Source organism: Gopherus evgoodei, chromosome 4, assembly GCF_007399415.2.
Source record: "Gopherus evgoodei ecotype Sinaloan lineage chromosome 4, rGopEvg1_v1.p, whole genome shotgun sequence".
NCBI lineage: Eukaryota > Metazoa > Chordata > Testudines > Testudinidae > Gopherus > Gopherus evgoodei.
Window position 1 is genome coordinate 79,030,049 of NC_044325.1, and position 127,398 is coordinate 79,157,446.

Here is a 127,398-nt window from a genome sequence, read left to right on the forward strand (position 1 = left end):
CGCGAGTACGACCAGTGCCGAGAAGGGGATCGGTACCGGGACTGCGAGTGGTGTCGAGATCGGGACTGGTGGTGAGATCGGGAGCGCTGGCGAAACCTCAATCTCAAGTGGTGCCTGCCTGTGGTGTCGATGGAAGATGGCCTGACTAAGGCAGGCTTCCCTGCTGACGCAATAACCCGCACCGGCGGTGCCAGGGGTTGGGGCAGGGTGGGCTCCGTTAAAGCAATGAGTTCCCTCGCCGTCGAAAAGGTCTCTGGCGTGGTGGGAACAATAAGCTCAACCTTGGCATGTGCCGGGGAGCTGTCATGCACCGGACTCGACGGCTCTTACCTGGCCGGAATCAACGGTGCTGAGATTGCCAGTGCCATGGCAGTTGTTGGTGCCGGGTGACTCGGTTTCGGCTGCTGCTCAGACTGCAGTGTAGATATCAGAGCCGCAGGAGCTTTGGCCTTTTTGGCACGTGGGGAGAGGGAGCGGTGCTGGGCTGGTTTCTGGGCCGATGAAGGCTGGTGCCAGGGCATCTTGGCAGTGCTGGCACTCTCTGGTGCTGATGAGGCACTTCTCCCCGGTGCGAACTGTGCGGCGCTCGGTGCCGAAGACGGAGGAGTGAGGGCCGCTTCCATTAGGAGCTGCTTTAGATGAAAGTCCCGCTCCTTTTTTGTCCTCAGCTTGAAAGACTTGCAAATCCGGCACTTATCTGTCAGATGGGATTCCCCCAGGCACTTTAGACAGGAGTCGTGGGGGTCTCCCGTTGGCATCGGCCACTGGCAGGCCGAGCACGGTTTGAAGCCCGGTGAACCAGGCATGGGCCTGGGCACCGGGAGAGGGGAAGGGGCTAATCCCCAACCCTCTGAACTATATACACTAACTAGGTTTACAAAGGTTATTAAAAGTGTTAACTACAACTATAAACTATAAAACTATATACACAATAGTACTAGAACGAGTGAATAGCTAGGGAAATGGAGGTCAGCTAAGCCACGCTCCACTGTTCCAACGACCGACACGGGCGGTAAGAAGGAACTGAGGAGCAGACGGGTCGGCAGGGGTATATATTCAGTGCCATAGCGGCACCATGCCAGGGGGCGCCCAGCCGACCCACCGGGTGTTGCTAGGGTAGAAAATCTTCCAACGAACGTGCACGCGGCGCGCGCACACCTACTTGGAATGGATATGAGCAAGCACTCGAAGAAGAACATCCCTTCTCTTTTGGCAAGTGTGACCTCGCTCTGTGTGTTAGTGTACTAGACAGCCAAAGGAAAAGCTATTTCTTCTATAAACTTTACTAGTCTAAACAGCTTTGGGTTCTTTTCCTCTTTCTTTTTTAAAAGCAGGCGACTAATCTTTAATAATATGGACCAATCACAACCTCCCCCTTGGAGAAAAGACAAAATACATGAAAGCTGCATCTGTTTATGGCCATATGGCACCCATGTGTTAAGGTGTTGCATTTAATCTGAGACAAATATGAGTTTATTACTTGTAAAAGATCTTCCACTTCCCCGTCTTAACTGCATAAATGTTCAGACTGTTTGTAACAATGACGAGACAAAGACAGACGCTTGCACTGAGTAGTTTATTCCTTTTGCTGCTTTCTTCCTGGACTTCACTTTTCAATCCTTTTACATTTAGATCTTTTTTTCTACCCTGTAGAAAGTGGTCTGGATACACTCAGCAAGGGTAAAATGATAGGGCCAGGTCCTCAGTGGGTGTGAATCAGCACTGACTTCAAGGGAGATACACTGAGGATCTGGCCCAAAATTCCAGTAATATACAGTCACAAAACAACTCTCAATAGTTTAAAAAATTACCTAGGAAATAGAGTAAACCAGGTGTGAAATATAAGTATATTCAAGAGTAAAACAGCTCACAGCTATATGAAAAGTGGGTCAAAAATAAACACACACAGGAGGGAACAAAGGGGCCTTTGATCTGAGCGGCTCAGGTTCATTGCCAAGTTGCCACAGGTGTGCACCACATGAGCAGGTAGGAGTGAGATGCTAAGTGATGACAGTTGTGCGTGTGTCCATCATGCATGAGTCACAAGGGGCACCTGCACCCTGGTTCCATACTTTGACATTTTATTGGTCACACTGAAGCCCATGACCGAGGGTCTGAACCCCAACAAAAATAAAGTGCAAAAGGGGGTGTGGCAGGAAGCAGATTTTTACCACCCAGCTGCATGCTCCTGGAACCCATCGCTTCTCATGAAGGTGCTTATATCCCACGCTTCTTGTGCCCCCATTAGAGCCAACAGAAAATTCCAATTTGCTCCTCAGTCCAATCTCTCATGAAGCATCACTTCAGTCAAAACTCCAACAAGAACTGAACTAGTTATTACGTCAAAAAATATTCTTGCTCACCAACATTAGTCTTCAGTCACCATCTGAAGTGTTTATGGAAGCCTGGCGTTCCCTTCTCCATCCTCCTGTTTGTTCTCTCCCTCATTTGTATCTCATCCGAGTTTCAGGTTCGGATCCTGCCATCAGATCTTCTTGGTGGACCCTGGCAATCACGTTGGAGGCCCGTTGACTTCAAGGGGTTCAGTGGAAGCTCGAAGATCCCCCCAACAATGATATGATTTCAGGACTGGGTTTCTGATTGTACTTTTTGGGGCAGGGTTCTTGTCTAGCTGTTTTGAGAGGCACACCTCTGGATACATTACAGTCAACAACAGAAGTTTGCAAATTTACACTCTCAAAAGCGTCATTCTTCACTGAAAAATAAAACACAACAAAAATGACAAAGAAACCAAACATACAAAAATTAAAGAGATGCTGTAAGGTTCAAATCTAAGTTTTCTGTCTTTAAAAGAAGGAATATTTATTTACAAGTGTTAAATAATTAAAAACAGGAAGAATTCTAAAGATTGACAATTTTGCTTACTTTTTGCACACTTCCCTAGTGCAATTAAAAACATGTAGTCACGTTCACACTTGTGTACAGTTCTAGGCATACTTTAGCAGAATGGTGCAATACTTTGGATGCCACAAACATGCAGGAGAAAATGATTCCTTCAAATTAAACTGTTTCTGTAGTTATATGAACAGCACTACGGAAACATTTCCAGCTACATTTGGTTTTGGAAAAGCTTGTTTTTAAACCAAACCTACATTTGGGACTTGAACTGACCTTTGTCCATACAAAAACTGTACTATATTAGCCCAGAGAAGAAGAGGTGCAAAAGGAGTGGGCAGGACGTGCATCACTGCTCTATCTTCCAACTAATGCACCAACCCAGCAAATGACGAAGTGGATTAGAAGATTCCAATTCAAGAAACAGCATTACTGGTCCTTCTGTACCAGTTCATAACAGAATACCTGCCCATAAGTGGCAGGCTCCATACAAGCTCTGATTCATTCCTTTATGACTGAACTCATTTCAGAGCCATGCGTGCCAGGTAATCATTTCATATATGTACATAGGCACATGTGAGAGAAAGAGAGAATGAATGGGGAACTATGTGGCTCAGAAGACTAGAGATGATGTATGAAGCCTTTCATCTTTATGCCTTGTATCACGCAGCAACTGATGATGCCTGAAAATTACCATCCTATGGCTGTTCATTGTGTTATGTGAAATGACCAGCTCTTTATGGACAAATGGCCTCAAACCCCCCCCCCCCCCCCAACAACTATTTGTATCACCTGTCTCAGCAAAGAGGCTAAGTGAATGGGTCACAGGGACTGAGTTTCCTTGCAGCACTAGGGGATAGTGAAAAAGGAAGCCTGCATCACTGGTGCCTGTTGTGTGGACAAAGAACTTTAATCCCCACTGCTGCCCATGCAGAAAAATTTTCAGCAGCACAACATTTGCTTTTAAATAAAGCAACTGAAGCAGATTTTAGTTTTACATGGCTGCAAACATGCAGTAAGCAACTCTGAGAGAGGGGCCTGGGAATGTTCTGAATACCTGAAGCATTGCCATCCCAGTGTTTACTGTCAACTAACGTAAAAAAAAACAAACTCAAAACCAATAAAACAACCAGGTGGCAGGGAAAGCACATGGCTTTGCGCAGTTACTATAGAAGAGTAGTAATCCCATATTGTCACCATCTCCCAAAGTAGGATCAAATGGATTGCAGAGCTGTCACTCCCATCTGGAAAGAAAGGAGTTAAAGCATTCCCCTTTTCCCCAAGTAAACAGACAATCAAAGCATTCAGGTATAAAGTCAAGAACATTTGGAGAATTGCTGCAACCATCTCCAGAAAATGAAGACATCGAGCACGCAACCTTGCAGCATTCCCAGAATTTCTGCTGGGAATACCCATCAGGGCTGTGCTCTGTTTCCTCAGGTGGGTAATGCCCTGGCCACCACCATCACACCATTTCAGCTAATTGCCTCAATTGTTGCTGTCACCCCTTAATGAAAAACACAACTACGACAGCCTGACAGACACTGGAATGCTGAAGATCAGCAGACGCAAGACTGCTTAACAGCAGTTTACCTCAAACTACAATTACATTGAGCACATTGGGAATGATTCTAAAGGGTTTTAAACCAGGGCAAGCCAAGTTATGTTCACACTGATAAAGACACAGTCCTGGGACTTTCCAGTGCTCCAGGAAAATGGAACTCAAGACAAAAGATTGTCATATTGCTAAGAAAGGAATCAGATGCCTAGGTTCTATTCCCAGCTTTGCCTATGAAGACTCTATGAGACATTGGGTAACTCAGCTTCTCTGGGCCTCAGTTTCGTCAACTGTAACGACAAGAACAATAAATACTGACTGACCTCCTGGAGGGGGTTAAGTGAGCAACTCACAGAGAGGGGAGTGGGAATGCTCTTAATACCTGAAGCATCTTCACTTTATTGCTTGTGAGGCACTTGGACAGACACAGACACACACAAGTGTGAAGTGAGGCTAAAAGCCCCACCAGTATCAAATGTAAATCTATACTGGCCTAGCTAACCTTGCTCTGAGACAGATTACAATGAAGGGAGGAGAGGGGAGGTGGAATGCAGCATGAAGATCCTCCTCCTCCATACTCACATATGTTTGCAAATTGGGTTCTGGAAGCTGGATTTCTTTAGTGGCTTAAATGCTCATATGAAGGGAGCTGCAGCTGTCCAGTTCAAGACCGTGCAGCTTCCATCAGAGAAATGCAGTTATTGCTAGGCTTGGGGGGAGGTTTTTTGTAGGTTTTTTGCCACAACAACTTTCTTGGACTCCCATCATCTGTCAGGACTGTTTGAACTTCTGGATGGTCTTTGCTCTGCTATTCTCAGCTCCTCAGCAAGTAAGACAGTGGAGCCAACGTAGCTTTTCCCAGTCTGTGCCTCACATATCATCTGCTGTAGGCACTAGACAGTGCAGTTTTGTCTTTCTTTCTCCCTCCCACTCCTGCTTTTACTGCAAGGGAGAGTCTACATGACAGCAGGAAAATTAAACATCCGTCCTGTAGAAAGTGGAAGCTACTGTTTGGTTTGGAAAAAAAAAACAAAACCCTGCAGCTGTTCTGGTAAATTGAAAATACGTGAGCCTTTAAAACTAATTCTAAGAAAATTGGAATACTTACATTTGTCCTGCCTCAATTCCAGTTCAGACCATTACAATCTGCCTCCCTGAATCAGCCTGCCAATTTTCACTTCTTGTAGTTTTGCTGTTACAACAGCAGTGATTCTTCACTGCAGACAAGGCTATATTCCATTGGTGGATGAGTAGATTTTCTGTGCGTTATCGATAAACCACTTTGGGATTCTTCTGAGCAAACAGCATTCTTATAGATGGCTATTACAGCGTAACAGACTCTGCTTCCATAGTGCATCTACATACGCATCCACAGAGTGACCTCATTTAATAGAATAATCTATCATCATAAAGCACAGGTCAATATTTTCAAACCCAAATGCCTAAAAGTAGCCTCCTAAATCCATACTTAGGTACCTTAATACAAGTGGCCTGCTTTTCCAAAGTACTCAGCACTCACCCATGTACTGAAAGCAATGGGAGTCGCAGGTCCTGAGAACCTTTGAAACGGACACTTTTATTTTCCTATGGATTTAGGAGCCTAATTTAGGCAGCCAGGGTTCAAAGAGCTGACTATTGAGCTTAATATTAAACGCAGTTAGAAAGATAGTTGCTGCAGTAAAGCAAATTCAAGCAACATTAGTGAAGATGCAACATGGGGCTCAGTGTAAGAACTGGAGATAGCAGGAAAGCAGCAGTTCAGAACACTGGGGACTCAATTGGTATGTCTTGTAATCAGACAGCAGAGCTCTGAGGTGGGCAACAGACTAAGCTGACAAATCGTTTACATGGTCAGTGAGGCTAAAAATTTACCCCTGAGACTTTCACAATTGGCTGAGTAACCGTCTCTCTTTGTCCTCCTGTACAAATAACAAGGTGTCCCACCATCATTTCGATAATTTTGCAGCATGTATTTTAATAAACACATTGCAGGGCCTCTGAACAGAGAGGAAATAAGAAGCTGCCATTGCAAAGAATGTCACTGTCAAGATAGCTTAGCCACCTGCCCTTCTCCCAAGATCCAGGCCCTTCATGTTTGCAGCCTCCTTATTTGTAAGAGTCTCCTTCTTTTATTCATTTCAGAGGTCTCCAAAATTCTCTCCTGAGCACATAACCCTTAATGGTGCGAAGAGTGACCACTCCTAGTAAAGTGGGAAGGATTCTGACACATCTACAGCATTACAATTAAACCATTGAGTAAAAGGGAAGTCACCCCCCCCCCCAAAAAAAACACAACCTCCTCCCCCAACCCTCAATGGTACTGGAAACAAGAAAAATCTACCCTCTCTGGAGGGGTATATGGGAAAAGTTTGTCCGGAGTAAAAGCTCCCACTGAAAGACACCAGCACCATTAACAGCTGTGAAGATGTTAAAAGAGTGATGATTATTTCTAGAGTGTGTTGTGGATATTCATGTTTTAATACAGATTTATTTAGCAGAAAACCAGTCCCTGAAGTTTTCCTTTCAGAATATTTCCACAATTCCTTAGGGAATTGTACACAATCACCTCTTCTGAAGTCAAGCAATACAATCAATACTTTTGAGCTAATTTTTTTTTAATATCCATATTGAACTTTTTTTTTTTTAATAAACCATACAAGCTGAACAGTTAACAATTCTCTTAATTTAATGATGGACAACAGAATCATCTCAATTCTCTCTCACTTTGCTATTTTACAGTTTTTGAATCGTTTTCAGAAACACCACAACAATTATAAAGGGATTGGGGAAGTGGCCCTATAGACTTGACAGCTGCCCAACTTTATATTCAGGTCACTTTCCATACCACAGAACGGAGACATACCATCATTAAATAGAGTTTGGAATATAAAACATACCTGTGAAATGATGCAGGACAAAATATGATGGGTTAATTGACATAACGGCTGTTGGGCTTATCAAGGAAGAGACACTTGCTCAAGCCCACATGATCGTGGACATGAGGGGCTGTTAACCACTTAGTGTGTCAAACCTAGAGATCACTTTAGGTGGGTTTCAGAGAGACAAGCTGGGTGAGGTAAAATCTTTTATTGGACCAACTTCTGTTGGTGAGAGAGAGACAAGCTTTTGAGCTACACAGAGCTCTTCTTTGTCAGGCTGCCACCCACCACTTCTATTTCTAGGCCACCATATTCCCCCTAGTCTGAAATCTGCCTTGTGCTATAAGTGTTTGTGCAAAAGCTACATGTAACCTTTGCCTATCAACTTCAGGAGGAACTACCAGGTTGCAGCAGTTTCAAGACTGTGTGCATGGGAGAAGTTCTCTCTCTGGAACACTCCCAAACCTCTGCCATCCTGAGGTTAGCTCCACCTCTGGGGTCAGTTCAGTCACATATTCTGCTGTCATAATTTCCCTTTTAAAAACAAGCTGCTTTATGGAAAGTGAGCTGCAGTCTGTGATTCTCAAGCACAAGGACATAATTCAGACAAACTAACAGACTCAGGAAGTAAGTGCATGTGTGGAGGCTGCAGGGAAGAACTGCTCAGCAGCAGAGAAACAGTGTTCCTCACCCAGTGGTACCAACATCGGGACAGCTATTCCTGCCATTGCCTACTACCATCCCCCACAGCACAGTTAGAATGTAGCAAAGATGCAAGATCCTAGAAACAAGTCTTAGAATATATTGGTAATTAAACATTCCCAAGAATGAGACAATTTAGTTTACAGACACCTCCCTGGAGAGTTCTAAGTATTCCCTCACATCTACTGTTCTAACAAGCTTCTTATTCCCAACATGTCCACTGTGTTGGGCAATGAGGAAAGTTTTACTGGGATGACACAAACAGAGAGCAGATGTTTCCTGTTTCTTGCTTGACTTCCATTTGATTTTTGCCATTGCTGCTTGTCACTCTTGAGGTGGGAGGATGAACTAAGAGTGCTAACACTTGCCCTGTTGTTTGGGGTTTGGCAGAACTATAAGAATGGTCATACTGTAACAGAGAGATGGTCCATCAAACATGATGCCTCCAACAGTTGCAGTATTGGATGCTAGTGAGGAAAGTGCAAACTGCTCATAATGCACCAAATAGATGGACATTATACCACTTGGGCAAAGAGGAGACTTCCCCTCTGGTTCCAGCTTGGGAACAGTTTATATGCTGGAGCATGAGGACTGATCATCTTTGAAAATTTTATTGTCTCTAGCGTAGACAGTTAATATTCAGATCAGCTTAAACCATGGAGAAACACCTTGCCCCTCCATAACAAATGTCTAACTTTTAAAAAATTATACTAAGCCATGTGTTCAAGTAAGATCCTGTGGCAGTGGGTTCTACAGGTTAATCACTGGCTAACCTTCGGCAATTCTTCAAATGAGGGCAGCTTGTATGGGTTTGTTTGCTAAGTACACCTCTACCCTGATATAACGCTGTCCTCGGGAGCCAAAAAATCTTTCCGCCTTATAGGTGAAACCGCATTATATCAAACTTGCTTTGATCTGCTGGACTGCGCAGCCCCGCCCCCTGCGTTATATCCAAATTCATGTTATAGCGGGTCGTGTTTATCAGCGTAGAGGTGTATGTGTTAATATACTGCACATACACACACCAGCTGTAAAGTGGAATTCCTGCACATTGAGGTGTATGACAATCTATCCTACAGCACATTGTTTTCTGAAGAGGGTTCACATATACAAAATCCATTTTAGCGGTTACCCCTGTACGTGGATATGCTATATGAACAAACAACTGTTCCATCTTGATAAGGAAGAGCTTTGGGGACAGCAAAACATAGTAAGGCCAGAAGATACATTTTATGGAGAGGAAAATGTCTTTTATATTGAATGGACTTCTCTTCTATGAGTATAGCAAAAAACCTGAGATTTATACATACATATGAGAGGTGTAGTGATTGTAGGGATATCTAAGTCTTTAAATTAAGGAGACCATCCCCTTGGCTGTTATCTGCATCAATTCCCATTGAAATATTTTTCATTTAATGCAAAAATGTTTAGCCCCCTAAACTCTACAACAAAAGATTGGATTTTTATTTTTATTTAAAAAAAAAAAACATTTATCTTGCTAAGCAAAAGAGACAGGCAGGGATCTTTGTTGCTCAATTACTTAAAGCCAACAACTAACCTCAATGGAGGAAGGCATGCCAGCCTCATAAGGGGAAAAACAGGCTGGATACATGTTGTAGCCAGTATTGAAGGCAGTTGGCATTTATACTGGTAGTTGCATCAAACCAAAAGAATGTATTTAACAGAATGGGGAAGTCATGCAAGGCACCCCTTAACACAGCAAGATTCTGCTTTATTCTTCTGCATAAGCAGCCTCCACTGGAAAACAAGTGTTTGGCATTTTCAGTAGACCCAAGCATAGAGCCTGTCCTGTATGTGTGTGTAATACAGAAATAGGTGCAGCGCTCTGCATTACTGTTCTGTGTATTGTGAAGGACGGATTAATATATCAGAACCTGGCATTAATCCTCTTCCCCTCAGTTATAACCCACATGATGGCATTTTCCTTCAAGGCCTAAGGCTCATCTTGGCATTGGTCATCTTTTTTCTCTCATTGGTTTTTATACTCAAGTTTGCCTCCGAGCTGCCTTTTACAAACTGCCAATGTTGGGGAAGCTCTTCAGTTTCTCAGGGAAGTCATCTTTGTACAGGACAGGATCAGCACGATGCTCCACCACTTTCAGGGGCATGGTCCCAAAGACAGAGGCAAACTTATTGATGCATTCAGACCTGTATGAAAAAGACAGCAATGTAACTAAGTGATCATGCCAGCTACTAACTCCCACCCCAGAAAGAACTCGATAACCTTACCTCATGTTCTTGGAAACATTTCATCCACACTGGCTACTAGGAAATAGGAGAAGGAGCCTCACTAAACAGAGGGTTTGGAAGAGGGCTAGTGCTCTCTGATTTATCCATTTAATCACAGTGAAGAGCAAGGGGATGCTGCCAGCAACACATGTGCACATGGAGGTCAAAGCTTCCCTTCTCCCTCCCCCTAGAATTCCAGTCATTCTTAAAGCAACACATGCTGTAAAGCAGAACAGATTAGCTGCCAACACATCTCAAAGTGCCACTGGTGGGTCAAATTTAACTCATAATGAAGGTTTTGCAAAAACTATGCATTTATGAAACTGAAGACCTATGGAAATGTTTTTTCTGTTTTTTAGACTCCATCAGAAATGAATTTTCTTTACTAAATAAACAAACATTCCCCTATAAAGTGAGCAGCATTGATTGTGCTTGAGATCCTAAAAGTGAAGCAGAATAAAAAAACTACAAAGTGAAACTGACTAGTTTATCTGTCCATATGAAGCAAAATTGAACAATAAAGCATCAAAATTAGTGAAAAATTAATTAGATTTCTGATCATTCTTTCACTTGTAATAACCTCAGGTGTCAGTAGCAGAGTAACAGGGAGGGTTGTTGTTTTTTTTGTTTTTAAGTGCATGATTTTTAACCTTACATTCCCCCTTTAATCTTTTCATTGCAAGGCTGGGAGTGGGGGAGGCAGAGTAAGGAAAATCTAGCTAATCTTATCTCAGACAGTGCTTAGCTAATTTTAGGTCTGTGTTTAACACAATAGTTTTAAAAAGCTTCTGACCCTGCAAGTCACAGCAAGTAAGCCTCCAAGATGCTCAAGCAATGGACAGCCATCCATAAAATAAGGAGTCACTGCTTCTTTTGCTGGTCACAGATTAAAAGAACAAGACAAAAAAGCAGCAAGTATTTTGGCTAGAGAAACAAGCTAAGACTGTGCTCCAACAGTGGTGTGGTGCAAACAGTCTCAGGGCAAGTCTCTCCCGCTCTCCACCCCCATGCTCACTTTCAAACCCTTCTAAGGGTGAGGGGGTCATTCAGTCTCCAGGCTAGCTTTCCTGAGCAGAATTGGCCAATCACACCAACTAAGTGTGACAGTTTTGCAATGGGGACTGCTTTAGCGCCACCCGAAAAACTCTCAAGACTGGATTTCAAAAGTTAATTCCTTCTTTTAAGCCATCCTCTAGCTCCCTATTTAACTACAATAAGAGTAAACAAATGAATACAGTCAGAGTTTTTGAAAGTGCTACATTTCTGCACAGTCGTTTTCAACCTGTAATAGTCACTCTTGTACTGGCTTAAAAATGTGGAAAGGGTTCGAAGCTAAGCAATGCAGACGATTCATACTCTGCCATCGCCCTCATTCCCTGCCAAAGGTGTTCAAATCCTTACAGTAGGAAACAAATGAGAAGGAGTCTGGAGGGTAAGATGGGAGCAACAGTGTGCATCACAGAACACCTGATAAATTGGCTCAAATATTCTCTGCTCAGAAAAGGCCCAGGCTTGGAATAGTAAGGGAACTGTAGGTCAGGACCGAGGGACAGAGATAGAACCAGCTATCCAAAATGTGGACTAGTCAGGGCTGTTCTAGGACCTAGTTAGGGTGCAGTGGCAGAGAGAGGAACCTGGGGACTAGAGGAGTAGGACTAGAACAACACGGAGTGCAGCAGATTAGGATATAGGGTCAAGATTTTCAAAGTGATGTTTAGTGCCTCAGTTCTTGGGTGTCCACTGAGCCACCATCAAGGGCCCTGATTTTCAGAAAGTGCCGAAAATCCTCTCAAAAACTGAGGCACCCAGAATCACTAGTTACTTTTGAAAATCTTGGTTGGGGTACATAACCCAAGTTGTGTGGTGAAGTCTTGCAGAGGGAATAGCACAGAGTTCCAGGAGCTAGATGGACTAGAAGAACTATGTGTGAGAAGTCTGTACAACTGCTGTCCCTCAATGGTTTATGGAATACAGAGCCTTTCACTTCTAGGTTACTGATTCAACAGATAAGTCAACAGATACATTCTGTGGTTTATTATCCCACTAAAACAAATAGGCAACTGATAATGACTGAAAGTCATTGTAACATAGCAACTGTTTGGTGGCCTGTGTGGAGTCAGTTAGTTGTCTCAGGTGTCCACATCATAAAAGCCACCGTCACAACTGGCACTAAATGGCAGCCCAATGGCAAAAAACAAAACTTAACGGATCCTCTTCTCTCCAGAGGTCATCCATTGAGGTCAAAGATTAGGCAGAATGACAGAAAACAGTGTAGGGAAATCTTATATTGCTGTGGCTCACGCTGTACTTATTCTGGGGATAGACTATTCAATGCCAATATATCACATGTAACCATCATGAAAGCTGCTTCACTTTTAAAAGAAATTATAAAAGGAAAAATCCAAATTAAAATCCTTTATGAACCTTCACCTTCACTCACAAAAGTCACTTCTCAGCAAACATCAGAACAAGGCTGAAGAACAGCATTTTTATTTTTTTTTAAACCAAAAATGTATCAGACACAAGTCACACAATGTGTCTATGGGGAAAAGTGCCTCCCCAGGAGGGGAGCTTTCATCTCCTGCATGGAGCTTAACAGGCCCAGCTTGCATTCTACAGGATCTACCAATTCTGGACAACACAAAACAACACAAACACCTAAAGCATTAGACATTTTTGACTCAGAAGCCAAGAAAACAAAGTAGGTCACCTCATACCGAGGGGCAGGTGTTTTGGCTGGCTGCTTTCATAGCTCTGCACATTTAAATTAACACATGCATCTTTGCTTCCAAGAATTATTTCATCTTTTTCTTACTTTGCCTACAACACAGAATTGTGCTCAACATGAAATTAAGTTAGTGTGAATTGAAAAACAAGATCTCAGCTGGCTTTTTAGCAATTGGATCAGACTTCTGGACAGTCAAGCCCATGAATCAATTCTCTCCCCTGTAACCACACCTAATTTTAGCATAACCTCTGAGACAAGAAAAGAGTTCAGTTTTCATCATCTAGTCACTCTTTTCTCCCTGCTGAGACTGCCAACAATGGGCCCACTCACAGATGGTTTTGCTGGGAGTTCATCTGTCCTCAAGGAATAGGATGAAGAGCACCAATTCTTTTCACGTGTCACTAAACAGCCAGCATCTGGTATCTATGGGTCACTACGCTGGTTTTGAAAAAGAAACCCCAAAGCAAAAACTCTGTACTTCCATTACTAGCCTTGTACACCATCCATTTCACAACAATAGATTGATCCCCGGTCATTTGGGCCTGGCACTAACTCATATACCAAGACCAACGTGTGTCACAACTTCTTCATTCCAGGGAATCAATAGTCTGGTATGCAAATGGACCTATTATGGAACACTGTCATATACCCAAGGGCATCATTCTGGGCACTGAACATTATGTAGTTAACTATAAGAACTGTTCTTCAAAGTTTCTTGTTGTCAAGGGCACCTCTCTCATTTAGAGTCTCTTTTAACATAACAGAAGGCAGTTGACATATCTGACTAGTGTCTGCATGAATTATAGGCATGGATGCTAAGCCCTGAAACCAAATCAGAGTTCTATCCATTGCTAAGTTAATGGGAACTTGCACTGAGAATCCTGTGGTTTATTATCCCATTAAAACAAATGGGCAGCTTATGGGATTCCATAAAAAACAAACAAAAAAAAACCTGCAAGTTTTTCAGCTAGCGCCCACTAATTTCAAACAGACAGTAGTAACATGGGACTACATGGACCCTGGCAGTTGGTTGGTGTGTCAGCTCACACTCTTACAACAAGTAATGGTTTATTTTGCTGAAGCCAGGTCAACCTAAATAGTAAGGGCAATCTTCAAAATATAAAAATCAAGTATGACTATATCCCAGTTGTGTATCACCTTGAAGAACAACTACAATGAAGTTGCTACATTTCTTTCTAAATTCCTCTAGCTGGATAATCAAGTAGTTTTATAAACAAGTTTGATTTGCTATTACTTTCTGACACTTTCTCCAGCTTAGTTATCTCCTCTGCTGGAAACTTAAATGTGAGGAAGAACACAGTGTGAGAGTATACTCACTAAACTGTCAGTAACATTTTACTTTTGGGACACCAATATTGTTACATGATAGATAACATATCCTTTTGATAAAATTATAATGTCCTTTGGGATAGAGACTGCGTTTTTGCTGTGTGTTTTTTAAAGGGACTAGTACAGAACCACAGATATACAAGACTGGAAGAGACCTGAGAGGACATCTAATCCAGCCACTTGAGCTGAGGTAGAACCAAGTATACCTACATCATCCCTAACAGACGTCTGTCCAATCTGCTCTTAAAAACCTCCAATGATGGGGATTCCACAACCTCACTTGGAAGCGTAGTCCAGTTCTTACCTATTTTTATAGTCACAATGTTTTTTCTAATATCCAACCTAAATCTTCCTTGCTGCAGATTAAGCCAGTTAGTTATCTGCTGTCATACATACAGTGGATACAGAGAACAACTGATCACTGTCCTCTTTATAACAGCCCTTAATACATTTGAAAATTTATCAGGTTCCCTCTCAGTATTCTTTTCTCAAGACTAAACATGTCCAGTTTTTTTAACTTTTCCTCATTTGTGTTGCTCTCCTCTGGACTCTCCCCAATTTGTTCACATCTTTCTTAATGTGTAATGCCCCAAACTGGACACAGTACCCAGCTGAGGCCTCACCAGTACCAAGTAGAACGGGATAATTATCTACCACATCTTACATATTACAGTCCTATTAATACACCCCAGAATGGTATTTGCCTTTTTCGCAACTGCATCACATTAGTGGATCACAAACTGAATATGAGCCAACATAACCCCTAGATCCTTTTCTGCAGTAGTACTGCCTACCCAGTTATTCCCTATTTTGCAACGGTGCATATGATTTTTCCTTCCTAAATTTTAATAGGGTCCTGGCCCATAAACTCCTAGGTATTACTGCAATACAAACAACAATGATAATAGAAAAGAACTACTAAATCCATGTAGTCCATTCCTCAGCCAATACAGGATTGTTCCCTACAGTATATTTTCTAGTGCTTCATCCAGTTTACATTTAAATTTCACAAGGCTTCCATACTCCTTCCTTGAGAAATTATTCTATACAATAACAGATCTCAGTGTTAGGAAGTACTTCCTGATTTTCATCTGACTTTTTCCTTTTCTTAATTTAATCCCTCCTAGAGTATTATATTCCTGTAGTGCTGTGAATAACTCATCTCTGTCCTCGGGGTATTTACACTCTTCAGTACCTGAAGACTGTTATATCTCTAGTTAGTCATCATTTAGCAAAGTTGTATATACTTAGCTCTTTTAATCTCGTTTCATAAATCAAGCCTTCCAGCCTTCCAACCACTTTTGCAGCTATTCACTGAACTCACTTCAATATGTCAATATCTTTCTAGTAATGAAGAGCACACAAATGAACAGTGTTCCAGGTGCAGCCTCATCAGAGCAATGTGGAGAGGGTCTGTATTTGTTACGGTGATAAGTGCATTCAAAATATCTACAGCTAGACAATTTCCTTCCTGTTTCATGACTTGATGCCCCTGCAGCTAAGACTTGCATTGGCCTATTTTACTCCCCTATCAGCCACAAACATGTCTAATTTGTTGTTTACTATCATCACTAGTGTAGATATTCCAGGGCATTATTGGTTCCATTGTTTCTTCCTCCCATGAAGGGGAGGCATGCGTGCCTTTCAGATTATTTTTCTCCAGATGTGTTTGTGACCAAATGCGTTATTCCATGCACTTGACAAAGTGAGAATGACTGATAAAAAATAGTATGAACATAAAATATGCAGCAGTATAACTGATCTTGGAAGGAAGGAAGAAAGGATGGATCATATATACTAACCACTCAGAAGACTATAGCCATGAGGCCTGCGGAGGAGACACAACAGACTAAAGAGCTCATGTGGACATGCTCGCGGTATGTAAGTGTGTCAGTTCTGGGATTCTGGCTAAATTCCAAACAAATAACTAAGACATAATATTTTATTCTCAGATAGCCCGTTATATACAAGCATCTCAAAGCACTTTACAAAAGGTAAGTAAATATTTTCCCTGTTGAGAAGCTGAGGCACAGAGAGCTTTAGTGTCTCTCCCAAAGTTACAAAACTAGTCAACTGCAGAGTGCAGAACAGAACTCAGATGTCTTCTGATTCCTAATATTTTCCTCTAAACCCTTTACAAAACTGCCTCTCCAAATACATATCACCTTTTAAAAATAATTCTCCCTGTCATATAATGTTGCAACCAGTGTTAAATAGCTGCCATGTTCAATCACACAGGTGACTGCACGTCAGCAAGAGAAGTGTGCTTTGGGATCTTTGGAGAAAAGAGATTGTATAAACACCAGTTATTACAGCATCAATAACACTTTCCCTTTATCAGTCATTTTTATCCTTGTTAGCCAATTGCTCTCTGACAGTTTATCAACTTCCTGTGTTTTTAAAAATATTTGAATGCTCATTACATTTAAATTTCCATCATAAAATGAAAAATTTGTATAAAAAATATTGTTGGCAACCTAAATTTCATACAATCTGTGTGTTTTATAACCAAGCTGTTGAACTGGGTGCCCTTTCAAAGCTCTTCCTTTAAGCAGATTACTTATCACTACAGACCATGTGCAGTGTGCCCTATTACCCATTGTAGGAATGACCAGATTTAGACAGCAATTTCAGAGTTCAGGAATATCAACCGTGTGCACTTTTAGTCCTAATTTCAGAGAGACCTAGAAACTGGCCCTGGGAATCACAGTGAGGCACCCTCAGCAATGAAAGGAGGCCCACTCACCTTTCCACCATGTGTGTCTGGTCCAGCGACAATCCATCTATGGCTGTGCACTCTGGACATTTAAACTTCTTTCGCGGGGTCACCTGCACAAAGGTACGACAGACGTCATCGACAGAAGGGATATACTTTCCAACCAAGGGAATTAATAGCAATGCCTCTGAACATGCCTGCAGTGTAAGTCGAGCACTCTGGAAAACCAAAAAAAAAAACCCATGCCATTCCCCCATTCAGCTCCATCTGGCCGGCTAACTGCAAAATTCACAGGGGCCCAATAAAAATGGTTTGGAGGGGTTTTGCCTTCTGTAACTAAAAAGAAGTGGCGATGACAAACTCCTTAATTCCTGTTTAATGACTGTTTTCTCACTGCCAAGGTCCCTGTATAAACACCATTTGTTCTTGCAGCCATAACAGTGATGAAATATAGCTTCCCATACTTCACCGTAACCTTAATCCAACAGACGCTCTTTTGCTCACTTGAGTTAATAGCTGACTGGCAAACTCTGCAAGACTCTCCCAATTGCACTGAGGTGCCAAATTACTCTACAGTGCCCTTGTGCAGCTCACAAACTTTTTCAGAAAAAAAACACATACTTTATCTTCTAAAGACTTTTCTAGGAAACACAGCCACCAGTCCCGGTAAATGATGATAGACAGGCGGGAAAGCGGACCTTGCTAATTGAAGTAATGCCTGGCAGCCTCTAAATCTCATTCCAACTTGACACACTTTGAAATGAATGTACAGAGTGAATGTCCAGACCTGAAAACATGTCGAAATATGTCAGGAAATTAATTCAGGGATAAAAAGTTCATTTAAAACTGATCTTGCAATTAACATTCTTGCAATTAACATTCCTATAAATCAGCTGTTGCCAGTCACGATACACAGGGCCAGGATTTTTTCCCCCTGGCAGTCTCAAAAAATATTTTTTTATAATTTAACCTATCCATTCTGTGTAGGTAGCCACAATGATCAATAGTCAATCCTGTGTTCCCAGTTGGCATGCTAGTCTCAATGAACTGGGCTATTCCTACTATGGAAGGGAAACAGAACCATTTCAGAGGTACATGAGAGGAAGAAAGCAGATAAAGGAGGATATTCAAACCCCACTAAACTAAACCCACATATTAATTTGTGACATTTTTGCATTAGAGAGATACATCAGATAAAAGTTGCTGAAAATCAGACCTTAATAACCGCTTTGCCAGTAACATTTGCCACTAGAAAATTCATGGCGATATCTTCACAATTCATGTGGGCGTCCACCCAGTTCTTGATGTCTCCAGGCATTTTGTAGGTGTAAAGGTAGTTAAAATACTGCAGGACAGAAAGGTGAAAGAGCGGGAAGAAAGGAGAATGCAACTTTAAATACAATTACAGTGACTGCCTGCCTGCAAAATATTCCAGTTATTGGGAACAGTAGACAACTAAGGAATGGAATGTGAGCAAATTCTGCTCCTCACAGTCCAGTTGTTGGAGCTGCATTTGTGACATTTAAAAGTAGAAGAGTTGCTGCTTCCTTTTAGCCAGTTACAGCTTTAGCCTGCTATGCACAAATAGAGAGCCACCTTTGTGTGCCTAACAACTATGCTTTGTTTACCACACCATGTGTAGAAAAAGGAAATATTTCTGCATTTGCTTTTCTTCTTTTAAAACTTTAATTGCAATCCTATATTCACTGTGCAACAACACATCCCACATACGTTTACTATTTAATTGTGTTATTCCATAAGTTCACCAAAATAGTTCTAGACAGAATAGTTGTTTCTGTAGCCAGAGCAGGAGAATACAGTTTTCAGAAGGTCTGCAACTGGCTTCTGGATTGCTCTAGAAACTGTAACCCTAGTCTCACAAAATGAACCCCAAACAACAGAGCTACAGATGTGGACAAAAAACACACATCATCCTTTTAAATATTTAATATGGTGATTGTTGAAGTCTCTTCTGCACCTCCATGTACCTTGCTCACTCTTAGGGTGCCTGCACCTTCTCATTTTCTAAGAATGCATCAGGTAATATTTTGTGCCTCTACAAAAAGATGTATAGATGACATCACTGACAAAAGACAACAAAGAGGAAAAGGGGGTAAACATTGGAGCCCAATTTTCAAATAGGCCCAGTTTATTCTGAGTGGAAGCTGCTGAGCCCTTCTGAAAATCTGGCCACTTTATTTAGATGGCCAAGAAGAGGAGCATCTCTTTGAAAATATGGTCCTTTATTTACAAACACAATTGCATTGCCATAATTAGGGTACGACTGCAAGGGTGGGCTGGGGGTTGAGAAAGACATTTGAAAGTTCATGTATAAGACAGGAGTTTCCCAAAAGTTGTATATGAAATTGCAAGCTCTTCAGGGCAGGGAGCACATCTTCCTCTATATTTGTACAGTACCTAGCTCAATGTGGGTGCTATCAAAATATAAAAAATACACTGATTTTTCTTTTTTTCCTATTTAACCCCCCCACCCACACCCACACCATTCACACAGTACCTTCCTGTGCCATCAATATTATACTTCTTTTAAAAGTTTTGCAATCCCATCTACAGTAAATGACCAAAAAGGCAGCACGCTAAAACTTATAGGACACTGCATAGTCCACAAGCTTCCTAATTTTCTTGGAAATCAGTGCTACCTTGTGATAAAAAGCTGCTCCAGTAAGCACCATGGAGACTTCATTGGTCCACTCTGATTCATACTTCCATTTGTTCATCTCATGGTCCCACAGATGCAGGCGACCTGGATACCCAACCAGCCTATCAGGAAACTCCCGCCAAACCTGCAGAGAGTAACAGAGGTGTTAAAGCCAGCAGTGGCACAAACAGTGAGCTAACTCACTTGAGATGCTTCAGGGAAGTTACTTAGAGAAGTTACAATTATAGGTGTTCCCTAGACCACTCCACCAACTCCCATAGGGAAAAATATTCAAGCAAGTGAGGCAGCCTAGCATTTAGATCTTGGAAGAATGCATTGTACATTTATGGACATGTGTTGTGTAATGGCTGTTCAGTCCCCACGCTTTGTACAGTTCGTCTTGCTTAGTAAACAAAAATCTTTTGACGAGTTTTTATAGCTCTGTACAAGAGTGCAGCTATTTAACTTACATTTTTTACACACATTCCCATCACTGAAAATTCTCTGAGTTAGGTGTTAAATTCAGAAGCTAGGAATGGGGAAAACCTATTGCATTCCAATCTATTGGGGTTCTTTCTCTCGGGCCATTGAAGGATTGTTCTTTATTTTCTACTGCTTTCTCTGGTTTAGTTTTAAATGGCCCAAGAGGCTTCTATCATTTCCCTTAGAAAATTATAACACAAACTAACAAATTTCTCCATTAGGAAGCTTCCCCTGACTCAACCTATTTCTGCCCCTTCATTTCCTCCCATTTCTTCCAAGCTCCCATGTGCTTCCTTAAATGATCCTAACAGCTTCATCTTTCAAACTGCTGCTACTCAGTTCATTCTATGACTCTAATGTGAGCATTTGTGACATTAAAATTCACAGTGCTGGAAGAAGCTTCTATTGAGAAACAAGGAATTCTGAAATAATGAATGTCTGGGAAGGAAATACACGTAAGGAACTGTTTTATTTTGAGTTTGTTTTAAAAGAACCCGACATTTCCAAGTGTGGATGTGGCTCTTTAATTAATGCAAGAAGACAGAAAAACAGCACCAACTTTCCTGTTAAAGGGAATACAGCTGTTCTGCGCAAAAAAAGAGTTAACATTGTTTAAGAGCCAAGCATGGTTAAAATGAAACTTCACACATGGTGGTTATGGCTACAACCTAATCTGCTTTCAGGAGTGACTTTGGGTCTAATACCCCCCTTTCCTTTAACATGGACATGTTCAAAAGCTACATGTTATATTTCTTTATATTCTTTAATGGGTGCTTTGGTGAAGCTATTGCTACATGACAGGCATCTTTGCCCTTGACTTGTTCCAGGCAGCTGGATATAATCAAGATACCATCCTTGTCACTTCATACATTATTCTGCAGCTGACTACAGGATCAAACACAAGTGGGCAAGAACAGGGACAGGGCATCATTAATGCAGCCCCCGTTCTACATGATGCTGGCCACATTAAACAACGGACAATTTCCCAGGAGGGGAAAACGGATACAGTGTTCAAATTATTTACTAGGAGCAAATACTAGCAAAATTTATGGGATTTTTGTATTTGCCAGTAACAAAGGTAACATTTATTTTGTGCTACTAATTTTAACCTTACCGCAATTTTTTATCCCAGTGAGTGTCAGACCCACTTGGATATGGTGCCTAACTATTAAATCTTAAAATATAGTGTAGGGCCACAAACGCTTCTGGGTTACACATGCAAACTAAACCATTTGTGTCCAGGTTTCACGCTTACTACATGTCAACAAGGAATTCCCTTTAACTGCTTCATCTTCATTCCATACGCATTCCATCTTCATGCACCCATAAAGCTGAATTCACAGCAAAAGGGTTATCAAGAGTTCTATTTCATTGAAAGCCACATTGTGCAATTTATCTGCAATTCTCTTAGTCAGGGCACCTCGTACATGTCAGTGCCTTTTAACTACATGACTTGGACTGTAAAAACTCTACTAAAGTATTTGGGAAATGTACGTAAGATAAAACAGCCAGTACTAGTTCTTGATCGGTCTCTTATAGGCTTCTACTGTAGGTACATTACTACTATTTTACATTTCTATATCCCTTTCTACTCAAAGATCTCCACACATTTTACAAATGTCAATGATTATAGTTTTGGAATTCCCCCTAGGAGGAAGATTATTATCCCTCTTTTACAGATAAGAAAACTTGCCAAAAATCACACAAAAACCAGGAACAAAAATCAGATCTTCTGACTCTGACCAGTACCTTAACCATAAGACCAACTTTCCTAGTAATTACAGGGCATGATCTCAGTAGTATTTAAGTAATTATGTAAGAGATCTCTCTATTAGAAGGCTACTGCAGGCAAAAAAATGGCTTTGGGAGCTTTATAGCTCTCAAGAGAGAAGAGGCACTCAAGTTTTTGTCATAACTGGGTGTCATCAGCTGATAAGGAACTATGTGACTGTCAAAGAACCCAACAAAGGCTTAAATTACATTGCACTGCTTCTTTATAACATAGCTTCAAAATATTAACACACAGCAGAACAAGCATATAGCTCACACCTTCTCTACAGAGTCATATCGCACCTTTCCTAGGACTTACATTTTTAATTATTACAATTTAAATTTAAAAAACCCTACTATTAAAATACCAGTTCCCCAACTGTTGAACTGCACCACAGTCTAAGCTATTGAGGCTCAGCAAAGGATTTGAGAGAACACAGCAGATTTGTAACACACACAGAGCTAAGAACTCCTGTACAAAGAATGACATGCATATTGAAGGCAGCTGAAGGAAGGATTAAACTCAACTACTGCTTTCCAAGGGACTGCAGTGCTCTTGTAGCACAGGAAAGGCTGCTTCATATTCCTTTTAGCTTTGCTGCTCCTTCAGAGAAAGATTTGCTAAAGTCCCACTTGACAAAGTAAAAACTAGGTTTTTATGGATTGTGGCTTACAGTCTCCTAAAAGCACCAATGCAGGACACACCACTAGCCTTCTGGCCTCTGGAAACTGACAGCTTGCAGCAGCTAAAATATATAACCCAGTTGTTTTAAACAAAGATTGCTTTTAAATCTACTGCTAGTGAACTCAATGGAAATGTTTTTTTCCCTAATGTTCATCAGTAGTTCATTCGATGGCTGTCCTTGGAAGGACTCCAGATAGCTACCTTCAATTCATAGCCCAAATCAATCCAAGTAGTTCCACAGCCAAGTTAATACATCCAGCTTCTGTTTCTATGGGAGATTTCACAACAGCTTATACTTAACCTTATACTTAGTATTAATTTTGTATTACCATCCTTTTTTGATCTGAGAGTTAGCTGCCATGTATCAATCTGCTAGGAATCCTTGACACTTCGGCTTGTGATCTTGACATTTCTCTAAAGATAAGGAAGGTCAGGCTTGGATGGGAGATATTGAAGAAATCCTTAAGTGTTGACAATTCAGTAGGGAGAACTCATCTCACTAGTCAGCACTGTTCCAATGTTTCAGCATGACAGAGTATGAATGCTTTTAGACATGCCATCTTTCATAAAATCATAGAAATATAGGGTTGGAGGGGTCCTTGAGAGATCATCCAGCCCACTGAGCTACAGTAGGACCAAGTACACTTAGATCAAAGGTTTTCAAACTGTGGGTCGGGACCCCAAATTGGGTTGCAACCCCATTTTAATAGGGTCACCAGGGCTGGCATTAGACTTGCTGGGACCCGGGGCCGAAGCCAAGCCCGAGTCCCATCACCTGGAGCTGTAGCCCTTGGGCTTCAGCTTCGTCCCCTGAGCATGGGGCAATGGGGCTCTGGCTTTGTCCCCCCCCAGCCTGGCCCGGTGTGGCAGGGCTCGGGTGGGTTTAGGCTTTGGTCCCCCTCCTGGGATCATGTAGTATTTTTTTTTTTTGGTTGTCAAAAGAAGGTTGTGGCACAATGAAGTTTGAGAACCGCTGGTCTAGACCATTCCTGACAGGAATTTACTCATCCTGTTCTTAAAAACCTTCAATGAGAGGATTCTACAACCTTCTTTGGAAGGCTAGTACACTACTTAACTATCCTTATAATTAGAAAGATTTTCCTAGTAAACCTAAATCTTCCTTGCTGCAGATTAAACTACTTACTTTTTGTCCTACCATCGGTGGACCAGAACAACTGATCACTGCCCTCTTCAGAACAGCCCTTAACATATTTGAAATGTTATTGGGTCCCCGCTCAGTCTCCTTTTCTCAAGACTAAACATGCCCAGATTTTTTTTTTACCATTCCTCATAGGTCAAGTTTTCCAAACCTTTTTATCGTTTTTGTTGCTCTCCTCTGGACTCACTCCAATTTGTCTACTTTTTCCTTAAAAGTGGCATCTGGAACTGGAGAAAGCATGCCAGCTGAGGCCTTGCCAGTGCTGAGTAGAGTGGGGCAATTATATCCCACATCTTACATATGAAATTCCTTTTAAAATACCCTAGAATATTAGCTTTTTTTGCAACTGTGTCACATTGTTGACTCATATTCGTGATCCACTGTTACCCCCGGCTCCTTTTCAGCAGTAATACTGCCTACCAGTTATTTCCCATTTTGCAGTTATGCATTTGATTTTTCTTCCTCCTAAGCACGGGTACTTTTCACTTGTCTTTACCGAGTCTCCCGTTTGTCAAGGTCATTTTGGAATTCAACTCCTGTTCTCCAAAGTGTCTGCAACTATTCCCAGATTGCTGTCATCCACAAATGTTATAAGAATACTCTCTATTCCTTTATCCAAGTCATTAATGAGAACAGTGAATAGCACTGGACCCAGGACTGACCCCAATGGGACACAATAGATACATCCCTCAGTTTAACTTCAAACCATTAACAACTACTCTGAGTATGGTTCTTCATCCAATTGTGCTCCCACCCTAATAAATTAATCTGGACTACATTTCCATGGTTTGCTTATGAGAATGTTAGGTAGGACTGTATTAAAAGCCTTACAAAATCAAGATGCATCACATCTACAGTTTCCCCCTCTGCATTAGGTCAGTAACCTTGTCAGAGGAGGAGGTGTGGCATGATTTGTTCTTGACAAATTCATGTTGGCTATTCCTTAGGGCTTGTCTACATCAGAAAGTTGCAGCGCTGGTGAGGGAGTTACAGCGCTGCAACTTTGAAGGTGTACACATCTGCAGGGCATCACCAGCGCTGCAACTCCCTGTTTGCAGCGCTGGCCGTACTCCCGTTTTGTCTCGGGTGTAGAGGATCCAGCGCTGGTGATCCAGCGCTGGTAATCCAATGTAAACACTTACCAGCGCTTTTCTTGACCTCCGTGGAAGGAGGAAGCCTCTGGTAATCAAGCTGATCTCCTTTCCCGGTTTGCTCTCTTGTTCCCGGAACCCCGAGCAAGCAGGTAAGGAGAACCGCTTGCTCGGCGGTTCGGGGAACGAGAGAGCAAACCGGGAAAGGAGACCAGCTTTGCCGCGGTTTGCTCTCGCGTTCCCGGAACCCCGAGCAAGCAGGTCTCCTTCCCTGCGGTTTGCAGGGTGGCTCCGGGAACGCGAGAGCAAACCGCGGCGAAGCTGGTCTCCTTTCCCGGTTTGCTCTCTCGTTCCCCGAACCGCCGAGCAAGCGGTTCTCCTTCCCTGCGGTTTGCAGGGTGGCTCCGGGAACGAGAGAGCAAACCGCGGCAAAGCTGGTCTCCTTTCCCGGTTTGCTCTCTCGTTCCCCGAACCGCCGAGCAAGCGGTTCTCCTTACCTGCTTGCTCGGGGTTCCGGGAACGAGAGAGCAAACCGGGGAAGGAGACCAGCTTCGCCGCGGTTTGCTCTCGCGTTCCCGGAGCCACCCAGCAAACCGCAGGGAAGGAGACCTGCTTGCTCGGGGTTCCGGGAACGAGAGAGCAAGCCGGGGAAGGAGACCAGCTTCGCCGCGGTTTGCTCTCTCGTTCCCGGAACCCCGAGCAAGCAGGTCTCCTTCCCTGCGGTTTGCAGGGTGGCTCCGGGAACGCGAGAGCAAACCGCGGCGAAGCTGGTCTCCTTTCCCGGTTTGCTCTCTCGTTCCCGGAACCCCGAGCAAGCAGGTCTCCTTCCCTGCGGTTTGCAGGGTGGCTCCGGGAACGCGAGAGCAAACCGCGGCGAAGCTGGTCTCCTTCCCCGGTTTGCTCTCGCGTTCCCGGAACCCCCCTTGAAGCCGCCCAACAGCGCTGCAGTGTGGCCACATCTAACACCACTTGCAGCGCTGGTTGCTGTAAGTGTGGCCACTCTGCAGCGCTGGCCCTATACTGTACTAATACAGCTGTAACAACCAGCGCTGCAAAATTTTAGATGTAGACATGGCCTTATACTCTATTATTCTTTAGGTGCTTACAAACTGATTGTTTAATAATTTGCTCCAGTATTTTTCCCACGTATTGAAGTTTGTCTGACTGGTCTATAATTCCCTGTGTCCTCTTGGTTCCCCCTTTTTGAAGACAGCTACCAAATCTGCCCTTCTTCAATCTTCTGGGACCTGAGTTCTCAAAGATCATTGCTAATAGTTCAGAGATTGCTTCAGCTAGTTCCTTAAGTACCGTAGGATGAACTTCGTCAGGCCCGGGTGACTCAAATACATTAACTTATCTAAATAGCCTTTAATCTGTTTCTTCCCCCTTGTTAATATTAACTGTGTTAAGTCTCTGGTCACCGTTAACCTTTTTAGGGATGACTGAAGCAAAAGAGGCAGTAAACACCTCAGCTTTCTTGACATTATGCACTATTAGCCGTTCTTCCCTTCAAAGTAGAAGACTTGTACTATCCTTCATCTTTCTCTTGCTCCTAATGAATTTACAAAACCTCTTCTTATTGCCTTTTATGTCCCTTGCTAGTTGTAACTCATATTGTGCTTTAGTCTTTCTGATTTTGTCCCCGAGATGCTTGTGCTATTCTTTTGTACTCCTCCTTAGCAATCTGTCCATGTTTCCATTTTTTGTAGGAGTCCTGTTTGATTTTCAGGTGAATAAAGAGCCCCGATGGAGCCATATTGGCCTCTTACTATTCTTCCTATCTTTCTTTGGCATCAGGATAGTTTGCAGATGAAATTTCAAAAAGAAATTCTGGCAATCTGGGCTTATTAAAGATCTTACGGTGTTTTACGCAAGAACAGGATATAAATCCAAGTGTCCAAGCCTAACTCTAAAATGAGTGCTTATGTTAAGTCTAGCTAAAGGGCCCTCTGTAGTTTCACTTAGATACAGCATGCTTTATTTCTTGGCCCAAACTATTGTGTAGTGTTGTGGGCAGTAAGAAAACAGCTGCCACAGTCCATTCCAGAGGTGACTTGAGTGATTTCTTCTTGTAGGGCACAATGGATGAAAGCTGCTATTGTAAGAAAGATATCAGCAATGGATGCACCAAATTAAGAGTTTTCTGATCTATTTTAGAACCAGTAGCAGAAAGAATAAAGTAGTTCCAGAAGAAGGCAAGATAAAGTGCAGTCGTATAAAAGTGAAATGCTGTTGCTATCCTATGTGGATTAAGGACAATGCAACAAATCAGGGCTCTGTATCTTTCTCGCTCTCACACCACAGGCACGCTTTTCTCGCTAGCGTTGCTGTTAAACAACATAAATAAGAATCCCAGACAAAGACAATGGATGCTTTCCATGATTCCAATTTTCAAAAAAAAATTTAATTGCAACAAAATCTTTGTGAATGGTATGGATCCAGCAGAGTTAGTTTAGAGAAGTCCCACGAGGTGGCATGCAGGTTCCAAACTAACATAACATACAGATCTCTTTTAGAAAGCAAATGGTTACATGATTCCTGCTTTGAAGGGGAGAAAGATTGTACTAAGAACCACCCTTCTAATGGGGCTATCCAAAACTTTAATTAAGATCACTTTTTGATTAATATAGATGTAATGGGTATAAATAAATTCATCAATGATCAGGCCATGATTTTTACTTTTGAAGTATGGCAGAAAAATTGAAACCTTCCAAGTGAACCTTGGGGCAAGGCAAGAAGACTATCTAACAGAAGCAGGCAATATGTTTACAATTCCAACCAACTGTGGCCAACTCTTTTTTCGAGGTGCATACAGAGAAAATGAAATCTGAAAAACTTCAGAGTAAAAATAGCTTGGAGGGAATAAAGTAATTCCATTTTATGTTATTTTTTTCTTATTTTAGTATTCAGTGGTTATACAGTACTTTGAAGTTGTAAAGCGCTACATATTTATTAATAAGTCCTCCCAAAATCCATGTTTGGAAACTATTATCCCTTTTTTTACAGATGGACAAACTGAGGCACAAAAAGGTGAAACAATTTGCCTTGAGGCCACACAACAACCCCATTGTATCCTAAAGAGCAGTCTCCATATCCCCTGCTCAAAAGTAAAAAACAATGAATTTCTCTCAATTTTTTTTTAAAAATATTGATAATCTGAATATATTTAGTTTCTTGACTTTTTTTTTTTTAATAATCTGTCTTGAAATGAAAATAGCAGAGGCTAATGAATGTTTAGAAAAGTTGTCTCGTTCTGTTTAGCACTTGAGTTTGTCAGTGCCTCTACTTTGGTGAAATCTTGTCACACACATTTCTACAGAGATCCTATTTCAATTTACAATATTTTAGGTATTCCTACACCTCCTTATAACAGCAGCAGACAGGAGCAGCTTGCTCCTATAGTTTTTACATTATGAAATAAATCACTGGACTGTAAAAGTTCACTTTTAACAAGTAAAAAATGTCTGACACTGAGTGTTACTATAATTTTTTATGGTTGAAATTGTAAGGAGATCAAAGTTGTGGGGGTTTTGTTTTGAGGGTTTTTTTCTTTTAAAAGATCCTACTCTATACATCCACATAAGTCTGTGTGACAGAGGGGGTTTTCCACATGTTTAAAAACAGAGTCTCAAGGATGAGGGGAGAAGCGAAGAAAGTAACTAAATGTCATGTTTCCAAATGCTTCTTGTGCCTGAAGCAGAAGCAGACATACTTTTAAAAGAAAACTTTCTTGTAACATTATATGCTGCTACTATTCCTTCTGGATTCCCCTGCAAATGAGTCAAGAACTCAAGAGATACTTTCCTGGTAAAATACATAAACAGATAAATAAATTATCACAGGCTGAGGACAATTTCAACATCTGGTAGCCAGTTCAGGCCTGTCAAGCAAGTCAAAGACACTCAGGGCCAGGGAAGATCAATCTGCAGTCCCTGATTTCTGGGCTGGAGAGCAGGAACTGTATTACCCATGGCTTTAAGAGGGAAAATTGTAACAGTAAAATAAGTTGCCATACTTTTGTATGATTCAGTATTTAAAAAACAAAAAAACCAAAAAAAACTAGTAATCTAAAACTATATTGATTCAAACTAGCCTTGGGTTTGCTTCAGTTACTGTTTGATAAGGTATTTTACTATTCTATCTACAGGGCAGTATATTAAACTAGAATGGTTTTACAGATGAAATGGGGGACTGCAAAATATGTCTCCTAGACAAAGTAATGCTGTATCCACACAGCTAAATACACCCATGCAAGCTGTTACTCAGGCAGTCCTGCAATCCAAGCATCTGGCCCACAGCAGACAAATACGGGTTTCTCTACATACAGAATTACTGTGCAGCAAGCCAGGGTGTAAATCTACAGTACACTAGCCTGCCGAACACTAAGTCACCTACTGTGTGCTAGAAGTTTCCTAGTATGCTTTGCCATACTGCTGTTTCAAACGTGGCAACTCAGCACACAACAGCCTTGTGTGCTATACAGTTACACACTGGCTTGCCATTCACTAAGTCTCCATGCAGACAAGCCCTGGCCTGGATAACATGGTCTAATGGTTAGAGCTGATGGGGGCGTCATGAGCACCTGATTTAAATTCCTGATACTTAGTAACTGTAAACTTAAGGAAGTCATTTACATTACTTTTTGCCACAATTTTCCCCATGAGGATAATAATCTCCTAACATGGGGGCATAAGAGACTTAACACCTGTGAAGTGCTGTGTTATATAAGTGTAAAGTATTACTTCTGTGGATATGCACTCCCCTAATTTTTGATTCTCATGATTTCTTGCTGAAATATAACTTAAGATGACCTGCGGTAGTGACCTTCAGCTAGAGTCTTTAAACAGAAGCCCTCAGAGCTTTGCAACACCAGTAGTGAAGGTTCATTTTGGAACTACTTAGGAAACTTTTTAGATTTTCTTGAATTTATTTTTATTTCAGTTTGAGCCAGACTTATGGTGACATGAGAATTAAACTGGTAACAGAGGCAGTGTTTACACTGCACACCAGTCAGAAGCTCTGTTAACATGACATTTTTCTCCTCTAAAACTTTCCACCATTACTATCACTAGTTCAGCCCCACAGCTGGTAGCAAGAGTAGAAGCACTAATATAGACAGGGCTCTGATGGCTGCCAATGATATCACCACTTTGCTATCTAACCCTTTTCAGAACGGTTCTACGCAGCACAGTGTTTAAAATGCTCAGGGCAGTAGACTTCCCTATGACGGAGATGAACTGTCATTAGCAAGGGGGGGAACATCAAGGGGAAAATGTAGTACAGAAAAGACCAACATGGCCATGAAGAACTCTTCCCACAATAGTCGTCTTTTAGTTCTCCTTTCATGTCTCACATACTTATGTGTAACTGTTACACTCTCAAGGGATATATTTCCCTGTAAAGATATACGGCACTCTGTCTCCACTACTTTAAAAAAAAATTGTTATTGTTTAAGTCAACATATCTAAGTTTCTACAAATAACTTTTTGAATCCAAAAACTGGTAATGGCTAAAAGTTTCTCTCACTTAGGGAAGATTCACATTACAGGGATACTGAAGTTATACATCTTGACAAAACCCTATGGTAGCAGGTTAGATTAGTAACAGCGAACAGATTGCAAGATTTATTTTGCTTTCCAGTATTTTATGCTGTTTGATTTTGTTATTTCACTCTGGGCAATGAAATTAACTCATCCATGTCACGGTCTAGCTCTCATGCATTAAGCCCAGTGTAATTTTGTCTGGACTCCCCATTCTCCAGCAAGTGTAAGTGTAAATAATACATACACACATACATACATTTAAAACAAACAAACAACCAACAACAAAAACCCACCTTCCTTTAAAACCTAAATTTCAGAAGCAAGTGAAATGACTACTTCTCTTTAAAAGTGTGGTCATTTTGACAGATGAGTCAGGTACAGATTTAAAAATTTCACCTTCCTTTTAATGCCATGGCTAATTGATTTGGACACTTTTTCTATTTGTTGATACCATCACTGTAACAGCAAGCCACTGCATTCTCAGTGCCTCCACCATGTATCTTGTGCATCTCCCATTTGACAGCTCATATCAATCTCCCTTTTTGTTGTGCCACACCTCGTGCTAAAGCACTTTCCCCTCAGGAGGCCTTTCCTATTCTTAATATTTAACCTCTGGACCTTGCTTGTCCACTACTTCATACAGAAAGGAGGTGTAGATAAGGTAGTATCCAGTGGAGCAACCGCTGGCTACTGATCTAAGAGCCCAGTAAGCAGAAAACTTTCAGTCACCTTTGATTCCTATTCGTTAAAATAGCTCAGGTGTTATGCTTACTGAGAATCGTTCATTTATTTGAAGGTGCTTAGCTGCTAAAAATATTCTAGAGCAATGCAACAATATTTATTTCTATTGGTCAAGGAACAAATTGTCACAGCTGGACCCACCAATCCAAGATGAGCAATAATACAGAATGGACACGTGAACATTATTTACTGTGAAGCTCTCCCATAGAAACAGACCTGAGGTATTAACTTTAGCAAAACCTCTGTGACTTGTCATGCCAATAGAAGTTACTGAAATTGAAGAGCCATAGACTCCATTCCCACTTAGCAGAGATTTCTTTTGTCTAAAGTATACAGAATTTTCTGGAGACTCATGGCACTGACAGGCCATTTACAAGGTATTTACTGTTGGCTAAGAATTTTCCCATAGCTAAAGGGCTTTTCAAAAAGTCATGAGCCCTCAATCTTTTTTAGGCAAGATCCTCAGTTGGTGTAAATTGGCACCGATATGCTGAAGTCAATGGAGCTATGATGACTTATACCAGCTGATCATCTGGCCCTCTTCCCTATGCAATACTTATATATACACACAGTATACCAAATAGCGTAACACAATGAAGAAAAAACTCATCCTCTTACCTCATAACCAAACTGCAGTTCATCAGAGGTCAACATGATGATATCATCATCAATGGCCAAGACTGCCTCCGTTTCAATCTCATCATAGGGGAAGAAGCGGTTACTAAGCTTGTTTTCTGTGGTCTTCACAACCTTCAGTGGAACCCGAATCTTTGGCCATAGAGAGTCTGAGGAGAAACATTAAAAGAGGAAGTCACCATTAGATTTGGATTCTTATTAAGACTGCATCCCATCATCCCCTTGATTTTTCCCTCAGTATTCTAACCCCTCACAAAAGGTTGTGGGTGTTTGATTTATACAGTAACTCCTCACTTGAAGCCATCCTGGTTAACGTTGTTTTGTTGCTGATCAATAAGGGAACATGCTCGTTAAGTGCAATGCTCCCTTGTCGTTTGGCAGCTGCCTGCTTTGTCCATTGCTTGCAGAAAGAGCAGCCTGTTGGAGCAAGCTGGTGGAGGCTTGGAACCAGGGTGGACTGGCAGCCCCACCCATCAGCTCCCCGCTCCACAAAGTTCTCTGCGGCAGCTGCTCAGCAGACTATCAATTGCCGAGCAGTTCCGCTGTCCCTCCGCGCACCGCCATGTGCTGCTCCTGACCTCTGCTTTGGAGCTGCTCCCGGAAGCCTCCTGCTTGCTCTATGTGTGGGGGGAGGGAGGGAGGGAGACTAATATCAGGGTGTCCCCCTTACCCCCTGCTCCTGCACCCTATTTACCCCATCTCCATGGTGGGGGGAATAACAGGACAGGGCTCAGGATGGAGGGAGCTTCCTGGGAGCAGATGCTGTCTCAACTTGATGACCTACTTAAGAAGGCAGTTTACTAAGAGTGGGGTCAGCATACTTAAACAGGCAATGCGCATCTCTCTCTCACACACACGGTGTGTGTCTCTGTTTGCCATGCTGTCTCCCCTCCCTCCATTTGTGCTGCCTTGTAGAGTGTGAGGCTACATTAACAACCACCGGTTAACCCTTGAAGGTTCAGCCAAAAGCTAGTTCATCATTTAGCAGAAAGACATTTCCTGGGAAATATCCCACCCTCCGACTTCACCACCTCAACCAAGCTTCACAATCATCACTGCTGTATACAGTATTAAATTGTTTGTTTAAAACTTATAGTGTGTGTGTGTGTGTGTGTGTGTGTGTGTGTGTGTGTGTGTGTGTGTGTGTGTGTGTGTGTGTGTGTGTGTGTGTGTGTGTGTAAAAATATTTCCCTGGAACCTAATGCCCCCATTTACACTAATTTTTATGGGGAAATTGGATTCACTTAACATTGTTTCACTTAAAGTCGCATTTTTCAGGAACAAAACTACAACGTTAAGCGAGGAGTTACTGTATCTTATTTTCAACTAGGCAAAAATAGCAACCGGAGAGATAACCTGTTATATTTCTACAGTGCAATTAAGATCTTTACAAACATATATACACAGGGGTCACTGAAATGTGGCCACCACTAGCATGGTATGTGGGAACTGTTTAACAGGACATAGCAATACTATGTGACAGTTTAAAACAGGAAGCAAATAAGAATATTTTATCCAATTGAAACTGTAGGGAGAATTGAGGGAGACAGAAAGTAATCACCTGTTCAAAATCTGTTCAGGTCATAAAGAATTGGAAGGGGAGTTTACTCTTTACAGCTCCAAACAGAGCTAAATACTAAATGCATCAGAGAAAAACAGAGATAACTAAAAAGTTCATTGCCATTAATGGTTACAGACTGAATGATCACAGACGAGAAAATTAATTTTGGGGGGGAGGGGTTATTTTGAAAAATCTAAGGTATCAGGATTAAACCAAGCTAAAAAAAGAATTCTACAAATAGATTTTGAGATTTCCACCACTGAAAGTGAGGTGAAAAGTAAGGCACCCTATTCCACTAACTATGACAAATTATACACAACAGTTTAACTCGTAATAAAGTATACATGTGCAAATGGAGCATGTCAATTTTGCCATGAGATTATTACAGATTGGGTTCCTGTACTTAAATTTGGTAATTGAAACAACTGTATTAACACTTATTTGCCGTTAAAATATATTACAACATACTACATATGCATCTATTGTTGCAAAACATTGTATTCTAGTCTATCAGAGACAGCTTGAGTACTTAAAAATACTGTAACAAGCACAAAGTAATAGAGCTAAGATTTCAATATTAAGCATCAACTCTTCATTTTCTAAATTTGAATGTTTAAAAACAATCTCTAATGCAAAAGGTTAACAATGGTCGCTATTGTACAATTGATGGTTCATGACAGTATCAAATTATCTAAAAGCTTTTTAAAATAAAATAAATATATAGCTAACGTTGCCTACTCCACAACCCAGCCAATACTGGTTGGCTGATCTCTTGTAGTTACAGGGTTTTTTTTTAGGACAATTGGAATGAGGAGAGGGTAGTGACATCATGCATAGGAGAAAGCATAGACGATGATACAGATATTTGTAGGATAACAGACAATTGGACATTGAAGATTGGTATTAATGGTGGAGTGGAGTAGGCAAGGAAGTAACAAGATACAAGAGCATTAAAAGTAAGGAGGCACATGTTAAATGGATTAAGAACTGGCTAACTGACAGACCTCATAAGGTCCATGGGGAATCGTAATTGAATGTGGATGCATCTAACAGGGTACTGCAGGGACTGGTAGTAGTCTTGATGTTATTCAACATTTTCAGTGACCTCGAAGCAAATATAAAATCGCTGCTGATAAAATCTGCAGATGGCACAAAAATTGGCAGAACAGTAAATAATGAGGAGGACAGGGCAGCCATACAGAGTGACATACATTTCTTGGTAAGATAGGCCTATTCAAAATAATGTGTTTTAATAGAGCCAAACACAAAGTTATACATCCAAGAGCAAGGAATGTAGTCCACAGCTACATAACAGGGGACTCTGGGAAAAGCAGTGACTCGGAAAAGGATTTAGGGCCCACAGTCAACAAGCAACTCCCAGTGTAATGCAGTGGCAAAAAGAAAAAAAAACATATTTGGATATCTAAAGAGTAGACTAGTGAGTAAAAGCAGGGAGGTGACTTTACCTCTATATAGGGCATTCATAGATTCCAAGGACAGAAGGGATCAGTGTGATCATATAGTCTGACCTTCTGTATGGCACAGGCCACAGAACGTCTCCAAAATAATTCCTAGAGCAGAGCTTTTAGGGGAAAAAAAAAATCCAACCTTGATTTCAAAGTTGTCAGTGATGGAGAATCCACTACAACCTTTGGTAAATTGTTTCAATGGTTAATTACTCTCAGTGTTAAAAACTGATGCCTCACTTCCCACCTGAATTTATCTAGCTTCAATTTCCAGCCTTCCGACACTGGAAGTTCCAGCGTTCACATTTTTAAAAGGCTGTGGAAAAACTGGAGCAGCTGTAGAAAACAGCCACAAAAGTGATTCGAGGCTGGAGAAAATGCCTTAACAGTGGCATACTTAAAGAACGCAATGTGTTTAGTTTATCAAAAAGAGAGATGACTTGATTACACTGTACAGGTCCCTTCGTGGGCAGAAAAGACTGGGCACTAAAGAGCTCTTCACCTAACGAAAAATACATAAAAAGAACCAATTTCTGGAAACTGATGCCAGACAAATTAAAAAAAAAAGTACTTTATTTCTAACAGTGAGGGTTATTAACCACTGGAACAAACTACCAAGACAAATGGTGGATTCTCCACCTTTTGAAGTCTTCAAATCAATACTGGATGCCGTCAGCAGTGACAATGAATGCAGTGGGAAGGGATGTTCAATTTATAAATGCACACATTCCCAACTCTGTAGAAGTCCAGAATCAGCGCCCAGAGTTGAGTTCCAGCTCTGCTTCTTTTTACGACTTGCAATTAAACAGATATTCACCCTTTTCCCACTGTCAGTCCATTAACACTAAAATGAGTTCAGAACCTAATTAAAGAGGAAAGAGACTGTAATAGTGTTAGTACCACAGGGGAACACATATCCACTTCATTCCAACACTCACACAAGTGGAGCTCGCCGCTGTCGGTGAATGTGAATGTTCTCACTGTCAGCTAGGGCTCTCAAACTTTATGGCTGATACAATACTCAAAAAACTCCCAGAGCTTTGCACAGTTCATAAGCACTGGCATCCAAACACAAGACTACTTTACTGGGAAAACAAAACTCCCTTTCCAAACCACACTGAAGAATCTTCAGGAGCAGGTTTTTCTTGGAAAGATATTTTGGAAGGAGGGGTTGGCATGTGTGAGTGGCCAAACGAAAGGAGAAGCAATAGCATGATATTTACTGGAAATATGCTTATTTCAGATTCCTACCCTGAGGCGGTTCTTGAGAGACTGTAAAAAATAAAAAAAAAAACATACACAAACACTTGAGAAAATTTTCATCTGGGTGGTTTTGTGGGACCCATGCTCTGCCTTTGCCACACACATGGTTTATATCTGATTCCAGTCTCTCTCCCTCCTTGTATTGGGAGGCAGGGAAATTAACACTAGTGGGTGCTCGAATGACTTGCAACACTCAGTTTGTCAGCACCACAGCTCAATCTGCAGACTCCAAAGTAAGTCACAACCAGTTATCAGCTGAAAGGAGGCAGCAAGTGACTTGGGGTCTCAAAGCTATGGAGGACAAAGTAATATGGGGGAAATGAAAGCATCTATGGGGCTCTGAGAGTAGGTGAAGAATTCATCTATATGAATTTTTTATATCCCTGAATAGCAATCAAACTGTGTGTTCACACTCATCCAGCACTACATGCTACAGTGCTAAACAAAAGCTACTGGCTCTCAGCCATTCAGGTCATCAGCTGCTAAACATGTGAAAGCTGCATTGTTCTAACCAGAAACAGTTTTAGGAAATCCTTTGTCATAGTTAGAGTCCAGTCAAAGCCCTGGCAGCAAGCAAATTCTAGATTTCACTTTCCATTTGTAAAAACAGAAACAGAGTTGCTATTACTTAATGAATAGAAGTCTAATATTTTTTCATGGCAATTATTAGTATTTTAATACAAATTCTTAGAGCAATAGATTTCTGCACAGGTTAGAGCAAGGTTGTGTCTAAGCAAATATGGAATAAAGTTGAATTGATTACTTTCTATATTTAGGTTAGTAAGGAAGATAGATGTTTTAAAACACCGCTTGTGTACCTTGCTTTCCATGCTAGTAGATGATCCAACTGATCTGAGCAGATCACTGGGTCTCTAATCCTAACCATTATCACCATGACTTAAAACACAGTGCAAGAGAACTCCCTTCATTCACCCATTGCTAATCTCAGGTTCTTTTATAAGGAAAAAGTTATTGAAATTCAATGTCTGATTCAGCACTGAGAACATTTATTTTCCCTAGTAACATTCAATAAAAACTCCAATACATTTTTCATTTTACTAGTCATCCTAACATCAGAAGATAGCAAGCTTTAATAGTTAGAACCATTTATCAGGAGCTAGGACTCTAATGTTCTATTCTCAGCTCTGCTACCGATTTATTCTATAATGTGTAAGTCACTTACACCTCTGTTTCCTTTTATCTATAATCATATGCATCTACCTCACAAAGGTGGTGTAAGGTTTAATGTTTGTAAGACACTTTGAGATCTTTTAGAAGAAGCACACTTGTGTATATGAATGGGGTAATACCGATTTAAATAGTTTGTGAGCCCACTAAAGGTCCCTGACTGTCTTCTATGTTTCGGAGGCCACCAGAACCTTGCTAGAGCAGCAGCGTGTATTTGTAACTAGGCCTTGAATGTTCCACACACTTAGGAAACGTGGTTATTTGCATCTCCCTGTGTGGTTCCTTCATATTACATATGTTGTGTAAAAACTAAAAGACAACGCTACAGAAGGGTAAAGTATTAACTTTGCCCTATCTACCCCATCCACCCTTTTGGTCCAAGGTATCCAGCAAATAAACAATAGTGGAGGTGACACTAATGTCTAAATAAGCCAATCTCAGCACAATTAAAAAATATAGTGTAGAGCAGCATTTTGGGTTGATGGCACTATGTAATACCATGAATAAACGGAACTGCAGCACAAAGTAATAGCCATAGCGAAGACCATCCAAAGTAAACACCCTCCAAAGTCATAGGCTTGGGAACAAACATGGGGGATGCTTGAGGGGAGAGGTTCCTCTTCTACCTAAAACCAACATGATGAAAACTTGTTGGAAACTTCCATCACATGCTGTATGTATTTTCTTAAACTTCAAAAACAGTAATTTAGACTTAAATGCGAGCAAAAAGGGAGGAGGAAAGTATTTGATAGGATGGAGAGAATTTAAAAAAAAAAAAACATTTCTGCCTACACAAATATTCCATCAGCAGACACTTAGACCACAATATTTATTTTAGTAAATGTAGAGCGAGTGAAAAACACTTTCTCCTATAATATTTCAAAGCTTTAAATCATTTTTTATTAATATTGCACACGTACAGTCACGTTTGTCTGCTGGCACTACAGCTGGGCTGACAACCCATTTACATACGGTTCAGATCCCATGCGGTCAAGACTGTAAGACCAGGATCAGAGAGATGTGTTTAAAGGGGCACTGAAAAGGGGTTACGTGCAAAATTAGATAACCATTTAAAAACCTATCAGCCAGGGGATTTCTTCTCAATTTTGTTTCAAAACAAAAACCCACCACTTTTACCAAGAAATTAAATAGAAATGCCACTAAAATTTCATGAGGTCTTCAAAAGATTTTTTTTGCTGTTAGTGCATTCTTCTGCAGCTGCAATTGAATTCTATTCCTAGAACATTGCTCATGACATGGGTTCAAGGGCAAGGAACTGGGATCTTGTTTTTCTGTGTCACCAAAAAGCATATCATCTAACACAACACTGGGGTATAGGCTTAGCAATGACTGAATCATCATTGCCACTACTTGTAAGCACCTTGGTTTGTGGGGATGGCGGGAAGAGTGCACGTCTTCCATTCAAGTACTGGAAGAGTCCAAGCTAAGCTTACTTTACAGAATCTAATAAGATCACAGCTCAAGATGGAAGATTGCAGATCTTAAAATCCAAATTAATAATAAAAAGTTAGGGGGGAAAGCATTGATCAATAGGGCTCTCAAGCGATTAAAAAAAATAATGATTAATTGTACTGTTAAACAATAACAGAATACCATTTAAATATTTTTGATGTTTTCTACATTTTCAAATATATTGATTTTAATTACAACACAGAATACAAAGTGTACAGTGCTCACTTCAATAAAAAATATTTTCACTGTAAAAACACAAAATAGTATTTTTCAATTCACCTAATACAAGTACTGTAGTAACTGCATTCAAAAGTAGAACAATGCAAAACTTTAGGGCCTATAAGTCTACTCAGTTTCATTTCTTGTTCAGACAAACAAGTTTCTTTCACATTTGCAGGAGATAATGCTGTCGTCTTCTTGTTCACAATGTCACCTGAAAGTGAGAACAGGCGTTTGCATGGAAATGTTGCAGCCGACGTCGCAAGATATTTACATGCCAGGTATGCTAAAGATTCATATGTCCCTTCATGCTTCATCTACGATTCTAAAGGACATACGTCCATGCTGATGACGGGTTCTGCTCGACAACAATCTAAAGCAGTGAGGACTGACGCATGTTCATTTTCATAATCTGAGTCAGATGCCACCAGCAGAAGGTTGATTTTCTTTTTTGGTGGCTCGGGTTTTGTAGTTTCTGCATCGGAGTGTTGCTCTTTTAAGACTTCTGGAAGCATGCTTTACACCTCATCCTTCTCAGATTTTGGAAGGCGCTTTAGGTTCTTAAACCTTGGGTCAAGTACTGTAGCTATCTTTGGAAATCTCACATTGGTACCTTCTTTACATTTTTGTCAAATCTGCAGCTAAAGTGTTCTTAAAATGAACAATGTGCTGAGTCATCATCTGAGACTGCTATAACATGAAATATATGGCAAAATAAAACAGAATCGGAGACCTACAATTCTCCCCCAAGGAGTTCTGTCACAAATTTAATTAACTTTTTTTTTTAAAATCGAGCATCACCAGCATGGAAGAATGTCCTCTGGAATGGTGGCTGAAGCATGAAGGGGCATACGAATGTTTAGTGTATCTGGCACGTAAATACCTTGCAATGCTGGCTACAAAGCTCCCATGTGAACGCCTGTTCTTGCTTTCTGGTGACATTATAAATAAGAAGTGGGAAGCATTATCTGCTATAAATGTAAACAAGCTTGTTAGCAAACAAGAAGTAAGACTGAGTGGACTTGTAGCCTCTAAAGTTTTACATTGTTTTATTTTTTAGTGCAGTTATGTAACAAAAAACCCTACACTTCTAAGTTGCATTTTCAGGATAAAGAGATTGTACCACAGTACTTGTATGAGGTGAAGTAAAAAATACTATTATCATTTTTACAGTGCAAATATTTGTAATCATAAATAATATAAAGTGAGCAGTGTACACTTTGTATTCTGTGTTGTAACTGAAATCAGTATATTTGAAAATGTAGAAAAACATCCAAAAATATTTAATAAATTTCAATTGGTATTCTATTGTTTACCAGTGTGATTAAAACTGCAATTAACCATGATTAATTTGAGTTAATCGTGTTGAGTTAACTGTGATGAATCGACAGCCCTATTAATAATTATTATTATTCCAAACAAAAAATGCCAGAAGGGAGATGTTCTATTACAGGTAGAACATGGATCTAGAAGTAAGGGCTCCTGGTTCCTATCCCTCGCTCTGATTCACTGGCATGGTTTTCATCATGTTAGTAATAGGTGGAAGAAGAATGATTCACTGTATGACTTTGCACGCCACACTTAACCTCTCTCTTACCTCACTATCTAAAATGGTAAAATGGGAATATAGCTCACAGGATGTGTTTTGCCAAGTGTTTTGAGATGCTCAGATGAAAAATGCTAAACAAACATAAAGTATTCAAAGTACTATAATTAAAGCAGTATGCTCTTTTTGTACATTATAATTTAAGAGTTGTTTACATATTTTTAATTTCTTATTTTAAGGAAGACATGCCATCTTTCCAGTATTCACAGAGGTGCTGGAACAATTTTTATAATGGGGATACTGAGAGCCATTGAATCAAACTGTAAACCCTGTACATAATGAAAACCACTTCAACCAAGAGGGTGCAGCAGCATTCCCAGCACCTCTAGTTCCAGCACCTATGATATTCGGACTAGAAATCATCTATCTCAACATTTTCAAGTGCTACATCCAGTTTTTCCTATTTCATTGGAATGAGTCTGAGGGTAGCTACAACTCCCTTACAGAAATCACAGATGATTTATATGGCAGTTACTAAGGTATGCTTAGTCATGCAACAATCCTGAGTAGACGTTAGGTGATCTCTTCATAGGAAGAGGGAAAAAATTATGTGGATAGACATCACTAGCATGTATTATTTAAATGATGTATTTGGTTACATATAATCCATTTTACGTTTTCAACTGACTGACCAATTGCAAAATTTGGCATCCAATTAATCAATTATCAAACAATCAAGCCTCATTTCCTATTCTGAATGAACTGGATTAATCCCATGGCCTATTTTCAGCTTCTTGCACAGTTATAGAAACCATCAAAAAATAGGACACTGATTTTCTTTAGCCTCTGAAAATTGGCCTCCATAATTGCATGTGTTAAAAAGTAAGGAGCACAAATTTATTTTAAAAAAACATTGAAAATTGATGCAAGTTCCCTGTCCATCCCAGAGCTCCTTGCAGCCTTCCTGACTCTGGTGAATCTTGAGCAGAGGCAGGTGAGAACATAAAAGAAGAACAGCTATACTGGGTCATACCGATGGTCCATCTGGCCAAGAACCCTGTCTTCTGACAGTAGACAGTGCCAGGTGCTTCAGAAGGAATTAACATCCCCTTTTCTTCTCTCCCAGCTTCTGGCAATCAGAGTCTATGGACACCCAGAGCATGGGGTTGCATCCCTGACCATCTTTGCTAATAGCCATTGATGGACTTATCCTCTATGCACTTATCTAATTATATTTGGAGCCAAGTTATACTTAGGACTTCACAGCATCCCCTGGCAATGAGTTCCATAGGTTGACTATGCATTGTGTGAAGAACTACTTCCTTTTGCTTGCTTTAAACCTCCTGACTATTAATTTCATTGGGTAGCCACACCTGGTTGGTGTGTTATGTGAAATAGTAAACACTTCTTTATTCGCTTTTTCCACACCATTCATGATTTTAAAGACCACTATAATACCCTCCCTTAGTCATCTCTTTTCCATGCTGAAAAGTCCCAGAGTTTTTAATCTCTCCTCATATAGAAGCTGTTCTAACAGGGGGAAATACAAAGGGGGAATACACAAAAATGAGGAAGTTAGTTAAACAGAAATTAAAAGGTACAGTAACAAAAGTGAAATCCCTGAAAGCTGCATGGAAACTTCTTAAAGACACCATAATAGAGGCTCAACTTAAATGTATGCCCCAAATTAAAAAAACATAGTAAGAGAATATGGGGGGAGGGATAGCTCAGTGGTTTGAGCATTGGCCTAGTAAACCCAGGGTTGTGAGTTCAATCCTAGAGGGGGCCATTTGGGGATTGGTCCTGCTTTGAGCAGGGGGTTGGACTAGATGACCTCCTGAGGTCCCTTCCAACCCTAATATTCTGTGCTGTTGTAGTCATCTAGCCTGATTATTCTACATCAACCAGAAAAGTGCTACCATGGCTAACCAACGAAGTAAGAGAAGCAGTGAGAGACAAAATGGCATCCTTTAACTAGGAAGTTAAATCCTAGTGAGGAAAATAGAAAGGAGCATAAACTCTGGCAAATGAAGTGTAAAAACATAATTAGGAAGGCCAAAAAAGAATTGGAAGAACAGCTAGCCAAAAACGCAAAAAGCATTAGCAAAAAAAATTGTAATAATAATAAAAAAATGCAAGTACATCAGAAGCAGGAAGCCTACTAAATAACCAGTGGGGCCACTGGATGATTGAGATGTTAAACGAGCATTCAAGGACAATGAGGCTATTGCGGAGAAACTAAATGAATTCTTTGCATCAGTCTTCACAGCTGAGGGAAATTCCCAAACCTAAACCATTCTTTTTAGGTGACAAACTTGAGGAACTGTCCCAGACTGAGCTGTCAGTAGAGGAGATTTTGGAACTAACTGATAAATTAAACAGTAATAAGTCACCAGGACCAGATGGTGTTCACCCAAGAGTTCTGAAGGAACTCAAATGTGAAATTGCAGAACTGCTAACTGTAGTTTGTAACCTATCATTTAAATCAGCTTCTGTATGACTGGAAGATAGCTAATATGACACCAATTTTTAAAAGGGGTTCCATAGGTGATCCTGGCAATAACAGGCTGGTAAGCCTGACTTCAGTACCGGGCAAACTGGTTGAAACTATAGCAAAGAACAAAATTGTCAGACATATAGATGAACATAATTTGTTGAGGAAGAGTCAACATAGTTTTTGTAACAGGAAATCACGCCTCACCAAATCTAGTAGAATTCTTTGAGGCGGTCAACAAGCATGTGGACAAGGGTAGTCCAGTGGATATAGTGCATTTAAATTTTCAGAAAGCCTTTGACATGGTCTATCAAAGGCTCTTAAGCAAAGTAAACTGTCATGGGATAAGAGGGAAGGTCCTCTTGTGAATTGGTAACTGGTTAAAAGATAGGAAACAAAGGGTAGCAATAAGTGGTCAGTTTTCAGAATGGAGAGAGGTAATCAGTGGTGTCCTCTCGGGGTCTGTTCTGGGACCAGCCCTATTTAACATATTCATAAATGATCTGGAAAAAGGGGTAAAACAGTGAGGTGGCAAAATTTGCAGATGATTCAAAACTACTCAAGATGCTTAAGTGCAAAGTAGACTACGAAGAGTTACAAAAGGATCTCTCAAAACCGGGTGACTGGGCAACAAAACGGCAGATGAAATTCAATGTTGATAAATGCAAAGTAATGCACATTGGAAAACAAAATCCCAACTACAGATATAAAATGATGGGGTCTAAATTAGCTGATACCATTCAAGAAAGATCTTGGAATGATTGTGGATAGTTCTCTGAAAACATCCATTCAATGTGCAGCGGTAGTCAAAAAAGCTGGGAATCGTTAAGAAAGGGATAGATGATAAAGACAGAAAATATCATATTGCCTCTATATAAATCCATGGTACACCCACATCTTGAATACTGTGTGGAGTTCTGGTCGCCCCATCTCAAAAACGATATATTGGAATTGGAAAAGGTTCAGAAAAGGGAAACAAAAATGATTAGGGGTATGGAAAGGCTTCCATATGAGGAGAGATTAATAAGACTGGGACTTCTCAGCTTGGAAAAGAGACGACTAAGGTGCGGGGGGATATGATAGAGGTCTATAAAATTATGACTGGTGTGGACAAAGTGAATAAGGAAGTGTTATTTACTCCTTCTCATAACACAAGAACTAGGGGTCACCAAATGAAAGTAATAGGCAGCAAGTTAAAACAAAACAAGGAAGTATTTTTTCATACAATGCAATCAACCTGTGGAACTCCTTGCCACAGGATGTTGTAAAGGCCATGACTATAACAGTTCAAAAACGAACTACATAAGTTCATGGAGGATAGGTCCATTAATGGCTATTAGCCAGGATGGGCAGGGATGGTGTCCCTAGCCTTTGTTTGCCAGAAGCTGGGAATGGGCAACAGGGAATGAATCACTTGATTATTTGTTCTGTGCATTCCCTCTGGGGCATCTGGCACTGGCCACTATCAGAAGACAGGATACTAGGTTAAATGGATCTTTGGTCTGATCCAGTATGGCCATTCTTATGTTATATATCTTTATTCATTTCTGTTGCTCTTCTGTACCTTTTTCCATTCTAATACATCTTTGAGATGGTGTGACCAGAACTGCATGCAGTATTCAAGAGTCAGGTATAGCATGTATTTATCTAGTGACACTATGATATTTTCTGTCTTATTATCTATCCCTTCCCTAATGGTTCCTAACATCGTTAGCTTTTTTGACTGCTTCTGCACATTGAGCAGATGTTTTCACAGAACTATCCACAATGACTCCAAGATCTCTTTCTTGAGTGGTAACAGCTAATTCAGACTCCCTCATTTTGTATGTATAATTGGGATTGTGTTTTTCAATGCGCATTACTTTGCATTTATCAACACTGAATTTCATCTGCCATTTGATCCCCAGTAACTCAGTTTTGTGAGATCCCTTTGCAACTCTTCAGTCTGCTTTGCACTTAAGTATCTTGAGTAATTTTGTATCATCTGCAAATTCTGCCATGTCACTGTTTACTCCATTTTTCAGATCATTTATGAATATGTTGAATAGCACTTGTCCAAGTAAAGATCTTTGAGGGACACCACTACTCACCTCTCTCCATTCTGAAAACTGATATTCCTAGTCTTTGTTTCCTGTACTTTAACCAGGAGAGGACCTTCCCTCTTACCCCATGACTGCCTACTTTGCTTAAGAGCCTTTGTTTGGTGAGGGACCTTGTCAAAGGCCTTCTGAAAGTCCATACACACAATATACACTGGACCACCATTGTCCACATATCTGTTGACCCCCTCAAAAGAATTCTAATAGATTGGTGAGACATAAATTTCCTTTACAAAAGTCGTGTTTACTTTTCCCAAACAAACTGTGTTCATGTACGTGTCTAATAATTCTGTTCTTCACTATAGTTTCAAACAATTTGCCTGGTACAGTACTCAGATTAGGTTTACCAGCCTGTAATTCTCAGGATTGCCTCAGGAGCCTGTTTTAAAAATTGGTGTCACATTAGCTATCCTCCAATCATCTGGCAGAGATGCTAATTTGAATGATAGTCTACATACCTTACTTGTTAGTGCTGCAATTTCAAGTCTGAGTTCCTTCAGAACTCTTGGGTGAATGTGATCTGGTCTTGGAGACTTATTACTGTTTAATTTATCAGTTAGTTCCAAAATCTCCTCTAGTGACATCTCAATCTGGGACAGTTCCTCAGAAGCATCAGTTGCAGTTTCACTATATCATTCTAACTAAACCAATCAAAGAGCTTGGGTCCCAAATATCTGAGATGCCATCTGTCCCTGTATCATATGACACCAATTAAGATCAGCTTCAAATTCTTATATCAGGGGTCAAAAAGCAGAACATTCTTGGTAGAGGCCCTATGACTGGAATTCACTTTCAACCCTGAGAGAGTCTGTAGTTGTTCACTTTTAGGATCCACTGCAAAGTTTATCTTTCTACTTAGGCTATCAATAATTTGGGGCCTGACTGGGGAGCATTCTAGTCTTTTGAAGATGGGGAGTTTTTAGTGAACATTATGGTATCTTCAGTTTTGAAAATGTATTTTTATTCTGTATTGTTCATAAGCCTAGAGAACTCTGGTTTGGCTTCTATAAAGTCACATTTCACCTATTAACAGCATCTACAGGGATTTTAAAATTTGCATTTAATTTGACCCCTTTTCTTTCCTAGATAGAGAAGAGAGAGTTCATTTTACTTCTTTTTGACTGTTTAGTTATATGATGTTCTGTGCAAAGATAAAACCCTTGGTTATACAACCCAGTCTCAAAAGTGAGTGATAATTTTAAGCAGGAAAGGCATTTGGTATAGTTTTAATTTACAAAATTACTCTGGAGTAGACATGGGAAAGTAAAGAACAGTTAAGTGGCATGCTTGTATAGCACCACACTAGCTTTGCCTCTGGAGACCTGGGTTCAAATCTGAATTTATTGCAAGTCATCACAAGGGAATATTACTTTGACGTCTTCATCCCAGCCACCATTTATGCATATTGAAAAACCCACTGGCTCTGACAGCAGAAGCCCTGATTTGCCTTTGCACAGCAGACCCAGAAATGTGTCCCCCATACGGCAATAATCAGGAAATCCTGCATTTGATGCACTAGAACGTTAACTGTCCCAGCTTTACAATAACCAATTAAAAAAGAATAGCCATAAAAGTGCTGATACTAACGTAGGGTAATAAACTAGACCTTATCAGTGACAGTGGTACACATTACAAACTTCAAACTCATTCCTTGCCCTAATCCATCAGAAACTTCCTGGATTTAATAGGCTATAAATGGCAGAAGCTTTGAAGTCCAAGGATTAGAATCGCTAATAGAGAAACTGAAAGAATGACTAAGTGCAGCCAAGGCCTGCTATCCCACTGAAGAGCCAGGTGGAACGCACTGCATGGATCTGTATTAAAACAAATTAAATTAACTTACTCAAACTGCCCTCTTCTCAGCTGCAGTCCAGGAGATTACATGGGTTATCAAAGTGTTAAAAATAAATGGGCCGGGGGGGAGAAGGGGAGGGAGAGAAGAGCCACATGAGGAAATATAATTTATTAAAACACATATTTACTACCAGGCAAGACCAGTTTGAACATAACAGTCCAATAACCAAAGCTCTCAAATGGGACCTCTGATCATTACGTTCACAGGCAAATGCATTCTTTTTGGAGATAATGATTTATGATTTAATAATATCTGAGCAAACATAAGGAAGACAGAAAATTAATATGCCTATAAAAAGAATTTACACCACTAAGATTATTAAAAATGATTATCAATATGAGATTTTTCAAATCAGTAGTTTGTTTCAATTCTCCCTTACCTTCCTTACAGGAAAGAATATATGGAAACAACCCATTTGGGGCAGAAATCAATATTTTTTGTTATATTCACGCTGTATGCAGTGTTCACTCTACTGGAGTAATAGCTCAACTACGTTATGAATTTGTTTTCAATAAAAACTTCAGAGTAGACAAAAACACCACCTTCCATTTAGAGGCAACATTTTTAATCTCAAAGTGATTCTTACATCTAATTGTGGTTGGTAATCATTTATTTGTCAGTGATGGGCAACCGCATTAGTGTGTTTTACACAGCAGTTCTAAACAACTGTTTGAGACAAGACATGAATACTGTGTCCAATTTAAACTGGAACAAGAATATAAAGAGGCAGAATACAATGCACCAAAACTGGAAATGGGCCAGGACAATGGGGTTAATAGCCTGACTCCTGCAAAAGTGCCATGGAATCTTAAATGAGTGCAAGTGATCAGGAATCCAGTTTAACATTGTACCTAACATACATAAATGACCAGTTTAACTCCCAGGTTGTCAGTACATTCTTATATAGGAGTATTACAAACCCAAGGAGTTATCTCAAAGATTCACTTCATTGGCTACTGGGGACAGAAAAGAGATTAATAATTCACAGGGTTCTACAGCCATAGATTTTAATATTTTAGAACAGTTATTCTAGTTAGAGGAAGCACTCTTGCCCAAAGAGCATCTCCTTCATATTTTAGGGAGGACGCTAAGGAGAGGTAAGCTTATTTTTCTTAAATTAAAGGTCACTCAGACACTGTGGGTTGGAAAGTTTAATTTGCATGCTAACATCACAGAGTTCACATTCAGGTTAGGAAAGACTGAAAAAAGGAAAGGAGAGATCAGAGGAAATACACTCTACCTCGATGTAACGCTATCCTCGGGAGCCAAAAAATCTTACTGTGTTAGAGGTGAAACTGTGTTATATTGAACTTGCTTTGAACCACCAGAGTGCGCAGCCCCGCTCCTCCGGAGCACTGCTTTACCGCGTTATATCCGAATTTGTGTTATATCAGGTCGCGTTATATCGAGGGAGAGGTGTAATTGAATGGGGAAAGAGAGCAGAAAACAAGTAGAGTGAAAAATATAGCGAGCTTGCAAGATAAAGAAAGAGGAGGAAGAGAAAAATTCTAAATAGACACTGTATATAGGGCACCTACATGTCGTGTTCTGATTTTTAGAGCAGGTGGCTCTTTACCTCCAATATAGAGCAAACACTTTTCTTTGGTATGTTTTTGAAACCAAAGCTGCCTTGAAAATAATATGGATTTAAATGACATGAATAAAGATTCATGAGCATCAAATAATTTTATAAACCCATGAACTCAAAATAAGACTGCAAGGTTCAAAAGTCCTCAAATTCCATGGGTCTGTCATCACTGATATAAATAAAATCATCTGTGTTTTAAATATAAATATTTAAATAAAAAGAGACTATTTATCTTACTTTTATCAGGACAGTCAGAGTTTTTACATGATAACCTGATATCCCAGAAACTTCTTTCTGGACATACAGAATGTCTCAAGCTTTTATTTCATCAATCAAAATGTTCATCTATTTTATAATCACAAAATGTCCACACTGAATTCTTGCATCAAGCCAAATTTGTTCTGTGTTTACAGAGAACAAACAGTTTAGTGGAACAAGTGTTCACTGTGATTAATAGTGTCTGTAGAGAAAAATCAAATGAGTGTAGATAAATTAAGCCCCTCCTCCCCCCAAGCAAATGTTAATGATGTTTGTTCAATGTTTTATGTTTTGGGGGTTTTTTTGGAAAAAATCCTCTATTGAGAAATTTGCATGGCTTGCTGTTGAATCAGCAGCTGGCAAAGGCAACATCAGCACAGATCCTTTTAAAAGCGTAATTTGGCCTTTTGTATTTTGCAACTTTACAAAATGTGTCATGAAAACGTACCAGATTTTTTTTATTTGAAACGTATTACAAAATACTTTTATGTTTGAAAGTACATAAAAAGAGAGGTTGCATTGTACTAGATGTACAGTAGGTGTTCTGCCACTACTGTAACACGTACCACCTCCTTCCAACATGCATACCTTACCTTCTGGTGGATTCTTATTCTGATTGTTCCAGACGACTAACAGCTTGGATAGACTGGGCACCTTGGACACCTCAGTGATGACTCGGAAGAGGCTTTCCACCCTGTCATACGTCAGGACTATAGCAGTGAAGCCTTGAGACTGTGGTGGGATTAATGGAAGGAAGAGTGGGTTGCTCACACTGCTCCATTTCTGTAAAAAGCAGACAGGATGTTGGATCAGATCATGGTCAATTAAAACTATAAAAGGGGAACATAGGCAGTCAGAATGTAAGTACCAGAGCTGGAATTTAGTTAAGATAGCTCTCTTTGGTCAACACCCTAACTCTTGGGAAAAGTAGCCTTTCAAAAAGTCCATTTTCTTTTTCATACTTCACAGTTTCATAAAACCTTCATGCCAACCCCATTTCCTAATGTCAATTTCTATCATTGCCTGACAGTGACTTTGTACGTAGTGATGGGCTTCAGAAAAAGTGGAGTAGAAGGGATGGAAAGACTTGTGAGCAAAGGGAACTAGGAGACATTTTAAACCCAGTTAGCATGGCATGATTCTCATTTGCTACTCTCTGCTTGAAAGTATTTTGCTTTTTATAGTCAGTCGTTGGCCAACAAGCAGAGAGCCAGCTCTGAGTCACCATTTCAGAGTGGAAATAGAATAAAAAACAGCAAATGCATAATCTTGACACAAAATGGGCACACTAATAAAAAAGACAAATGCTGACATTGTAATAAAGAGGGATAAAATATTAACTTCAACAAGACTAGGTTTATTCTGTGTGAAAGAAAATTTATTACACCGTTAAATAGAAAACCCTATAAGAGACGCAAAGATCGATTTCAGAGAGTTATTTACTCCATCTGAATTTTAACTAGGGGGGTCCCTTTTAAGACTTTAAAGCTCTTATTTCAATGTACTGCCAGCATAAGGAAGCCAGCTCAGTTGGCAAGAGACAAGACAGACAACTCTGTTCTCACTGAGTGTGCCAACTTCATTTGGAGCCGAAGATATGGGGGAAAGCAACTGCAAAGGAACCATTAGATGGGAATGAAATTAAAGGCATTTTGACTCAACTTTTTCATTCCAGCTTGCTATTCAGATGCTGACATCCAGGCTAGGACAGAGAAGGAGACGAGAAAACAAGACTCATTTGGAGGTGGGGGAAGAAAGGGTTTGGGAGTTGAGAAAGGAGAAGCTGACACAGTTTTGCAGGGAAGCCTTTGAATCTCAGCCAACAAAGAACTAGGGACACTTCTAATAGTCTAGAAACACTGGCCAATAACTGCCAGCACTTTCCTGCAACACTGTAAGAAACCCATTAAATACATACAGTAACTCCTCACTTAACGTTGTAGTTATGTTCTGAAAAATGCGACTAAGTGAAACGATGTTAAGCCAATCCAATTCCCCATAAGAATTAATGTAAATAGGGGGGGTTAGGTTCCAGGGAAATGTTTTTCACCAGACAAGAGACTATATTATATACTATATTGAGGTGGTGGAGTCAGAGGGTGAAAGAGGGTGGGATATTTCCCAGGGAATGCCTTACTGCTAAATGATGAACTAGCTTTTGGCTGAGCCTTTGAAGGTTAACCCATTGTTGTTAATGTAGCCTCACACTCTACAAGGCAGCACAAATGGAGGGAAGGGTGACAGCATGGCAGACAGAGACAGACACACTCCCTGTGTGTGAGACAGATGCGCATTGACCCTTTAAGTATGCTGAGCCCACTCTAAGTCAACTGCCTTGTTAAGCAGATCATCAAATTGAGACAGCAACTGCTCCCAGGAAGCTCCCTCCATCCTGAGCCCTGTCCTGTCATTCCCCCCCCATCATGGAGATAGGGTAAGTGGGGTGCAGGAGCAGGGAGGAAGGGGGACACCCTGACATTAGCCCCCCTCCCGCACACCAAGCAGGAGGCTCCTGGTAGCAGCTCCAAGGCAGAGTGCAAGAGCAGCACATGGCAGTGGGGAGGCAGGACAGATGAACTACTAGGCAATTGCTAGCCTGCTGGGTGGCTGATGCCCAGGGAACTTAGGGGAGTGAGGAGCTGATGGGGGGCTGCTGATCCACCCTGGTTCCAAGCCCCCACCAGCTAGCCACAACGGGCCACTTTTCTCAGATGACATTAGAAAGGAGCATTGCACAACTTTAAACGAGCATGTTCCCTAATTGATCAGCAACGAAACAACATTAACCAGGACGACTTTAAGTGAGGAGTTACTGTACTATAATTCTGCTAGTATTGGGAGGAAAATAAACTTTACATGCCCAAAGTTATCAGCTCATATTTGCTGGGAGGAGGTATGGAGCCTCACCATTTCCTTAAAGAGTCTGTGGATTCTTTTTCCTCACACTTCAAAGGCGGCTGCCTTATCCACCTTTATCTGATGCAACTTACACTACTAAAATGGTCTGCATATCTACTGGTCTGACACTAGCAGTTGACATGTGCAGGAACAGCGCTCAGATTTCAGATGCTCGCATTTCCTGAAATGCCAGTTTTTAGGCTTATTTTCTTTAATATTTATTGGGACCTGAAGAGCAGGGGTAGAACTCTTTGATTATGGAGCAGTCCCATGGATGTCTAGGGTGAATCACAATCTAAACTTGAATAGAGCACAGTCTGCCTCATTAGACCTTTAATAAGCAACTACAAAAACTGCATTTTTTTTCTCTCAAAAGATCCTGAATATCACGTTTTCCCCATTTTCCACCTCCTCCAAATGATCCTTTTAATGGCGAGACTCTTTTTTGTGCATCCTTGACAAGGACTGTATTAATACTTGCAGCAGGGGTGTTGCTGCATATTCAATACAGTGTCATGAAAATCCTACATTTCTGCCCAGCAAGAAGAAATAAGTTGTGAAGTTATCTTATAGACAATGTCCTTTTTATTATTTAATGATGACCCCCACCATCCAAATTGAGAGCTCCCATATGAAGTTTCCTCTATTGTACAAGTTCCTTTCTGGCTGCAGTATATCTTAATAGAATGTGTTAGCACCCAGCACAGTGAGGCCCTGGTCCTTGACTTCAGGCTCTTAGGCACTATGGTAATAGAAATAGTAAATAATATAATTTGCAAGGATTACTCCAATCATCATCATTTTCTGATACTACTTAAAAAAAAATCCAAAACTTTCCTAGCTATTTCACATATTATATAAAGACAACCCCTGCCAAAAGAGCATTAACATAAGCAACAATCAAGGGTTTTAAACATGACGTCAACTCCAACTGATCCTACTCTCTGTCCAAAGTACAAAACTCTTACTACAAGATCTTCTTAGGGAAAGAAAGGTAACCTCTCAGAAGAAATACGTTTATTTCATCTTATGCCCCTGGTAAGTGGTGTCCCAGTAAAGGAAAAGCTCGTACTCTGCTCCTTAGAACCTAATGGGGAAAGAAAACCAAAGTCCCTTGTTTGAGAGAAACATTTCAAAAGGGCATTTAGGCATCTCTGAAGTGCCATTAAAAGCCAACCCCCTGCTGCCTGCCTGAAGTGTGTGTCTACAGTCTGAGACCTCTTGACCCCACTTTCTGCAGGAAATTGGGCAAATTCAAACCTCCATAATTTACTTGAGTCTTCCAGACTTCTGCTGGGGAAAGGCGAACAATGCAGGCAATTAACTCAACAGAAACCTAATTAAATCTCTGTTATGGCATCATGGCATCAAGATGACTACTCCCAACCACTGGCAGCTGGAGAAGTCAACATGGTGAGGGAACATTTGTTTTCGTTCCATCATTAACAACCCTCATGACGGGTACCCATCTGAACTTTCACTGTCAGAAAGAAGAGCAAGAGGTAGTGGTGGAGGGATCATTTATCACTTTCCATGACAATGTGTTGACACTGAGCTATGGGTACGGCAATCCTTTCCCCCTTCATCCCTCCCATGCTAATATTCATTACAGGAGCCATGGTAATTAACCCAAGATTGACAGTTTGTTTATTGTGAATCACTGTTATGGGCAAGCAGTATCAGGTTGCAAATGGCAGCTTCGTAACAGCGATCTCACTTCACTCTGTCCGTCTGTCTCAGTTGTTTGGCAAGCCTCTCCACAGACAACATGGGAGGCCCAAGGACTGGAACCCACAATGTGAGAGACGGCTGGGGAGACAGACCTGAAGTTGGTGAGGTGTGAGAATTCTTTAAAGGATGGGTCTGTGATAAGGGATTCTTGATTGCAACAAGCAGAAAAAAAAAAGTTTCTATTTGCTAGTAAGGCATCCTCCCCTTGTTACAGGAACACACCAGAATATTATTCTGCTCCTTCCTCATTGAATGCAACATGATTTTATTTTAAGAGCAGTCAAAGCAATGGGGGCAATGGAACAAGGGAAACCCCGCCACTAGAGAGATCTAAGACTGCACTTGATACCAATCTTTCATGTGCGAGGGAGCAAAGGTGTGTTAGGTATAACAAAATCAATCTTGCTAGGATCCAGGAGTGGGATATTAGACATCTGAGAAATCACATCCAACCCCAATTATTCTATAACTGGCTAATTACTGTAAACATTATAACATCTGTATAGCACCAATAACATGCTACACACAGCTAATACAATGCCTCTACCCCAAAAAGCTTACAATCGAAGTATAAACAAAGGAAGGAGAAATTAAAGGCAATAAGCAAGCAGTAAAACTAAACACACATTTTATGAGTTCCATGGGTTTTTAAAAAAAAAAATGTTTATGTTTGTTGAGTAACATTACTTTGTCAGGTAGTAAAGGGACAAAGGGAAGGAGGTGAATATTAAGGAAAGACTTGAAGGGAGAGAAGGTGCAGGCATGACATACAGGGCCAGGGAGTGGGCTCTAGAAACTTGAGGCTGTGTGGAAGAAGGCCCATATCCTAGCAGAAGGGTTAACAATTCCAAGGTACCATTTAGTAGGAAAAACTGGCAACAATATAGCACATAGATTCCCTTCCTCTCATGAACAAGAACGGTGGCTTTTTCCTCCCTATATATTTTATTTTCAACAACCATCAGACTTAATACTTGTTGTTAACCACATTTTTTAGTAAAACCATATTAAATTTGAACAAGGACAACACACTGTCATTAAAAAGCCAAGAGGCAAGGACTGAGGAGTATGAGGCGCTGAATGGTACAGTAACTAAACAGTTCTTCCATGTACCCAGCAAAACAGAGATGTACTTATCCGCTACCTCTGCATGGAGGGGGTTTTTGGCTGGATTGTTTTAAATATCAATCTTAACCTCAATGTGGTTTCAATTATGAATTAGCAGACCAAAAAAGCCTTGATTTATTCTATTTTGTTCCAATTATGCATTATGTGTTTCCTCTGAATACTTTGAGAAAGTATTTCATCATGCTTCCCATCCTCAAGTGGTCAAAGGGCAAAACCAAAGCAGTTAACCCTCTCCACTTCTCCAGAGTCAATCAAAGTGATTATATTGTGGATTCAAAGACAGGATTTTTCGCTCATAACTACAAATACAAAATTATGCAGTATCTTTTTAAAGTCTAGCTAAATCTACTTTATCCTCTCTGGCCTCCTACAACTGTGAATTCTATAGTCTGACTACATTCTGTGATATCATCTGTTATTGGACCAACTTCTGTTGGTAAAAGAAACAAGCTTTCAAGCTACTCAGAGTGCTTCTTCAGGTCTGTGTCGCTTGAAAGCTTGTCTCTCTCACCAACAGAAGCTGATCCAATAAAAGATGTTATCTCACTCACCTCCTCTCTCTGCATTCTGTGAAGTATTCATTTCAGTTTTAAGTTTTTTCCTTCTTTCCATTAATAATGTGCCAATGGAGTGGATTTGAGGAAGGGAGATGGTGAGTGCTGTTTAGAACAGAGTGCATATTTACAAATGTCATCATGACTGGGATCTTTAGGATCTCTCCATCTGTCAAGGTATTCATGTTCTATCGGAGCATCTGCACACCGCTAAATGGGGGTCCAGGAATGGGATTAATGTTTTCTTGAAAATAAAACTCTATAGTGCAGTCCTCTGACAATGCAGACAGTGAAACATACTCTAAATTGGGAAAACAAAACTTGAAATTAATTGTAGGGCTGCAAGGCCTGACCCCTAGGGACAGAAAAGGTTGAGTGCATTATGAAGGTGAAGCTTGGGATAAAAGGAAGCTGACTAAATTCTACTACTATACATTTTCATTGAGCCATTAATGAAGACCAAGCCTCCTACTTTCCAGGCCACAAGGCAAACAAGAGACCAGCTTGTGAAATAAGAAGGGTTATTATAGGGAAAGAGGCAGACAATAAAGTCATTTCAGAATAAGATGGCAGGCAAAAATCCTACAGTTTCTTCAGACCAGCCTACATGAAACAACTGCCATGAGAATAAGAAACACAACTCTACATATACATTTGTGTATGTACTACTCTCTTCAGTCTCTCCCAGATTAAAGATGAAGCAAAAAGCTCTCTAAAAAACCTAACAGTATTAGTCACAGACAGATTGCATGTGGACTTAAAATTACAACTGACATTAAAGTGAAACATCTGAACCTCCACTGCATGCCAAGAACCAAGTCCAGGAGTCTGTTCCTCATGCCACAGAGGATATCACAAGCAGATGAAGTTAAACTTTCTCTACATTAGGTACCAGCCACACTGCATTAGATAAGTATTATGTCATCTTTTACCATATAAGCAGAGAATCCTGAACTCTACTCTTGGCAGGTAAAGCAAGGAGAAATTGACTGTCAAATTTTGTTTCAGCAAGAAAATACATTTTTAAGTCTGAATAATCACATATTTGGTACACATGACTTATCATAAAACAAACTCTGCAGAAGTGTATTAGTAACTACACCTTCTATCGAGACATGGCAAGAAATCCAACATGGCAAATAAGACAAAATCCCATCCAACTGATTCAATGAATCTCTCAAGTAAAATTTAAGGTGCCTGGAAGTAGATTGAATATTATGAAATCTAACAATTTCAGAAAAATGTGGCAAAGAAAACTTGAGTGAGTTATACCACATGTCAGGCAATATGACTGCTGGAAGACTTCATCTTATACATAGATGTTTGTTTAATGTTTTGAAGGTGAAGAGTGTTATTGGGGCACAAGCAGAAAATACAATACAATGGAATCATCTGTTTAACACTTCTTGTTTAAATTTAGATGAGTGATGTTTTTGATTGGCAACCCTGAGGATCTAGATTATTCACAGGAACAGTGAGATGTAAAATGCCAGCCAAACATCTCAGAAATTGTTTTAAGCGTTTTAAAAAGCTCAATTAGTTGCCAGTTGGCTAAAACACACAATCCATTCTCTAAATGAACATCTGACTTAGGTTTTGCTAAGTGAATAGCAATTATGCTACTGTTACTCAGAGAAAAAGTCATTTTTTGCATTAAATTAATCTGACTATTACTTCAGTTTAAATAGGGTGGAGATCCTCTTTTCTGCCTTATAGAAAAAATTGTCTGGCAGTTACTCAACAGGAGAATGGAGGTCTGCTAGAGAAGTGCATTCATTTCTTGGCACACAGCAATTCTCTCAACAATTATTAAATGAGAAACTATTAAACTACAGTTTATAACATTCAAGTTGAAAACTCTAAGGCAGACACAACAATGGGGCCAAACCTTTTTTAGGTCTGTGATATAAGCAGGCCGAAAAGAATTCCACTAACGCCAGCGAAAGAAAAACTGGGAAATAACAACATTATTGTCATTCTCAATCATCTGCATATGTTGGGAAGGTACAGGGACACAGGGAGAGAGAGAGAGAGAGATTTTATATAGTCTCCAAAATCTAGAGTTGCAATGACATTTATTACTGTATTAGATAATTAGAAAGCATCTAATTGAGGGAGACTGATAGTTGTCTTTCAACTCAAGGTTATTTGTTCTAATCCAGTTTGGAAGAGACCAAAAATCATGACTACCACCTGATAGATGGTTAGTGATTTATGTGAAGTCAGTAATCTCAGTTCAGTTTATAATGAATAACAGCTGCATCAGTAAACAAATGGCAATAACTGGCACATTTGCATATTCTTAGCAAAGGTGCCAAGGGCTGGATGGTTCCAGAGCTGTCAGTTTAGCACCTTTCACAAGCACTATATGAATTTAATAAAAGAAGGAAGCATCTAGGGGTGTGTGTGTGTGTATATACAGACATATACACACAAACACACACACACACACATTATTGTATCATAATATATAAAACAAAACAAATATTTTGATATTTTTTACTATTTTTCCCTTCTCCCTCAGCCCCCATAGAAGGATGTCGCTCCACTTCACGTGGAAACCTTTATTTTTATTTTATTTTATTTTTATTTTTAAAAAGGGCTAAAAATTTTCAGTCAGCCAACCAATTTGAATAGGTGAAATTGCTTTAATCACTTCCTTAATGTATAACACACACTCAACATGTGTTGCATTGCATTACATATGCATTCATGTCTCACGTAACTTACATTTCCTTATGCTCAAAGAACACTCAAGTGCTGCTGTTGCATAAGAATTGTGGCAGCAACACTCAGCATGTGAGGGGTTCAATGAAGGAAATAGAAATAAAGGTGAGCTACACACAGACCTAGCTGTGAACCTCCTCACTATGAACTTTAGTGTATAAACACCATTTCCATCCTCATCATCAAAGACAATAGCCAACACCTCAAATACCAAAATCATTGAAATTCTGTTCAAAGGAGTATGTAACCATCTGAATATTTCCAAGATTGAAAATATGTCCCTAGCCCCACAGTTCAAGGTGATGGTGTGGTCAAGGTAAACCTTATAAAAAAAATAAAAATATAAAAATATGGAGATATACCCATCTCGCAGAACTGGAAGGAACCCCAAAAGGTCATTGAGTCCAGCCCCCTGCCTTCACTAGCAGGACCAAGTACTGATTTTTGCCCCAGATCCCTAAGCGGTCCCCTCAAGGCTTGAACTCACAACCCTGAGTTTAGCAGGCCAATGCTCAAATCACTGAGCTATCCCTCCCCCTAAAATGAAAAAGCTTAGAAAATTAGTCTGCATTTTGCAACAGCCCCAACATGTTGTTGCCAATTAGGTGGACACAGCATTATGAAAGCAGCAGATTCCTCTTCAGAGATGAGGTTGTTAGAAACCTGTCTAAAAAAACATTCAGATCCCTGGCAAACTCCTGTGTGTAGCACTTTTACAGGTTATCATCCCATTTTTTAAAAAAATATTAATTCAGAAGTAATTCAAATTAATGTTTAAGTCCTACAACCTTAGATCAAATCTTGGAAAACAAAGGACTGTAATGAAAAGGTGACTCAAATCAAGGTAACCTCATGAAGTCACAGAGAATAATTTTACATGCAGGGGAGTTACAGGAATTGAATACGTTACGTGGACTGTTAAACTGGAAAAAAATCACTTACTCTATTTTCTCTCTCTGAACTGGACAGTATTTGTCCAGTGACATAATTTGTAACATGGTAAGGCACGTTACTGAAGACATATTTCTGATGTTTGCAGTGACTCTAAGAGTCAGGTTACTATGTGGGGCATGAATCATATTTAATGTGTCTACAGATAAAAACACTACACAAATGAAGTAGGACTGCTAGAAGCACAGATAAGAATTCTCACTAGTTCCTCCTTTGTGTGATGAACTTTACAGGCAAAGCAGACTCTTTATTCTGTTACATTAAGTACACCTCTACCCCGATATAATGAGACCCGATATAACATGAATTCGGATATAACGTGGTAAAGCAGTGCTCGGGGGAGGGAGGGGGGGAGCTGCGCACTCCGGTGGATCAAAGCAAGTTTGATATAACGTGGTTTCACCTATAACATGGTAAGATTTTTTGGCTCCCGAGGACAGCGTTATATCAGGATAGAGGTGTAGTACGGAAGGTTTCCCTTTTCCAACTGTCCAAACTCATATCACTTGCTCCAATAAAAGCAGGTCTTTCCTGCATAACTACCTGTAAGCAAATATGTGTTCCCTGATTTACTCAGGGCCATTATCAGCCAGTGCACAGAGATCTGCATAATAAATGTTAGATTAATAACCATATAGTGACCATATAAATCTTTGATGAGCTGCTGTAAATCCCTTAGTACCAAAAAGCTACTGCACTCTCTGAACCTCTCACTGATTTTGCCCACCGCACACATAGCTGCCCCATATTCTGACCCCCTCCCCAAATCTGTCACTCTAGTGTCCAGTCTACACTGCACAATGGAACCATAGTGTAGATGGACCTGCATTCAATATAAAACGTAGCCTTAGGACGGGTGACAAAGAGAGGAAGGAGAAGGACTCAGATGATGAGTCAGCCATATCTGTTGTGGGAATGTGAATGGCAAATTCTGAGGGCAAAGTCAATAACAGAAGAGGGATTTACAGGAGCCCAGCTGAGTTTATATTTCACTACTAATGCTATAGTGACTTGAGAGTGCTCCTTGTTAACTGACTAATAACTATATCCTAGACTACAAGAACTCTGATGTCCTAAGTTTCAGAATTTAATTGCTGTACATGTCTCAGCCTTGAAATTTATTTAGTCCAGAATACGGCTATCATTTGTAAACTGGTAGCATTCTCAAACTAACTTTTAATTACTCACTCTATTTTCATATCTGGATCTGATGGTACCTTTCACTCTCCTAAAAGACACTGTGTCAAATTTCTACATGCATAAATGTATCTTCAGAATCATAATTTCCCACCAGGACTAATCAGAAATTAACAGGGTTATTATAAATGCATGTTATCCAGGCACAAACCAAGATAAGAAACATGCTTATGGCTCAAGTGGGACATTATTCCTTTTGATAAGCACAGACCATCTGTGGAATTCTGACAGCTGGACAGTGCAATTATTTAAAAAATAACTTAATGATTTATTAAGTTGACTGGCAGATACTATATAAGCACCCACCCTACAAAGTGTCTGAAATTATAAATTAGCTGGATCCTGCAGAGGAGGTTGCCTAGAAGGCTGCAATGATAATAAGCTCACCTCCAAGAGATAAAAATATCTCCAAGCAAAATTTTTTTACAATGGATAAATCATAGCTCCTGAAAGCTCCAGTTATTTGCTTCCACTATTAGCACGAAGGTCAAAATATATAGGCTACAGACTTTAGCCAGTTAAATAAGAAGTAATTGAATCAATTATACTTTTATATGCACTCATACTGGAGTGACAAATACTTATCAAAATCCATGGTCATTAATGTCACAGAACTGCATGGGTCCATTCAGGATCAATTTAATACAAAGAACAATTCCTGATCTCAACTGTATTTTCTTTTACTGATCCGGTGAGAGAGGGTCACAAAAGTTCTCTGCATAGCTGGCTGACACAGAGCTTACACAGCTCAAAAAGGACATTTTTATGACTTTTTGTCCATACTCAAGCAAGAAAAATATTCATGCATGTATTGAGACTCTTTCAGCTGAAATATAAATCCAAGGAACTGACCATGTGTGGGCATGGAAAAGTCTCAGTATGGCATTTGGCTGGACAAATTCCAGTTTGGCTAATTACTAGAGCCTCCTTAAGTTTTCTCTGCAATTTCAAATGGATAGAATATTCCTCTTTACTACCTGTATTACGCTATTGTGTACTGTTGCTGTGTACTGCTGACCAGTTTCAGGTGTTACACTCTAGGGAGTGCTGTGTTTGTTTAGTGACCAATCTCTTGCAAAGTGCTTTAGGATCTTTCATCTCACAGGATCCCAAGAAATACAGTTTCCTGTAAATAAAGTTACAAGCAAAAAAACAGGGGCTTATTTGTTCCCCACAGCAGAAGGAACTGTCATTGAAGTCAATGGGTATCCTACTAGATGGAAAGCAGGGAAGAAGCAGCCTGAGAGGTGTCTTTTAATGTTGCGTGTTTCCAAATCCCTATTTTTATTTTACCATGGAACTCAGGCTAGGTGTCACGGCATTCTTGCTCTATGAAGGCACAGTCTAAATCAGGAGTAGGCAACCTATGGCACGGGTGCCAAAAGCGGCACGCGAGCTGATTTTCAGTGGTACTCACGCTGCCCAGGTCCTGGCCACTGGTCCAGGGCGATTTGCATTTTAATTTAATTTTAAATGAAGCTTCTTAAACATTTTAAAGACCTTATTTACTTTACATACAAGAATAGTTTAGATCTATATTATAGACTTATAGAAAGAGACCTTCTAAAAACGTTAAAATGTCTTAAGGGCACGCGAAACCTTAAAATGAGAGTGAATAAATGAAGACTTGGCACACCACTTGTGAAAGGCTGCCGACCCCTGGTCTAAATAGTCTACTAAGGTGTTCTGATCTCCTCATTCTTGAGTAACTGCTTCCCTCTTTCATACCTCAACCTTCACACTAGACATCTGTCAGTGCCATGCTCGCCTCCCCCTCAGCAATGCTAATGGGTCAGTGAAAGGAGTCTGTCCCAAAAGTAGATCACTCAGGATGATTATCAGTTTCTGAACAAGAATACCAGGGGTGTAGATTCACAGGGCTGCATGGAGAAGATAACAGCAAGGAGAAGGAAACTGGAGGTAAGAGAGGTATTCCTCACATAGCTCTGACAGAAGCTCACACAGAATCTATTTATACCATGTGACTTTTGCCAGCCTTATCACTTCAGTTATTCACTTGCAAAGGTATCAAATTCACACAAAATGTAACAAAAACACTCAAATTATATATATATATATACACACACACACACACACACACACACACACACACCCCTGATCATCATAAAAACATTTTGTGCAACTCACAAATACAACAAACTTTTAAATAGTAATGTTACCAAAGATGCATAATACATACCTCAGCAAAAACCTGAAAGAAAAAAAATCTTATTTTATGACTAAGCCACAGAAGTACAATCTACTTACAACAGATGGGGGATCATTCCATTCTTCGTAAGACATGGCAGCATATGGGTAGATCCTGTCATTGATAATCTGAAGGGTGGCCAGAGCAATAGCTTTCATCGACCGAAAATACGCTTCCCAGAACCACCTTGCCTGCAAGGAAAGGATGAAATGCACTTTCAGATCCTGATAACTCCACAGACCTGATGCCTAATAATCAGTTTTCGTTTGTCATATGTAATCTGCTAAATGCTACTGAGAAATCAGCTGGAAATTAAATCTGGAGGCAAATTCACTGGAATGAGGGATGTTTCCACAGAGGCTGGAGACCTCAAATTGAAAAAGTTATCGCGAAAAAAAATGAACTGAAGTTGAAGAACAATAAATAAATAAAGCAAGCAAGCAAGGAGAACATGCAGAGGAAAGCATTTCAATGCATTCGTGAGTAGGCTAGTGGAATAAAACTCCATGCAAATATATGAAGGAGCCAGTTTTTCATATTTTTATCAGTTTTCCCCCTCAAAATGTCAAAAGTGATTTAACAACTGCAGAGAATAATTTACTGTTATATTTGTTTTGTGTAATTTGGGGGAACCCAAAGTGCACCCCAATAGCCAACTGAAGCAGTGGAGCCTAAAATACAGCTGCCTTGTAATTGCAGCATCCGGAAAAGCTGATCTGCTGCAGGTTTTTGCTACTGGTAAACTCTACCAAACAAGCAATTTCTATTCTTCTATGAAGAGTAAAGATAGGACCCTACCAAATTCATGGCCGTGAAAAACGCATCACTTTCCATGAAATCTGGTCTTTTGTGTGCTTTTACATTATACTATACTGATTTCATGGGGGAGAGCAGAGTTTCTCAAACTGGCGGGTCCTGACCCAAAAGGGAGTTGCAGGGGGGGTTACAAGGTTATTTTAGGGGGATTGCGTTATTGCCATACCAGGCCATTCTTACTTCTGTGCTGCTGCCTTCAGAGCTGGGCGGCCGGAGAGAGGCGGCTGCTGACTGAGGGCCCAGCTCTGCACACAGCAGCACAGAACCAAAGGTGGCAATACCATACCATGCCATCCTTACTTCTGCGCTGCTGCTGACAGCGGCTCTGCCTTCAGATCTGGGCTCCCAGCCAGCAGCTGCCGCTCTCCTGCTACCCTGCTCTGAAGGCATCACTGCCGCCACCTGCAGCAGCGCAGATATAAGAGTAGGAGTACTGCAACCCTCCCTCCCCCAATAACCTTGTGACCCCTCCCCACAACTCCTTTTTGTGTCAGAACCCCCTCAATTACACCACCGTGAAATTTCAGATTTAAATAGCTGAAATCATTAAAATTTAAAAATTTTTAAATACCGTGACCATGAAATTGACCAGAACGGACTGTGAAATTGGTAGGGCTCTAGATATAGAAATGCAAGCAAATATTAGCATTTTATTTATATAAAATGCACATTTGCAAATTAGTTGTAGTCCTTGATTCTGGCAAGTTTTTAATACAGCCACAGGTGGTGTAAAACTTGCATGCCTTTGGTCTAAACTGAGGCACTTCTTAAAAAAAAAATAAATGTGATATTCAAACAGATAAGTATACAGAATTTCACAGATGAATCAATTCTAGACTGAGACTCTATATGAAAAGTTTCAATCCAGATTCAGTTTCTACTCAAGACAAACAGTTGGTGCTGGAGGAAAAACAGGATTTGGTAATGAATATGCTGACCTCATACAATTCTGTAGTAGAGACACACACTTACTTTTCAAAAGCCTGGAATCAAACGATACTAAAGAACCACATCCAACTCAACTCAAAAGGAAACATGCTTTGCCAGTGATCATAGATCAAGTGCCTTAGCCTAATAAAAGTGAATTTCCTGAGCTCAGTTGTTTCTGCAGGAATTTCCAGCACCTTGAAGTGTCCAGAAGGCACTTCTTTTTAGGATCTCCCCAAGTTAGCATTATCCTGCAGGAGTGTGCACGTGCGTCTAGGTGGGAGAGCAAGTGATAGGAAAGACATTACCAGATGCACAGGCAGCATATGAAGCTTGCTGAGCCAGAAGACAAACAGAAAGGATAATATATATCTCTGGCCAAGTGCTATTTAACTATGCCAAGCGGACTTTTCAAACAATGCAAAAAGGCCAGCTCTAGTGATATGCTAGCAAAGTATCAAATCTTCCTCAAAGTTTTTTTGGGGGAATCCCATTGTCTTGGCAGAACAGGCTTTTGGATAAGAAAATTAAACTGTTTTGTGTAGTTGTGCAATGCCAAACAGCTGCTGCATTCCATCCTACAGGTGGCTGCTCTTCACTAAAGCGAAAAGTGATTCCTGTAGGTACAATTTGTAAAGCTCTTTGGGATTCTTCACACCATATACAAGTGCAATAAATCCAAAATTTTACTTCTAAAAGTGTTGAGGATGCAAGTTAACAAGCAGACTCAATTATGTTCCAGAGCAATGGCACCACCCTATGTGTTTTGAATACTAGTAATACAACTGAGAAGAAAATGAGTCTGTTGCAAGTCCTCACCCTCCTCACTCACTCTGGAGGCAGTTGTTAAGTCAGGTTCTTCACAGTGTTTTGGTTTTATATTTTGGAAGGGAAAAGCCACTCAAATGGTACAAAAAGCAACAAACCCTTAGCTCATTAGGAAGAGCGATCATAGAGAAAGACAATAGGTAGCGTCACCTAAAATACTTTTGATCCTACTATGGGGAAAGAACAATAATCACAGGCCTCGACACCTAGGAATATTTAAAAGATATTCCAGGAGGCAGATGAGTTTATCCAACAATTAAGTTACATTTGTACAGGGCCTTTCACCCAGAGGGAACCCAAGGTGCTTTACGAACCATATATAAACTGAATCACTTTGCTCACTACAGAAATACATTCTCTCTCTGGAACCAAACAGGAATTATTCACAACTTTAGGCCAAAAATGAACACTATACCCAACTGGAAGTGCAGAAGAAATATATAAAGGCAATTTACCAATATTATAAAAATAAATATTGAGAACTGTAAAATACTTTACAAAAATTAAATCCTCCTAGTGTCCCCAGAAACCAGGACAAAAAGTGAAGAATCAGATGCCAAGGGTATGTCTATACTACAATTAAAAACCATGGCTGGCACAGGCCAGCTGACTCAGGCTCATGGGTTTGGGCTAACAGGCCGTTTAACTGCAGTGTAGACATTCGGGCTCAGGCTGGAAACTGGCCTCTAGGAATCTGCAAGATGGGAGGGTCCCAGAGCTCATGATGCAGCCTGAACCCCAACGCCTACACCATAGTTAAACAGCCCCTTAGCCTGATCCCCATGTGTTCGAGCCAGCTGGCATAGCCAGCCACAGGTTTTTAATTGCTGTGTAGACATACCCATAGAGGGAGTAAGTTACAAGTGTCTTACACAAGATCCTAAAGAAAACCAAAGACAGAGAAAGGATAAAATTTGACCAAGGCAGTCCATTTAATAGCCCTTCTCTTCCAAAATCTGTAAAGACCACAAGTAGATCTAACTGGAGCTCCACAAATCTGCGGATATCCACTTTATATCCGCATCCACAGACCATTTTTGCGGATCAGATGCAAATACAAATTTTGTATCCTCATGGGGCTCTAGACAGAACACAGATTTTACATTACATCTGCACATTAACTTATTAATTGATAATTAGTTTTAGAGAACTATCATTTGTAAGAGAGAAATTAATTGCTAGAGAAAAAAATTTTACATAGCCTACTAGGTACAGTAGCAGCAATAATTACATACAACTCACTGCAGAACCCAGCATGGTACCTTCTGCTAGTAAGTGGTGCACTCCATTTCTCCTAATCTGGTAAATTTTTACTGGCCATGCAAACTGGTGATTCTTCACAACTCTGATAACCAACTCCTCCTGACAAATAGTTATATGCAGAACCTATTCAGACACTCTCTACCTCCTGTTGACTGCAGCAGAAATTAATCTGAATCCACTTCTTTTTGCTGCAAGAATGTTTGCAGTGTCCGGTAGAATTATATTTTCACACCAAAAAAAGGACAGGAGAAGGGGGTGAAGGGAATTTATTTTTTACAAACTAATATTTATGTAATTATTAATTTTGAGTGAAGAGCCAGAAACTGTTCCAACATTTGGTGGTAATTTTTCAGAACTGAGTTTCTTTAAGGCATAACCCAAAACCTTCGAAAGGGATTGCAAGTCTCCAGATAGATGTTTTGAGGGCTCATTACTTCCTTCCTATCTTGTTTGCTTTTATAAAACAGAAGTGATTAACATGGCTAGCTATTCTAGGTTGCCCAACATGGTAAGTTACTAAGCATTATTGGAAAGTTATTCTACTAGGGAAATACATTGTGTTTCCCTGTTTCATCCAAAATAATTTTAATTTTCTAATTTACAGTGTATGTGATTGAACAGCTTTTATCAGAAGGTAACAAAGACATAGTAGGAATTGGGTGGGGAGTCAACGGTACACATCATAGTCTACTAGCATAGTCCAGGGAATAAAGAAAACTTGAGTTCTACTCCTGGCTTTGACACCGACACCCTCTGTGTCGTGGGGCAAATCACAAACTCTCTCATACATGAGCCTTCTCTTTTCTTTGTCTTTACAAGTCATCTATTATTGAAGTACATCTCTACCTCAATAGAACGCTGTCCTCGGGAGCCAAAAAAATCTTACTGCATTATAGATGAAACCACGTTATACTGAACTTGCTTTGATCCACCAGAGTGCCTATCCCGCACTCCCGGAGCACTGCTTTACCGCGTTATATCTGAATTTGTGTTATATCGGGTTGTGTTATATTGAGGTACCGGTGTATGAAGGAAGGAGGCTAGAGGACAACCAACAGAAACTTCATTCAGAGTTCAACAAATATTTTATGCCATCAACTGATGTTTTATGCCATGGCTGTGACTAAATGTTCTTGCTTCCTTTCACAAGGCATCTGCAGAGAGTTGACCAGTGGACTTGCTTCAGCATATAGACTTTCTGCTGAATCTGGGTATCTGGCTTCACTCAGAAAACCCTTGAGAGTTCCTTACTGTGAGAAGTTCTCCAGTGTCACAGATAAGGTTGATCACATACGATGGATAAGATCTGCTGGAAAGCTCTCAAGGACAAGCCCTATTATATTCTAGATAGGCTCTTGTACCATGCTTAGTGCTATAGTAGCTCAGTACCTTCCAGTAGTGCATTAAGCATTGAGACTACACATCTGTCACGTGACATTTGTTCACTCATCCTCTCCCCCAGAGGAGAAGCAAGTAGAGTGGGCTATCTTGTTTTGGTAGAGTGTACAGTCTTTTGCTTGTTTGTTTGTGTTTTGTTTTTGTTTTTGTTTTAATATATATGCTGCTCTGTATTTATTTTGAGGGCAGCTCAAAGAAACGTGCCTTGCATTTGTAGTGGATGGTGCTAAAGTTTGTGATGGGCCTTAGCTCCTTGGGAGTTTATTCCACAGTCTTGGTCTGGCCCTCAAGGAAGTTCCATTTCCCACACAAATAAGCTGTATCCTTCTTGCATCCTAAATTCATACTAGCTGCTATGATACTGGCCTTACTACCTGACCTCCAGAGTAAAGGTACATAGGACACAAACTGGAAAGGACCTCCTGGGTCATCAAGCACAGGTCACTGCTATTGCATCCTGCAAAGATTATTTTCACAAGGTGACTGTGCAGAGCTGCATTTCTTCCATGTTTTGAAGAGATTTTTCAAGTTTTTTGCCATTCCAAGTATTAATCTATGTTATTTTATAGATTTGGTGGAAATGGACACTTTATAAATTAATAAAAGAACTGTGCCCAAATATTAGCAGGGATATAGTTCAAAACCAAGAGGACACAGACATCTTGTAGAACAGCAGCACAAACCATAGTAACAGTGGTTATTCCCAAGCCCAGATACCCACAATCTTCAAAATGTGCCATGACACCACTAAATGAAGCTATGAAAGGGAACTTATTCATATATGGATGAAAGCAGGAGCACCTCAAGGATTCTCTAAAGTGTTCTCAATTTAACCCTGTGCAAGTCTCTTTCCGACCTAAATGCTGGTGCCTAGAAAATCACCAACTTTAACTACATAAATTAGGCTCAAATATACATTTAAAACCACTGTTAAAAGTACCAGGCATTCTCAGTCTAGGGGGCTGGGACCTGCAGGGGCTCATGAACAAGCCATCAGGAGTTGCAACCATCCTGAGACTTTCCCACATTGCTAAATGGGTATGAGATCCTGGGTAGATCCAGTGTGAAAAAACAAAACAAGAGAACCTCTGCCAGAGAGTCGTGCTCCACCAATCACCAGAACATTCAGTTTTAAGAGACTGGATGGCCCAAAGAATGGAGAATGACCTAGAGAGCCTTTAGGTTGCCAGGTAAGCTGCTACCACTAAATGGCTGTTCAGTAACCTATATGAAATGAAATGGTTTCAGTCCAATAGCTACGGTCCATTTTACAAACATACCACTGCAGCTAGTACCATTTGTCACCCTTGTATGTAGTCTAAGGAAAGTAACCAAAGACTGAACAAACTATGGAGACCGAACTCTCTTCTCTCTCCCCTCCCCGCAAGTGATGATCTTTGCAAGCCAAAAGTTGCTCCCTCTTGTCAGCATGGAGAAAGTTTTCACCACCATTGTTGACATTCTGCTAAGCTGTCAATTCCAGCATTTTCCATCTAAAGTTGCTTAAAATATATATATATTAAAAAAAAAAGACTGAAGTGATCTCTTTATGAAAAGGATCCAACATCCAAACAATTCCATTTGTACACAACTGGGGGGGGAGCGGGGAAGAGGAGGAAGGAGGCGGTTGAGAAAACAGTTTTTGTAGTATATCTAGTAGCTGTAGCAATATTTGTAAGATGGAGAATAAATCAAGCCCCTAGCAAATTCAAGATAGAAAAAATAGTTACAAAGCAAAGAAGAAAGGCACTGCTCCAATGTACTGCTCATAAATACTTATTCTCAGAATCCCTTTAGCAAAATGACACAAAGCATCCAAACCCATGATTTCCTTCTACTTGGCTGCAGCCTTACAACTTTGGTCAAGTGGGCTGCAGAGACACTAAGGTGTTCCAGGTACCAATACACACATCATTTTAACAGATGAGGAGCATGGGACAGAAGCATTTACAGCTAATTTCACAGGAAAGAAGACACAGCAGCTTGCAACAAGAAGGTTGCCCATTCACTGATAGTAACATTTATTTAAGCAAGGTGTTATTTTTCTTAGAAATAAACACACTTGGGGGCCCAGCATCTCTTTACAAGCCAGCATAGCATCAGGTTACACAGTCCATTCATATGTTTACAAAACCTAGTATTAATGCCACTAATGGTGCTCCGACAGAGTACAAGACAGACCAACATAAACCTTTTGCTTACATTGATAAAAGAAAAACAATGGGCATGAGGAAAGGAGCACTGTAGGGTACAACTCAAGGAGGTGTGTACATTAGCAAAGAGAACTAAGCTCCTTGAAAGGAAGCTTCTAGGTTTCTATCAGTTACCCATCCAGTTTGGTGAGAATGGGGAAAGTCACCAGAAAAGAGATTTGGAAGAAAGCAATAAAAGTTAATTGCCCATTAAGCACCACTTCTCCCAACCTCTAGGTCAGGCGCCATGCCACTGTAAGATTTTATTCCACTGCAGGAGTCAAGTGCTCCCAAAGTGCCACACTTGAAAAGGTTTATGAGGCCTTCAAGTGTTACCATTTTCACACTGGCTAGATTACTCTACTTTAACTGCTTTCCTTTTATATGGTGTAGGTTCAGATACCCACTTCCATCCCACAGTGTTTTTTCAAATAAACTTTTTACTCCCTGACCAGGTAGGCAAGGGAAGCTCTGGTAAAAGGAAGGCATGTAACCTAGAGGCTACACTGGGAGTCAGGCATCTTCACTTTTATTCCTGGTTCTGCCATTTATTCACTGTTTAACCTTATACAATTCACTTAATCTCTGTGCTTCTGTTTTCCAATCTGTGCAACATGTGCAATCCCCACCTCACAGAACTATTGTGAGGCTTAGTTGTTTGTAAAGCACTTTGAAATCCTTGGATGGATGGTCCTATAGAACAGGGTTTCTCAATGACCGATCTGTGGACCAGCGCCAGTCCTTGAGGTCTCCCTGACACAGTTTAGGAAGGCAACAAACCGGTCCCTGGCATTAAAAAGATTGAAAAACACTGCTATAAAAAGGACAACACTTTTTCCCTCTGTTATTTGTAAAATGTCAAAACTTCTAAACCTATAATTTAGCTAACCAGTATTACTGCAGTAATTGATAACTGCAACTCTCTGGTTCTTTGCTAAATATTTTTTCACAAAACACACAGTAAACCTGTGGAACTCCTAGTCAGAGGATGTTGTGAAGGCCAAGAACATAACAGTGTTCAAAAACGAACTAGATAGGTTCATAGAGGATAGGTCCACCAGTGGCTATTAGCTAGAATGGGCAGGGACAGTGTTCCGAGCCTGTTTGCCAGAAGCTGGGAATGGGCGACAGGGGATGGATCATTTGATGATTACCTGTTCTGCTCATTCCCTCTGAAGCACCTGGCATTGGCCATTGACGAAAGACAGGATACTGGTCTAAATGACCTTTGGTCTGACCCGGTTTGGCTGTTGTTTTGTTCTTATAGTATCATGAGCAGACAGACTTTTTCAGACTGGCACAAAATAACATGCAAAATTTCACCCAGCTGAAGGTTAATTTGGAAGCTTGCCTGAAGAGGCCTTCAGGCTCAAAATTTACATAAAGTAGAACTAACTGAAGTTATACTTCTTCAGTAAAGAAGTAGAGACCTCAGGGACTACATATCCTAGCATGTGATGCTCTCTCTTATCCCAAGCTGCCTCCAACAATACCATATGGACCCACATATCGGACCCATGGTCTAAAAGAACATTCCCACACTCAAATGTTTAAGCTGTCATTTCTCAATCCCCCATATTGGATGTCCCTCTGTCTATGACTAGCTTGTTGTGCTGATGAATTCCTAACTCTGAATCAGTCTCTCTGTATTCAGCTCCATGGGAAAGAAACCTCCAAATTCTTCCGTTACAATCCGCATCATTTTTTGCTTCCTCTGCTAGGCAGGACTTGAGAGACATTTACTGACGACTGCACAATTTTGGGTTATGCAGCAATGTGTAGTTTACAGCAGGAGATAAAGATCTAGGGCAAAATTTTCAAGAGTGCTTAAGTGCCTTAGGAGCCTACATCCTATTTTCAGAAATGACTGAGCCCTGGTCTACACTACGAGTTTAGGTTGAATTTAGCAGCATTAGACTGATTTAACGCTGCACTCATCCACACAACGAAGCCATTATTTTCGACTTAAAGGGCTGTTAATATCAGTTTCGGTATTCCTCCTCCAACGAGGAGATTAGCACTGAAATTGACCTTGTCGGGTCAAATTTGGGGTAGTGTGTTGCAATTCGACGCTATTGGCCTCCGGGAGCTCCACTGTGACTGCTCCATTGTGCTCCATTGTGACTGCTCTGGACAGCGCTCTCAATTCAGATGCACTGGCCAGGTAGACAGGAAAAGGCCCGCAAACTTTTGAATCTCATTTCCTGTTTGGCCAGCGTGGCGATCTGCAGGTGAGCGCAGATCTCATCAGCAGAGGTGACCATGATGGAGTCCCAGAATCAGAAAAGAGTCCCACCATGAAACAAACGGAAGGTACAGGATCTGATTGCTATACGGAGAGACGAATCCATGCTATCAGAACTCTGTTCCAAAAGACGAAATGCCCAAACATTTGAAAAAACCTCAAAGGGCATGAAGGACAAAGGCTTAACAGGGACCACAGCAGTGCCAGATGAAACTGAAGGAGCTGAGGCAAGCCTACCAAAAAACCAGAGGCAAACGGCAGCTCCAGGTTAGAGCCCCAGACATGCCACTTCTGTGAAGAGCTGCATGCCATGCTAGGGGGTGCAACCACCACTACCCCACCCCTGTGCTTTGACTTTGTCAATGGAGTAACACGCAACACAGAATCGGGTTTTGGGGACAAGGAAGATGATGATGAAGAGACTGAAAATAGCCCACAGCAAGGAAGCGGAGAAACCGGTTTCCCCAACAGCCAGGAACTGTTTCTCACCCTGGACCTGGGGTCAGGACCACCCAAACCCACCCAAAGCTTCCTCCAGGACCCACCAGGGGGAGAAGGGACCTCTGGTGAGTGTACCTTTGTAAATATTATACATGGTTTAAAAGCAAGCATGTTTAAAAATTTGCCCTGGCATTTGTGGCCAGTACAGCTACTGGGAAAGTCTGTTAACGTGTCTAGGGCTGAAGCAGAAATCCTCCAGGGATATCTCCATAAAGCTCTCCTGGATGTACTTTCAAAGCCTTTGCAAAAGGCTTCCAGGGCAGACAGCCTTATTCCACCCCCCATGGTAGGACACTTTACCATGCCAGGCCAGTAGAACACTGTCTGGAATCATTGCATAACAAAGCATGGCAGTGTATGGTCCCAGTGTTTGCTGGCATTCAAACAGCATCCGTTCTTTATCTCTCTGTGTTATCCTCAGGAGAATATCATCATTCCTGGACACGTGGTTGAAATAGGGTGATTTTATTAAGGGGACATTTAGAGGTGCCTGTTCCTGCTGGGCTGTTTGCCTGTGGCTGAACAGAAATGTTCCCCACTGTTAGCCACACGGTGGGGGAAGGGGTGATGCGATCAGCCCAGTGAATTGGGGGGGGGGTTAAGTGGGTTTGTGCTGCACATTAACCTGAAAACTACAGCCCCTCCTCCTTTTAAATGGCCAACCCATTTTAAATGGCCAACCCAATGGCTCCTTGGTACAGGAAATAGGGGCACTGCTGTTTGAAACCATTCCCACATGTTATGAAGGTTAAAGAAGCCAAAAGACTGTATCTTACCCTGGTTGCCTGCAAGCCAAATTCTGTTGCCCTGCCCTGTGTGAAAGATCTCTCACACCAAACTGGCATACCCTCAATAAGAGGCAAAATGCAACCTTGTACCGAAAGCACATGTGCTATGTAATGTTAACAGCAAGGTTTACCGTGAAAGAGTCTACTCATTGTTCTCTAAAATGTGTCTTTTTAACTACCACTCTCCCTTTTTTTCCCCCTCCATCAGCTGCAAATGTTTCAACACTCACACTATTTTCTCCTTTGCTAGCCCCTGGGAAGATTAGAAGGCGAAAAAAATGAACTTGCAATGAAATGTTCTCTGAACTCATGCAGTCCTCCCACACTGAAAGAGCCAAGCTGAATGCATGGAGGCAGACAATGTCAGAGTCCAGGAAAGCACAATATGAACACAAAGACAGGTGGCGGGCTGAAGATGATAGGTGGCATCAGCTTCGTGACAGAAGGCAAGAGGCAAGGCTGAGGCTACTGGAGGAACAAACTAATATGTTCTGGCGTATAGTTGAGGTTCAGGAAAGGCAGTTTGAGCACAGACTGCAGCTACACCCCCTGTGTAACCAACTGCCCTCCTCCCCAAGTTCCATAGCCTCCTCACCCAGACGCCCAAGAACGCGGTAGGGGGGCCTCCGGGCACCCAACCACTCCACCCGAGGACTGCCCAAGCAACAGAAAGCCAGCATTCAATAAGTTTTAAAGTGCAGTGTGACCTTGTCCTTCCCTCCTTCCCCAGCCCACCTGGTGTTTCCCTCCTCCCCCACCCCTCCCGGGATACCTTGGCAGTCATCCCCCTATTTGTGTGATGAATTAATAAAGAATGCATGAATGTGAAGCAACAATGACTTTATTGCCTCTGCAAGCGGTGATTGAAGGGGAGAAGGGAGAGTGATTAGCTTACAGGGAAGTAGAGTGAACCAAGGGGGGGTAGAGGGGTTCATCAAGGAGAAACAAATAGAACTTTCACACCGTAGCCTGGCCAGTCATTAAACTGTTTTTCAAAGCTTCTCTGATGCGCACCGTGCCCTCCTGTACTCTGCTTACACGCAGCCAGACACCAGGGCGGTTATCAGTGGCTAGGCGACTTGCCTCAACCTCCCACCCTGCCATAAACGTCTCCTCCTTACTCTCAGATACCGTGGAGCACACAGCAAGCGATAACAACAATGGAAATATAGGTTTCGCTGAGGTCTATCCAAGTCAGTAATGTGCACCAGCGCGCTTTTAAATGTCCAAATGCACATTCTATCACCATTCTGTACTTGCTCAGCCTATACTTGAACCGCTCCTGACTACTGTCCAGGCTGCCTGCATACAACTTCATGAGCTATGGCATTAAGGGGTAGGCTGGGTCCCCAGGATAACACCCCCAATGGTAATTTTCTGGTCTGGGAAGTAAGTTCCTTCCTGCAGCTGGTCAAACACACCAGAGTTCCTGAAGATGCGAGCGTCATGAACCTTTCCCAGACATCCCATGTCGATGTCAGTGAAACATCCATTGTGATCCAAAAGGGCTTGAAGCAGCATTGAAAAGTACCCCTTTCGGTTTATGTACTCGCTGGCTTGGTGCTCTGGTGCCAAGATAGGGATATGGGTTCTGTCTATCGGCCCACCACAATTAGGGAATCCCATTGCAACAAAGCCATTCACTATGACCTGCACATTTCCCAGAGTCGCTACCCTTGATAGCAGCAGCTCAGTGATTGCATTGGCTACTTGGATCACAGCAGCCTTCACAGTAGATTTGCCCACTCCAAATTGATGCCTGACTGACCAGTAGCTGTCTGGTGTTGCAAGCTTCCACAGGGCTATCGCCACTCACTTGTGAACTGTGAGGGCTGCTCTCATCTTGGTATTCTTGTGCTTCAGGGCAGAAGAAAGCAAGCCACAAAGTTCCATGAAAGTGCAAAAGTTTTGCAGCCCCTGGGAATCGTCCCAGACATGCAACACTATGCGGTCCCACCAGTCTGTGCTTGTTTCCCGGGCCCAGAATCGGCGTTCCATGGCATGAACCTGCCCCATTAACACCATGATGTCCACACTGACAGGGTCTGTACTTTGAGAGACGCCTGTGTCCATTTCCTCATCACTATCGTCACCGCGCTGCCATCACCTCCTTGCCTGGTTTTGCTTTTGCAGGTTCTGGTTCTGCATATACTGCAGGATAATGTGCATGGTGTTTACAGTGCTCATAATTGCGGCGGCGATCTGAGCGGGCTCCAGGCTTGCTGTGCTATGGCGTCTGCACTGAAAAAAGGGGCGAAACAATTGTCTGCTGTTGCTCTGATGGAGGGAGGGGTGACTGACAACATGGCTTACAGGGTTGGCTTACAGGGTTGTCACATGGAATGGCCCCCTCAAGGATTGAACTCACTACCCTGGGTTTAGCAGGCCAATGCTCAAACCACTGACCTATCCCTCCTCACACTATTCACAGAGGGAGGGAGGGAGGGGGGAGCAAAAGAACACAAAACAAATCTGGTCTTTTTATCATTTTGATCCACTCCATCTCTCTTATACATCTTAGGCTGGCAGCAGACGGTGGAGTACGATTACTAGCCATCATCATCTCCTGGCTGCTCACCAGGAGACGGTTCAGTACGACTGCTAGCCGTCACTGTCTCCCATTTATATCCAGGCGCCCCCACAGCTGACCTCACCGAGGTCAGTGAAAAGAGCACCCAGAGGACGACGACGGCAGCTATCAGTCATAATGCACCGTCTGCTTCCAAAAGGCAAGGAGCTGCTGCTGTGTAGCAATGCAGTACCACGTCTGGAAGCACCCAGGAGACATACGGTGACGGTGAGCTGAGCAGGCTCCAGGCTTGCCATGGTATATGGTCTGCATGGGTAACCCAGGAAAAAAGGCGAGAAACAATTTATTGCCGTTGCTTTCACCGGGCGGGAGGAGAACGGGGGGGGCTGACGACATTTACCCAGAACCACTAGCGACAATGTTTTTGCCTCATCAGGCATTGGGAGCTCAACCTAGAATTCCAAGGGGCGGCAGAGACTGCGGGAAGTATGGGATAGCTACCCACAGTGCAATGCTCCAGAAGTCGACGCTAGCCTCGGTACTGTGGACGCACTCCACCGAGTTAATAGTCTTAAGTGGGAGGACACACAATCAACTGTATAAAATCGATTTCTAAAAAACTGACTTCTATAAATTCGACCTAATTTCATAGTGTAGACATACCCTTAGACACTTAGGAATTTACATCCCATTGATTTTCTCAATGGGAGAAATAGAATTTCTATGAAAAAGAAAAGAATGTAGGCTAAATGTTCAAAAGTGATTAGCCAGTTTTGGCTGACTTAGCAGGTAGCTCAACACTGCCTGAAAATCAGGCCCCTTTCAGGTGCCTTAATTTGGTTACCCAAAAACTGAGGTATCCAAAATTAAGTTACTTTTGAAAATTTGGGCTGAAAGCAAAAAGTTAAAGCCTCTGCCCATGCATAGGAGTGTTACTATTAAACCTATTAAATCAATGGAGTATTAATAAACTGATGCTGTAATTCCTGACAAAAAATCTTTTAAAATATTTAAGTTAATCTTCTATAAAATATGAAGAAGTGTCTTTCAAAGTTGAGTAAAGCAGGTTGCAGTGCGGCTAGTTTCCAAGAGGGATCTATTTCTCAAGACTATTATACAGGTACTGTAGAGACAAGATTTCTAAAGTGAATGAGTGTTTAAAAAGGGGGAGTTGTACTTTGATTTAAAAAAAAAATTTTTTTAAATCATTTGTTGCCACATCACCCAAAATAAAGACCAAACTATAACTTAAGCTATTTTGGGTTTTTGATAAACCAGTGAAGAGTGAACGGAGGAGAAGAGTGACTTGTAGAAAAATCACATAAATGTGAGAAAATGTACTAGGTAACTATTGCATTTTATTAAACATATTTTAACATTATTTCTATTCACTCATCTACTTCTCCTCCCATTTCCCAATTGTGCTGAATTTCATAAGTCCCAGGACCTCAAGAAGCCACAAGTAGATTGCATTTATTTAACTTTACCTAACCACATGAGAGGCCTAAGGAGGTAAAAATCCTTTATTTCAAGCAGCTTATATAGGCTGAACAAGACACAAATATACATCAATACTGTCCTACTTCTCAACTGTCCTTCATTAGTCACAAATGTACTTGTTTGGTTTCTTGCCTTAGGCATCAGAAATGCCGGTTATAACAATGCATGTCACAGGGTAAAAGCAGATGTAAAATAATCCATGGCCCCTCTTGTCACCCCCCACAACCTAAATCCATCTGAAATACTGGCTAAGAAACATCACAAGCATTGAGCAGATTTAGGTGAGGACCAAGGACATTCTAACCCAGATATTTTTATAAGATGAATCAATACGGGGGGGAGGGGGGGAGGGTTGGTGCTAATATTAGGCATAGTTTCATTTGAGTTTGACCTGATAAAATTATCTCAATGTATTTAATAATCTAATCCAATATCTGCTTTCATTTTATACTGCAGTCATTTTAATCAGGGATTAAACAAATATATTTGGCCTCTTTAGGAACAGAATGAAGAGAGGAAACCAAATCTTTACAACTGCCACTTTTTTTTTTTTTTGCAGTTGTCAATGCTCAGAGATGGAGAGGTCAAGGTTCAAAATGCTAGTCTGACCCTCCAGATACTAGTCACCTGGGAGTAGACTTCTAGGAGTTCTCAGTTTTATTGCTGTAAACTCCTGACATCACAAATGCTGACTCCTGGAGCTGAGGTTAAAGGGAAACGTTAGTGCTAGCAAGATATTAATTCCCTTCACTTTAAGCTTCTTGCACTATGATTCTTCTTGGGTCCTTGTCTCACATTTTGGCTGTGGTAGTTCACAAGGTATAATTACTGCAATGCAGGCATTTGACACTCAGATACCAAAATGATGCACTACTGCAAGCAGGTCTCTGTTAAAGATTAGCTTTACCAAGTCTTTCCTGTATCACAATTGTTTTGTTCTTAAGTTTTCATCTCACTTTTGCTAGTTCACAATAGCATCACTTTACTCAAAATCCAGCTGTAACTACACTACACACAAAACTACTATTTGACAGGAAGAAGGGTTTCCATGTTGGCCCACGAAACAGCTGCATTTTTGTGGCCTTTAAATCTAAGAGTATCTTGATCACTAATATACTGCCAACATATTAGGATTTAAGGCAGTGCCTCCCATCCTGGGGATCTCAGACTAGTCTTGGGAATGGGGGTACGCAGGACAGAAGAGAAAAACGGAGTGTGGGGGGAATCCTGCACAAGTTGGATCTACTGTGACTCCCCCATTATAAACATTCTGCTGTGAGTAATGCATGGAATAGTATGTTGAAACGCAACTCTCCTTTCTGCTCCTGAGTCTGTGACTGTTGGTAAGGCTAACTGACACAAACTTAGCGTCTCTGTCCCAGATCAGCAGCATAAATGTGTTCCAGTCACAGAGCCAGTAAAGACCCAAAAACATAGAGCCTTCTGGCTTAGGGGAATGGGGGACAAAACATGCAGGAGGGCCCCCTGGGAAGAAGAACAGAACAAAACTAAATGCTGTAAAGGGAAAAAACGGTTAAAGTGCACTTATACTCTGAAGAGTATGTACGCAGAAACAAACTGGTGAAAATTCCTGTTGAGTTTTCACCTTATATATTCCTAATTTACATCAAACAAGTGTTTACTTTCGTAGACACCACAGAGCCAATGCAACTACAGGACAGCAAGCTGGACTCTATTCTGCCTTATGGATAATCATATTTGTCAGATGCATTGGTGAAGGTGTAAGAGGCAGAGGGGAACCCAGCTTGATTTTTTAGATTGCAGATGGAGTTTGCAATGTTGACTGATCCTTTTAGTTGAATAGGCAACCATTCAGAAAGAATAGATATAAACCTATACAATGCCATTTTAAACAGACTCATTTTGACTATAACTACAGAAGATTAGTTTCTGCTTTGAACACTCCCTCTCCATTAATCACACAAACCAAAATTATGACAATCTAGATTTCTGCTACAACTGTTACAAAGGCCAGAACAGCCAAGAGAAGAACAAACATCAGTCACGTGTATACAATTGCAGGAACATTCAAATGTTATATGACTACCCAGTGAAAGGGAAGGGGAGGTTCAGCCACATTTCTTGAAAAGTGATGGACAGCTCCTGAAACACAAAGCAATAGGTTTCAAGTCTCAGGGGTATCGCCTTCAAATATGTCTATGTTATAAGGGTAGATCAGTTTTCTCTGTTGTAGGCATCCAGCTGAGAGGTAAGGTCCCAGGCAAAACACAGGAATCTGACTGCAAGCCTTTGAGGTGGCAGGAGCCAAGAGTGGTTCAAAGGCAAGGCCGGCGGGTGGGCAGCACCTTTGAGTATTGTAAAGGTTAGAGGTTAGTAAAGCAGGAGCCACTGGCCAATAAAACAGTGTTTGCAGAGCCCACTCTGCAGCTAAACTGGGGATCTGTTTACACCTTTCCCAGCTTTCTGAGTTACACACATCGACGCTTCCCACTGTGATCTTGTTCAGTGTCCACTAGCATCTCCCCTGGTCAGCAGCTGCCCAGTTCTCTGCTGGCTAGCTTTATAATATGGCTAAAAGATGCTTGGAAACTTTTAATCAGTATCCAACATCAAAAATAAATAAATAAAAGCACAACTTGTGTCAACTGCAGCAATAAGATCCATCTTGTTTGAGATTTCCCATGACTGCCATACTAATGCCGAGAGAATGGAAGTTTCAGTTCCGTTGATTGAAGAGGTTAAACACAAAACAAGCCCAGTGCCAATCACACATATGAAAGACCAGCATTTTGTAATAATGAAAAAAATTTGTGCCAAGTTACTGCAATGTTCTAACTTGCAAAAACCAGCACACTATTTTGGAGCACAAACCATATTCCACAATTTTTATATATATACACATATTATATATATATATATAAAAAAATCCGTATTTCACAGTTAGAAATCGGGAATAAACATGCCTTGTGGAATATGGCTTGTGCTCCAAAATAGTGTGCTGGTATATATGTATATATATATATTTTATATATATGTATATATATAAAAACACACACTGGAAGGCGTTAAACAGCCATGAGTATTGCTACCAACTCTGCCTACAACATACATTTTTAGTGACATCTGTGTTGGTGAAAGTCACTGAAGTGACAGACAGCCTTGGAGTCTGAAATTCTTTACCCAGCTTCCCCCATACCTTAAGAAAATGAAACCATCTCTCAGGGTGCAAAAGTACTTCATCCTCCATGGCCCAATCAGTCTTTTGCCTCTCTACTGAGGCTGAGAACCAAGGGGTCAATTACTGCCAAATGTAATGGTGCCATGTGATATACAAACTTGTCCAGCAAGAAAGTAGCTGGAGATAAAATTAATTTTATCTAGCCCACAAAACAGCTGTTAGGCAGTTACTGAAAGCATTTCTTTCAGGCTGGACCATATTCAAAACTCCATTCTAAAAGCAAGGTCTCTTATCCCATTATTAGTTCAATGGAACATGTAGCTCTTCTGTTAACTACTATTTCTGAACATCTCTAGAAATGAAAGTGTGACTTAAATAAAACATTTTTAATAACACATCCAAGTTCTGTTCCCATGTCTGAAGGATGTTCAAAATTAGCAGCTAAAAAGGTAGAACAAGAGAAAGAACTTCATGGCTGTTTCAGAATCTAAGGACACCACAATCACAGAAGATTAGGGTTGGAAAGGACCTCAGAAGGTCATCTAGTCCAACCCCCTCCTCAAAGCAGGACCAATCCCCAGACAGATTTTTACCCCAGTTCCCTAAATGGCCCCCTCAAGGATTGAACTCAGAACCCTGGGTTTAGCAGGCCAATGCTCAAACCACTGAGCTATCCCTCCCCCTCTAACATTCCTAGCACTGATTGACAGCTGGGGGGGGCACATGAACTCTTCCAGTTACATCAGGCAGGAGATGGAACAGGTTCCAAAGAGTTGTGTCAACACTAGGAGTTAGTTCACAACAGCTGTACTATTTCCACTTGCTCTGTGATTTATGTTGTGGTAGCTGCTCAACTGCTGGCTATTCTACCCCTGAAAGAGCCATGTGGCATTCAAGAAAATGTATCCAAAAGGCTGATTTGCACAACTGCTATCCAACAAGTCAACAAGGTAACAAACATATGAAAGCTATCCAGCAGCAGAACAAGTGCCACTACAGGGCACCTAAAAACTTTGTAATTTAAAACCAAACATTCTTATTGTATAAGGAAACAAGATGTAGTAGTTAAAGTAGAAACCTCAGAATCAGGACTCCCAGGTTCTATTAGACTACCAGTCTGACCTTCTGTAAGTAAATTATTTGTGTGTGCCTTAAACATTTATACGTTATATAAATGGGTATCATATCTACCTCATAGCAGCTCTGATTTAATTAACTGCCTTTACAATCCTTGAATAGAAAGTGCTATAAAAATGCAACATTTTTATTGTATAGGTAAACACTAATTTTACAATGGTATCAATTAGTAGGCAGGCTGTGGATTTGGGCAAGAGAACTGTGGTACAGGCCAAACAACAGAAATGGGGAAGCAGAGTGGAAACTGGGCTGAGCACCAGGACCAGGTGATCACAAATACTGTTAGTTTGCAACTAGCTGTTTCAGTCAAACAGTGCAAAATATTCTCAGAAGAAATCCTGAGCTTTCAGGTTTGGATAATCTGCATTTAACTGTTGTATATCCCTTGACTAGGAATTGGCATACAGCAACCTTCCAAGGTTTGACAGTAAGATATCCAAATTCACAGCAGCATTTCACTAGTTTCAAGTGGAACGGTTGACTTAACTTAGCTTAATTACTCTCTGAAAGCTCATGTCTAACCCTGTCATTTAGAGGCCGAAAATACAGATTCTAATTAGAGCTGGGCAAACAACTGTTTTTTTATTCACAAAACATTCTGTTCTACCAGAAACATTTTGTTTCCAGGCATATTTAAAGGACCAGATTTGCCAAACAGTTCTTATAATCTTTAGTCCCACCTAGCGATGATTCAAGTACTTCATACAAAGTGGAACATCTTCAAGAGGAGAGACTGAGATCGAGAGCTGGCCTAGAGTACCCCATAGCCCAGTGGTTAGGGCAGTCTTTTGGCAGGTGGGAAACCCAAATTGAAATCCCGGCTTAACAGGAAACAGAGAGGAGAGCTGAATCTTGGTCTTTCACATCCTAGATGAGTGCCCTGACCACTGAACTAGGAGTTATAAGATGGCACCACACTCTCTTTATGAATCTACCTCCTCCCCTGCACGCAAAAACATGTTTGGCCCACACTATTTATTTAATTAATGTCAAGTTCACAAATAGTTCCGAGTTGACCAAAATTGCCTTTTTCAACTAAACCTGTTCATCAAAAAAAATTTGCCTGGCTCCAATTCTAATAATACATAGCTCTGATCCATAAAATCATTGAATGGTGTGCTTACTGCTCTCAGGGACTTCTCAACTATCCCATAGCATAGAGATCGTTGTGCGCCATAGGTATTATGCAGACAATTTGCTCCTTTCTGGAAAGCAAAGATGGGGGTAGGAATGGGAAGAATTTAGGTTAAGGGTGCTCTTTTCAAGTGACTCAAAAAATTCTGATCAGTGAATGTCAAGGATTCTGCAACTCCCCTAGTGCTCCTGGCAGTAAGCCAGGTAATCGTTTTTCCTTTCCCTTGCTGTCTGCTGCAACAGACCTTTCCCAAGAGGGAGAGGGGGGCTGGAGCTAACTCCAGTGCATCTGATAAGATGGCAAACTGTCCATGCCTGACATTTATGGAGGACCCAGGGTTCCATGGAAGCACTCTGGGAGGATTAAAACAGGGTTAGCCTCTCTAATCACACTCCCTAAAATTCTACAAATGTCAGATGAATGAAAGTTTTTATATTCAATAACAATGATTCTAAAGAGCCCTGAGACAAAAGTTGCTCTCCATCAAGGCAAGATATACAGCTGGAAATCAATTTTTTTTAAAAAAGCTTCTAAGACCAAACCAATCACCCTTAAGAGCTGCCCTGCTGCTCTCTACGAATGGCAGAGCCAGTATATCCTGGAACTACTTTTCAAATGACAAGATAAAAGGAACAGCCCTATGGAAGCTCACTCTTCCTCATTCCTCCCTCTATGAGTGTCCAAATATTGAAATTAAGTTTGGCTGGAAATAGATACTTTTCTCAGTATCCACCAATTACAGCTAACAATCCTACTTCCTATATGTGCCTCACCCTGCAAAAAAATCCATACAATCAATTTGGTTAAATTTTGTCCAGGACCATTTCAGTGCAAAAATGAGAAGTTTCACACGCCTGCACTCACTGCCTGGAGCCAGAAGAAAGGCTCATATAGCTGTCAACAAACTGATAAGAGCTGAAATTACTCCACAAAGTCCTCTTTAAAGAGAAGAGTCAAAGAAGCTCATTAAATAGGAGGGGGAAGGGGTCAGAGACACTAGCCACTCATGTTTTAACATGACACTAAAATAAGTCACTGATTTATGCATACGTTAGTGTCTTCAGCTCCATGTGACCTGGAGAGCTTGAGGCATGGGGAATATGAGCTAGAAAAACTACAGTGGTATTGCTCAGACATTATTTGTTCTGGGAATCTCACCTCCTAATCCAACACTGAAGATTCACTCTAAAATGACTTGCAATGTCTTTTAAAAATTGGGCTTGTGTCTTTGTTTAAAAAAAAAAAAAAAAAAAGGGCATAAAGAAAGCCTGAAAAGTTGTGGGGTTATGATTGAGTTTTTTTGACTGTTTTTGCCTCAGGGCAAAAACACAATTCTCAAGTCTGGTCTTCTTTAGCTCTCCAAGTGGATCTCTTACAGAGTTTTGAATGGGGTGTAGCATGTGTTCCTACATTAGCTGAAGGGGTAAGGGTGTTCTACCTTTAACAAAGACATTCTCTTTCTAGTGTGCTCATTAGTCACTGAATTTAAGTGTTAAAACACATTTAAAAAGTGTGACTTAAAAAAAATCCCTTTCCTCAGTTGCATCAGCTTTTAGCTTCTTCACTCTTGTCATCACAAGATCATCATCATTAGAGTAGACAATGCCTTAATTTCTAATGTAAAAAAACAAAGCGGGGGGGAACCAAACGTCCCCATCTCTCCAGCACTCCCCTCTCCTCTACCTTGAAGGTTATCCTTAAATTCCAGTCCTAGATAGTAATGAATTTATCTGTGTTTGCTGAATTGGCAACATGTTGGGATTTATGATATCAGTAGAACATAAATTTTCAAGACATACAATACTCTGCTAAACGAATATGCAGACCAAAAATCAGAAACACTCTGGAAGTCTGTTTACCTTACAAATTACGAAGTGAAAAACAGATTTGCCCTGGGGGAGGACGTTTCATAAGGGATAGTTTTAGCAGTAGCCATGGAGGTGTTGTGTTTTCCTTTCCTTTTTCTTCACTCTGCTCCTCTCCATCCCCCCACTTCAATCTTTCTCCCCCACCTTCGTCTCTCACCCTCCACTCCTCCTCTCTGCCATAGTCCTACCACATCCACTCTTTGTCCTTCTCTCCTTTCCTTTCTCAATATTCTGCCACAATATTATCGTTGACCTGTGGCGCAGGGGAAGTGAAAGTAGAACAATGGATGCTGTCCACAGTACAGTTCAGCAACTGCCTGTAGGCATTACCACCAATGTTACAGACTCCATATAGATCTCCAGGTGAGGGAAGGATGGCTCAAGGACGATGCTCACTAGGAAGCTTCACAGATAGCAGGATGATAACAACACAGAACAACAGACATGAAGACAGTCCCAGAAGTGCATGTGTTTCACACCCACTTTGTCTCAATCTCACCAGCTCAGCAGGCTGGTGGCTTTTTTAGGTGGTCAGTCTGTTAGATTGGATAATCGGTGTTCCACTCTAATTGGGACTGGGGTCAGATCAGGTGACCAAAAAACTGGATAAATCAGAGAATGGGATGCCGAGCTTAGGCTAGCAGGCCTAGCCGCCCTGGCTCGGACTGACAGCAAGAGCTCCAGCCACGGCTGAGGCTTGGACTGACAGTGGGACCACTGACAGCCCCAGCCGCTCTCAATCCCGGGCAGCTGGTGATTCAGTAAATATGGAGAGCTGGATAATGGAGGCTTAGATAAAAGTGTCCTACTGTACTGATTTCTTTAAAAATAAGAAAGCTAAGCGTAGAAAACAGGGATGTTCCCCTCTGTTCAGGGACACAGTACTACTTACACACACACACACACACACACACCCTGAACAGAGGTGAGAGTTCCTGTTTTCTGAGCTTACCCATCAGTTATATGCAGTGACAAGCTGCCAAAATCTTAACAACCGGTTCCCTCCTCACCCCACAAGGGGGTCGTGGCCTGCCCATGCCCCCCAGGACTCCTGCCCCATTCAACCCCCTGCATTCCTTGATGCCCCCTTCCCCCGAGACCCCTGCCCCATCCAACCACCCCTTCTCCCTGTCCCCTGACCGCCCCTGGAACTCCTGCCCCTGACTGCCTCCCACCACCCCATCCAACCCCCCCTCCTTCCTGACTGCTCTCCCGGGACCCTTCTCCCATTCAACCCCCCTGTTCCCTGCCCTCTGACTGCCCCAACCTCTATCCAACACCCAATCCCCCCGAACTCCCCTGCCTTCTATGCAACCCTCACCCCCCACACACACACTCCCTGCCCCCTTACCGCACTGCCTGGAGGTGGTTGGTGGCGCTATAGCAGCACCGCTTGGCTGGAGCCAAGCCACGCCACCGCTGCACAGCGCCTGGAGCACCGGGTCAGGCTGAGCTCGCAGTCCCCCTGCTTCCCGCGAATCAGCTGTTTGCGCAGTAAGCCTGGGAGGGCTGAGAAGCAAGCGGTGTCTTCGTGCTCAGGCCCAGGGAGGCGGAGCGGAGGTGAGCTGCGGCCGGGGGGCAAGACAGGGAGCTAGAGCACCCGTGGGCTTGGCGTCTAAGGCACCACTTTTGGATAATGTGCTCAGGGGGAGCAGCTGCTCCCCCCCAGCTATGCTCCTGGGTCACTTCAACTTATCACTTGTTAAATTTAGAAGCCCGAGCAGAACAACCGGTTCTAAACTGGTTTCTAAATTTAATAACCGGTTCCCGCGAACTGGTGCAAACAGGCTCCAGCTCACCATTGGTTATATGGCTGTAAATGTTTTCACAACAATGCAGAGTGGGGTGTGAACATGAAGATTCAATTTTGGGGAGGGGAACAGGATGCAGAGTTTGGGTGGGCTCGGGGTTCTGATGGCAAAACATTTTGCTGACCAGAACAAAAAAAGCAAAGGCTTGCAAGGCACGGTTTCATAGCAAATCAGTGGCAATGCAGGGAGATTGAATATAACTCAGGTTTCCTGATTTTTAGTCCTGCTCAAACCACTAAATACTGCTGCCTCTTTTCCCTGATTTATACCATATACTGTCCTGGTAAAGCAGCTATGCAAAATGAAGTTGTATTGAAATCACAAAAGCCAAGTCACGTCAGCCCTGGAAAAACAATACAAGGGCAAATGTGTCCATATGTTATCCTCCTCTTGATAGCAATGATTTAATCCTCATAGCGACCAAACTATTTCTCCCAGCCCAAACCTAAAAAAGAGTTTATTTACAAGCTCTTGTGTGCTGTAAATTTAAGACATTTCCATTTAATGGCTTTCTTGATTTCCCATCAGATGCTTGGCAAAGTAATTTGAGCAAGAAAATTTGAAAAATTAAACTCAAACAAACAACTTCCTTCAACAGTCTTATTGTCAAAGAGATTTTTAATCTATATCAAATTGATGAAAAAAATGTAATCTTGATATATGAACTCCACTGAGTTAATCACAGAAAGATGCTGTACAGAGAGCTGCTAACAAATGGAGAAGACAGGCAAATAAAATTTTAAATATTACGACTCAGTTCCAATGTTTTCCCATTAAGGGCAAAGATTTCTGCATTTGAGGAGCAACTGCTTTATACTGGCACAGTACATACAGATAGTTTAGAATTTAGCACAACTGGGGTGGCTCCTTCATCATGTGTGCGTGCATCTAATAGTGTATGTTTTACATGATGGTGTGGTTTTTATCAGCATGAGATTATGATAGCTGTATTATTTATAAAAATAAGCCAATGTGTGTTATTCAGGTCACCCCCAGAGAGAACACTATTCTCTATGAGCCAGATATTTCACAGGAATATTTTAGAAATATGTTAGTTTCTAAATGTTTTATGAAGTTGTTTTCTTTGTAGTTCTCTACCTGTAATGTCTGGCACCTAAGTTACCAACAGTACAAAGCTCAGGAATACTATTAAAATATCCAAAAATTTTTGTTGAAAAAACCACAAAATGGAACATATAGTGGTGTGCCTATCCCACTTCTGCCCTGAAGGGCTTAAAACAGCCCTGGGAGAGGGCTGTGGCAGGGAAAGCAGCTACTAGGCTGACTGAGGAAGCAGCCGCAGCTGGGCCATGTCCCAATCAGGCCTCAACTGGCCCTATATAAGAGGCTGGGAGCCAGGAGCTCAACAGTCTCTCTCTGCATTCAGAAAGGGAAGGACCTGGCTGCAGGAAGGTTAACCAGGTATTTGGAGTGGTGCAGGGCCAGGGAGAAGGCCAAGGAAGCTGGGGAGCTCCAGCAAGGAAAGCCCCAGGCTGCAGGCCTGGTAAGACCTATTAGGTACTGGGTTGCAGGGGCAGCCCACGGGTAGCTAGAGGCAGCAGGTCCAAACCTCTTTGCCTGTGATGAGTGGCTTATACTGCAGTCTGCCCTAGTGAACAGGAGCTAGATGGAGACTGGGCAGTAGCTAAGACTGATGCAAAGTGGAGATGGGGGGGGGGGGTTCCCCAGGGAGCAGGAGACCCAGAACTGTGGGGGTATTGCCAGGGGACAGCACCCAGTTAGCGGGGCACTAGGGTCCTGGAAGGGACACGGGAGCCAGCAGTAGTAGTGGATCACCAACCAACAGAGGGCACTCCAGAGGGCTGGTGAGCTAATTCCCAGAGACAACCAGCAGGAGGCGCCACCAGGTGAGTCCCGCATCTTTACAGCACACTTCTAAGGTCCAATATCTCAGGCCCTTCCAAGCCTAGAAGCAAATGTGGTCGGAATGCATTGGGAAGCTAGTAGATGTGTGTGTGTGTGTATACATAAAAATATGACATTACTGTCAGAACTGTGTTTTGCTCATTCTGAGCCTGAGGTAGGTATAATTTTTTTTTTTTAAGTCAACACAAGGGGTGAAGGAGGACATTTTGTGGGATTGCCTTCACTTTAAAACAATTAACCTATTTGAAATGTTAAAATTAGCTATGGAGAAAAGAGATTAGTGGACAGAGCAGAGGAGCCATTCAAAGGTGAATGATAAATTCATTTTATCACATGATATCACCTCCTCATGTGGAATTTTATGAAAGTTGTGGGTGGAGGAAAGAAGTTAAAAAGAACTCTAGCTCTTATCTGCTGGTATGAAAATATGTAGATTCAAGAGCACAATATTCAATCATTTCCATAGCAACTTTAATCCAATGATTTCAAACTACTTTATAAGCATTAATAAGCCTCAACACATTGTTATACTCATTTTACTACTGGACAAGCTCCATTCTTTGTGCCTCAGTTTAAACACAGTCAAAGTGCTTTAAGGTGTAAGAGGCAGCATTGGACTTAAGGCTAGCTACAGTCAGTCTCTTTCAAGTCAGAGCCACATCCTCACAGAGACGAGCATCACAAGATAGTGAAGAAAGTACGGTTATTCTTCAGAAGTAGGGTGATCAGACAGCAAATGTGAGAAGTCGGGACAGGGGTGGGGGGTAATAGGAGCCTATATAAGAGACTCAAAATTCGGGACTGTCCGTAGAAAATCAAGACATCTGGTCACCCTATTCAGAAGTGAAGCAATGAATAGTAGAAGAAAACAGGGCATACATTGCTAAATACTGTTGAGCAAAGTAACTTACCTAAAACAATGACAAATAATCCTCTGAAACAGTGCAAAGACAGAATGTAGGGAAATAATGCCTCCGAACAAGCAGAGTACAGATTAGAAAAGCATTCTGTAACCATTATATAAAAGAGACAGCAGCTAAGCAGATAGACACTAGCAAACACTGCCACACATCATAGTGGAAAGCAATGGAGAAAGAGGTGTAATTCACAGCTGGAAAAAGGATAAACAAGCTCCACAATTTATCTACGGAGGGGCATCTAGAAATACTTATTAGTCACGGTCCAGATCAGGCAAGGTGCTTGTAGACGGGCCGACTCACCCCCGCGGCGACTCCTGCTGGTGTCTTCTGGGAATTAGCTCGATTCAGCTCTGGAGTGCCCTCTGCAGGCTGGTGATCCACGTGTCCTCTGGCCCTCGTGCCCCTCCCTGGATCCGGTTCCCTTTTACACGGGGTGCTGCCCCCTGGCTGTATCCCCTTTCTCTCAGGGTCTCCCCTCCCTGGGGAATCCCCATCCTCTATCCCCATCTTGCCTCAGTATATGGCTACTGCCAATCTTTGTCTAGCCCCGCACCCTGGGGCAGACTGCAGTATCAGCCTACTCATCACTGGCAAGGAGGGTTTGGACCTGCTGCCTTGGCCTATCCCTGGGCTGCCTTCTGCAACCCCCAGTACCTATTAGCCCAATGCTAGGCTGTAGTCTGGGGTTTTCAAGGCTAGAGCTCCCCAGCTCCTCTGCCTTTCCACAGCCCTGCTTCACTCAGGTACCTTATGTCCAGCTCCCTGCAGCCAAGCTCATCTCCTTTATAGCTAGAGGGAGAGATTGTCTTGGCTTCTGGCTCACAGCCTCTTATAAGGGCTAGCTGGGCCCGATTGGAGCATGGCCAGAGCTGAGCCTGCTATCCCCAATCAGTCCAGGCTTCTTGCCCCAGCCTAAAGGCTGCTTTCTCCAGCCACAGCCTGTTCCCAGGGCTGTTTTTAACCCCTTCAGGGCAGGAGCACGGGTCCACTCTGCTACACTACTACTAAAGCAGCAGGGCTGAGATGTTACCCACAAGCTGACTGTGCCTTTGAATCTCTTAGCACCTGACACTTCAAAGACTCAATCACAGTCAAACTCTCCTTTCCCTCACCAGCCCCTGAAGTCTTGAATTGTGATTAATCTTCATTTATTAATTAATGCATGCACAGTGCCATACAAGTGCTAAATATAATTTAAGGAGTCAAACAGGAAAAAGAGTAGAAGATGAGAGTTTGAAGGTGTTGACACTTGGATGTCGCAGGACCACCTTCCAACTAGACAAGAAGTTCCAGGATTTTTTTTTCCAGAATAATTCCCATCAGAAGAAGGTAAGTATATTTTTAACCTCTATGTCAAGGGCCAACTAAATATATTGCCCCATTGTGAAACAGAGAACAGCAGAATGCAGACAGCTGTGAGACATGTGATGATTTACTTTGTGAATCAATCCTTTATTTTGCTATTCAGTGTCATATCAGATGTTAGATATTATTTTCTGAATATCTGTCTTGGAAATATCACAAGACCAGGTATCACAGAGAGGACTTCACAGATGCTTAGCACTGGGAAACCAGCAATAAATAAGGCTGATAAATGAATGGATAATCTGCATGTTTCCTCTGCCTGCAGCAGACAGAGCCAGCCTCAGAAGACAAGAGGAAGGTGGGCAGAGAGCCTTTTGACAGACCTTGCTGCAGTTTTATTCCAGAATTTTCACCAGCTAATATGCACAAGAATATTCATCACATGTGAAAAAGAATCCAAGTGTATGAGTAATTTGGTGTGAATGAGGAATACGAGAAGCTCTAAAATGGTCAGTGATACTCTGGAATTTACAAGAATGCCTAGTGCAGACCATTTATATGCCAGAAAACTCCACATCAAACACCACTGATCCTCTTCAGCTAAACACTAACTTGACTGGGTAAGGAAGGAGAAAATTGCTCCGGGCCAATGGGAACTGCTGGAAGCGGCGTCCAGTAAGTCCCTTGCCCCGTGCTGCTTCCAGCAGCTCCCATTGGCCCGGAGCAGCAAGCTGCAGCCAAAGGGAGCTGTGATTGGCTGGACCTGCGGACACGGCAGGTAAACAAACCAGCCCAGCCCGCCAGGGTTTTCCCTACACAAGCAGCGACCCCAGTTTGAGAAACTGCCTTAGAATGTCTGAGCTGCCAATGTAAAATACTGCATATTCACCACAACCCTTATGCATTTTAGTACCCAGAACTTGTATGCTATCTCCAATTTTCTCCTTTCCCTACACAAGTGGCGACCCCAGTTTGACACACACTGTTCTTAGGAGGTTTTTTAAAAATATATTTTAATTCAAAGCACCTGGCAAAGACTTCATACATATATAGGGGCATGTGTATATATTCGCAACTCTAATAGGTGCTGTTTTTAGCACCTATTAGAGTTGTGAATGTGCGCACATCTCTGGCAGTTGACCTAAAGATAACACAGCCATAGTAGTTAATTGGAGTGGGGTGAATACAGGGAATGGAAACCTCTGCTGGCTGCTGTGATACTTGCAAAGGCTTCTGTTCCACATACAAGGAAAGTTAAACTAGTTATAGAAATTAGACATGAAGGAAATGGAAGATTAAATTATCTAGTCTATTCCTTGCATCAGCACAAGCAGAATGGATCCATATAGTTAGGGCCCTATCAAATTCACGTCCATTCTGGTCAATTTCATGGCTATAGGATTTGAAAATGAGTCAATTTCACATTTTCAGATGTTCATATCTGAAATTTCAGTGTTGTAATCGCAGGTGTCCTGACCCAAAAGAGGGTTGGGGGGGGGTATCACAAAGCTGTTGTAGAGGGGGTCACAGGATTGTCACCCTCACTTCTGTGTGCTAAGCTGTAGAGCTTCCTGCAGCATACGGAGGTACCAGGAGATGGGTCTCATCTCCCCCTGAGAGCAATTGTGTAGAGGAAGAGGAAGTCCTGTGCCTCCCCACCCCGGGGACTAGCAGCTGGAGCCTGGGGAACAGTAGGGGCCCCCCAGCTCGAGTGCCCCAGCCCTGCCCCTCCCTCTCCCTCTCCCCTCCAATAGCTAGATTTCACGGGGCAGGGCTTATTTCATGGTCCATGACACATTTTTCATGGCCGTGAATTTAGTAAGGTCCTACATATAGTATAGCTTCCAGCACTGTGTAATTACGAGTGAGTTGAACAATGGGACTTATTACTTGGAAAGACTATTCCACATATTCTTTATGGTTAGATTTGTAATATTTTCTGATATTTATCTTAAATTTCCTATTTCTGAATTTCATCTCCGTACTCCTACTTATACATCTTGGACCACTTAAACTTTTTCTCCCTCTCCTTGATATTTACAAGTATCATCAGGGAGGAAGGATGGCCTCATGGCTAAGGTTATAACTTGGGACTCCAGAGGCCTGGGTTTAATTCTTCTCTGCCACAGAAATCATATATGACTTTAAACAAGTCCCTTAGTTCTCCATCTGTAAAAGAGGGATAACAGTACTTCTCTATCCACAGTGGTGGTGTAAGACTACATCAGTAACTGTGAGGCACTCAATGATAAGAGTGACAGAAATACCTTAAATAAAAGTATCTGTGAAACACAAATATCCTTTTTTCCCTATACCTCCAAGATGCTCAGCCACTTTACCACAATCTGCCTACAGCCAATAATTGTACCGATCTGCTCAGCTGAGCCACTGACACACACATCTGCATGAGAACACTCAGGTCAGAGCAAGTATCTGGTATTATGGACACTAACAATCTGTAGCAAACAGGCAGTATTATCTATCAGACCAAACTGGGAACTGAATCAATACTCCTCAATTATATTCCTGGCTCCACTCAACTCATTCCATGACCTTATATAAGTCACAACCTCTCTATGACTGTTTTCCCCTTGTAAAACAGGTATAACATCTATCTTACAGGGATGAGTTTGTGTAATTAAATGTACATAAAGCATTTTGTATTTAACTACCACCTTTCAGCCAAAGATTTCAAAGTATATTTATAGATCTGGACATACGTAGGGTCAGCAGAATTCATTAATCTCTCACTTCAAGGAATTTAGCTATGGCTGAGCAAGAAGCTACAAATTTGCACTGTGGTTTTATCAGAAATTTGTCTTAACTTGCAAGAGCTGGGAAATAAAACTGAACTCTGCAGGAATTTGATCATCATTGTGCGTTGAGAAAACAGGGAGAAGAGAGTAAAATGAAATTACTTACAGTGGAATTTGGCCATCAGTGGGGTAAGCACCCCTGCTCTTGTGGAAAGTACCATGGGATCTTTAATGAACAGGTGGTCTGGACCTCAGTTTTACTTTTCACAGTATTTACGCAGTCCATGCTCGAGAGACCCTGACCATTGTGGGCACTGAAGATCCCATAACATCTTTCACAAGAGCATGGATGTTAACATAACATGCCAGAGAAATTCCAGTGTGGATAACTGAACTCTGCGTACTCAAGCGTTCTTCTACAATTGCAATCATATGCAGTGTTCTTAAATTCCTGACCTAAACTACATTGTAGTACTGTTAAACAGCTGCTTTTCAGCAGATTTTAGTTATGCCAGAAATAATTATCTTTGCATATTCAGTATTTAAGTATTCTGAGCATTATATAAATGTCAGTTATTATATTTTTAGTGCAAAATATCAGCGAGCTGAATGAACTGAACTTTTAACAAAATGAGAAAATGCAGAATGCTTCTACTCCCAACCACACTTCACACACATACACAGACAGTGGATACACATGAACTCATGTATAGACTTAAACACTATATTCAGGCTACTTTACCTGTCTCTGCATCTCCTCAATCTGCCGCTGAGGAATGCTTTGCAGAATGCTGTACATTTCAGGCATCTTTTCTTCAGGTATCACAACAGAGGCTCTAAATGCAAAACAAAGAGGGGAAAAAAGTATAAAAATGCCACATGAGAACATACCAATAGTCCATCTAAACTGGTATCATAACGTGCTACACTCTAGAGGTTTCAGAGGAATGCATAAGCCTCTGTAATGCAATTAATTATTCAATACTAGACCATTGGGGAATTTCTTCATGACCCCAGCTGTTCAACCTAAGGGAAATGCCCAAAAACTCTGTGGGGTGCATTTGCAGAAAAGCAGCTGCAAGTGGCTACTTAGAGGAGTGTGGTCTAATGAATTAAGTATGGACTGGGAGCCAGGAATTCCTGTGTTCTAATTCCAACTCAGTCAGTGACTTGGTGTAATTCTGAATAAATCTTTAAGGAAAAAGAGTGTTAAGTGCGTGCATACAAAATCTCTGCCATGACTCAGTCACTCACACCTATATAATGGGGATACTTCTTTCCTTCACAAGGGTTTGGGAGGTATAAACTGCTGGAAGTAAATTTAACAGCTTGAGTGCAAATACAAGTGTGAAAAGGCCAATAATTTTTGTTCTATAGATGAATATCCTGAGCTGCAAGAGACAGGAAATCCAACACCAAGAATTGGACAGTCTGTGCTGCTCACTGCCCTCCTTTGTCCCCTCTCATTTTCCTGCTCCATTACTTCCTGTGCTTGGATGCATCCATAGTGTGGACTTCGACTGCCCTGTTGTCAGCATTCTCAATGCAGTCCCCTGCATATTCTGTTTCTTCACTTCTAGGTTGTGAGGTTTTAAGTGGCATGCATAACTTACACAGGTTTGGAGAGTGAAAACCAGTAAGTACGAACCTCTTCCAGTCCAGAACTTCAGAGAAAGGCAAAACATAGGAGTCAGCAACAACAATAGGGACACAGCCAGCCTGAAGTACATCACTTAGCACAGCTTGTCCCAGGCGAGCACCACGCAGAACGATGCAGAATGTGGCTTCCTGTCAGTGAATAGCAACCACAAACAAAGATGAAAAAAGGAACAAACATTACATCCCTATAATTTATATATTAATTCCCCTCTGAACACAGACATTCAAGGAAAACATCACTCAAGTTTGCTCTCTGCCATCATCATGTTCTGAGTTATCATCAGACCCAAAATAATGTACAACTTTATTCTGCACTGGCCACTGGGTGTAAAGCAAAAAATGAGGACAGGATGAACTAACAGGGCTTTTCCATCCTGTGTTTTAGTGATCCCATGTCAGAAGTTTAATCCCTCGGGAAAGACAAAAGAATGACAAACTCTTTACAAATCTAACATCTTAATGGCTGACTATGATTATGATTAAGGCTATGATTATGTCACGGAGGTTGCAGAAATTACAGAATACATGACTTTCAGAGACCTCCATGATATTGGGGCACCGCAGCAGCTCAGCCACCGCCAGCAGCAGGGGACCCTCCCGCAGCAGCCCAGCTGTCATGGGCAGCGGTTCCTCCAGGGTCTCTGTCAATCTGACCTAGGGGAAAATTCTTTTCCAACACCAAATATGCCAATCAGTTAGACCATAAGCATGTGGGCAAGACCCACCCACCAGACACACAGGAAAGAATTCTCTGTATTAATTCAGAGCTTTTTCCATCTAGTGTCAAATCTCTCCCATTGGAGTATTTGCTAACAGTTGTCGTAGATGGGCCATGAGCCACTGTAGGCAACTTCATCATACTATCCCCTCCATAAGTTTATCCAGCGCAGTCTTGAAGCAAGTTGTTTTCTGCTCCCACAACTCGCCTTGGAAGGCTGGTCCAGAACTTCACTCTTCTGATGGTTAGAAACCTTTGTCTAATTTCGAGACTGAACTTGTTGACACAAGAACAAATGGATATAAGCTGGCAACCAACATTGACCCTTAACTTCAGTAACTCCTCTCCCTCTCTGGTGTTTATCCCACACTTGTATTTATAGAGTACAATAAGATCTCCCTTTGGCCTCCATTTTGTTAGGCTGAATGAACCAAGCTCCTTAAGACTCCTCTTGTAAGGTAGGTTCTCCATTCCTCTGTGATCCCAGTAGCCCTTCTCTGCACCTGTTCCAGTTTGAAGTCATCCTTCTTGAACATGGGTGACCAGAAATGCACACAGTATTCCAGATGAGGTGCCACCAGTGCATTGTACGATGGTACAATATTCATATGAGACGATCTATTCAGAGCATCCAGTTTGCTTTCTGAAGGGGACAGTTAAATATGAGAACTAGGAATTAAAAGTCTTGGCTGTCCCCTCATTTGCTTCCCAACAAAGCTGTGAAACCTACATTCATATCAGAACACTGATGAGCAGTTCTAAAAGCTCAGCCAAGAGAAGACTGCAAAACAGGATGCATTAGCAACAGAGCAGTCCAGGAGTCTGTTTAATAAAAGCAACAGTAAAGAGAGTGCAGGAAAGGATGTGCTGGGATCAAATCTCAGACTGCTTTGGGGAGGATGGAGGAAAAAGGAGCAAAATGCATTTTAAACACCTACTCGATAGATCACAGGGCAGCAGGTGGAAGACTGGGTAGGTCTGGGGGAATAAGAAAAGAGCCCCAGATGTGGACACACATGCTCATCTGCCCAGATAACCATTTTTCCTGTCTAGACAAAAGTTACTATAAATATATCTCCTTGTATCATTGCTGTTATCAGCCAGACATTCCAAAGGGAGATGCAGGGCTCTGCAAGGGAAAGTATTTTCACAATCTCTGCATGTGCCAGCTTTCGAGTTAAAAGTTATATATATCTATCCCCTCTCCTGCTATCCTTGAATGATACAGTCTTCATTAAAGAAGCAAAGTAAAGAGAAATCATTATTTTTCTGGATGAAGGTTTACAACTCAGAACATCCCCTCCCTTCCTCTCACCCTCCTCCACTTGGAATTTTAAACATCTTTCCTACAAAAAGTAACAGAACTGGAGGAAAAACAAGATGCACTGCAGAAAAACAAATTTATCATAACTTGTTGAAGTTCAATGATGGATTACATGCTAGTGGCCAGAGATGGAGTGCAAAGGAATATTCCCCAACTGGTCAAAGGTATAGTGTGGTGAAGCCAGCTATATGCTAAAGTACTTCTACTCTGTACTGGAGACTTGCCAGAAGACACAGGAGTCTGAGAAAGCTTATCTGGTTTTATCTTCATTGACACATCAAAAGCCCTCTAGAAGTTGGGCCAAGGCCATCAAACACATTTCACCTAGATGTTTCCATAGCTGCATGCTGTTAAATCTTCTCTCTCAGTTTGTCATGGGTACATAGGGCACTGTGCGAAATTGTTTTTCAAACACTAAACTGCACACCCCTTTAATCCCTGTATATCCCTTCAAGTTCATAACACACTTTTGGTCCTTCGAGTCCAGTGAAGATAACCGTAAATTAGAATATAATTTACTTTTAGGATACAACACTCTGTTTAATGTAATTGACTTTTTATTTTCAAATTCTTCCAGCAATTTAACTTAAAATTAAGGAAGCGTGCTATCTAAACTAAACAAAAACTCTTTGCTAAGCTAAGCTAAGCATCATTGGGTCTGTGGGGCTATGCAGGTTTAGCAGCCTTACCTGAAGCACCTGAGGGTAATCAAAGACCTGGTTCTTGTGGCAACGTTTACGAACAGAAGGAACTCCCTCTGACAGATTTGTGCATTTGTCCAGGATCAGCACAGACTCTCTGTTCTCAACCTGAAGAGCCTCCAAGTCAGAACGGTATTCCGGGTGAAGAGCCATTTGGGATGACAGGATGAAGTACCTACGAGGACTGAAAAGTGGAACCAAAGTGACCTGACATTTCCAGGAGTTTGCTCTCTAAAGATTCTGGAATTCATTTCTTTCTGTCTTGGCCCAGCGGAATCCAGATTTATTTACCTGCTGGACACACCTCAAAACTCACCTTTTTTTCTCCAACATTTGGAGACAGAACAGGATGAGAGTTGGAAGCAGTTATTAACTAACTGATATAGCATAATTAAGATTTGGCCAGATCTAATTATTATTGTATGGACAACAAGAAGTAGAGATAAGCTCCTCAAAGTGACATACAGATTATTGTAAATTTTAAGTCTTGAAAAGGGTGCCCAAAACCTTGGGATGGGCAACTCTTCATGTTACCTAAACTGAAACAAAAATAAATCTGCAACATGCTGAGAGAGCCTCTGATGCAAGACTATTACAGCATGCGTCCACTTGGTTATATTTTACACGATGTTAGTGTTTTATTGTAAAGCATCTAGAACACATTGGATGACTGATGCTACGTTCTTCTGCTTGTAGACATTTCAGTTAATTTTATATGGGTAAAAGGTGCTGACAGCCCTGGCACCCTATGTAGATCCACAGAATAGATACAGTAAGGGCAGTAGTTAGATAAGTTCGCCTCACTGACTCAGCCTTGTGCCTGTGTGTTATCCTGGAAGAACCACTTATAGGACAGAGGTCTGAGTTTAGCATCATTGCCCCATTCAGCCATTGACCTCTGCTGAGACTAACAAATTTATATTTATAATGTAAATTGCTAACATGCAAGATAAGTTATTTTAATATGAACATATTCAAAAATGTATTTTAACAGCTCAGGTCAAAAATGCAGGTATATAGTCTCAAGTTAGCTATTCATGTCTTTAAGCTGTGCAGCTCATTCATGCTGGAGTACAGCACACTGCACCGAAAACAGTACTAAAATTTATTCTGATCCTTCATTTAAAGATCAGCTAACACAGACTACTCTACTATGTGTGATGCAAGGAAATACACAGTATGTGCCTCCCCCCCGCCCCTGCTGCCAAGAACACTCAGGAAATATGAGGCCTCTATTTAAGATTCCAATTTCCCTCCACTTGATGGTTGTTGTTTTTTTTGCTTTTTTTTTTTAAATATAAGGCTCTAAAGCACACACATTATAAAGCTGAACTCTGCCCTACCCACCCTCCTTACCATCTCCACACCAGCAGTTTTGGCTACTCCAATTAGACAGTTGAGTTATATGGACTTTTTTTTATTTGTAATGCTATTTTTGTAACTTGCAGAGGCTTGCTGGAATATTTACTCCTGGCATCACTGAATTTATAATTCTGCTTTAGGCAACTAAACTATAAAGAAACTAAATCACAAACTCTAAATCCAGCTCTCTAAAGGAAACAAAAATAAAATTTACCTTACCAACCAGCACAGCTGTTGGTAAGTGCTAATAATTGCAATGGCCCGCCAGAAGTTGCACAAGGTTGTTCATTTTTATGCTTGAATCATTTAAGACCAAAATTCTGGCATAATATTGTCAACATCCCATGACAGCAAAACCCCATGATCCAAGTCTTGCTATAAATGGATGTAAAATCTTAATGTATACGAAGCCTGACAGTTTAGAATAATGGTATATAATTGTATCTACTGACCTATGATCAAATTCTGACCAGCCTTCTTTTGTCATTTTTTCCCCACTCCTACCACAAAAGAAAAATAAAATTCATGATGACCAATTGTTTTTAAAATTACATCAATGATTGGCCACCAGATGGCACTCTACCCAAGCGGTAGCCCACTAACTCTGCCAATAAGCAGTGTGCAATGGTACACGGTGGTTGCAAAATATTCACTAAATCAGCGACTGATGCACTTGCACTTGCTCCCAGATACTCATCTGTTCTCTCATGTACTGCAACCAGCCGTACCACCTGGCTGATCATGTGGACATGAACTATGAAGATGTCTGTACTAAAGAGAAACCATAGATGCTGAGGTCTACCGGATGAATTTTGTTTCCTACATATGAAGATGATGTTCTCTCCCTCTGTGCTTAAGGTAACAATTTATCAAATGCCAAATGGGATTCACTTAAGTGTCACTGTATTGTTCACACACATGAATATTTGAAGCAATGAGAAAAACCATGTACATCATTACCGCTCCAGATTGTCCTGCAATCATTTGTTTACCTTAGAGTTTCAGGTGACCTGAAATTCAAAATAATTCAGGTTTACAGCCCTCAAAAGACAATAGCAAAAACACTGACATCGTCAGCAGAAGAGATTATTGACATGTAAGGTAAACTTCTGATCTGAAGTTGGCAGCATCCCTTTAACCACTTGGGTGCTGCCTCAAGTACCCAGGGTACACAAGTTAAAAATGCATCATTGTTAGCATTGCACTATGTAGCAGATATTTCATATGTGAAGGACAACATTTGACAGGAAGTGATCATCACACAAAGGACTGAAAGTTTCTGGGTCATATTCATGGCTCCGTATCTGTTTTGCTGTGACATGTAAACAAGTCATTTAAGCTTAGTGGCTCAGTTTACTGATCTGTTAAATAGGAATAGTGACAGGCAAGGAAGGTCTCATTGTCAAGTGCTTTCAGCTGCTCAGGTAAAAAGGTATTATGAACACAATATTTTAAAAAAATAATCATAGATTAATAGATTTTAGGCCAAAAAGGACAGTTAAATCATCTACTCGGACCTTCTGTATATTACAGGCCAGAGGATTTCATCCAGTTACTCCTGTAATGAGCCCAATTTGTATTTGACTAAAATATATCTTCCAAAAAGGCAACCAGTCTTAATTTGGAGACATCAAGAGATGAAGAATCCATCGCTTTCCTTTGTTGTTTGTTCCAACAAGTTAATACCCTCACTTAAATGTGTGTGTTTTATTTATAATTTTAAACTGTCTGGCTTTAACTTCCAACCATTGGTTCTTGTTATGCCCTTCTCCACTAGATAAGGAGCCCATCAGTATCCAGTATTTTCTCCTCATGAAAGTACCCAAATATTAATCAACTATCTTGCTGATCTACTAAACAGATTGAGCTCTTTAAATAAGCCATTTTTTCTAGCCTTCTAATTATTTGTGTCTTTTATGCACCCTCACCCAGTTTTCAACATCTTTTTAAAATGTGGGCTACCAGAAATGGACACAGTATTCCAAATATCAGTCTGAACAATGCCATATAGAGAGGTAAAATCCCTCCCTATTCCTACTCATTATTCCCCTTACACACACCCAAGACTGTATTTCCCTTCCTTTTTCGCCACAGCATTGCAATGGGAGCTTATGTTGAATTGTTTGTCCACTAAATCCTGTTCAGAGCCACTGCTTTCCCGAGATAAAATCCCCCATTATGTATGTATGGCATACATTCTTTGTTCCTAGATGTATAACCTTGCATTTGGCTGTACGAAAACACTTTTTTTTAATGCTTACCAGGCAACCCATATTTCTCTGAATAACTGTCCCACCCTTAATATTTATCATTTCTCCAGTCTTCATGTCGCCTGAAAATTTTATCAACAACCATTATATGTTTTGAATCCCAGCACAACTCCACTAGAAACATGCCTATTTGAAGATGATCACCACTGCAATCTCCGGAGTGAGGCCAGCCATAAGCACTATGCTTCATTCCATGTATCATCTACATAGGTCTCAGCCAGCTACCAGTTAGGGAACATGACTATATTCTAACAGCAATCTTCCCCCACCATTTCCCAACACATAAGAACAGCCATACTGGGTCAGACCAAAGCTCCATCTAGCCCAGTATTCTGTTTTCCAACAGTGGCCAATGCCAGGTGCCCCAGAGGGAATGAACAGAACAGGTAATCATCGAGTGATCCATTTCCTGTTGCTCATTCCCAGCTTCTGGCAAACAGAGGCTAGGGACACCATCCCCGCCCATGATGGCTAATAGCCATTGATAGACCTATCATCCATGAATTTATCTTATTTTTTTTAACCCTGTTATAGTCTTGGCCTCCACAACATCCTCTCGCAAAGAGTTCCACAGGTTGACTGTGCATTGTGTGAAAAAATACTTCCTTTTGTTTTTTTAAACCTATTGCCTATTAATTTCATTTGTTGACCCCTAGTTTTGTGTTATGAGTAGTAAATAAAACTTCCTTATTTACTTTCTCCATACCAGTCATGATTTTATAGACCTCTATCATATCTCCCTCTGTCGTCTGTTTTCCAAGATGAAAAGTGCCAGTCTTATTCATCTCTCATACGGAAGCCATTCCATACCCCTAATCATTTTTGTTGCCCTTTTCTGAACCTTTTCCAATTACAATATATCTTTGAGACAGGGTGACCACACCTGCAGGCAGTATTCAAGATGTGGGCATACCATGGATTTATACACACAAACCTATCACACTTCCGCTATCACCATTTCTTACAAACCTGCCCAGTGCCGTAAGCAAGTCTGAAGTTATATCTAGATGCTAACACCACAGATTTAACAAGTTAGTGAATGCAACCAGTCCAATTCACCAAGATCAGCTTACCCTGGTCCCCTCTCTGGCAGCTCCACCTCTGCAGACAAAGGGCTGTAAACAGGAATACTGACATCGTAGCCTTGCCGATAGGTCCACGTGGAGAAGCCTCCTCCAGCCAACAGGGCTCTGAAAGCGTAAGGAAATGAAAAGATTGTGAATGAAGCATGTAGGATATTATGTTTAAATTCCGGGTCATGATACTTTGTCCTCATTCCTAGCATATCAGCTGGCTTTTCTGCTTTGAGGTGTCAGTGTCTGTAGTACTTTTATCAGTGGCTTTCCCATGAAGTTTTATCTTTATTTTAACTTACCCCAGCTGCAGTACAAAAGGGAACTGTGAATATTTCTTTAACATGCAGTTATACTGGCTCAGAACTAAGATATCAAACTCCCCCAAAGGACCAGCCTGCTCTGGGTGCCTCAGAATAGTTTTGATAATTCAAGCGGTGGAACTCTTTGAATCTTTACTGAGCCAGTGTCTCCACTGGTTTTTGGAGCATAGTGATGGTAGAGGTGGTCTATTTTGGATGAGATGGTCCTGATCACTTGTAGTCACTAATGATCCTGTTGTCATAGCTAAATTTCAGTTTGAGTAATTACATCCTAAATTCATTCTATCGGTCTAGCTCAACACCAAATTCTTCAGTTCCTGCCCTACTTCGCGTCTAATGTTGCTCTGAACTGTTAGAGGCAAGCTGCATTTCAGTTATAGGTGCAGTGATTTTTTGTATTTCTTAAAACACAAAGATTTTTCAGAATTGAAGGAACTATAAAATTGTTAACTATTATATTTCAGAATATACCACATAAAATAGTCAGTTTACTTAGATTTTACATTAAGGAAAATGCTATAAATGGCAAACAAACTGACAAAAGATAAACCATATGCTCTGAAATAAACCTCAGAGCAGATGAAGCTTGTAGTACAGTCTACTGAGAAACAGAAGAGTAATACAAGGTGGTTATCATAGAATAATGAAAATGTATGGCTGGACAGGACCTCAAGAGGTCATCCAGTCCAGCCCTCTGTGCCGAGAGAGGACCAAGTGTGCCTAAATCATTCCTGATAAGTGTTTGCAGAATCCCCATCACTGAAGATTTTTAAGAATAGGTTAGAAAACCTCCCTATATGTAGAGCCTTGCAAATCTGCAGATATCCACTTTATAGCCATGGATATCCACAGACCACATTTGCAGATGGATGCAGATCCAAATTTTACATCTAGAGCCCTGCAAATCAGCAGATATCTGCGGATCACATACAGATACAAATTTTGTACAGGGGAATTGCATCTTACGCGGGGGTTAGGTTGTGAAGTCAGTGCGTAAGGTGAAAATCGCGTATAGTCAAATGCTTATTGAGTGGAATGGTAGGCGGAATCACCCGCACTATAGGCACAGTATTTAAATTGTTATTTTTCTCGTTTGTTTTGTTGAGCTCGTATAGTTAAAATTGCATAAGTTAAATGCACCTATGATGCGACTCCATTGCATCTGTGTAGGGCTCTACCTATATGAAGATACAATGTACCCTCCCAATGGGAATGCCTTGACTGTCATGCAGATAGGGAAAGCCATAGATGGACTGTGTAGGGCAACCTTTTGCCGGACAGAAATGAAGAGCTCTAAGGACTGGAAAAGAACATGATGGAGAGAAAATAATGAATCTTTCATATTGCCAGCAGAAATTTGAACTCTAGTGTATTACACACTTGCTATTCCTGACTGCGCTTCTTTGAAACATGCTAGCAGAGAGAGACCACCTTTCAGTCCTCACTTCACCCTCAATGGCCAGGTGGCACAATGAATGCATTGCCCTAATTTAGGAAATCCCGGATTCAGCTTCTTTCACTCAGCCTTCCTGAACAGTTCATTACACCCAGTCATTCACTACAGAACGCTATACTTTAAATTGTCCTAAAGATACTGAGTCTGCTCAAATTACCGTATAAAGTAATTTACATTGTAGAAAAATATATTTTTCCAATGCCAGTTCCACCCATTTTCTGGCGAAAAGGAGCAGAACATGACATACCATTGTACTGGGCAGTACTGAAAGAATCCCGAGGAGCAGCACTCGTTGTCTGTAATGATTAAGATGATTATGGATAGTAGCCATATTGCCAGAGTTCACTAGCTAAGCAGGGATGTGTCTTGTCAGTACTTGAATGGGAGACATCCAGAAAATGCCAGGGTGTGACAGGAAGCAATACTGATGATTCATTAGGTGACTCTCTTGCTTGGAATTAGCACCGTACCAATTCCTTAGCATGATGTTTGAAGATGCTGTCTTTCACATTTGATTAAAACTAAGCTTGCAGATTACTCTCATAGACTCTAAATTATTTTTCATCAGAGTAAGGTGTCCCAGTCAGATTCCAATAAATAACTACTTTAATAACCTTGAAGTTTCTACAGGATGCGTCACTGCCTGTCCTAAACAGTAGTGTGGAGTTGTTCTGTGCTGTTAAAAAGCTACCACCCTTTACTCCAGATATGACTGCACTGCAGTGATGATGCAAGCAAAATATTTTTAGTTTGTGCTAAGGTGCTACAGAAACACAAGATATTTTGAACTTGCAGTTCTGTATAGGTGATCAAACCCAAACATATCAACACTAGCTAATTACACATTACAGAGAAAGAGGTTACTTGAGAACAGGATGAAAAATTTAAAAGGTACTAAGCCAGAGTGATTATTTTGGATTGCAATGCCCTACCTTCAGTGACTGTGTCAAATGTTGCTGTGACTATTTCCCACCCTTCACATTTCATGTTCCTTGTCTCATTCGCATTAATTCAATTGCAAGGCAAGGAATGAAAATTTGGATTTGGCTCACGTCTTACTCCTCTCGTGCTTTTACACCCAGGTTATTTTTATCCCTTCGTGAGAAAACTGCAACCAGATTGTTTTAATTGGATCTGCCGCATAACATGACAGCCTTGAGAAAGCAGGTGTGCATCACACAGATTTTTACCAAAATAAACCCACAGGAAGCAATACCAGTTAAATAACTCCACTCAGAGTTTCATCATACAGTGCAGTAAGAGAATCAAGGTATTAGCCTTTAGTACTGAAGACAAGCAGTCTTTAAATAGCATTGAACTAAAGATGAGTGAACATGTTCTCAGTTCCTTTCTCTTCCCTTCCACCCCACCCTAACCTCTTCCCAGTCAGAAAGTACAAAAAATTGTCTGCATTCCCCTTTGCTGTAAGTTTTCTTGTTCATGTCCAATATTTACTCTGGCGCATCACTAGTTTTCTCTCCCGTCCTGTAAACCCACCCTCCTAAACCTCAGTGCTGGGATGTAAATAGCGGTTAAAAAAAGTAACCATGTAACCAATTAAAAATTTATCAGTTAAACATTTAACCAGGGAACTAAGAGTGAAGGGGTGCTGTTGCACATCCACGTTTTATGCAGCCCCCCATCCCTCCCGACTGCCAGGCCCCAGAGCAGCAGTGGAGTCCTGGGCTCTAGCCAGCAGTGGAATTTAATTGTTAAGCAAAACTGGTAAGATTCATGCTTATCAGTTAATTGGTTAAGCTTTTACATCCCTAATCAGTGCTCAGCTCAACAGTTAATTCAAGAACCAACAGTAAGGAGGCAGGCTGCCTGCGGACTTGTTAGGTAGGGTTTCCTTCTATAGACTAGGTTTAGGTTTACCCCAAGAAAAAGTTCTGAATTGCCTTGTCTACCAGCTAATGGAAATCTTTCTTCATCTCTCTGATAGCAACCACTATATTACCTGATAGAAAATTCTTAGAGAGTCTGTTTTCCAAGCATTAAGGCTAGGCAGCTACATATTCTACAATACTGTCAGCAAAGCAGTTTCTGCACCAATTAAACATACTACTTAGTACTGACAACCCATGTTTCCATCTTCAAGGTCATGAAACCAAAAGCTTTCAAGTTGCCTTCTGGAAATCCTGATATTGGTTTTAAAGCGCTAACAAAACAAACAAAAAAACGAACTAGTGAGGTAACCTAGCTAAAAGTTTTCCAGCTAAAGGAATACCATAAAAGACATCACTACTCTCCTCTGCACATAAGGTCTTATTTTACGCAGATTAACGTTCAGCACTGAATCAACACAACATATTTGTCATATTTCAGGAACCTTACAACGTGCTGTTTTTGGGCCACATATCAGATTTGGTACATGCTAAAGAAATAAAGTAGACTCTTTGTGCAAGCTTCCCAGACAGCACCAATGTATACTTTAATGTTGACCTGCTGCACTCCTAGAAAGTCTAGTGCTATAGCCTTAGAGAGACTACTAATGCACTTCATTCTTGACCTTCAATTCTGTACAGCTAGTCTTGGTAGATTTGAACTGAGGTCTTCAAAAGTGAAAGCTTCATGTAATAACCCCTACCACTCAGGCTCTCTGAAGATATTCTGACTACAAACAAATGTGTCACTGATGGCAAGTTTTACCAAAATGGAGTCATGTTTTGTTACACAGAACTTCATAACTTTCTGTTGCAACAAAGCAGTTTCTTTCACTCGTCTGACCCTGTTCCCCCTGTAACTAATAGACCTCAGAGGATTCAGAACTACCTGACTTCTCCCAGTAGCATGCCATATGCTTAAAACAAACAACTACTGAAATAATATATTTGCTGTGTATGAAGCCCAAGACACACAAGGCCAATTTTAAATGGATACTTGATACAAAAGAGGTTAATAAAACAAAGTTGTGAAGCATATAGTAAACCTATTGCATTAATTCAACAGATCTATTCCTTTCATAGGTACACTTACTATTATATATTATGTACCAAAACAGAGCATTCTATTAAACAGAATGCAAATGAAATGAAAACCTCTCAAAATGACAGAATTTAAGAGAACACAAGTGTGAGAGAAGTTACATGTTTAACAAGTTTTAATGGTAAAAGAATTGCTTGACTGCCCTCTTCAGGTCAAATTTGTGTCAAAAGCACCTAACGTGTTTTGTTTTTTACCTTTACTGACATTAAACTGTAGTTGCAGTCAGAAACGTAACTCCAAAAAGTATAACGAACACAGCTGAGAAAAATCTGTTTTGAAATAAAAAACACAATCTGTTGCCTATGTTGCAAACAAACCAAGATCTAAAAATCCAGCCACATTCTCCCTCATATGCTATCATTGGTAGTAAAGATCCTGCAATCACATTTTGCTGATCATGTGGCAGAAGAGGTCCATCTTGTTCTCTAATAGTTATATTGGTTTTGTAAGGCCTACTGCATGTGGGTCAGTGAAGTAAAATTATTTACTTTTTTATGCTTAATATAGTTGGAAATTTCTTCCCTTTCCCATCTTTCCATCTAAAGGGTCTGTTCTTTATTATAGCTATATTCTTCGTACCTTAATTCCCTCTTTTCACCTTCCCAGAATGCCTGTAGAGAAACCTACCCTACAACTAACAATTAAGATAAGGGTTCAAAACTAGTAATTTTCTGGCAGGAATTTTCAAAATGCACAAGCCAGAGAAGGATAGCGAAAACCAACAGCGTTATAGTCAGCGATAAATTACTGGATCAGTGCAATTCCTGAAATCACACACACCAAAAAATCAAGCTCTGGTGTCAAAATCATTACATTCAATGTTGCGTCAGCTAGAAAAGCAATATTGTTTCTTTTGAATACAAAGCAGGAGCAGCCAAACTTTGCCCAGCAGAGGTAGCTAGAGAGGGAAGCTCAAGAATGGCTTCTAATTTGATTTAAATGGAACAGTCTGTCAGTCTTCATCTTCACTAAAATGTACCCTGTGGAGGCTACAGGTTTAAGCATCGAATGCTTCACCTTGATCAGAGGAGTCTAGCAGCTAGGATCAAGATGGAGCATTGACAGCTGCAATATTACCATGGGCCACACTCCCTGTGAATTTAAGGATGGGCTACATTGTAGAATGCCATGAGCAAACAGTTGTCCTCTCAACTTAAAGAAGCTAGACAGTCCATCTCCTATCAAAACAGGGTAAGACATACTCCACCTATGTAAGAGTCAGGAACTGTTTTGTATTTGTATTGGGACTACCAAGAGTCCTGAGCCCCACTTCCTCTTTAAAGACATTTTATCCTACACACTGCTCTCAAATGCACTCAAAGAAACTGCATAATGCCTACCTATCTCTGGGAACATCCAGTGCTGTGTTGTAGTCAGGTGGCCCCCCAGGCAGCATGTTGAACAGCAGGTGGTTTGTGCCTCGATCCCACCTAAAGAGAAGAAATAATTAAAGCCAGTTTGAGAGCTGTTCCCTGAGACATGGATGCCAGACTCTCCCAAATTCTGATCTCAGCTCTGACCAGGGCTCACTGTAGAACTTTTCCCATCACTAACCTTATCCTTTCCAGCTCTAACTTTATGATTCACAAAGGAAGGTTTCTGTAGGTACCTGGATAACTGTGCCAAGGCTTGAGCAGTTTCCTTGATGCGGAGCGTGTTCTGGTTCAGCACATCTATGGACGGCACAAAGAGGCAGGCCCGGTTGACATCATCTGTGTAGAAGTCACTGTCAGAGATAGCAGTCAGCAGCTCGTTGTACTCCCGAGAGATAGTGTTGCTAACCAGCATCCCATACTCATCCACATATTTCTTCAGTGAATAGATATAGACCTTAATCTTGTTTTTGGGGTTGAAGCCACAGCGATAGACATCAAAGCAGGTGTGCATCCTACAGCTGAGATCTCCCCGTTCTGGGATGGGGCTGTCAGGAGGAAGCTTGACTACAGGTACATCATGGACACTGCGCTTTTCCACTGTCCAATCACTGGATGACTCGATGGAGTGTGGCCAGAACTGGAACATACCCGTGGCAATAAGGCCAAGCAGAACAATGGAAAAGAGTGTGATGTAGTAGATGCGGTGCTTGGTCTTCATTCTTGGGATGAGGGCTGGACCCCGGGTGTTATATTTGGCTGACGCACACATAATGGAACTAGCCACTTCTTCCTCATGTGTCTAGAGGATGGGGAGACAAATGCACAAGGTAAGAATAGGGACAATTTTAAATGTGATAGAGAGACACAGGTATCACAAAGAACAGGAATGGAAGAACAGAAATATATTCAACTCCCTTTTGGGAAGGCTCCTTTGCCTCAGAGGACTGCACTGACATTCGTCAGATATTCAGGTCTTCCATTGGAATGTTAGGTGCTGGCTGCCCTCTGTATCAGGAATGACACTTGGAAGCACCAACACAAAAACAGTTACTTGCTGGGACCAACATCCTTATAAAATATTTCAGCCAAACTGTTAACAGCCACAATGTCAGAATAACAAATGGGTCAGAGATTTAAAAAAAAAAAAAAAAAGTCAGACATATAGGAAAAGTCATTATATAGGTCCCACCCAGTCCGTCTCCCAGAGAATGTTCCCAATGTATGTTTCCTAGTATTGTGTGCTCAAGGACTGGGAAAAAGCAGTTAAATGTACATTAAGTATATAAACTGCGGCAGCAGAGGAATCTCCAATGCCAAACTCAATCTCATTCAACTCAGATTAATGGGTATGTGTCACTGATACTCTTACTTGCCCAAAGCTGGGTATCATACTGGACTCGCAGTCAAGATGCAGTCACTAATCTAGCGCGGGTTGTAAAAAAAGTATACAGTAACCCTGCATAAACACCACCTGTCCATCCTGTGTGGACTAGAAAGATACTAATGTACTTTTTGTAAGAGCAGGTGATTGCCCTGGTGTCCTTGGCAAATGTGCTCTTTCATTCAAGTGCAGCATCAGCTGGTTCTCTCTCACCACTGAAGAGGCACTTCAGTAGTGCCATGTGTATATCCTTGTGAAATACTCTGGGATGAAAAGCATAATATAAAAAATTAACTGTAGCTGGGGACTGATAACATTTTCCAGGACTGATCATGTAGGTTAATTTTTGTGCTTTCAAAATTGTGGTTACTAAACAAAACCAACTCGTAAACTTAAGGGTGAAGGAACAGCAACTCAAGAGAGAGACATAATAACCAAACTGTCTGTTACATATATAGAGTGTTTTGGTTTTCGAGATCCAACATAGTTAGAACTCAAAACTTCTCACATTAAGGAAACTGATCATGGCTCCAACTTGTAAACTGTTCAGCAGCAAATTTTTGCAACATGTTATCAGTGCTTTGCTCCTCTACAGCAGTGATTCTCAAACTAGGACCGATGTTTGTTTAGGGAAAGCCTCCGGTGGGCTGGCTGGCTTGTTTACCTGCCCCATCCACAGGTTCGGCCAGTTGTGGCTCCCACTGGCCGCAATTCACCACTCCAGGCCAATGGGGGCTGCAGGAAGGGCGGCCAGCATGTCCCTCGGCCCGCACCACTTCCTGCAGCCCCCATTGGTCTGGAACGGTGAAACGCAGCCAGTGGGAGCCACGATTGGCCGAACCTGCGGACGCGGCAGGTAAACAAACCGGCCCGGCCCGCCAGGGGCTTTCCCTGAACAAGCACCCTAGTTTGAGAACCACTGCTTTAGAGCATGGCTGATATAATCATATATTCTTCCTTTTGTGGGAAAGTGTAGAGGGCAGTTTTTGAGAACTAAAAGAGAAATTTAATGGGAAAAATGTTAGCCAGACAGAAATTATACAAGAAACCACTACCACCAACATGAAGAAATTGAAGAGTATTTCAAAACAATAGTTTTACCAGAGAATGTTGGGACAGAGGTTGTTTGCAACTTGAATTGATAGCACTTATGTGGCACAGCAAGATGTTTTAGACACCACTTAAGAAGTTCTCAACTTTTAATGCTTCAAGTCAAACTAGGTTCACATTCTGATTTCAGTTAAATAGTTTTGCCAGCCTACTATTGAACATTCAGCAGATAAAAGACTGAAGTCATAGTGTAGCTAAGGAAAGAACAGGAATTTCACAGTATTACTGTCAGTATTATCGCCCAAGATCTTCTATGCTACTTCTACCTTTTAGTCAAATTATTCCCTCACTCCCCCCAGACATCGCTGGAATCATCTGATTTATCACAGACATCATACATTTGTGACAGGCACTTGAGTCACTGAGAAAGACTTTTTTTTCCCCTCAGTGTCAGTTTCAGACAAGGAACTATTTAATCATTTTTATATACTGCATAATTAGTCTCTAGAATGCACAGCCACCAGATAAAGGCAAAGTCCTTAAGAGACTTCAAAAAGGAAGTAGACATGTATAAGAATTAACATAGTTACATTAAAACCCCCTGAAAAAATGAAGAGGGAATATTAGCCTTTCTGCTTCAGGGCATCAAGGATAAAATATTAATGATTAGGAAGAAGCTTCCCTGATCAACAGGCTATCCCATAACCATCTATGAACAGACCCTTTAATTGAATTTCACTCACTCTAGACTTCCTAGAGATTACAGGGTTGCTTCTATCTTCCTCTGAAGCAAGTGGTACTTGTCACTACTAGATGGATACTAGTTTAGACAGACCTCTGGTCTGATTCAGCATCGTATCTCCCTCCCATGTTCCTAAAAACTATGAACCTTGAGTTGAGTGTGGGAATGCATGTGTGGAGAATTCTCAGATTACAATTCTATAAAATTACATTAGAACCCTTATCACTCAGGTTGTCAAAGAAGAGGCCTAGCACTAGCCTGGTTAGCCCAGAAAGCCTTTGTTAAAACAAAACTTCTCCACAAAAGCACTTGGTACCTCAAGACCCCCTACAGAGATGCATCCATTAAGAACAGTTGAGGGAGTGGAATGAAACTTCAGCAGTACTGAGAGACACTAACAGGAGAACTAAAAGTAAGTGAGTGATACGTCCTGCCCCCTGGGTGATTTCACCTGCATCTCAGAACACAAGATTTAAAATCAGTTTCAACCCATAGTATTAACAAAGGGTAAAATAAATGTGGTTTATAGCCCGCCCACATGTAATAAGAAAAAAAATTTAAATAGTAGGAAATATATAGAGGGTTGAACTAGATGGTCTCTTCCAACCCTAATATTCCATGATTCTATGGCTAGACAACTGCCCTACTTCAGTGCAAGTTTTCAGAGGAACACAGCACCTGAACAGCGAATCCTCCCCTCATGTGATTCCCAGTCAGTTTCTCCCGTATTCTGTCAGGCGCAGTCCGACCCTCCCAGACACAGAAATGTTGAGAGGGAGCAAGGGGCTGAACGCCTCGTGCTGGCGACGTGCTCCCCGAGCGTGTCCCCCCACCTGCCCACTGCAGCGCCCGCAGGATGCCTGCAAGGCCGCTGGACACATCCGTCACCACCCGCCCGCCCGCTCCCTGTGACACGCCCCCCCCAGCCCGGCCTCCCTGAGCAGCCCTCTGCCCCCCGCCCCCCTTCATACTCCCCGCCCGTAACCCCTTGTCCCTAACGGCGGCACCGGCACAGCCCCCCCTGCGGCTGCCAGGCCGCAAGTCTCAGCGCCCTCCGCAGAACCACCCGCCCCCAGCGCACCCCGGCCCCCCGGCCTCACCTCAGCCGGCAGCGGTGCAGGCTCACGGCCTCATGTCAGACCGAGCGGCCCCGTCCAGCAGCCGGGGGGCGAGGGGCGCTGAGCCGGCGTCCGGGGCAGTAGCCGGCGCAGAGCCACCCACCCCGCCGCCGGGCCAGGGCTCAGCGCGCATGCGCGGGAGGGAAGGTTCGACGCGCATGACAGCTCCTAGCACAGAGACCCAGCGTCTGCAAGCTGCGGCGGGTCGGCGCGCATGCGCAGTAAAAGTAGCTCGCTGGCCCGTGGAGGGGAAGCAACTGACTCTGCGGCTGCCCGCGCCTACTCCAGGAGCGGGGGGGTTGGCCCCGACATACCGCAGACCGGCTGCGCTTGGGTTGGACATCGCGGGGTGGCGCTGTCTGCCAGCAGTTCTGTATGGAGTAAGAGCTGGGGGACAGGGATGGCGCCAGCAGAGATCGGGGGCTAGGGAGTTGCCAACCCTCCAGATTTGGCATGGAGTCTGCAGGAATTAAAGATTAATCTTTAATTAAAGATTATGTCATGTGATTAAATCTCCAGGAATACATCCAACCAAACTGGCAACTCGACAGGATGACCAGGTGTCCACTTTCAGCTGGATGTAAGGGTCCCTGGCAGCTCCAGTTAGCACTGCCGATCAGACTTTTAATGGCCCGGTCGGCGTTGCTGCAGATATGGTGACCAGATGTCCCGGTAAAATTGGGACTGTCCCAATATTTAACCCTTTGTCCTGCATCCCGATCAATGTACGATTGAGACACTATTTGTCCCGCTATTAAGGTAACGAGGTGAGCGGGAGCACCCACAGGGAAAAATTGCAGCCCCTCCTTGTCCCCCTTTGCCCCCAGTGCACTGTGTCCCTGTTCCTCTCCCCCCCCCCCCAGCACTTCCTGCCACCTAACAGCTGTTTGGTGGCACTTAGCACTTTCCAGGAGGAAGCGGAGCTGTGGCGCACTCGGGAGGACATGGAGACGAGGCAGAGCAGGGGCGGGGACTTGGGGGAAGAGGGTGGAATGGGGGCAGGGTGAGGGCAGTGCAGGGGTGGGAAGAGGCAGGGGGCGGGCGAGCATCCATCTGGCAAAGGGGAAGTCAGCACTGTAGGGGTGAGTGGCGGGGGGGTAAAGAGGCGGGGAGGTGAGCAGTGGGTTGGGGATTGAAGAGGGACACAACAAGCCAGTGACAGGTCAGGGGATGAGGACGGGTGCGGTGGGGAGGGGTACTGAGCAGGGAAGGGTCAAGACCTGGGGCAGAGTGGAGGCGGAGCATGGGAGGAGTAGGGGTGGACTGTAGGCAGGGCTGATGGCACCTCAGTGTGTCCCAATATTTTAGTGTGGTGATCTGGTCACCCTAGCTGCGAGGCTAAAACAGGCTAGTCCCTACCTATCCTGGAGCATCATGCTGCGCCCCAGAAGTGGCCAGCAGGTCCAGCCACAGGGCTCCATGTGCTGCCCCCCCACCCCCAGCACCAGCACTATACTCCCATTGGCCGGGAACCATCAAATAGGAGCTGTGGGGGTGGTGACTCCAAATCCCTCAGCCCCACTCCTCTGCCTGGAGCCCCCTCCTGCACTCCAAACCCCTCATCCCCAGCCCCACCCCAAAGGCTGCACCCCCAGCCAGAGGCCTCACCCCCTTCCACATTCCAAATCCTTGCCCCAGCCCAGAACCCCGTCCTGCACCCTGAACGTCTCATTTCTGGCCCCACTCCAGAGCCCACACCCCCATTTAGAGCCCTCACCCACTCCCACACCCCAACCCTCTACCCCAGCCCAGTGAAAGTGATTGAGGGTGGGGAAGAATGAGCCACTGAGGGAGGGGGAATGTAGTGAGTGGGAGGGGGTGCCTCGGGGAAGGAGAAGGGCAGGGGTTGGGGCTAGGGTATTCAACTTTGTGCCAATAGAAAGTTAGCAACTCTACAACCCTAGGAATGGCGGCTGGTGGTGGCAGCAGGGATGGGTACGTGGCTGGTGATGGGGGTGGGGATCAAGGGCATGGTTGGTGGTGGAGGCAGGGATCAGGGGCACAACTGGTTAGGTGGGATTGGGAGCCTTGCTGGTGAGAGGGATCGGGGCATGGGTGGTGGTGGGGATCGAAGGCATGGCTGGTGGAGGTTGAGGATATGGCTGGTGGGGGATCGATTGTGGGCATGGCTGGTGAGGGTAGTGCGGTTCGGGGGGCACTGCTGGTCCTAGCTGTGGAGAGGATGGTGTGGCTGGTGTTGTCCAGGGCAAGAGTTAGGAAGACTCTATTGGTGCCACCTACTTCAGGCTGTTTAAGACAGCCGGCATAGCTCCAGTTCCACAGGGGACCCCACAGCTACACGTCCAAAATCATTTCCAAGTTCTGTGGTACACTATCAAGTTAAGTCACACCATTAGGAGAGGATCATGTCCTGACATGATGACATCATGTTACATCAGGGGTTGATGACATTGCAATGGAATGACATCTTTGACATGAGGCCACAGGCCTGTGGCATGCAGGTGTAAGATGTAACTGAGTTGTGTAATCAGGTGATAACATTGCAATGCACTATGATAACATTCTGGCTCAGTGTTGTGTTCCATCACATTGTTATTTATTTTCCACAAGGTACCAGTATTATACATATGGCCACGATCATTAATATGGTTTCTGGGACTCTGGTTGGGTGATCTTCAGTATTAAAAGCTCAAGCCCCTCTCACTAGAGCAAAAGGAGTAACTCCTTTAGCTGTAAGTAAGAAACAGTCTGTAATACACATTGGAGAGTAGTGCATATCTGATTACACACACTAAGCTGGTGCACCTCACTAGGCATCACGTGCAAGAAGAAAAAGATAGAATGATACCTACAAAAAACTTGACAGTGGTGTGCTGAGACCACAGCCTATCATGCTGATCAATATTGTCTTATTATTTCCTTGTACACACCCATCTGTCTTTCAGTATCCATCTGTTAGTCTCTTGTCTTAAACTTAGATGGTAAACCCATTAGGGCAGGGATTGTCTTTGTTCTGTATTTGTACAGCACCTAGCACAAGGGAGTTCTGGTCCATGTCTGGGGTACTACAATAATATCAATAATTATGTCCCACTCCAAAAAAGTCACATGGAGTGTGAAGAAACAGCATTACCACATAATACTCAGATCACAACAGCCATGCTTGTGCCATATACAGAACTGAGAAAAGTGGAAAACCCCAGAAATGGGAGACATTAATCCTATTATAAGTTTCACCTGCATTTTGTGCTTCCAGTGCAGCTGCAAGCCTATTCATGTGCCACCAGAGATGGTATGAAAGGAATTTCCTATCTTCAAGCTGCAACAATTCAAAATCCCATTTCCTCTTTTCCCCTTGGGCATCTTTCCCTTCACTTGGAGTGCAAAACCTGGAGCCAGGAAAGCTACATTCTCTTAGGAAGGGGATTCATTTCTTCAGCAGCACTTGCATCCTGCAATCATTTCCTCATCTGCCACTGACATAGGGAGCAAGAAACCAAGGGAACTGAACTGACTAGTGTAGAAGCTCTAAGTAGTTTGTTTTCATTTCTAGCTTCTTTAGAAGCTTCCACCAAGTCTCCTCAAGTACTTCAATTTATAGTGCAAAGAGCCAAACCCCACAAGTGACAAATACCAAGATCTACTTTGAATGTTGAGGGATTCCTTAGCTCTAAGGGTTTGGCTACACTGGAGAGTCGCAGCGCTGGTGGTGGCTTTACCGCGCTGCAACTAACACACCATCCGCACTTGCAAGGCACATCCAGCGCTGTATCTCCCTGGATACAGCACTAGCTGTACTCTACCTCTGCCTGGGGAATAACGACTGCAGTGCTGGTGATGCAGTGCTGCTCTGCCAGTGTGGCCACCAAAAGCGCTGTTATTGCCCTCCAGAGGTATTCGGAAGTATCCCAGAATGCCTGTTCAGCCACTCTGCTCATCAGTTCGAATCTACTGCCCTGGCCTCAGGTGACCCACCCTTTAAATGCCCTGGGAATTTTAAAAATCCCCTTCCTGTTTGCTCAGCCAGGTGTGGAGTGCAATCAGTGAATCTTTCCAGGTGACCATGCCTCCATGCGCCAAACGAGCCCCAGCTTGGAGCAATGGCGAGTTGATGGACCTCATCAGTGTTTTGGGGGAGGAAGCTGTGCAGTCCCAGCTGCACTCCAGCCGTAGGAATTACGATACTTATGGGCAGATATCAAGGATATGATGGAAAGGGGCCATGACCGGGACGCGCTGCAGTGCAGGGTTAAAGTGAAGGAGCTGTGGAGTGCCTATTGCAAAGCCCGCGAGGGAAACCGCCGCTCCAGCGCTGCTCCCACGACCTGCCGTTTTTACAAGGAGCTTGACACGATACTTAGAGGTGACCCCATTGCCAATCCGACGACCACGATGGACACTTCGGGGGGGGAGGAGAAGGGAGAGGGGGGGAGATGGAGGGAGGGGAGGAAACCGAGAGTGAAGGTACTGGGGGGAGACACCCTGAAGTTCCAGGAAGCATGCAGCCAGGAGCTCTTCTCAAGCCAGGATGAAGGTAGCCAGTCGCAGCAGCCAGTACTTGGTGAAGGACAAGCAGAAGAGCGGGTTCCTGGTAAGCGAGTTGTATTTTCAGGATGGAAATGTTTCGGGAGAGGAGGGAGGGTTAGAACTGCATGCATGCGTGCCTAGATGTGGAATAGCCCATTGATGTGGTCTATCACATCGCTGTAATCGGCGTCGGTAATCTCTTCAAAAGTTTCAGCCAGAGCATGGGCAATGCACTTGCACAAGTTTATTGGGAGAGCCACTCTGGTCCTTGTCCCAGTCAGGCTAACGCGTCCACGCCACTGTGCCGCGAGGGGTGGGGGGACCTTTCCTGCACACAGGCAAGCTGCATAGGGGCCAGGGCGGAATCCACATTGCTGTAGAAGACCCTCCTGCTCTTCCCAGGTGACCCGCAGCAGCGAGATATCTTGCAGCATCAACTCCTGTTGAAATGATGGGAGACTGTTCAGTGCAGATGCCCCCTGCAGCTGTTTGCTTTCCCCAACGCACAGAAACCCCAGTACAGCCCAGAAGCAATCAATCAGTCCCCCTTACTCACCATTTCAAGGCTCCTATGGGTTATGTGCGCTCTCTTTGGCATGGGAAAATTATGATATTGTGAAGACAGTAAACTCCTTCACTGCGTGGGAATAACTGTCTGAGATATAAACAATGCTGCCTCTGTTAACTGTTGCCTTTTTTGCCTTTCTACAAGCAACCTTGACTTCTTGGATGCCCATATTATCAACAGCTGAAAGACGCCAAAACCTCCGGAAGAAGCCACGAAAAAGCAAAGATGACCTGCTGCAAGCAGTTATGGATTACTCTGCCAGAGAGAGTCAAAAACTGCAGGACTGGAGGAAAAAGGAAAGCAGGATCCGTCAGAGAAACGCAGCAGCCAGGAAGAAAAGCACAAAGCAGCTGATAAGCATCCTGGCGCGCCAAGCGGACTCTATCCAGGCGCTCGTAGACATTCAGGCAGAGCACTATCATGCCACACCCTCCCTCCCCCGTGCCAAAGCTCTTTCACTTGTGCCCCAATGTCAGCTCAAAACCTCCTTCCCCAGCATCCAGGTTCTTACCACCATCACCAGCTGCCTCCAACACCTGTACATTCACCAACCAGCCCTGAGAACTACGACCCTTACCCTCTGCACTCAACCCCCATCACCATGCAGCATATTAATCCTGAAGTGCAGCAGGCATTGCACAGCGCTCCAGACATGACATATTCAAACCTGTGACTGTACAGTTCCCCACCACACCCCCCATGCCCTTTTAGGTTCCCAAAATGTTGTGTGTCTGTCAGTAAAGTTATTTTCTTTTCAATAAATGAATTCTTGGCTTTGAAAACAGTCTTTATTATTGCAGAAAGTAAAAAGATACCTTAGCCCAGGAAAGAAACAGGCACTGCAAATCAGCTTAGGAAAAACAGATTCCTACTAACGTAACCACTGCACTTCACTCCCGTGCAAGGCACCAAACATTACTGTTGGTTTCCAGCCTCAAATTCCACCCTAAAGGCATCCCTAATCCTTGAAGCCCTGTGTTGGGCCTCTCTAGTAGCCCTGCTCTCTGGCTATGCAAATTCAGCCTCCAGGCGTTGAACCTCAGAGGTCCATGCCTGACTGAATGTTTCAGCCTTCCCTTCACAAATATTATGGAGGGTACAGCACCAGGATATAACCACAGGGATGCTGCTTTCCGATTAACATACTTGGATGCTAGGTGGGGTGGTGCCAGAATAGGAATATGCGTCCCTTCTATCGCCCCTCCACAGTTAGGGAAACCCATTTGTGCAAAGCCATCCACAAGATCCTGCACGCTCCCCAGAGTCATGATTCTTCTTAGCAGGATGCGATTAATGGCCCTGCAAACTTGCATCAAAACGATCCCAATGGTTGACTTTCCCACTCCAAACTGGTTCCCGACCGATCGGTAGCTGTCTGGAGTTGCCAGCTTCCAGATTGCAATAGCCACCCGCTTCTCCACCAGCACCGCAGCTCTCAATCTCGTGTCCTTGCACTATAGGGTGGGAGCAAGCTCCTCACACAGTCCCAGGAAAGTGGCTTTTCTCATCCGAAAGTTCTGCAGCCACTGCTCGTCATCCCAGACTTCCATTATGATGTGATCCCACCACCCAGTGCTTGTTTCCCAAGTCCAAAAGCGGCGTTCCACGGTGCTGAGCATTTCCGTGAATGCCAGCAGCAATTCCGTGTCGTAAGCGGCAGGCATCTCGCTATCATTGTCAGACTCCTCATCACTTTGGATCATAAGGAATAGCTCAACTGCCAAACGTGATGTGCTGGCAAGACTCATCAGCATACTCCTCAGCAATTTGGGCTCCATTTCCCACAGAAATCATGCTGCACAGAAACCGTTGAGAGAGTCAAGATGGTGCCAAACATGGACAGAAAAACAGAGATTGCTGGGATGTGAAGCGATGCATCACAGGGCATTGGGGCGGGAAGCAGAATGACCTACACCCTCCGCCCCCTTCCCACAACCCACGGCGCCAAAATGGGACGAGGTGCTCTGTGGGATAGCTGCCCATAATGCACCACTCCCAACAGCACCGCAAATGCTGCAAATGTGGCCACTCTGCAGCACTGGTAGCTGTCAGTGTGGCCACACTGCAGTGCTTTTCCTACACAGCTGTACGAAGACAGCTGTAACTCCCAGCCCTGCACACCTGCAAGTGTAGCCAAGGCCTAAGTGACCTTTGTGCTGCTGTGCCAGATTATTAAGGACCCTGAGACTGAAGCCTTCTGCACAGAATAAATCTAGCACAGGCAGCAACCATGCAAGCCTTTCCCACACAAACCACTCCCTTCTCATTGTGATTTACCCCTGGCCCAGAGGGACTAGCCCTGAAAGGGGAGTTCAGGAATATGTTTTTTAAACTGAAATGTACAATGTGCTTTCATTTTTCCAGATACTGCCTCCCTGTCTCTTTTGTACATTTTCATTTGGTTTCATTCTTTGCTCATATTCCTGGCTAACTAGTAGGAAGGGACTGATGGTGAAAGAAGGATTTTCTCAATTTCTTACTGTAACAACCACTCTCAGCACATCTGAACTACTGCAAATGCCAAAGCATCCTGTATTTGATGCATGGATTCTGCACGGCTGGCAATGCTGCCATTTTTCAGAGCTGAGTGAAGGGCTTCCAAATGGGGCTAGGCCACAATGTTGACCATGTAGCCAACTGTGGAGAGAGCCACACACAGAGTGAGGATGGCTGGAACAGCTGTCTATGTTTACTAACTGGGGAGGGCTGCACCAGATACTGGGTCACTTCTGCAAAATTGTATCATCTCATCAACCCCCACCCACTAAGGCTCAGGCAACCACTCCTGTTGGGCACTCTCCCTTCCGTCTCCCCCAACTCCATCCACCCTCACTTCCTGTCTTTCTATCCCACGTATTGGTCTTTCCAGCCTCTCTCTTTCCCCTCCAGCAGTGTTAGAAGCCAAACAGGTCTTAGTCATTGTTGCCTTTGTAATGGCTGGGGGCAGCTTCTACATCCATCTGATCATCATGTGCTGCTGCTCTCCTCTCCCAAGCATGACCCAAGCCAACTACTCCAGTTTAGGATTTTGCTGCAGGCTGCACTGCTTCCTTCACGTGGTGAGAGCTCCTTTCCCTAGGTGGTGAGACTGGGTCTTTGACTGTAATACTGCTGAATTCAGCCACTCCACCTATACTGAAAAGGGAAATGACATTATGAGGCAGCTAGATGTTGGCTGCACAGGAGTAGAGATGGCTGTGCAAAGATGTATAATGACATTGTTTATTTCCATCTGGGGTTGGAAGTCCTGGCATCTGTCTTAGTGGGAGCAGTCAGACTTAAGGCAAGAGTGAAAAGCCTGAACTGGGCCAAAACCAATTAAATGAAATCTCACTGTGAATTTAAAACTGAAATATCAATGGGAGTGTGCTACGGGCAAGACAGAGCAATGAGCACCCCTAGTGAAGTAAGAGATTGATCATAGCCAACAAGCCATCCTGGATTCTCAGTGAGGCACACTACCCATTAACATCATCATTCTACTTAACCCACCTGCCTAGCTGCTCAGAAACCGTAGTGATAGGCAATGCCCAGACTGGAGAGATTAGACAGCTGTCCATTACCATGGTATCTACATGTCACTTCTAAGTATTCCAACAGCACAGTGATGGGTCCCATATGATAACTCAGATGGACAGACCCTTCCTCCCCTTCCCCCACCTCCACAAACAAGATCAGGAGACAATGTGACATAATTAAAATCTAACTAAAACAATTCTTGTAAAATATAAAACCCTTTTTTAACATTTCAAATGGATAAAACCAAATGGATATGTATGCGAGCAACAGGTGATTCTACACACAAAGGAGGAAAAGGGATTGCGGGTATGGGGACCAGTAATAAGTCTGAGGGCAGAAGAGGTCAGCATAGAAAAAATAAGAAATATTTTTTAAAAGTTTGAGAGCTCTTTCAACAGTGGAGTGAGATAGACAGACATAGATTGAGGGTGGAACAAACTCTGAATCATAGGGCAAAGGGCACCTCTCCTAACATCCCAAAGTGGGGGTAGGGGGAGGAATTGCTAAAAGTTTGCAGGTGTCAGAGCACAGATCCGTGTTGGGATAAGGCTCAAAGGATGAGGATTTTGAAAGAATGATTATTGTTATTTATTTACTTGTAACCCTTCTGCCCCTCTGAGTTGGCAGCAACAAGGGCCGGGTTCAGTATCCAGGGATTCCGTTTCAGTAACACAATGTATAACCGGCTCGAGCCCCCACCCAGTGACCTGGGACACTCACGTATAACACCCCCCTGGGCGTCTCTAGGAGGCAATACTTCCCCTCTCGCAAGCACGGAGTCTGAGTGTAGCAAAATCTTTTTAATTAAGGAAGGATTCAATGCGGCATCCCATTGGAGAAACACCACAAACAGGGTTATAACACAAACCATAAACAAAAACCCACCTCCAAGTACGTTTGGCCCTGTCCTTTTTCCCCTTAAGGTTTTTTAAAGTCCAATCACCCCAAAGTCCAACAACCCAAAAGTCTCTGGTCAATGCCACCCCAGAGTTTGAGAGTTTATCTGCAGAGGTCCCTCCCCATAGCCTGGGTAGAAAGGGGCACCTTACGTGGTCCGGGGCCAACTGCCCTGCCTCTCTGTGGGTTCTGCTTCCGCCTTCTCCACGAACTGCTCCGCTTTACCAGCTGCTCCACGCTGCTCCTCTAGCCGTCCTCAGAAACTGCTCCGCTCCACCAGCTGCTCTGCTCCATAAGCTGCTCCAGTTCTCTCTGCAAACTGCTCGCTCCGCTCGCTCTGTGGGCTGCTCCACCCGTCCCACAGCTACTCCGCTCTGCCAGCCGCTCCGCTGCCACCAGCCATCCCCACAACTGCTCCACTCCGTCAGCTGCTCTGTTCCACAGTATAGCTTCAGGCTCCCCCACTAGTTAGCACAGTACTCAGTGCTCTCAGCTCAGTAATTTCAGCTCTTTAGTGATTTCAACTCTTAGTGATCTCAGCTCTTAGTGGGGGAGCCCCAGTACTAGTGCACCATTAGCCCAAAGTGAGTTCAGCTCAGTAACCTGTATTTAGATTCTTGAGGGAATAAAAAAAATCAACTCTGACATTCCACAGTGGGGAGAGGAGGGGGTGGAACTGGTGCTTCTGGCTCCACAAGGAGACTGCACCACCAGGCACAGATACTTATCCCCAGCCTCTCTCAATTCACTGGGTTTTGGAACCCATGTCCCTTGTCTAGCAAGTACCACCCAACTGAGGGTGAGTCATTTGTCACCAAGCAGTCCCACAGCTCGGCAGTCTGGGATAGGGTAGGTGTGCCTATGCAAATACACTCTCTGAAATTCTTTCCACCAGATGTCAGGGTAGAGCTTATCCTGACTCTGCTTACATCCTATTAACCAAGTGCTGGATACCACAAACGGATGAGAAGCTGTCCCAAGGAGCTTAAAATCTCCATGAACATGGGATGCTACAATACCCAAGTAAACAGTCAGTGATGTTTAGCCCATATCTGGATAGTCTGCTGTTGTAAATTATTGCATTAATGCTTCCTTGATGGGAGGGCTTGAGCAGGTGTGGGGCACAACGGTTTATTTTTATCAAATGTGCAGACCAGAATTGCCTTAGTCGGGTCCTTGGAAATAAGAAAAAGTACTAGCCTAAGGATGCTCTGGCAATTTTCCAGAAGCCTAATGGCAGCTCTAGTTTACAGAAAACAGTGCAGACTGCAGTCACCCTCTTCTGTAATCCAGAATGGTATGCCAGGGACTCCAGTGCCAGTATGCAATGCATCAGCTTGTTCAGAAGCAGAAGACCAAAACACACAAGGCTGAATTCAGCCTTGGTATAAGTGGGCACATCTCTACTGAAGTCAATAGAAATTGCATGCACTTACATCACTAATGAAGTTGATCTCCTCTGTCACGTCTGATTAAAGCAGGGGGGCAGATGCTGGCCATATTTGCTTGCCCCTACCCTCCCCCAACCCCACTCTAGCTCTTTGCCCCACTCCCTGCATTAACCCCACTACAGCAGGATGCTGTCAGAAACACTCTTCTAAAATGTATGGACTGGATTCAGTTCACCTCACCTGCTTTGGGCTTTTCGGTGGAAGGGCAGGCAACAGCACCTTATGGCAACTGAATTTCAGCCCCTGTTGCAGCATTACGCCAAACTATGCTGGGGCCTATGTTCCAGAATACCGGTCCATGGTGAGTCCACCCAAGGGACATAGTGGTTGGGACCTGGCGAGAGGCGCCCTATCGGCCAAGGCAGGTACTACAATTTGTGCTGCGGCGAATATGGCTCATGGCGGCTAGGAGTCAGCTGGCAGTGAGCTCAGGTGATCAGCGGCGGTGCCCCTGGGATTAGAAGGCGGTGGGGGAAGGCTGCCTGTGGGGGCTCCTGCTCTGGGAGAATTGGGCTGGGAGGGAGGTGGCAGACTTCCCTCCAGGTGCAGGAGCAATGGGCAGGGGAGGGAGCCTGCAGGGGGGTAAATGCTCCACCACGAGAGTCAGGCTGGTACCTGGTGTGATCTGCGAGGTGCTCCATGGGAGCCTGGCTGGTCTGTGTGCCCTCTGTCCTACATAAGTGATCCAGTGTTTTCATGAGCAGCACCCCACTTAGATGCTGCTGGCCCCACTTCTGGTTAAAAAAGAAAATCCCAGACCTGGCACTCCCACCTGTTTTTATTTTTCACTCTTTATTTTTCTTTTCTTCTTTCTCATGTCACGATGAGGCCTGGCCACAGCCACTCAGCGCGGGAACCTCCCTCTTTTCTTAGTTTTTCAAGGTTTGGGTTTTCTTTTCAGTTTCAATGTCTTTCCATTATCTTTAATGGTCCTTGGACTTCCGTTGTCGCATTCTGGCTGGACAATATATGGGTGCAAGTTATTTTGTGTAAACAACTGGTTTGGGAATAGCCCCTCCCTGCTGTGAGCAGTACTTTAAAATGTAGTACCAGTCATGAGCCTACTAGTCTCTATACATTTGTAACCACAGGCTGTATACCTATCTAATAATGACATTCAGAACATTACAAGATTTCATAAAAGATCTTACTTGACATATTTTTCTACACAATAACATTGTACACAGCCAGTTGTTTCATTTGCTTACTCTTTGGAGGGGTTACACCCCCTGTTCTCCCCTGGGGGTGTGGCAAGGTGTTCTCCCCCTCCTCAAAATTTTTTTTTTGTGCTGCTAGAATTCCTGTACTTTCAGACTTAGGACTACACCACTACTAATTGTGGGCTGGGAAGATGAAGGCAGGAGACAATACAAAACTCTTGCATACAACTGTGTTTTCTGTTGTTCTCCAGGCTGAGCTCACCACGTAGCCAAGCTGCACTTAGTGCAGCTGAGGAGAAAATAAAAATGATTTTACATCACCTTGATGCCCCAGCCCCCCAGCCCAAACCTGGGGACAGCTTAGGCCCTGGAGAAACTTAGTCTCTAAGTTTTGGCATGTGATGATAACACCTCATGGGGCAATTCCATCATTCAGGGCCCTACAGAGCCCAATGGTGCTCCGACCATGCCCTCTTCCTCTGATATCAGCCCTTCAATAGTTCTGCATCACCTTGGAACTTCCTCTATGCCAAAGGCATCCCCACGCTGCTAATAAAGGAGACATTTATTCTGCCAGCTTTGTGCTGCCAGAGTGGGGCAAAGCAGGCAGGATGTGGGAGGGACACGAAATGGCCCTCTTGCTACCTAACCCTATAGCTAAGTTACCCAGGTGTTTAAAAGGATCTTATCACCTTAGTATCTGAAAGTGTCAGTCTCCTTCCCCTAAAAGCACATTTTCCCCCTCTGCTATTTTATTGTAACCATCGTCATCCATTGTTACCTCCTGTGGTTGCAGCAGTGCTGTGGCACTGCCGTGTGAGTGAGAGAAAGATCATGTGGTGCCTGACCCAGTTTTGTAGGGAGGGTCTGTTGCACATGTTGTGTAAGGCCCTTTGGAGCAATCTTAACCCTTCTTGTCAAAGGGTTAACCTTGTTCATCTCAGTTTCTCCAACGACAAAGGTGCCTTGTGCAAAGCCTACCTTGACGCATACCTATCAGTGCTTCCATGTGGAAAAAGCATCAGAGAAATGTTCTCTGTACAGTCAGCCCTGTTCTCTGCCCTAGGCTCCTCTAGGCATTAGGTAACAGATGACATAATATGTCCCCATTTTTATTTACATTATTTTATCTTTATAATATTTTCTTTGTATTATCATGCTCTTCAGTTTATGAAACACTTGCATCAAGCAATCAGGCCACAGTGTCCCCATTGACTCTGATGTGTTTGTGACTAGAGTTTTCCCTGTCATTAATTCAGATTTTATTTATTACGACACAAGAGACTTTTGCTTTTAAACCTTTTGTTAAAATGTGCTGTGAGATTTCTTGTGCATTGCTCAAAAGCAATAATTTTCCTTGACCTTAGTTTCTTTAATAAATTGAAGCAAACAGTACATTGTGAATTGACCACTGCCACTTTTATGAATCGAGCAAGGGGCCATTCATGTGCTTGGGCTGCATGCTGATATGAATGTGGTGATCTCTGTGAGCAGTGAGACTCACTGTGTGAATGGTGATTGGATGTGACTGAGCCATAGAAGGGTGAGCTGTGTCATGTGACCAGAACATTGGCTAGTCCATGTGCTGCTGAGGGAAGGGAGGGAGACAGAGGGTTGCTGAACGCAGCGTGCTGATGGATGCCCATACAATGCCCACAGGCACCTTCTCTCTCTCTCTCTGTGCTCTTCCAGGTAGAATAAATGCATCTACTCAATCGTAGCTGAAAGATTTAAGGAGGCTTTAAGGGTAGTTTCTTTCATATAGGAAACTTCGGGAAGTTTTCCACTGAGAAAGAGTTTTGCAAATTATTAATGACTAAGTGAAATAAATGCAAGGAACCCTTGCTGTTCTGTTTAGCAACCGCAAGGAGGACACTTTTGACAGAGATTTTCCTGGAACTTCAGAAACACTGGCTTTACTAGTTTGCATTCCAGTGGTGTAGCTGAACCAGACAAGTCTGCAGCACACTGTATTATTTTTAGACTCTTCTAGGTTGCCATTTTTTATCTTGTAAAAATACTCATTAGCTTCTGGGTGCCAGGCCACCAGTTTTTATAAATGTGTCAGAGTCCAGATTTTTTTTCACACCACCCTCTCTCCCGCTTTTAAAGCCTGTTATATACAAGTCTTTTGAGATGGTGGGGTGTGCATGATTTCAATTAGTGCACCAAATTCTTCCGTTCACAGATTTTTAGCATCACACAGTGCATTCCTCTGCTGCACACAGCTCTGCTTATCATCTATCATGGGTGAACTACTCAGGTACATAGAATTGAAAGCACAGGCAGGAAGAATCACCATAGTGCCTGCTTATGACTCTTCAGTCTGCTCAGCATTCCTTTGCAATATTGTATCTCCTCCATGTATAATGGTGCAATCACTGTGTCAGATTCAGGATTATTGCCAGGTACACGATGCTGTGACAGCATATTCTCAGAAGCCACTTTAATATAGAGAGAGATCATTGCAAAAGTGAATTACCAGTTAATATACTGAAGTCATCCCTTTCACTTTTCTTCAGCCCTATGATACAGCATAATCACCAAATAAGGGTTCATATTTTGCTTTGAAACTTCTGGTATAGTTACCAGTCAG

At 42.3% G+C, this 127,398-nt stretch overlaps 1 protein-coding gene and 1 long non-coding RNA gene across 3 annotated transcripts; both read right to left on the reverse strand.

The window, feature by feature from the left end:
- Nucleotides 1-8,884: 8,884 nt before the first annotated feature.
- Nucleotides 8,885-112,834, reverse strand: EXT2 (exostosin glycosyltransferase 2). Of its 2 annotated transcripts, none has more exons than XM_030559991.1 (14): nt 112,702-112,834; nt 108,662-109,227; nt 108,393-108,482; nt 102,286-102,402; nt 97,569-97,764; nt 94,827-94,966; nt 93,921-94,014; nt 62,271-62,402; nt 49,410-49,599; nt 31,789-31,955; nt 19,700-19,843; nt 18,256-18,384; nt 17,070-17,152; nt 8,885-10,164 (listed from the first exon to the last, which is right to left on the reverse strand). In XM_030559991.1, exons 2-14 carry the CDS (start codon nt 109,195-109,197, stop codon nt 10,026-10,028), a joined length of 2,157 nt encoding a protein of 718 aa, XP_030415851.1. In that variant the 5' UTR covers nt 109,198-109,227; nt 112,702-112,834; the 3' UTR covers nt 8,885-10,025. The 2 variants fall into 2 exon arrangements, with proteins under 2 accessions (XP_030415851.1, XP_030415852.1); XM_030559992.1 differs by lacking the exon at nt 8,885-10,164 and adding an exon at nt 17,738-17,826 and having other exon boundaries at nt 17,068-17,152.
- LOC115650285 lies at nt 40,094-48,301 on the reverse strand. Its single transcript, XR_004000049.1, has 3 exons — nt 48,206-48,301; nt 46,414-46,417; nt 40,094-40,131 (listed from the first exon to the last, which is right to left on the reverse strand). It is a non-coding gene; the product is annotated as an uncharacterized LOC115650285 (long non-coding RNA).
- Nucleotides 112,835-127,398: the final 14,564 nt, after the last annotated feature.

Excerpts from the sequence above, each read along its gene's own strand:
- EXT2 (XM_030559991.1), bottom strand. The coding sequence starts at position 109,197 with ATGTGTGCGTCAGCCAAATATAACACCCGGGGTCCAGCCCTCATCCCA. Across the intron at positions 62,403-93,920 it reads TTGAGGAGATGCAGAGACAG|GCAAGGTGGTTCTGGGAAGC; the intron begins GTAAAGTAGCCT and ends CTTTCCTTGCAG. Across the intron at positions 19,844-31,788 it reads AACTGCAGTTTGGTTATGAG|GTTTGGCGGGAGTTTCCTGA; the intron begins GTAAGAGGATGA and ends TACTCTCTGCAG.